Source organism: Vipera ursinii (assembly GCF_947247035.1).
Source record: "Vipera ursinii genome assembly, chromosome: 7".
Lineage (NCBI taxonomy): Eukaryota > Metazoa > Chordata > Lepidosauria > Squamata > Viperidae > Vipera > Vipera ursinii.
In genome coordinates, this window is record NC_139521.1 from 64382942 (window position 1) to 64527120 (window position 144179).

The window sequence follows — 144179 nt, forward strand, 5'->3', positions numbered from 1 at the left end:
AAGGTTTTTTTTTTTTTGTGGCCAAACAAATGAGAAAAACCACTGCATTAACTTTCTCCAAGGAGGTAACAAACTCCATGGTTTCATGAGCTGAGGCATTTCTGTTTTATTATTTGATTTATGCTTAGAAATTTTAGCATATGAGATAGACAGAGCAGATAAGTAGATAGATAAACTTTATTGCAGTCTTACATCAGATTCTATGAACATTATAAAAATAATAAAAGCAAATAAATAAAAACAGTTAAAGGGTTTTTTTTAAGGAAAGGAAAAGAAAGACGAGGCAAGAAATTTTAAAGGTATCTATCAGGACCCACCCCAATCCACGTCTTAGGAAAACAAAAACTCTTGGAGTCAGTTCTAGTCCAAAAGGAATTTTTACTAGGACATACTTGGTTGTGGAAATACAAGACAGGACTTAGTATTGTTTTACAAATTGAAACTTTATAAAGGGTTCCCGGTTCAACCCCCCCTTCCCTCAACCCCATTTGGTCAGCCCCCCTCATTTTACTTCATGTCATCCCTTTTGTGGGAAAAAAGGAACTTCGAATCTTTATGGTTATTGCCTTCTTCCTCTACAGATTTAAATGAAGAAACAGGCCAAATGCCCTCTTCTCTAACCCTCCCTTTTGTTCCCCCAGTTCAAAAGATTTCCCTTGGTCTTTGAAATAACCTAATCCACATGCGCTTCTCCTTCCTCGGGAGATGGCAGAATCCATGGGGGGGGGAATAATGTTTTAAACATACATTTATGAATGTGATATAAATGGTTTCTGACAGTATCAAAGAAATGTAACTTTATGGGACAATATTTGCTGCTTCATTCTAATGGCAGTGAGGTAAAAATTGACCATATTGAGAGTAATAATGGTCTTATGATCTGCTAGAAGATAGATGTATCAGTGATAATCTGTCCCTGGGAATTCATTTATGAGGGGTAGAATTACTACATCACACAGGTTCAGATAGAAATTTCAGTGCAACCGGATATGCTGTATATCCTCTGTGGCAGGGGTGTCAAACTCACCACGTCACATGATGTGTCATGACGTATCACAACTTTTTTCCCATTGCCGGAGCTGGGGTGGGCACGGTTTCAGCATGACCCATCCGGCCCACGGTCTGGCAGTTTGATACCCCTGCTCTATGGCAGAGGTGGGGAACGATGGCTGTTTTATGACTTATGGACTTCAATTCCCAGAATTCCTGAACCAGTCATGCTGGCTCAGAAATTCTGGGACTTGAAGTCCACAAGTCAAAAAAGGGGCCATTGTTCTGCTCTATGGTATGAGAGTCAAGGGACAAAGTCATACCCAGAAAGGAATTTTTGTGGTATTTACCATCAATGACTGCTGAAGAAAGTGCATTGAAATTAGCCAGAGCAAATATTGTATTCTGTAATATCCATTGTTTATTATGATTGGCAGTAATTGGCTGCCTTGATGGGTAGAATGGTGAGATCCAGAGTTCCCTGTTTTCTTTGTAAAAAAATGTCATCAACATGTTCATATGAACTAATAAACCTGAGTTTTCTAAGCCAGATTTAATAAAATCAATTGATGACTTTAGTCTCCTTTCTGGGCATAATATTAACTGATCTTAATCAAAGTTGATGCTTCTAGGGCTTATGTAGTTCTTAAAATCCATTTTCTGAGCAGTGTCAGTGATGTTTAGACAGCAACTTATTAGTACTATGCTTGGTGGATGGTTGCCTGCCAACAGATTACTTCTGCCATGGTATATAGTAGTCTTACCCATAATGACTGTGGTTAATGAATTTCAGCATTTTTAACCATTATTTAATACCTCAACCTTTTTAAAATGAATCCTAAATCAAGAAAGTATAAGTTACGTATCTTTTAGTAAGTAAGAATAATTCTTTCTTGCCCAATCGTAAACCCAATAAAAGCATTGAGGTTATTCATTGAGAAGATCACACAAATTCTTTTATCATTTTAGAAGAATGTTGTATCACAAACTTAAGAACCCTGCATTGGATATATTATCTTTGTCCTGGGACATTTCAATGCATGGTGAAGTGCCTAGCGACTTTGATCATTGGTAATATAATACATCTAATAAAAACAATACAATGTATTCATTTGTTTGCTTGCTTGCTTACTCATGAAGCTTATATACCACTTCATCCATGGAAGACTCAAATAGGTATAATTATTTTTCAGGTGTTAGCACTGTACCTGAACTACAATGGGAGCATACCTCCCATGCATTTCAATGAAGCTTGAAGAGTTTTTGCTGGATTGCATTATAAGAAGCAATAGAAGGCAGCAGAACAACCCAAGGTCAAAGTAAGTATAGAACAGAGAATGGAACAATGCAGGTCTACTTTCCTTCCAAAAACTTGAAAAAGTTATTTTACCCAACAGGATTATCTTCTTAAAAAGTCTAAGGCTTGTTGTAGCATCTTCCTCATCTAAACAGACACTCATTACCTTCCCCCTGCTACCTTTAAAAAAAAAATTATATCATTTGGCTTTGATGGTGTTACACATTCTCCTCTTATAAAACACAGTTCATGAATCCCCAGGGAAGGATTTGTCAAATCTATCTACTTGGTGATCATTTATACTGTACTTGTTGGCAGGCAGTACGCAACCAATCATGCTGCAAACTGAAAGAAGAGAGCTGGCATAACATAGTATATACACTTTAGTAACTAGGAGCTCAGATTCAGATTTATTTATTTATTTATTTATTTATTTATTTATTTATTTATTTATTTATTTATTTATTTGGTTTTATATTACCGCCCTACTCCCAAAGGACTCAGGGCGGTTTACAACGCAAATTTAAAAACAATACAATATAAAATTAAAATAAAATTAAATTAAGTCTAGCCGCAAAAATTAAAATCACAATTTAAAAACATTAAAACCCTCAGTCCAGACCAGATAGCTCAAAGAGCCAGGTTTTTAGGTCCCAGCGAAATGAACAAAGGTCGGGGGCAGTCCGGAGTTCCGTTGGCAGTTGATTCCATAGGGCAGGCGCGCCCACAGAGAACGCCCTCCCCCCTGGGGATCGCCCGTCGGCAATCCTCGACCGGCGGTACCCTGAGGAGGCCCTCCCTGTGGGAGCGCACAGGACGATGGGAAATTGATGCTGGCAGCAGGTGCTCCCTTAGATATAGACCTAGGTGAAACGTGTCATAGAGTGCTTAGAACATATAGGGCCAACAGTGGCTGCAGGAAACCCCATTTGATCCTCCGCCTGATTTCAAAAATTGTGTTGCAAAAAAAATCATTTCAGGATTCTAGCCTCATCTCTAGGGAGGGAGGGGAAGGGAAGGGAAGGGAAGGGACGGGAAGGGGAAGGGAAGGGAAGGGGAAGGAAGGAAGGAAGGAAGGAAAGAAGGAAAGATCTATTTTACTAAATGAGTAGAAATGCCCCTCTCTGTAAATCATCCAATAAAATCAGTGAAGCATCCATTTAAAACGCTTTATGGCTAGGGGCCTTCAAAACTTGGCCCTTTTATGACTTGTGGACTTCAACTCCCAGAATGCCTTAGCCAGCATGCCTGTGCTGAAATAGACAGACTTACATTGTGGAACAATGAGAAAGAAGATACAGAATATTTTCAAACATGAATTTATTTACCTACGGTTGGAAAAAAGGGGTAGAGACTAAGATGTAACGTATTACATGTAAAGTATTATCAAGCAAATGCAGATGATACCACTCTAATGGCAGAAAGTGAAGAGGAACTGAAGAGTCTCTTGTTGTGAGTGAAGAAGGAGAGTGCAAAAGTTGGGGTTGAAACTTAACATTAAGAAAACCAAGATCATGGCATCCGGCCCTCTCAATTCCTGGCAAATAGATGGGAAGAAATGGAGGTAGTGACAGATTTTATTTTCCTGGGCTCCAAGATCACTGCAGATGGGGACTGTAGCCAAGAAATTAAAAGACACTTGCTCCTTGGGAGGAAAGCCATGGCAAATCTAGACAGCACACTAAAAAGCAGAGACATCACCCTGTCAACAAAAGTGCGTATAGTCAAGGCTATGGTCTTCCAGTTGCAATGTATGGCTGTGAAAGTTGGACTATCAGAAAGGCTGAGCCCCAAAGAATGGAGGCCTTCTGAACTATGGTGCTGGAGAAGACTCTCTGTGAGTCCCCTTGGACTGCAAGGCAATCAAACCGGTCAGTCCTAGAGGAGATCAACCCCTGACTGCTCTTTAGAAGGGCCAGATCCTGAAGCTAAAACTCAAATACTTTGGCCACCTAATGAGAAGGAAGGACTCACTGGAGAAGAGCCTAATGCTGAGAAAGATTGAGGGCAAGAGAAGAAGGGGACGACAGAGAATGAGGTGGGCTGGATGGAGTCACTGAAGCAGTAGGCGTGAGCTTAAATGGACTCCAGAAGATGGTAGAGGACAGGAAAGCCTGGAGGAACATTTGTCCATAGGGTCGCGATGGGTCGGACACGACTTCGCAACTAACAACAACAACATTATCAAGCAAACAAATTCACCCAGACAACACGATGTTTATTAAGCACCAATCAAATGTAATAGTAGAAAATTAATAAAATTCATTGTTAAAAAAAGAAAAGAAAATATTATGGACTTTGTTCACATTACATACTACGTCATCAGTCAAAACCCCTAACCCTAGCCACAGGCAGCTGGATTTACACTAAGCCTTGAAATCAATGGTTTATAAGCCACGTGGATTGGGTACATGCAATATGCTAAAGTCAGAAACTGACTAACTGCATTATGGTTCAACCTCCTGCTTTGGAAGGGAGGGAGGGAGGGAGGGAGGGAAAGAGAGAGAGAGAGAGAGAGAGAAGAGAGAGAGAGAGAGAGAGAGAGAGAGAGAGAGAGAGAAGAAAGAAGAAAGAAAGAAAGAAAGAAAGAAAGAAAGAAAGAAAGAAAGAAAGAAAGAAAGAAAGAAAGAAAGAAAGAAAGAAAGAATTGTGTAGTGGGTTCTGGAACGCAGGAAAGACGCCAGGCAGAGGAGTACAGCATGCAGCACTTTATTGGTGGTAGAACTGTACTGAGAAATCAGGTTTACCTGTGTCCCCTTATATACCTGGCCAGGTACGCATTCAACCAATCATTTCAAACCTCAGATTTCCCGCCGAAAGCTGATGCCTGCCACAGCAGTTTCGGTACAGCGCCACCTGGTGGTATTGGTTGCGCAGCTGCTGCAATTGTTCACATTTAACCTAATACATAACAAAGAAAGAAAGAAAGAAAGAAAGAAAGAAAGAAAGAAAGAAAGAAAGAAAGAAAGAAAGAAAGAAAGAAAGAAAGAAGAAAGAAGAAGGAAGGAAGGAAGGAAGGAAGGAAGGAAGGAAGGAAGGAAGGAAGGAAGGAAGGAAGGAAGGAAGGAAGGAAGGAAGGAAGGAAGGAAGGAAGGAAAGAAGGAAAGAAAGAAAGAAAGAAAGAAAGAAAGAAAGAGAAAGAAAGAATAAGTTCTGAGCAAAAGAGGTTCAGAATCATCCTAAGAAGATCCAGTGCAATAGGCAGAAAGTCCCATGTGCTTTGCTTTCTTTGTTGTTTCCTGGTGACAACAGCAGGAGCCCTACCCAACTTCTGGCTGGACAGCTATCCATCCATCCATCCATTATTTATTGCTGGGAGGGAGTCTCAGAATGGCATACTGTTAGGAAGCTATGAGAGTTGTCCATGCAGACAGGCTTTGCAACTATCTTCTGGTCCATTACACCAAGAAACCTTTCAGAACAATGCGCAGAGAGGAACTGATTGGGACAACCACCTGCTACAGATAGCTGCATATTTTGGCACAGCGAGGCTATTGTCTATGGAGCTAATTACTCAGCACAAACTTCTCAGGCATTAAAAACAGCAGCAGAAGCATTCATAAAGATAACCAATATTCTCTGTGACCAGAAGGAGAGAGTCTTCTGGGTTGGTTGGTTTGTTTTTTTTTTTCTCCCAAGGTTTTGCAAGAATAGAATGCTCTGTTCTTACAATCAATACTGCCACTATCCATGGGCCTCCTAACAATGCTGAGGTTGGTTGCATGCTGTTATCAGCATACATGAGCACATGATCGGACTGCAAGTCTGCAAAAGGGCAGCCATCCTGCTGAGGGGAGATCAAAACCAAGCCAGAAAATTTCTCATTAAGGTTGTTAGTTGAGAAGGCAGCTTTATATCTGGCCTGTCATTGTCAGCACTTCCCCCCTCCCTCCATGATCTTAACTAGAACAGCAGCAAATTAGATATCTTTCTTTTTCTATCTCTTCTTTTCTAGAAATCAATTCTCCAAGTCATCCATCTCTTATCCTGGTAGCTTTGCATTTCATCTGTGCATGCATGTAGGCTTGCATATTACCGCTTTTGGCTTAGCTAATAAGGCAGTACAATTTCACATGTTTCTAAACGGGTCAGGCAACATCTGCATTATGAAAGAAATCAATTTGCATAAACGGGAATGTTATTTAACACTATATAGTGTCATTTGCATATGTTTATTATCTGCGATCTTAGTAGTGTGGGCTGTGTGCTCAAGACACTTTCATTTTCAGATAGCCTCTTCCTTGGCTCTTGTGCTGAGGCAACTGAAATAGCACCAGCTGTATAACCTCTTGTGAAATGCCAAGAAATGTTGTATGTGGCTTCAGACTTCTGGGAAAGAAATGGTGATCAGAAGATAGTACCTCTGATAAAAATGGGGCCAACGACTGCGGAATAATAAAAAGCCAGTGAGTAAACTGTCTCTTTGGATAAACAGAGGCATAAAATCAAAATCACATGAAGTATTAGTACCACTTTATTAATCCTTAGGAATACTGCATCCAGTTTTGGTCATCACATTACAAAAAAAGATGTTGAGTCTTTGGACAAAGTGCAAAGAAGAGCAAGTAAAATGATTTAAGGGCCTGAAGACAAAAACATATGAAGAACAGTTGCAGGAACTGGGTAGGGCCAGCCTAGAGAAAAGAAGAACTAGGGGTGACATGATAGCAGTATTCCAGCATTTGAGGGGCTGCCACAAAGAAGAGGGGGTCAGATTGTTCTCCAAAGCACCAGCGGGCAGGACAAGAAGCAATGAATGGAAACTAATCAAGGAGAGAAGCAACTTGGAATTAAGGAGAAACTTCCTAACAGTGAGGACAATTAGCCAGTGGAACAGCTTGTCTTCAGATTTTGATTGATTTTGGAAAGTTACAAATAGATAAGTGTCCAGAAGAATGTGAAATAAGATTTTTGAATTAATTATAGGAATTCTTCCTATGGGAAATGCTTTTCTTTTTAATTCTCTCATATATTGTTTGTACGGACCGGTTGCTGACATGCCACAGCCCGGTACTGGTCCATGGACCAGGGGTTGGGGACCCCTGCTATAGATGACTGCTTTTTTTTCTGGCAGCATTCCTATGGCATTAACAAATTGCTAAAAAAACAGAAACTTAACTAACTAAAGTTTTATTATTTAAAGAAATTAACTTTTACATGCAACCCATTTTTAAAAAGGGGTGGACCTTTGCATACATGATTGTGGTCATCATCCTGACTTTTTTGAAGCCTATGAGAATGCACTCAAAAATATTATTCATGAGGGGTTTGAAAAGTACCCTTAATTTTAAGATAGGTAGGACAGAACTCCAAATGTACACATTGACTCATTCATTAATGATTGCCAATTAGCTTTTCACTAAGCTGAAGAACAGAGTTGTATTCAGTTCATAATGCAACGGGCTTTACTTCAAGAAATTTATATATACCAACGAAGAAAGTGTTGTGTAGTGAGTTCTCTGGAAGTAGGAGGCGAGACGAGAGGTTGAAAACAGGAACATTGCTTTATTGAGGCAAACAGGAACAGAATTCAATCAGAGGCTTCTGCACAGCTACTTATATGGTTGGCCACTAGGTGGCGGCCAATAGGTTTAAAGGAACCTATTCCCACCCCAAATCATCCAATGATCTTCTTGGAGACTGCATGTCTGGCTAGCCAGCGACCGTTACACAGACACCTCAATTGAGCAACCTTAAGCAGCATTCAAAAGACACCTGAAAACAGTTCAAGTGAAATCCCAATACATTACAGAAAGGTATTTTCGTTGCTTGTGGTGAGGCATAAGCTGTAAACAATACTTTGGCTTTTTTCTCTCTTTAACAGAACTTAACATTTTCTCCCTTCGTATCTTCTCTTTTTTTCTTGATAAAAGCATTGCTTATCTTCTCAAACTTCCATTCTTGTTGGAAGGGGGGGATGGAAACCAGATTTTAAAGGAAGTAGGCAAGCGATATCTTGCATGTCATTTCTCTTGACTACTGAAGCATTTTCTTTATTCGGTATTTTTATGCTCTTTAATCCATTCTTTTCTTTCTGTTAAAGTCTCTGTTGACATCCTAATGCAGCTATTTGCTTTATGAATGCCATTCTGTTATGTGTTAGAAGTACTAAGTAGGGAATAAAATGCTTTTTCATCTTAAAAAGGTAATATTACAAAAATATTTCTACAGGAATGAACATAACCCTCCAAAAGTATGGGATTTGTGCAATCTTAAATGAAATGAATAAAGTAACTTGAATGTAATTGTTGACATTTGCTAATTTCATTAATAGCTGGATATGCCAGCTATATGTAAGAATTCTATTGCAAATGAGCAACTTTGAACATCCATATTTGTAATTAAACAATTAATATTGAATACAGATGGGAAAGAAAAGGTTTTCTTTTTTCAAAAAAGGAAGAGATAGGCCGCTGTAATAGTAATGTTTGAACAATGCTCAAACATCAGTAATGCTTTAAAGGAAGTTGCCAGTTTCAAACATTATGGCAATTCACCTGAAATGTCCAAGGCCCATCTTCAGTGGTTATTTTATAAATAATCTTTAATTTCAGTTTTAGAAACTGAATATACCAATTAGAGATAAAAACATGAAGCAAAGTTCCTTTAATTTACATTGAGATGTTTATCCATAATTGTGTGCTGCATTTACATTTTTTTATGTGGCTTGATTAATTCTTGTTTATGCACTTGATGGAGTAGAATGCAGATAGCAGACATGAAATATTTTAAATTAGTTTAACTCTACATTAAAAAAAATCTACTACCGGAAAATTAAAATAGAGAGTAATAGGGATTGTTGAAGGAAAAGTCTTCATCAGGGTCCAGTCCAAGCCAGGAATAAACAACATGGCGACTACTTTAGAAAGAAGGTTGTAGTTTATTGAAGAGAAGAGCCAAACAGAAAGATGGCTCTGGAAAAAAAAGGGAGCACATGTAGTAGAGAGTGGGGTTTTATACTCTCTTGGGCTTTTGTTTGGAGTTGTTTCCTGTTCCTGTTTGAGGCTTTGTATTTCCTGTGTCATGTACTTTGACCTAAGTCTCAGTATGCCCCTTTGGCATCTGTGGGTTAATCCTATTATGTCCTGTCTTAGAATTTGGGTGGAGTATATAGATTTTAGGTGTCTTTGTCTTCCTAATTTCTAACTGGAAGGCTCCAACCTTCCTGAATGGATTATTACATCTGCATTTCTACAGAGCTGGTTTCTGCTTGGGTAGGGAGACTTGGGGCTATTAAGAAAAACTGGGCATGCTTTTCTGCCTCTTTAAGATCCTTTGAGGAAATATAATATTCTGCCCTTTTTATATTTCCCTCTCTGGTGGGGGAGTGCTGACCCCACAGGATATAGTAATTTTCTACTTAGATTTTTTTTTAGCACAGGAAAAATTGTATATGTGGAACATTCCACTTACATAGAATGTTGCACTCTAGAATTTCATAATATAAAGAAGACCAGACTAATGATAATAGTTAGAACAACCAGCCTTAATACCGACAATGAAGATATTGAAGTGATAGATAGTTTCTGGCTTTTAGAATCAATCATCAACAGTAAAGGAACAAGCAGTCAAGAAATATTCCACAGGCTAGCACTCAGCCATGAAGACTTTTGAAACAGATATCCAAAGGCTGTGATATGTCTAGCCAATGAAGATTTGTATTCTGCAAGCCATGAAATTCTGTATCATGTTAAACAGAAGTGAAAGTTGCATTTTAAACAAAGTAATGATGTCTTTAAACCTTGCTGCTTAAGATGAAAAATGAAACATCTTCAAAGAAAAAAACCAAGAAAGAAAGAAAGTCCAGTTGCTTTTTGAAAAGCATCTTTGGGACAACCATGCTCAGATGATTGAGAATCTCCGTAGACATTGTATAGCTATTTAGACTTCTTCACAGAGCTTTATAGCCCTCTCTAAGTGGTTTACAGAGTCAGCATGTTGTCCACAACAATCTGGGTCCTTTACCGACCTCGGAAAGATGGAAGGCTGAGTCAACCTTGAGCCCTGTCAGGATCCTGGCAGTGGGCAGAGTCAGCCTGCAATGCTGCATTGCACCACGGCTAGGAATGTCACTCTAGGTTATTTGGAGAATGTCACATGGGAGAAATTTCTGTTAACCTCATACCTGTTGGGTGCTGAATGATTATTATTTCCCTTTTGTGGAAAAACAGGATTTGAGGAGATAATAATGGAGATTAAGCATTTTAAGCACCCACCTCATAACATCCAGAATTAATAACTGTCGATTAGAAAGATTAAAAAAAGTCTGATAGTGGACATTGCAATACCTAGAGTCAGCAGAAGAGAAAAGAAGAGAAAGAACTGGAGAAAAATCACAAAATACAAAATGCAAAGACCTATAAAGACTGCTGCAAAAGAAAGCAAGGATAGTACCAATGGTAATAGGTGCTTTGGGTGCAATCTCAAAACCTCTGGAGTATACTTGAACACCATCGGCATTGACAAAATAGTCATCAGTCAATTTCAAAAGGCAGCTTTATTTGGAACAGCTTACTTCTTACATTGAAACTCAAATACTTTGGTGAAACTCAAATACTTTGGCCACCTAATGAGAAGGAAGGACTCACAAGAGAAGAGCCTAATGCCTGGAAAGATTGAGGGCAGGGGAAGAAGGGGACGACAGAGAATGAGCTGGCTGGATGGAGTCACTGAAGCAGTAGGTGTGAGCTTAAATGGACTCCAGAAGATGGTAGAGGACAGGAAGGCCTGGAGGAACGTTGTCCATGGGGTCGCGATGGTTCGGACATGACTTCGCAACTAACAACAACAACTTCTTGGGACCATACCTTTAACACTCTCAAACAACATCTATCTATTTGAGCTCCTTGTTAAGGACTGGATAAAAATGCCAGATCCAGTCTAAACCTCTGGCTGACTGTGTGATTAATAACAACAGTAACAATAGCAACCACTCTTAGGTCCTTGTTTAGGACTTGAACTGTTAAGTTTCTACCAGTCCCAGACTGTGAATTGAAAGGAAGATTAAATGTTAAATAATAATAACACAACTTTGCAACTAACAACAGTACCCGCGACAATATCTCTAACACCATTAAACATCCATCTCAGCTCCTTGGAAAAGACTCTATAGGTAGACAAAAATGCCAAATCCAGTCTGATAGCTGGCTGATTGTCCAATGAACCGTAACAATACAATTTATTAATAGTAATTTTTATTATTAATAATAACTTTTATTGTTTAAATCATGATAAACCCCCCTGTACAAAATAAAAAAGAGGCAGCTAAGAATCTCAGTAATGGATCACAAAAACGTCTCCCCCATCTGACCACCACCAACCTTTCCTTGAAGGCAATTTGCAGAGGTCAGATTGTTTAGCTAAAGCAGAAAATGATTCTCTCTCCTCCTGTTTCTCTTGCCATCTGTCAATTTTGTCCTGGGAGGTTTTAATTGTTCTCTCTCCTGGCCGGGCCTCCAGATCACAAGCTGGGAACCAATGAAGATTTCTTCTTCTTAGTTTGGCTGAGAATTCTTTTAGAGATAAATTGAGCCTTTGCTGCCCCTAACCTTTTTGAAAACAAATATCCTGTGTATGCCATGGCTGCCGTTCTGCTTCCACAATATAGATGTCTCACATTCCTGCGGTTCTTTAATGTTTAAGGTCTTTCTGAAGGAATACGGATGTTCAGAACTTCACACAGGAAGATTTAGGTAGCAACGACCTTTTTGTTTGGAAGGATTTAAAGGAGGAGGAGGAGGAGGAGGAGGAGGAGGAGGAGGAGGAGGAGGAGGAAAGGGGAAAAAACAATGACATTTGTACCCTCAATCTTTTGAAGATTAGGTTCTATTATTTTTTTTAAAAAAAACTTCATCTGCACAGTTTTTATCAGGCAGTCTAGGAATAGACTGAAGGACAACTTTAAATTCCAGAACAAATGTGATTCTACAAAACCCCAACATTTTGCAAATTAAAAATGGCTGAAATCTCAGACAGCTTCAATAGTCTGGCATGAAATCTGTTAAATTTGGAGCAGACTTCCGCAATTTTTTTTCTTTGCCAAGACTGTTGAAAATCATGGTGTTGGGATTGTCAAAATCAACCAAGATCACCCAGTTTTAATGTTGTTCAATCTTTTAAAATTTTAGTCACCCAAGCTATTATGTGAGTTTTCACAATAGCGGCCAGCATCTGAAAGAATTGCTGATACTAAGGCACAGTGCCTCATATTAATCACAACCCTGACCAATTTTGTCAGGAAAAATAAATCTCTGTTTCAGTTACCCAGCTGTAAAATTAGAAGAATGCTGATCAGTTGTTGTCCTAAGGACAAACAAGAGGAATGAAACCATCCATCTTGCACCCTTTGGCAAGGCCCACTAACTGGGCCCAATTCAAAAACTTCTTCCTGTGCCTTCAATGATATTCCTACTTATTGCTGGATTTCTTACTAGGGATGAGTGAGTCTACCAAGTTTAGCTTCTTTCAGTTTCACATTTTTCCATTAGTAGATTCAATTTACCCTTTTCCCATTATAGTTTGTATGTAAATCTTATATATTTGTGCATGCATGTCTCAAAATATACATCATTTTGCCTAATGAAGCTAGAAGGTTCGATTTTGCACATTAAGTTTATGAATGTATGAATTTTCCAACAAATGTTCCTTTAACTGCATCCAGTTTTGGTCACCACGGTGTAAAAAAGTTGTTGAGACTCTAGAAAGAGTACAGAGAAGAGCAACAAACTTTATTAGGGAACTAAAATATACAAGGAACGGTTGCTGGAATTGGGTATGTGTAGTTTAAGGAAGAGAAGAGTGAGGGGTGACATGATAGCAGTGTTCCAATATCTCAGGGGCTGCCACAAAGAAGAGGGAGTCAAGCTATTCTCCAAAGCACCTGAAGGCAGGACAAGAGGCAATGGATGGAAACTAACCAAAGAGAGAAGCAACCTGGAACTAAGGAGGAATTTCCTGACAGTGAGAACAATTAATCAGTGGAACAACTTGCCTCCAGAAGTTGTGAATGCTCCAACACTGGAAGTTTTGAAGAAAAGATTGGACAGCCATTTGTCAGAAATGGTATAGAGTTTCCTGCCTGAGCAGGGGGTTGGATTAGATGACCTCTAAGGTGCCTTCCAACTTTATTATTATTATATAACTTTTATTCATTAAACATGAAACTCAGTCAACTGAACACTCAAATTGACTGGCACTAATGGTTGACACGGGTTGCTGCCAGCAACCTAGGTATTAACCAGGTATCTCCTTAAAATGTAAGATGTTCCAAGTAGTGAAGTTTTTTGTAGCTTTGCTGGAGTTATTGCAGGAAGCTGCAATTTCTTGATGTATTTTGCCAAGTTTTTGGACATAGTTCCCAGTGTCCCAATGACAATGGGTATCATTGTTATACGTTTCATCCATAATCACGCAGTTTTGAAGGCCAGGTCGCAGTATTTCATAATTTTTTTCAGTTCTTTTTCTTCAACTCTGGCATCTCCTGGTACAGCAATATCAATCAGCTGTATGCTTCGGTTCTCTACACAACACGCGATATCTGGCGTGTTATGTTCCAAATGGCGATCTGTCTGTATTTGGAAGTCCCACAAGATCTTCACCCTCTTGTTCTCGACAACTTTTTCCACCCTATGTTCCCATGACTTTCCAGACACAGGCAAGTCATATTTTTTTACACAGTGCCCAGTGGATTAGTTTAGCAACTCGGTCATGTCTAGCTTTGTAATCAGTTTGTGCGATTTTGCTGCACTCACATATTAAATGTGAAAGAGTTTCAACTTTGTCGTTGCAAAGTTGGCAATTTGGATTGTCAGTAGATTTTTGTATCTTCGCTTTCATGGCATTAGTTTGTAGTGCTTGTTCTTGAGCAGCCAGTATTAAACCTTCTGTTTCTTTCTTGATGGTTCCCATCTTAAGCCATGCCCATGTCAAGTTGTTATCACATTTTTCTTCAATGTTTTTCAAATGTTGTCCATGCAAAGCTTTGGTTTTCCATCTATTTAATCTGTAATCCAGCTGTTTTTTCTTATATTCTGCCTTTGTTTCTGTTATTTTTATAATGCTCTCTGTTTTCACAGTCTGCAGCAATTTTTCTGTACTTTGTTTCACATAGTCATTCAAACTTCGTTTTTCTTCTTCTACAGTTTGGTGGATTTGCAGTAGCCATTATTATTATTATTATTATTATTATTATTATTATTATTATTATTATTATTATTATTATTATTATTATTATTATTTTATGAGCCATATCACAAAATTCAGAGAAAGCAACATTTTAATAGGAATAGTGTTTGATTTTCATATATGGATATAGAAGGGAAAAATTGTTATGATTTGGAAATTCTGAGGGAAGAGTGTGTGCTGATGGCTTTTCTAAATTTTCTAACCTATTTGTGAACAGAAAACTGGAGAGGTATTTTCGTCATATTTCTGCTAATGGAAAAATTCTCCCTACAATTTCTCAAAGTCAAACCTAATATTAGCAATTAGCAAATCTTTTTTTCTTTCTTTCTTTCTTTCTTTCTTTCTTTCTTTCTTTTTCTTTCTTTCTTTCTTTCTCTTTCTTTCTGTCTTTTTTTCTTTCCTTCCTTGCTTCCTTCCTTCCTTCACTTGCTTTTCCTCCCTCCGTTCCTTCCTCCCTCCCTCCCTCCCTCCCTCCGTTCCTTTCCCTTCCTTTCCCTTTTTCTAAGATGTGTAAAAGCAACCATTTTGACAGCTTCGAGTGATCAGGTTTTTGTTTCGTTTTGTTTTTAAGGAAAACTATTTTATCTGAAAAATATCTCCTGGAAAGTTTACCTAGTTCTTTTCTACCTCAGGCAACATGGAAACCATATGTCCCAAATTAACTTTCACCTCCATTTTTATGCATTGTACCTAAAGATTATAAGTCAGAAAGAAACTCCCTATCCATTAATAAAACCCACAAAAAGATTGCAAAGGCTTTTTTTATTAGCCCAATTTTATCAATAGGGGAACAGTCAATTTCATACATCAATTCACCATTAGAAATGTTTTTGTTAATAGTTGGGCAATGATATGAAAAGCATGAAGCTGACATGTATAAAATTTATGGGAAATCATTTGGGAATTCACTCTCCCAAGAGTTGTACATCCTTTAAAAAGGGGTTAATCAGATCTCAGAAGTTGCTAGGTAACTTGGTGATACATTCATAGTATGATCAGTCGATGGGAGTTTGATTTTTACATTACAAGCTCATCAGACTAGGAACTGCATTTTTATCTTTGTCTTGTAAAATGCAAAACAACCTATCACCACGTAATTAACAATGCTGGTATAATAGTTGCCACTTCATATTTCCCTGTTGAAGCACGGTTCGTGAATAAATAAATAAAAATGCAAAGCATTTAATAAATTGTAGTTTCCCAAGATTTAGCCTTCTCTTCAGATTATATTTCCTTTTTGAACATTTTTAAAACCAGGTGTCTAATAAGCATATGGATATCAAAGAGACCTATGTACAGGGCACTCTTTCCTGTATACTGTCCTGGACAGTATTTCTAGGTCAGGAACCTGTGAGCCAGCAGAACATGAATAAAAACACTAGTGATCCTCAGTTGGAAATTGCTGGAATTTATACACAAGTTCAATGTATGGCTTATTAATTACAGTTAGTCCTTGACTTACGTCCAGAATTAAGCCCAACATTTCTGTTGTTAAGTGAAACATTTGTTAAGTGAGTTTTGTCCCATTTTACTATCTTTCTAGCCATTTCCTTGTTAAGTGAATCACTACAATTAAGTTGGCAACACAGTTGTTAAGTGAATCTGGCTTCCCCACTGACTTTATGTGTCAGATGGTTGCAAAAGGTGACTCTGGAACACTACAGCCATCATAAATATGAACCAGTTGCCAAGACTTTGATCTCATGACCATCACTGGAGGTTTTTAAAAAGAGACTGGACAGCCATTTGTCAGAAATGGTTTAGGGCAGGGGTAGGCAACCTTGGCTCTTTTATGACTCATGGACTTCAACTCCCAGAATTCCTGAGTCAGCTACTGGCTCAGGAATTCTGGGAGTTGAAGTCCACTAGTCCAAAAAGATCCAAGGTTGCCTACCCCTAGTATAGAGTTTCCTGCCTGAGCAGTGGGTTGGACTACTAGATGAACTCCAAGATCCCTTCCAACTATATTACTATTACAATGCCTTCACCCTATTAACAATTTTTCCTGAATTGTTTAAAATTAAAGAGCAATGTCAAAATTCTTTGGAAATAAATAAGTTGTCCAACTGCTATGAATCAATCGGTGTTTTGAATGTAAGCATTTGAAAACTGCTCTTTATGGATAAGCAAGTGAACCATTGACAGTTTGCATATACTGGGATGTCTAGAAACGGTGAAAACATCCAAGCAAGGAGAAATCACATTCAAATCAATAATGGAATTGACTAGTTGCTGCAACGCTGCTGCTGGAAGCTAGAAAAATCCGCAGTTGTTTGCCAAAATAAAGTTTGCTCTGAGGAGCATAAACATGTCTCCCAAAATTTAGAAACCTCCTGATATGGCTCCCAAGCAACTTACCTATGATAAACTAGACTAGAGAACACTTCCCCTAGAAGGTCAAGTTTTGTTCCTGCAAATTCTCACATCTCTCCCATTTCCTGCCTTATTTCAGGATTGCATTTTTACCTTTGCAGAGCTGCTTAAACATGCCAGTGAAAAATGCCTTTCTTCTAAACATATAAGATTATCCCACATAATGAAGAAGGAATAATTTGCGTATAATCTCTGAACTGCAAACATTTCCAATCCATGGTCTTGCCTGTTCACACTGCATGAATCTCAGTAATTGTCTTTTTGGGGGGTGGGGGGAACTGTCCACATTGCATTTAATAGAAGAGGCCTGAAGAAAAATTGTGATTGGCCTTAGCCAAACCAATTCTAGCCATGTCACAATATATGCTCTGTCAGATAAATGGTGATCCAAACGATGTTTGCGAGTGGAAAGTTTTCTCAAGACACTGGTTATTATAAAATAAGAGACAAGACAATTTAAGACAGTATTGATGCTTAAGGAGTCAATAGTATGCTTTCTTTTAAACAAAAATCCTATATAAATAAATATCCAAGTATAGAAATATCCCCCCCTCCCCAAGTTTAGGTACTGATTGCAGTCTTAAAAATGCAGGTTTCTCTTTCCCATCATCACACTAAAAAGTAACAATTTGTACACTTGTGTAATGGCTCTTAGGCCAGATTTCAATGGAAAGGTTAAAACAAAGAAATCAAGTATCTGATTTACCAGGTGAGAAAGGGAAAAAAAATGAGTGATACGTGTGCATGTGAATTGGTATGATATCTACCATTCATTTCAGAACGACAGGTAACAGCACTGTTAAGCAAACAAGCATTGTAATATATCAGTAAAACATCAATAAAAACATAGAATTATAGTAATGGAGCAAAAAAAATCTCTTCACTGCATCCACTGCATTATGCTCTATTAATTCTTTGATGCTCAACAAAATAGCTCTAAGTTGGACCAGGGCTAAAATGTCAGCAAGACTGACATCAGGTGTATTTCTTAAAAGGTGGCATGTCATATTTGGACATCTTTGAAGTACAAAGTTTTCCCCGGGGTCCTATTAACACTAAATTGCAGTTGGCTTATTATGGATCCCTGGAGTTAATTATCTTTCACAACTTTCCACCTTAAGTCATATAACCTATTACTATATACTTCCATGTAGTGGTGGGCCAAAGATTTTAATTCAGTTTGATGAAAAAGAATTTGCATTAGGAGTTTGTTCAAAGGGGAATAAAATTCTTATAGGTTGAAAATGGTGATCTTGAAGTTAGCTGTGAGGCAACAAAATATGTGAGTGTCTGTGCACACACACAAACATGTGTAAACACATTCTTTTATAGCACTATCTCCTCGCCAGTGGTCTGCAGCCTCTCTAGTTTTTGATGTTCCATTTATATTCAAAGAATGACAGATAACCTCTCCAAGTAGGCTTTTTCAATTGTGGTGTGACTGTTATTGCTGAAGGAAAATCCTCCCTTTGAGAAATTCTTGAAGAATTAGGAGAAGTCATCTACTCAATTTTATGGGGAAAAATTTAGAAGGCCATTTATGTCCATCTCTTCATTCACATATTTTCTGATCATAATCTGCATTTAAAAAAAAGAAGAAGAAGGCTTTAATAGAGGAACAATCTCTCAGTCTGCAAAAATAAAGTCCTTGAAAAATTTGGAAAGAGGATGATGATGATGAAGAAGATGAGGGGCGTGGTGGTGATGATGCCAACCATCTCAGATGTATAAATGTGGCCTGGAATTCTTGCTGCTCAGCTGGCAAAAGAGGCTTGCTGTAAAAGTGGCAGCTTGCAACATAGCATGCTAAAAGTTGAAGTGCTGGCAAATGCATTCAAAGATGGCTTGCTGGGCATAAGTGAGGAAATAACAGCTCCGAGTGCCACAATAAATTGGATGGGCTTGTCAAAACCAAAGCAGATAAAAACGTTGCCATGGTAATTGGACTATGCAAATATACAGAGGCAGTGGCTGCTTGCCTTGCCATATGCAGGGCACAGGGCTTGGATGCCTTTTTTGAGCTTGGGTTGAGATAAACGCTCATCCTTGGATTAGCAGGGAAAACATAAAACAAAAGTGCAGCCTGTGATGCTTTTTACACTTATTCTTAGAGACTGTGGGAAGGGAGGAGACAGATCCAAGGGAAAGGAGAATGATTGATTCCACTCTCCTCTGCGTAATGGTCAGCCTTACTGATTTGATCGATTTGCAGTTACGTTCAAAGACAAATGCTTCCTTAGATTAAGGAGCCAATAGCCTACTTCCTCGACTGAGTGAAATTCAAATGAAGTGTGTTGACTTGTGTGCCACTGGGGAATGGGGTGGATTGTCACAACTTGTGACATTTGGAAGACAACCCTGTCTAAGATAGCAAACATAGTCATAAGAAGTTCAAAAACATTCAGAGGATGCTCTTAACACAAACAGAATTAAGAGGGACATGAGGATTATAGATAAATACTCTATTGTTGGTGTGCTCACACTGTGAGCACCAAACACTTTGCTACCTGAAACAAAGAATCTTATTCAATAACACTGGGCAACAAAGGATTTGCTTCCTGGACTCTTTTTTGGTAGTCCTCATAGGTTTCATATAGATTTTAGGCACTTTATAATGCCTTGTTAAGACCACACTTGGAATATTGCATCCAGTCTTGCTTGCCACAATATAAAAAAGATGTTGCAACTCTAGAAGAAGTGCAGAGAAGAGCAACAAAGGGGACTGAAATTAAAGGTTGCAGGAATTGAGTATGCCTAGTTTAATAAAAAGAAGGACTAGGGATGACATGATAGCAGTGTTCCAATATCTAAGGGGCTACCACAGATAAGAGAGGGGAGTCATCCTATTCTCCAAAACACCTGAAGGCAGGACAAGAAGCGATGGATGGAAACTAATCAAGGAGAGAACCAACCTAGAAATAAGGAGAAATTTCCTGACAGTGAAAACAATAAACCAGTGGAACAACTTGCCTCCAGAAGTGGTGGGTGCTCCAACACTTTTTAAGAAGAGATTGGACAACCATGTGTCTGAAATGGTACAGAGCAGGAGTGTCAAACTGTCGGCACATGGGCCAGATGTGTCATGGTGAAACCGTGCCCACCCCATTGCCAGCAATGGAAAAAAAGTCACAATACGTCATGACACGTCACGTGACATTGCAAGTTTGACACCCCTGGTATAGAGTTTCGCAGTTGAGTAGATGGTTGGACTAGAAGACCTCCAAGGTCCCTTCCAATGTTATTCTGTTTTGGCTGCTAATTACAAACATAACCTGTAATTTAACCTATCACATACTGTTTTATAGAAATCTTTTGTTTTTGCACAGTGCTAAAGCACACTTTTCATTACCTGTTGGCTATGCTGCATGCTTAAAAGAAACATATGAAAACATGGAACCATTGTTGAAGCACATCCAGTACACTAAGTACAACTGGGATATCTGTGAAAATCTAAAAGTAGTGGCTCTGATGCTTGGAATGCAGCTGAGGGATACCAAGCATTATTGTTACATTCCGAATAGGACAATCGTGCAAGAGAATTGCACTACATTAAAAAAAAATCAATCTGAAAGAATTTGGTTCCAGGACAGAAAAACGTGGCATGTCAATCACTTGTTGACCTGACAAAGGTATTCATATAAAACCTGGACTGATGAAAAACGTCGTAAAACTGATGAACAAGATAGCGGAAGGTTTTGTTATTCGAGACAGATGTTTCCAAGAATAACTGATGCCAAGACTAAAGAAGGCATTTTTGTTGGATCGCAGATCAAATATGCCATCAATGACAAGCAGTTCGAAGATCTGTTAACGGGGCCAGAGAAAATTACCTGGAAAGCATTCAAGGATGTCATTGAACATTTTCTTGGCAACTACAGAGCATCAAAGCACATTCAGCTGGTCGACAAACTTATATTTGTGTTCAGTTTCAAGAGGTCTACCATGATTACCAATAGATTTCACAAAGCAAAACTTTGGTCATAAAAGTCTAGTGTAGATACTGTAGTTGAATCTTTCTTCAGTATGGATAATGGAGCTATATGTTCTATCATGAGAGCCAGTTTGGTGTAGTGGATAAGGGACCAGGCTAGAAACTGGGAGATGTAGATGTAGAGCTGATGTAGTTCCCAACTTCAAAAAAGGGAAAACAATGGATCCAGGAAACTACAGACCTATCAGCCTGATATCAATACCTGGGAAGATTCTGGAAAAGATAATCAAGCAATAAAACACCAAACACCTAGAGACAAAGTCATTACCAAAAGCCAACACTTGTTGTGGGATTGCACCTAAGGCATCTGCTATTATTAGTACTACCCTTGCTTGCCTTTGCCACAGTCATTCTATTTCTATTTGTAGGTCTTTGTATTTTGTTATTTTCTCCAGTTCTTTCTCATCTATTCTGCTGTCTCCAGGCACTGCCACTTCCACTATCCAGACTTTTTTTTGTCTTTCTTATTGACAATTGTTAGGTCCGGGGTATTATGTGGCAGGTGCTTGTCTGTTTGAATTCTAAAGTCTCAGAGCAATTTAACTTTATGATTTTCTATGACTTTCTCTATTTTGTGATCCCACCAGTTCTTGCTTACAGGCAAATGATATTTCTTGCAGATCTTCCAATGCACCGTTGCTGCTACTTTGTCATGCCGCTGCTTGTAGTCAGTCTGTGTGATTTTCTTGCAGCAGCTTACCAGGTGGTCCACTGTTTCTTCAGCTTCTTTGCATAGGCGGCACTTACTCTCTGTTGCTGTCTTCTCAATTTTGATTTTGTATGCATTTGTCCTTAAGGCTTGGTCTTGTGCAGCCAGAATTAGTCCCTCGGTCTCTTTCTTCAACTTTCCTGCTATTATTGTTGTTGTCGTTGTTGTGTTGAACCCAATGCCAGCGGTGTGACCCTGGGCCAGTCACTCTCTCTCAGTCCTAAGAAGGAGGTAACGGGAAGCCAATTCCAAAAATTTCGCCAAGTAAACTGCAGACAAGGAACATCATTTTGTACATGTCAGTGCTGCAACAATTGAGAAACTGTAGCCATTTCACCTTTGCTTTCCTTGTACTTTTTTCTGTTGTTTGGGATTCTCAGATGTAGAAGGAGGGAAGGGGGGAATGCTTGAGCATTTTTTGTTAGCCATAAAAATTGCAGCTGGGTGAGAATCAAGGTCAGTCTTAGATAAAGTTTTGGCAGGTTGAAAAGTTGGGAGGAGAGCCCCTCCATTTTAGGATAATTGGTGAATGTGATTTATGACAACCTTCCTGGGGTGGGAATTGCAACTTGTTACTTTGTATCAGGGGGAGGGAATTTTAGTCTTGGGTTCAAGTGCCGATACTTTGTTTCCTAATTAAAATGTTCTTTAAGGAAGAAATCTTTGCCTTGAAGTTCTTTGGATTGGTTTCATCTATCGGAACCATGACAGTACCCTTGCAATATTAGTGAATTGGCACAAGCCTTTCGCAAAGTATTCCAGTGATCTCCTTCCATAATACCCATGTCATATTCACCCTTGCGCACACTTCTCCATTAATGCCACCATCACTTTACAGATGGGATCCTAACTAATGGAAGGAGTTTGTCGTTAGTAGATTTTTGCCACTTACCTGGATGGTGGAGATACTTAGGCTAGTCTCTAAATACTCAGTCTTCTCTATACTGAGGTGCAAACTGAATTGAATAAGACAGTCATTCCATGTCTGGATACAGCTCTATGGTAGTTCCATGATGGTAGCCAAGAGAAGGATCAATAGATACATATACATAGGTCTACAAATGGCCATCCTAGTGGCTTTGTGTCTGAAATGGGACCTTGCCTACTCCCCCTACCATCTCTCAAAGCACAAATATAATGGCAAAAGTTTTCTTTTGGACAGGAAACCAGATCAGGGGTTGATGCCATGATTACAATCAAGTATCATCTCTTTGGTTCCAACAGACCCAAACTGTATATGGAAGTGAATAAATGAATCCATCACTGATTATCTCTTCTGTTCTTTATTGTCTCACTACCTTAACCCATAGAACAACTCATCTATAAATAAGCATTCATTTCACAATTAAAGTTATTCAATCAGCCTTTAGGAGAGATACCTATAAAGAACCAAGATTGACCAGGAGGTGAGGATTCTGCCTTAGTACAGCACCCATAAACTAGATTTCACCTCCATATATTAAACACCTAAAGGTCACAGGTGTCCTTTGAAGAAATTTGTTTACATCAGAGGGACAAGGATAAAAAGAAAGCCTATCAGGAATCTCAGTTTGAAAGAAAACAATTAACATCTCTGTGGCTAGAAACCTGCCTTGAAGCAAGAGCCTTGGTGGAGCAGTGGGCTAATGCCTCCTTAAGTAACACCAGCTGCCTGCAATTAGTGCAGGTTCGCGTCCCACCAGGCTCAAGGTTGACTCAGCCTTCCATCCTTCCGAGGTAGGTAAAATGAGGACCCAGATTGTTGGGGGCAATAAGCTGACTTTGTAATAATGCTGCTTGGGGGGGGGCGAAAGCCCTAATAAGCAGGCATATACATAGAATGAAGGCTATTGCTAAGCACATTGATTTGTGCTTAGATTGTAAGCTGCCCTGAGTCTTCGGAGAAGGATGGGATTAAAATAAATAAATAAATAAATAAATAATAAAAATTTAGCGGCAAGGGCAGCAAGGGCAAAGAAAGTCCTATTTAAGAGTAAGATGCAGTCTCCAGTGGATCATTTGAATTTCATCTGCAGGGTAATTTCCACGCCATTTAGCCTTATCCATAGCAGAAGTAAAGGGGGCTAAATAGATGATTAAACTGACAAAGTCATACAAGGGGCGGGCAGGGATTCAGCCATGTGGGCAAGAGGCATGATAGAATTCAATGATACGCTAGGATAGTTTAGTGACAAATTGGGGATTTTAAGTATTTACAAAAACGATATGGTACCAGTGGAGAAAAGGGCAGTAATATATACATCCAGGATTGATGGTGTGTTGAAGATTTATCTTATAAACAGAAGACAGAATTAAAAAAACACACACATGGAGTAGATTGAAACGGTTCTCAGTAACGGTTGACAGTACAAACTGTGCTCCTACACCTCATTTTGTTTGACATTTAAGGCATCACAGATTCCTTATTGGTCAACAGTAGAGGCAGGAATGATGAAAGTCCCTTAATTGATGCAGTTAATTGACTAACTGAGTAAATACAGTTTAAATATATGGATTTTTAATTGGATTTTCAGCAAAGCACTTCTTTCTGGATGGTGTGCCATGTTGGTGACCAGAAAACCATATACTTCTTTTGAAATAAGTAATGCATTACAACAGCGTTTCTCAACCATTACAACTCTAAGATGTGTGCACTTCAACTCCCAGAATTCCCCAGCCAGCTAGCTGGGGAATTCTGGGAGTTAAAGTCCACACATCTTAGAATTATTAAGGTTGAGAAACATTGCATTTGCAGCAATTTCTGTTTTCGTTGTTTAAAGCAAATGAAATTACCTTCATTCAAGATCCTTAAAGATCACTTATGCTTTGATTCATTTATTAATCTCTTACATGCATGACACACAATTTATTAAAAAGCCCAAAAAACAATTACACATCTTGGAAATTCAGTATTTAAATTGATAGTTTTTACAGTACATTTACACTTTAATTTTGTCTAGCTAAAAAACGTAGCATGGGTAAATAAGAGTATTAAAATTTAATTTTGTTCTGAGACTTAAGCTTCTGAATTATATATGATGGAAGGATAAAGTGAAATTCTTCATATGGTTTCAACCACTTACTGAATTTGGCAAATTGCAAATGCAAATTGCAACTGCATTTCGTCACTCTGAATCTTCCTTCTAGTTCAAGGGTAGGAAAATGTCACTCCCATTCTGTAGCTTCTAGAATTCCTCAAGATCATGCAGTTAAAATGTGGAAATAAATCACTGATTTTTTTTAGTAGCATGATGTTCCCCGTTTCAAAAATAAGGGCAAAAAAAATAAACAAACTACAAAAATGCTCTCAAAAATAAGGGCCAAAAAACGAAAATAAAGCAAAAGGAGGAACATTAATCTTTTATATGCTTAATGTCTATTTTGCCATTTTAACTTTCCTAGACCCCAAAGTAGAGAAAAAACAAATCACATTTCCTCCAACTATTTCTTTCAGTGATATGAATAGGTTACTACTGCTCTCTCTGAAGCTAAGGTAAATTAACTTAAAACCACCACCACCACCCCAAAAATCCCCCAAAATTCTTAGCTGTAAAATATTTTTACCACCCTGTTCCTAATATATTGACAGTTTTTCATAATACTACTTCATATGGCTACAGAGAGAGAATATATAAAAGGCCTCAATATAAAAGGAGCATATATCACCTGGGTCTTTTCAGCCCATTGACATGGGAACAGGAACATTCAAATACAAGTTATAGATGAACAAAACAATGGCTTTAGAAATAGTTAGCAGGCAGAGCAGAATCTATTAGCATATTATTAGGATGGCAAGCGATCCTCCAAAGCTTCAGGTACAACTTTCACAGTTTTCCCAAAAACGCTGCGATGTTTAACTCAACAGAAAGCAGAAGATGTTATAGCTGAATAACTTCAGTTTTTCTAACAAAAAGAAAACAAAGTAGATAGGGCAAGCTTGGAGTCTATTTGCCCTTAGCTGATATCATATGAATATCATGAGCTATCAAAATATAATTAAGTTACATGTTCTCCAAAGATTATTTTTTTTACACGGTTAGAATATCCATAGCATCATGCACAACACGGTTTCCCTAATCTAGCCATTTTCATATTTGTTGACTTCAAACTTCAGTAGTCCATAGCCAGCATGGCCATAGACAAGGATTCAGAAAGCTGAAATCTACAGGTCTGAAAGTTGCCAAGACTGGGGGAAAAACTGAGTAGGATCCTTTTGTCATTAGCCAAGTTATCATCTGTTGTTGTTGGGGGGGGGTTGTTTGGTTGGTTGGTTGGTTGGTTTGGCCAGTACTGAAATCCAAGCATGGGGAAAGTATTTCCTATCTAATTTCTGTCTATTGTGCAAAAATTAGAGGCAGAGGAAATCTACCAAAGAAGAGCTGGGAACTCTAAAAAAGATTTCCTTTATTTGGATAGAAAGAAGTTAGAAGTAACAGGGAAGAACTATTGGATGGCAGCTTTTATGTACGGTACAATAAGTAGCCACTAAATGTAGTTACAGGTGGGTATTTTGCTGGGATAGAGCCCTTTGCCAGTCTGAGCCAAACTTCTTGTCCGTAGTTCAGTTCCAATATGGCATCTCCAGTAACTACTCTAGTGACATATTTGTCTCCGTTTCCATTTTCAGATCGGAAAGCTAGTTTATCTGTGCCATCAACCACAAGATAGCCTGAGATGGATGGGCTGCTTGACTCAATGTTATACTCAAAGACATAGACTCCCAAGTATGGGACGCGGAACCTTCCATTTGCAGGGACATAAGCGGTCCCATAGTTGACATCCAGATTATTAAATCGAATAGGACCAGGTGTGTTCATTCCATAGGTGTGCGAAGCAAAGAAGGCGATCATTGGTGCATATCTGTAAGACCCCTTTGAAAAATCTGCAAAACAAACAAGCAATAAAATAATATTGTAAGAAAACTGAATGTTAAAAAAAAACTTGGGTAGAGCTTTTGAACAGTAGTAGACATGATGACACACTTGAACCCATAATTGCAAAGTCCAAAATCAAAAATAGAGATGAAACCTCAGAGCTGCAGTGAGGCTGAACTCAAGACACTTGTTAAAGTTTTGAAACTTTCTGAAGACCACCCTTAATGGGATACCCATTTGTACAATAATCAATGACAGGAGTGCTTATAGGCATGATTCAGATTGATAAGGGAGCTTCAGCCCTTTTCTGCGGTCCCAGCCTTCGTAAGCGTGCCTTATCTTAATCTATTGTTACACTTATAAAACAAAGGTTCCCAATGGAGGAATTTTTTTTAAATATAAGCTTTTTATTAATTCTTTTTTCTTTACATACATATGTTCATTTTTCAACCAGCGTGCAGTCTGGGTTCAAAAGTGCTAATACATAATCAAATCCTACTCTTTGGTTCTCTCCTCTAGCCATTTGCAAAATAGTTTCCAGCTTTGGTAGTATTCTGTTTCTTCTTCATCTTTCAATCTCATAGTTAGTCTGTCCATCTCAGCGAATTCCAGTATTTTTTAAATTATTTTATTTATTTATTTTATTTATTTATTAGATTTAAATAAAATAAATAAATAATTTTTTTAAATTACTTCTTCCTCTGGTGGTATTCCTTCATTTTTCCAGTATTGCGCAAAAGTTATTCTTGCTGCTGTTGTAATATGTAGAACCAAATGTAAACTTTGCTTATTAATCTTTTCTGGTATTATACCTCATAGAAAAAACTCAGATTAAATACTACATGTTCTCCCAATATTTTTTGTAACCAAACATGTATTTTTTTTTCCAATAAGCCTTTGCTTTGTCACATGTCCACCAGATATGATAGTACGTGCTTGAATTTTTTTATTTTATTTTTTGCATTCTTTTTGTTTGTTAAAATTTTAAAGCTCATACTACAAGACCATCTCTCCTTGATTCTTTCTACCCTTCTGATCTGACAGGATTTTTCATCCATGAAGGAGTAGACCCATCAGGCAGAGGCCTTCTCTTTGGCTTCTCCTGTATGCTGGGGAAACATCCCCACTGAATTCCATACAGGTAGGCCTCGACATACGACCACAACTGAGCCCAAAATTTCTGTTGATAAGCAAGACAGTTGTTAAGTGAGTTTTGCCCGACCTTACAATCTTTCTTGCCACAATTGTGAAGCGAATCACTGCGGCTGTTAAATTAGTAACACAGTTCTTCAGCGAATCTGGCTTCCCCATTGACTTTTCTTGTCAGAAGGTCCTAAAAAGTGATCACATGACCCTGGGACAACGCAACCATCATAAATACATGCCAGTTATGACACCAGTGAGACTAGCGAAAATGTTCAAAAATACTCCAAACAATTGTTGGAAATGCAAACAAAGGCCAGGCACTTATTACCACGTCTGGTGGACATGCCCCAAAGCAAAATTGTTTGGGGCTAAAATACATCTATGGCTGGAGAAGATGACTAAAAAACAAATAGACTTTAAACCAGAATTGTTTTTGTTAGGAATAATAGGAGCCAAGTATGAGAAAGATTGTAGATATCTAATACTACATGTATTAACAGCAGCAAGAATTGTATTTGCCCTATATTGGAAAAATGAAAATTTACCAACCGAGGAAGTACTAATTAAGAAAATTCTAGAGTGCGCAGAAATGGATAGATTGACTTTGGAGATTAAAGAGAACGAAGACTCGGTGTACTTTAGAACATGGGATAGCTTTTACCAATGGCTAGAAAAACGAGTTGGAGAGAAAGGAATGTGATATGTAACTTTGAATATATATTAGTAAGAAGAAGGCGACTGAGTGATTAATCAACATTGTTTATGATAATTAACTTTATCTATTACTGTCAGTTAAATACATGTACCCAGGCAATATGCTGTTTGCCAAATATTGAAAATGTTACTTGGGGAAACCCTATCCCCAATCCCAATTCTAACCCCAACCCTAACCCCAACCCCAATCCTAATCCCGACCCCATTTTATCCCTAACCCTATAAAAACTAATAAAATTTATTTTTTTAAAAAATACATGCCAGTGGCCAAGCCTCCAAATTTTGATTGCGTGACCATGGGGTTTCTGCAACACTAAGTGTGAAGAACAGTCGTAAGTCATTTTTTCCGGTGGTGTTGTAACTTTGAACAGTCACTAAATGAATGGTTGTAAGCTGAGGACTAACCCGTATTTCAGGAATTTGTGCTTAGAAAGCCTCCAAGGCTTAGCTTTGTCCATAGACCAGGGGACAGGCTGATTTGTGCACTTTTGTCACTTTCCTACCTGAACTGTCTTAATCCAGGCTCTTTTTTCTTTTTTAAATCAATTGTTAAATTCTCCAAAGCACCTGAAGGCAGGACAAGAAGCAACGGATGGAAACTAGTCAAGGAGAGAAGCAACCTGGAACTAGGGAAAAACCTCCTGACAGAACAACTAACCAGTGGAACAACCTGCCTCCAGAAGTGGTGAATGCTCCAACACTGGAAGTTTTTAAGAAGAGACTGGACAGCCATTTGCCTGAAATGGTATAGGGTTTCCTGCCTGAGCAGCGGGTTGGACTAGATGACCTCCAAGGTCCCTTCCAAATTTACTATTATGATTATGATTAATGTTACTAATTTAATTCTTGATTAAAGCTGGGGACTATTTATTTATTTATTTATTTATTTATTTATTTATTTATTATATTTATTATATTATATTAAATTATATTATAATTTATTTATTATATTACAAAATTCTCTACCAAATGCATGGAGAAACACTGGGCGGATAATTTTTCAACAGAGCAATGAAGCAGGGTGTTCATGCAGAGACGCACACCTTTTGGCTTACAATTAAATAAGGGCAGGGACACCACACTCTTTCCATGACAACTTCTCTGGAGTTGACAGCTTTTTTTGGGAAGAGTTTCAAAAAAAAACCAATTTTTCCTTCAAGTTAAATGAGGAAATACGCAGAAAAAGCAAGAGAATATCTCTGCCCAGTAATATTCTCTACCACCTTTCCTTTCCTTTTCCATACTGTCATTTTACTGCAATTTTCTACACCTCCCCCACCCCAGGAATTAGTAGCCAATGGGGAGAAACAAGGGAGTATAAATCAGCATAATGCTGTCATGTCACAGAATAAGTTTAATGAGGAAGGAGTGCAATGGGGGAATCGGTGCTCAGAGTTGCTATTTTCGGCAATTCGCCCTCTAAGCCTGCCATAACATCCCAGCCTGCCTTTTGTTGTCTACTCATGCGGAAATGCTGATTTAAGTGGGATCAGCTTCATAGAGCAGACACAGGTAGAGTTATAAACTTTCCCCCAGGCCTTCTGTCAAATTCCCCAAGAAATAAAGAAGAAAAAGGGGAAAAAATTATGAATTTTTAAATTGCACAGAAAGCAATTCTCTTCACAATCAATGCCAAAATGCACCAGAAAAAGTGTGTGTGAATCTGTGGTGTTTGCAGTCGTGTGCTACTTTATTAAGGAGGGATTTTTAATCACGATTTCTTTCCCGCCAATGTTTAATCACACACTTCAACAGTAAGAAGTTTGCCCAAAAAATACCAACTATGTTTAAGATAATGGAAGAGGAGGAGGGGAGGAGGAAGAAGAGGAAGAAGAAGAGGAGGAGGAAGAAGGAGAAGGAGAAGAAATACTGCAATATGTTAAGGAGCTTTCCACAAATTACAATTGAAAACCATAACTAAAATGTAACATATGAGTATATAAATATGCATTATTTATATACATTATTATGCATTAGGGTTTGTTTTTTCGTTAACAGGTATAACTGCACAAGCCAGTTGTTGGCATGCAGCTTTTGGGGGGCAGCTATTAGGATCTCAAACTAGAAAAATGCATCTGCTAATGCCAATTAAACAATATTCACCAAACTCACCAAAAGATTTTTTTTATATATAGTTCCTTCACTCTGGAGCTTCTCTAGAGTTACCGTCTGAGCCCCAAGCAATGCATGAAACCACCTAAATGTTCTAGGACATGGACATTTGGACATGCATATGCAGTCCTATATACAATGCTTGGATCAAAGGCACCCTAACCTGAGACTCCAGGTTAAATGCAGAACTTCCACATCTTGGGAAGCCCAACTAAATGGGAAGTTAATTATTGAAGGTGTGGGTAATATTCATATGGTATTTTTTAATGAAATCTAAATGTAAACTAAAATAAAATTTATTTTTGTCCTGGTTCTTTCTACCAGGTTGGACTGAGCTGGCTTTGATTTGTTTCCATCTTTCCTGCACAAACCCCAAACAGCCTCTTGTTGTTGTTCCATTATTAACCCTTCAGCTCATCAAAGTGAGCTTTGATGGCTGAAGGTTGACTTCATCTTGGGTCTCTTCTAGTCTAGAATCTTAATCTGTGGTTCATGTCCCCCTGGGCAGTTGTAAACATATCTGAGAGGGGCCAGCAATTTCTGACCAACTATGATGTTTGGGAGGTCAGGGAATGGAGGCCTTACAAGACTCTGACTCCCAGAAAGGCAAGAGTCTCAATGAGTTGACACATGGCCAATGGGGAGGAAAAGTATAGCATAGCCCAGCTTGTTTCCCATTCATCCTGGATATATTATTCTACATGGGAAATGAATGGAGTGGTGGTGGAACAGAACACTGCAACCCAAAGCAAATCATCTGCAGAAGGTCTTCGTATATTGTATATTGTATATTGTATGCAAAATCAGTTTGTCTTGCTCTGGATGGGCAGGGCATGCTAGCCCTTTTGCTGACTCGGAAGGAAGGACGAAAGGAAGGAAGGAAGGAAGGAAGGAAGGAAGGAAGGAAGGAAGGAAGGAAGGAAGGAAGGAATCTTATGTCTTATAAAGATGAGAGGTCCAGGATCCAGTCTGGACAGAAGCAGGACAAGAAGCAACATATGGAAACTAGTCAAGGAGAGAATCAACCTAGAACTAAGGAGAAACTTCCTGACAGTTAGAACAATTAACCAGTGGAACAACCTGCCTCCAGAGGTGGTGAATGCTCCAACACTGGAAGTTCTTAAGAAGAGACTGGATTGCCATTTGTCTGAAATGGTATAGGGTTTCCTGCCTGAGCAGGGGGTTGGACTAGATGACCAAGGTCCCTTCCAACTACTACTACTACTACTACTACTACTACTACTATTATTATTATTATTGTTGTTGTTGTTGTTATTATTATTATTATTATTATTATTATTATTATTATTATTATTATTATTATTATTATTATTATCATCAGATCCAGGAAGAAACCACAGTGCTAAGCTTTGGAACTGGCCATCAGAAAACACAATTACTTTATAGGATATCCATGACAATACTAAGTTTGGAAACCCTACCTTAACTATTACCCCACACTGTTCCACTAGAGCCAGACCAATTTTCCTGAAGTAGAGGGTTGAAATGCAGTCCATGTGTGCAACCTCAGCTGTGCATCCATTTTCCTAATCATGCAATTTCATAGCTTTAGAAAAGTGCTGTCCTGTTCTCACTTTACCGATTTATGACTGGACTACTTGACTAAATGCCATCTTGTGCAATCTATCAGAGACCTTCTAGTTATTTATTAAATTTCATATGTTTGGAGGATTATATGTTTGGAGGATTATAGGCTCTCATTGAACAATATATATCTTCACCATTAAGTGGGGCATCTTGTTCTCCTCCCTTCAATCTCTGGCCTATAGCTGGAGAAGTTGGAAACATCACTGGAGGCTTTTAAAAAGAGACTGGACAGCCCTTTGTCTGAAATGCCATAGGGTCTCCTGCTTGAGCAGGGGATTGGACTAGAAGACCTCCAAGGTCCCTTCCAAGTCTGTCGTTCTGTTATTCTGAAACAGAATATTTTGCATATGCTCACCTATGGCTGCAGCATTTTCCATCATCATCTTGGCACTGCAGTTGGCTCCTCCAAAGGGATAGCGACAAGCACAGACGAAGCCCTTCCTTTCATTGACACAGGTCCCTCCATTTTGACACGGGGAGCTACTACAGCTCAGATAATCCCCTGGATTGAAAATGAGAAAGCATGAATAGCCAGAGTTAGCCCCAACAGCAGAACGTAGCACCCAAAATTAAAGTTAATATATCTGTAGTCCCTGGTTTCTGTCACCTCTCCATCAACTTGATAGGGATGAATGACTCCACTGTTTTCTTTGCAATCCATGTCGGTTTTCTATATGTTGAGTCCAAAGTTTTGCAGAATTCATGTCTTGCTTCGCTAATATATACCATTATCTGTAGTTTTACCCAACATACTTGCATGCATTTTTTGAGTTTTATTTATCTATTAAACATATGCCATTCATCTTACCTAGAAATGGTGGCTTATCATTATTAAAAGCAACAAGATGAAATACTAAATTAGTATTAACACTAAAGTCTATTTAAAACTTCATAAAAAGATGGGAAGGAAGGGAGCAAGAACCACGTGAGAAGGAGGTGGAGCTTTGCCTTAGTCCAGGAGTGTCAAACTGCCAGCCCGCAGGCCAGATGCATGACACAGAAGCCATGCCCACCCCAGCTCTGGCAAGGGGAAAAAAAAGTTATAATAAATCACATGACACAGTGAGTTTGACACCCCTGCCTTAGTCCATTAATCCTTTTCCCTAATAATCAAGGTTAGAGCATAGACATCCATCTCAAAATTTACTAATCCACTCTAAAAGTTAACAGTTCCCAGCCACACATTATATCCATAGTCACCTGAAAGGAAGAAAACCCTAAATTTGAGACAAACCTCTTGTCAAGTTTCCGATGTATGGGCTTTTCAAGTGACTCTGAGGCATTGTTTACCTTAAAAGTCCTTTATTAGCCTACTACACCGGCAAATGCTTGCTCGAAGGAAGCTGGAATCTGAAGTCTCCGTCCCTTGCACAATATATTAAAACACAATTCTCCACCTTTCTAATTTCGTCATTAATCATATTCTCCAATTAATTTAAAGAATCAGTTTCCCTTCCATTAGAAAACCCGCCAAGGTCTTATCTTCTTTAGTTAGAGATGGCCTTGAAGGTACAATCCTCCTCTTCCCCCCTCCCAACCTTAAACACAAACTCTCAAAGCAATACACAAGTTTAACATATGAAATGGCTACTTCTTCAACTCTTGTCAAGCAATAACATTCGATGTTAGCAGCATTGACATCCAGCCCCCCCTTACAAAAAGGACAGATCCTGTAATTTAAAGCAATACACAAGTTTAACATATGAAATGGCTACTTCTTCAACTCTTGTCAAGCAATAACATTCGATGTTAGCAGCATTGACATCCGGCCCCCCTTACAAAAAGGACAGATCCTGTAATTTAAAGCAATACACAAGTTTAACATATGAAATAGCTACTTCCTCATCTCTTGTCAAGCAATAACATTTGATGTTAGCAGCACTGACACCTCTTCACCCTCAAACATGATACAGGAAAAAAAAACTAATCTTCAAATTGTCATACCCTCAGAAAAGCTAAGATGACCCTTACATTTCAAAGCTAAATTACTGGATTGATGGTGCTGGTGGAAAGAGCCTAATATATACAATTTTGTCTGGAAAGTGCAAATTAGGCCAGTTCATTTGGACTAGAGAAATGAACGGCATTTTTTCCCTACCATTCCTAGTTAAGAATGATAAAAGAAGAAAGGCAGCCACCATTATTTATTTGCATATAAATTATGCTATTTTCAGGCGCAGTGTATTTGTTCTCCCTAATGTTATTTGCCGTGGGGGGATTTCATCAGACATTTCTTCAGTGGCATAGATGACATTGGGGCTCAACGGGCTAATCAGTCATCATTTTTGCAAATCTAAAGTGAATGGGATGTACTCAACCCAACTCTGCACGCCTGGATATACTGTCAAGTAACATTTCATTCATCAAGACAAGACCTTTTAGTGCTTTACAATCCAGTTCCCATTTTATAGTTGAGAACCTGAGCTGTGATTTCCCAAGGATTTTAGTTTTAGTTTAGTTTAGTTTTATTAAATTTTTATACCGCCCTTCTCCCGAAGGACTCAGGGCGGTGAACTGGAACAAACTGGACTGGACTGGAACAAACCTGGATATTCTGAAGGTTGACTAATAGTATAAGCATAATGGAAGCCTGTCCTTTTGTCATCAAAATAGAAACTTTTGGTGAACACCTCACTATGACAGTGTTTTTCAGCCTTGACCATTTGAAGATGCGTGGACTGGCCAGGGGAATTCTGGGTATAGAAGTTCATATATCTTCAAGCAGCCAAGATTGAGAAACAGTCCCTACAGAATAATGTTTGCCCTTGGTCAAGATTTTGTCTTATTGGGAATCAATTGCATATTTAAATCTTCTTAAAATTTTGGTAGACCATCCTATAGCAGAATGAGGGCAATATATAAACACCGTCATACTGGGGAATATCAATCATTATATTTATGAACCACCTTCTTCCAAAAATATTCAGGGCAATAGCAATAGCACTTACATTTATATACTGCTTCCTAGTGCTTTACAGCCCTCTCTAAGTGGTTTACAGAGTCAGCATATTGCCCTCACCGATCTGGGACCTCATTTTGCTGACCTCAGAAGGATAGAAGCCAGAGTCAACCTTGATCTAGTCACAATTGAACTCCCAGCAATGAACAGTGAGTTAGCCTGCAATGCTACATGCTAACCCAGGGGTCTCCATTCCCCAGGCCATGGACCAGTACCGGCAACAGCATGCCAGCAACCAGTCCACCCAAACAAGCAAAGCCCCATCTGCAGAAAGCACACAAAACCACGCCCCCTCCAGTTCATGGAAAAACCTCTCTCCACGGAACCGGTCCCTGGTGCCCAAAAAGTTGGGGACCTTTGTTCTAACCATTGCGCCACCATTGCACTCAGTACTGGACAGTATACCGTGTATAGTACACGGCTTCCCATCTCAGCTTATTTCCCCACAACTTGCCTTTGCAAATCTATGCTGAGAAAGCAAGTAAATTATTAGTGGGCAGAAGGATTGTTAATGGATTGGAATGCAGGCCTCTGTAACTCTAGCCTGACACTGTAATTCAATGTTTCTCAATCCTGGCAAATTTCAAGATAGATGGATTTCAATTCTCAGAATTCTGCCAGCATACATGGTTGGAGTTTCTGGGAGGTAATCCACCCATTTAAAGTTGCAAGGTTGAGAAACATTGCTGTAATAACTACACTGGAGCATAATGCCTTCTTGGCTTTTAAAGTAGGACACGTTATTGCAAAGACATTCAACATAACAGACCAATATAGCCTTTAGCAATATAACAAGCAGCATCTGCTAAGAGGCTAGAGTTATTACATAAACACGTCTCTATTTTGATGTCTGTAATACCAGGTGGGCGGGTATACATTAACATTGTTAATACTAGTGAAATAGAAAAAGCACCTGAAGGCATTTTGAATATTCTGCAAGATGCCACAAAGCATTTTGTATATAGGAATATGCCAAAGAATAAACTCTGTAAGTACAACAAAATCAGGGTATGTAGCTGTTTTTAGCTCCATTGTAGATTGCAGGTAGAGGATGACAGTGAAGTTGAAATACCTTTCACACTGAAAGCTGTCTCTACAAAAAGAAGGGTTCAACCTATCACTTCACAACCTATAATAACTTGATGCTTTTCATTAAACAGCACTATAATATATTATCTGTAGTTAGTAGCCATTCTACCTGGTCAACACAATGAGAAAGATTTCTGTGCTTGGTCCACTCTCTCTGCTTGGTTGAGGCCAACAACTGTTTGACTCCCCTTTTTAAGAACTGCCTTCTTTGCATCACTTTACCACCTATATCACTGGGAATTTAGGCAATGTGGATTTATTTGCTTTCCTCTCTTCTCTGCCTCGTCTTTCTACTTTCTCCTCATAGGCGCATGGGCACAACTTGGATCATTTTTAAAACCATCCTACAACAACTAAAAAATGTAGGCATTTCATAAACAAATCCTAACAATTCCTCCATGCAGCTTGCATTGATACATCTGGATATAGGATACTTCCTTGATTGTATTACCTACACAGTATAAACTGAATACTCAGATGCAACCAGATCCCCCTTGAATTAGATTCTAGAAATCATTGTTCTATAGCACTCTGGTACATAATTGAACTGAATTGAATTATGAGAGAATATACAACATATCTATCACTTAAAGTTTCTAAATAGTAATAAGAGAGTATGCAGCAATGTTTCCAGACACAGGTTAGCCTCCGAGTATTGAATGAATAGTCCAGATATGCTCAAGAGGTAGGTAGATGAATTTGGGAGATGAAAAGGGTTTTCAGAATGAGTGCTGACTGCTGGCAGATGTATGAATTGCCTCTTTTCGCAGGCACTTCATTGCTACTCTGAGCTATTTTTATTTGCAGTCCAGTCATAGCACTTCAACAATGATGAATATGAGCTTCCTAGGCTAAATGAAAAGCTTTGTGTGAGTCCACCTTCCTCTTCTAAAGTCAGATAGATGAGGTTTGCAGCCTGAAACGCACTGAGAAGTTTCTGTGTCACTTAAATAATCATTCACTCACTCATTCTTTATCTCCTGCTCCCAACACACATTGCATTCCATTGATCATAACAATAATGTTCAAGACAAAGCAATGTACTAGTGGAGTTCAAATGTCAGGAACATGAGAAGAAATTCTATCTTACTTGGCTTTATGTATTGGATTTGCAAATAAAGAGGAAAACACAAAACAATGTCCCATATACTACAGTATACCCAAGACTAGTTCTGGCATATATACAGTACAGTGTGTTTATGCCTGTGTCTGGGTGAATGGCAGTGTGTCTGTGTGTCTCTCTTTGTGTGTACATACTGTATACATGTAGATATACATATATTCCTACTGCAGAGTAACTCTAGCTTACAATATTTTTTAAAAAAGCTATATAAATAGAATACTAAAGAACTATAAAAATGCAAAATACAATAGCTAAAAGATAGGGAGGGAGGGAGGGAGATAGGTGGAGAGCAGGTGGGATCTGATATTAATCTATCAGCCAACTCCAACATGAAATCCTGCCTTTATTATTTTTATAAGTAACTCAAGGCATTGGACATATCCAATACACTTTCCTCCTCCTATTTTCCCTGCAACAGCAACTCTGTGAGGTGGATTGGGCTGAGGGAGAGGGACTGACCCAAGATCAACCAGCTGGCTTTCGTGGCTAAGGAGAGACTTGAACTCACCATCTCCTGCTTTCTAGCCTGATACCTTAATCATTAGATCAAAGTGTCTCTCTGTTTCTCTCCTACTCTCTCAATAGATGATAGACAGATGATATATTTTTTATTTATTTATTTATTTTAATTTCATTTATATCCCGCCCTTCTCCGAAGACTCAGGGCGGCTTACAAGCTTAGCAGTAGCCTTCATTCTATGTATATGCCTGCTTATTAGGGCTTTCACACACACCCCAAATGGCATTATTACAAAGTCAGCTTAATTGCCCCAACAATCTGGGTCCTCATTTTACCTACCTCGGAAGGATGGAAGGCTGAGACAACCTTGAGCCTGGTGGGATGCGAACCTGCACTAATTGCAGGCAGCTGGTGTTACTTAAGGAGGCATTAGCCCACTGCTCCACCAAGGATATATGGTCAACAGATAGACAGATGATAGATAGATAGATAGATAGATAGATAGATAGATAGATAGATAGATAGATAGATAGATAGATAGATAATGGATGGATAGAAATTAAATTCTTTATCTTCAGTAATTAAAACTATTGTTCAGTGGGCTCTCTACAAGGAAGAATTCAACCTATACACACTTTTAGCACATATGGCATAAGTTAAAACAAGAATATTTGATACCTAAATCCTCCTCTGTGTGTACATTAACTGGCGGCAGAGGAAATGTGTGAGCAGAAGTTTGCAGTATCAGAATGAAACATGCATAGGAAAACCAAAAAAGAACTGTAGATGCAGGAAATTTTATTGTATGAGAACCTCATATGATGATACTGTTGGTAGCAAATTCAGAAGTAAGTTTGCTACTTTGGTGAAACAGTGCACTGTATTGACCTACTCCATTTTAAGACCATTCCTTTCCCCCAAAGCTCAGCTTTTGTAGTCTTACAATAAGAGAACAATGCCTTCTGGTCTCATCAATGCCATGAGGAGGCAACAATGCAAATCAAAATTGGGATAATCCTGATGGTCTTCATGACTAATGACTGAACTTTGGAAGGGACAAAAGATGTCAGGGGTCTTTGAACTTGGCCCTTTTATGACTTGTGGACTTCAACTCCCAGAATTCCTCAGCCACCGTGCAGGCTTGCTGAGGAATTCTGGGAGCTGAAGTCCACAAGTCATAAAAGGGCCAAGTTTGAAGCCCCCTGTGCTATAACAACACATCACTTTCAGCACCATGGCTAGCAGCCTTGCAATGTTAATTCGACATGCTGATTCTATGAATAGAGGTTTTAAAAAATTCTTCAGCTATCTTTATTCCAAATTTCATCCTCAACCTGTTGACAACAGTCAGAGAGAAACATGGTCTTGTTTATCATTGTCATGTCTGAGCCCTATTTTTCCTCCCTGATAAGAAATTCTCATAAAGCTCCAAAATAGTTCTGTTCAAGGCTCTGATCATGCATATGTGCCTCAGTACCACTGCTACACCATATACCCGACCTTGTATTCCTACCTTCACAGTGATCTGATTATGACCACAAATAATGACAGTGACAGATATTGTGGTCTTCGTTTTTTTGTTCCAAGAATGGCCAATTGCTTAAGGACTGGATCCACAAAAGTACATACTGTATACTGTATCCCTCTCTAATTCAAAGAGGCTGTTTCAGGAGTCTGTTGTAGCCACTTCATTCCCTATGAGAAAGTGCTGTTTGTCTCCATTTTCCTCTGTGTAAATTACAATCGACAAAAACAAACACACCCTTGCATCAATCTCCCACCCGACTGCACCAAATATGCAAAGCGGAAGCATGAAGAGTCAGATTAAATTAGAATTATGCTCAATTTCTTGCAATTAAAACACCAAGTGCAAAGTGCATGTAGAGAGGCACCTCTCTACATATGCTTTGCACTTGGTGTTTTAATTGTGTTAAAACACAGTGTTAGTGTGTTTATTAATATTACGGATTATTAGTTTTCTAAAATTACACAAGTAATTCTATTTCATTTAATAAACAATATAGCAACAGTGGAATCTTTGATGAGTAAAATAACATATCTTACAATTTATGTTTAAAATACATCATTATTTTGAAGTCCTCACTCAGCTACTGGATTTCTGAGGCTCAGTCCTTAACTAAATGCATATATACTGTAGGTAGTCCTCTACTTAAGACCGGTCACTTAACAAGTGTAATTACTACCAACCTCCTAAAAAGGAAATTATGACCTGGATTTAAAGGTCCAATAGTTGGGCCACCTCTGCAGTCATGTGATCAAACTTTAGCTGCTTGGCAACATGGCCACATTTATGGCTATCTTCAGTGTCCCATGGTCACATGGCTACATTTTATGATGGTTTTGTAGAAAACTGTCACTTACATCCAGTTTTCAACAAAACCAGGTCCATAGTGAAACCATTGGTTCATTTAATGACCATGGCATTTGCCTAACGACTTGGATTCACTTAATAAGCACAGGACAACCACAACAAATTCCATAAAATCACCAGCCCAACCCATTTTATGACTATCACAACATATGACCATAATGAGCAGGCTCCATTATGGTTGTATGTCAAGGACTACCTGTAATCTAACAGAGGAGTTTATCAATACAGGAGGTGGAGCCTGAAGATTGGGGGGTGAGGAGAGGGGGACATCTAAATCTCCAATCGTGCTGAGAACTTAACATATAACAAGGATTGTTTTTCTTCCATTGTGTTTAACAGACTTATAATCTTGTGTCTTTCTATATAAGTCACTCAGAGGCACCCTATAGAAAACGACTTGCTTCTTTGCTTTCAGCTTCGTATCTTGTGGATGAGTGAAAACTCTACAGTGACCTTTCCAATAAGCATAAATCACCAATGGGAGAAGGTCCAGACTCATCCATATAATGTAGAGTTTCATTATCCCACCAAGATCATCCCACCAAGAGTTTGTTCACGGTGGAATTAGTGCACTAGATAAAATCAATCTTAAGGGAGTACGGGTTTTCCAGAATTGCACAAGTAATATTAGGGTAGCTAGGTTAATGGTTCAATAGAACTTCATGTATTGAAACCATCCACTTTTCCCGATCTCTTTCAAATCATCTTTGTCATATTCATGCCGTTTCTTCATTAACTGCCTTCATGGAAAGATGGGATAAAGTTTGCAAAAAGGAGATGCTGTATGTACTTCATTCATATAACTGCTGACGTCCACTGTTTTTACCTGCTGCAGAAAAGATGCTTCCAGGGAATTAAGGGAATTAAGCAGCTAGATATGAAATAAAGTTGAATATTGTTGAAGCCCAAATCGACTTTAAAGTTTGTCAGAGAAAGTGCAAGCACTTGAATGTAGGTATTCTCTGAACGGTGCTCTGAGATTAAAGGAATGGAAGTTGATTGATTTAATGTGCTATCCATTTATTAAAGTTTAATATTTAAAATTTAAATTATTAATAGAAGACAACAATGCATAAGAAACGCCTTTGCTGTTCACCAATGCACCCTACTGTGCATGGAAATAATTCTGTGTTTTTTTTCAAATCCATCTTTTAAAAAGATAATTTAAAATAATATGGGTCTTGTCTTTGGAGGAATCCTGTAGCAGTCTTGTATTAATTTGCCTGGGGACTTTATAAAACATTTTGCCATACCTGCATGAAGTCTCAGTTATATAGCCATTATTCCACTGACTTGTCAGGAACAATGCTGATTTCCTCACAAAGAAAACCTGGGAGTTTATGCTATACTTTAACTCCAGTCTTATCTCCAGGAAGTTTCTGCTTTTTTTCTCATGTTCTAAATTGACTTGCATTCTGGTGGGGCCCTATGTTAGATTGATCATAACAGATCGTTTCCATATAATTGCTAAAAAGGCAAGATACGGTCACCAAGCATTCATTCTGATAAAACTGTTTAGCTTCAACTTATAGTACATTGATTCTACGCTCATCTCTTCTGTTTTGGTTGATTTTAGATTTTTTTTTAATCCACATTCTCATACAAGTAGTCCTCGACTTACAACAGTTCATTTAGTGACCATTTGAAATTAAAATGGCACCGAAAAAATCACTTATGATCATTTTTCACCCTTACAGCCATTGCAGCATCCTCAATGTCACGTGAATAAAATTCAGACACTTGTCCACTGACTCATATTTATGACGGTTGCGGTATCCCAGGGTCATGTGATCCCCTTTTGCGACCTTCTGCAGGCAAAATCAATGGGGAAGCCAGATTCGTTTAACAACTGTGCTATTAACTTAACAACTGCAGTGATTCACCTAAAGATGGTGGTAAGAAAGGTTGTAAAATGGGGCAAAATTCACTTAACAAATGTCTCTCTTAGCAACCTAAATTTTGGGATCAACTGTGGTCATAAATCGAGGACTATAATTTTAGCTCAGTTTTAGAGCTAAGCAAATATTCCTGAGAAGCTCAGGAAGATCACATGACAAGCCCTTAGCCCAGAAGTGGGAAACTCTGGCCCCTTTAAGACTGATGGACTTCAACTCCCAGAATTGCTGAGCATGGCTGGTTCAGGAATTCTGGGAGTTGAAGTCCACAAGTCATAAAAGGGCCAAGGTTCCCCACCCCTGCCTTAGCCCAACAATTCTCCTCTGATCAGGAAAATTGAAATCTGCAGACACAAAACATACTTAATAGACATGTGGAAAACTTTCCAACACAAGCGGCTGAAAATAGCATAAAATAACCTTCCCTCAGAACCCACAGCTAGCGTGGCCATTTGTCAAATTGGCTCAGAGATTTTGAGAGTTGAAATCTCAACAAATCTGAAGAAGACCAGATTTGAGAAAGCTATCATATAGAAATGCCCGTATTGCTAATACGTTTGCTTGCCACACCATCTATTTTTTTTATTTCTATGATTTCTATATTCCTTTTTATTTCAAAGCCTATTGCCCTATAGGTTTGGAGAGAAAAATCCCCAGAATTCATAGTTTCACAGCTTGGGAGTTCTAGACAATGTAATTCCAACAGATTTGCTTCGAGAAAAATAATTCTACATGGCAGCTGGGTTCAAATATGTAAAGCCACAAAGATCGTGATAACCATAAGGTGGTTTGTTTGATTTTGGCAAGGGATGTGATGTAAACTCAGCCAATTCAGTAAAACATATTCAAACAAATTATGATTTAATCCAACATTTGAACCTAGTCACTAAGACAAAAGAAATCAAAACAAGCTCTGCTAAATAGTTTGGTGTTCAGTTGAAATTAATACTTGGTGCCATGGGTTTAGTTTTTTTTAAAAAAAGAACATAAATACACAATATGCTCATGTACAGAATGTCATTCTCCCTTAAAAATGAGATTTTTACCAAAAAAAATCCCAATTGTGTTGCATTTAAACATTATAAATAAAGGAAATATATCTACTGAACCTTTCAGGTGATACCCCCAATAAGAGCGGTAATATTAAAAGGCATTACCTGTATCTAAAGCAGACTCAGTGTTTCTCTGACTTCTCCCAGCCTGATTTGTAGCAGTGTTCACAGCAATCTTTTTCCCTGATAATGTCTTCTTCGGGACTGTAGCAGTTGCCTTTAACCGTTTGGTAATAGCGTCTACTGCCTCTTCTAGGGACTTGTCCACATACAAGGTTAGATTGGCTAGAAGTGCTTCTTTTTGGGCCTCTACCATGGCACCGGTGAGCTCTTGGAAGCCTTTCTGAAACAATATGCCCTCTGAATGAACTCTTGGCATCAGTTTGGGAATGCTGGCATTCATTTCTTTAATGGTTCCAGAGACATCCTGACACAAGTTCCTTGCTTCATTGGCTGTCTTGTTTAAGACAGGGATGCTCAACGATAAGCGGATGCTTTTGGCTTCAAGAGCCCTGATTCTGGAATTGAAGGCCTGAAGCTGAACAGAGACGGCTTTCTCATTTTCCGTGGCAGCTGCTTTCACGTTTCTTACTGAGACACAATTGTTTGCCAAGAATTTGATGATTTTTGCCTCCACAGCCTGCAGACGCGTTTCGTAGTCATTATATTCATTGCTGGAGAGCAATATTTTTTCATCCGGGTGACCAGTGTCTGGCTTGTGCTCTTGAACGTTTAATAATGAGGTGTTTGTGTTAGGGTGACCTCTGCTGAGGTGATGGATGTTCTGCTCGCCAAATGAAGATTCTGCAGGGGGCCAAATTCTTTTTGGTTTCTCATTTTGGTTGGCTAGTATCTGAAGGGATTCATTCATCTTTTGAAATTGTGGTATTAACATCAACACATTTTCCATCTCCTCCCCACGATCACAGCAAGCTTCGGTCTCATTTTTCCAAGTATTCAGGGCTGCTTTGAGTACATAGTTATCTTGGATGGAATCAACAACACTGTTGATAACCATCATGGTTTTGTTTAATCCATCCTCCATTAAAACAAAACACTCATCGATACGCCTCTGAGAAACTTCATCATGATCCTGAGCTTCATTTTTAAGTGCCTTCTGATTTTTGTGGAGTTCCTCAATGGTGAAGTTCAGCGCTGTCACAACACTGGTTAAGTTCTCCAGTTTTTTGCTGATAGTATCTGTTTCAAGTCGCAACTCATCCTCTGAGGTAAGGCTGAAAGGAACTCCTTGTTCAATCAAGGGCTGGAGAATCTCCATGTCATAGCAGAGGTCATTAATTTGTTCATTCATTTTCTCCATCTTATCATCCAAGGGAAACATGAAATTCTTCACAGTTTTATTTAAGGAATGAATGACCCCTTCCACACCACTTATTTGCATTTGGACATCACTTCTGCACTGGGACAATATGCTATCACATCTACCTTGTAGATCATGTGTCTGGATTTCCAATGAGATGGTAAGATTGTTGATCTTGTTGTCTTGGATTCTGAGATCATCGTACAGCTGCAAAATCATCAGGTTCTGGGTTCTCATTTTCTCCTGTAAATTTGTCATGAAATTTGTAAGATTATCACTCATTGATTCAGCAGCTATGGGTACATTCTGGACTGAGCTTCGTTCAGCTGATAGCAGTTGTTCATGTGCTTCTTTCATTTGTGTAAGAGTTATGTTCAGAGAGTCATAGTAAATATCACTCTTTGAGCTTTGATGCTCTAGGTCAGCTTCCAAAGATCTCTGCTTTTCTTGCAGTTCTTTGATTGGCTTCTCACATGTAAAGCCTATATCTTCTTCAATATGCAAGATCTGGGTTCGAATGTCTAGTATTTCTACTCTTGTAGGTCTATTTTCAATATCAAGGGCAAATCTCTGGCAGGATTTATTCAAACCTTTGACCAAGCCTTTTGTATTCTCAAGATCTTCAGAGAGTTCAGATGTGATCTTGAAAATCTGAGCCACTGTCTCTTGCATGTCACTTTGGAAGGCTTTAAATTGCTCTTTTACAATTTCTTTGATAAGTTCAGTCACACCTTTAGATTTGAAACCTACAGGGGAGCAAAAGACACAAAAGCTTTCCTTAATATGAGCAGGGGGGAGAAACCAATAATCCAATATTTAAGCAAACCTCAGGGTCTCTTTCTCTCTCTCTCTCTCCCCTGCCTAAAACCATTGTTTTGCCTCTGTAGGTGGCGGCAATGAAACAACGTTTGTGCAATAACATTTGCACAGTGTGTTTCTGGCTGGATTATTGCCTTTGTGGAGTCTCGAAGGGATTCTGTTTTGCTTGCTACTCTCATCCTTTTAATCAGTTTTGTTGTCCTGGGGGAGGAGACATAGTATATGCTCCCTCCAATTATAAGCCATGGTGACAGGGTAAAATGTAACCACAGATTTCAGCAGAAGTGTCTAAAGGTTTAAAGGAACTATCCAAATATACAGTCACCCATTTTGGGGGTGGGGGAGGAGGATGAAAGATCAATAGTACTGAAATGATTTCAATTTCTTGCTGTCTAATCAGCATTAAAACTGCAAACAGAAATTTACAGATTAAGATTTATTTATTTGGAATGAGTCTGCTGGCCTTCTTCAGAGTAACATCAAGGAGACTTTTAAATAAAAATGAGGACTACATGGCTAAAGTTGCCAAAAGAATGGAAACAAACAGTCAGAGACCTGACGGGATCATTATCAAAATGAAGTGCAGGTGGCCTCCACTTTCAGTGTTGTCAAATAAGGAGCAAAATCTGTTACCACATTATAGAGCAAGAGCAAGAGATAGTGAAATTTAAATGCTGAGGCTGGATGGCTGTACAGTGCAGTAATGGGTATTCTTTGTTATGACCATGTCTGGTAAGGGCAATAACAATAACTTATATGGCTGAGCCTCATCCTTGACTCTCCCACTGCAGAGATTTATGGCTATGCAGTGGGCCGAAGCTTGGACCCTGACCTTGCCATTCTTTCCTTAGGATTAGAACTGGGAAGCTATGGTTTCCCCCCACCCCACCCTCTGCAAAAAAAACTCTTCATAATATAGCCTAGAATGAAGTTATTTATTGCACTTTGAAATGATAATCAGAAAACTACTGGCTAATCACGAGAGCCTCTAGGAATCTATCTCTGCTTAAACTGCCTTTATGATAATAGGATTAAGCTTTTGGGGTCTTCAGCCATTCCTCTCTGGAATGCTTGGGTGCTTATATTATTCATCTTTCTAACCTATTAGACCATTGTCCTTAGTTTGGACGGTTTCCTTTGTTCTCTTAAGAGTAGTCTTTCCCCAGTCTTGTACCCTCCTGAACGATTGCATTCCATTACCCATAATTCTCAGCCAGCCCATGACAACAGCATTCACAGGTTTGAATCCGTTTATTAGCAAAACACCTGAAAAGGGCTGTGGCATTGTCTTTGTAAAAATCGTCACGCATCTCTTTGTTTATTATTTCTTTCTTTCTTAGATGTTTATCCCAACCTAATCCTATGACTCTCCACAGTGTACATGCCTATAGAATGTCTATATTAAATGTCATAAAATTCTTAAAGGCCCAAAGGAATGGAGGATACCCAAAGTTCCTCTGATGTTACCCAACTGATTGAAAAAGTCCACCAAAACTTCAACTCTGTTCTAATTTGGGGCAAATTTAACTTCCAGGAGAAAGACTGTTCTACAACACGGGGACCAGGGTTTCAGCTCACATGACAACCTTGAATAATTTGGAACTGGAGGGTCACCTTAAAGGTGATATTTTCAGCTGGAAAGTGTCAGGAGTCTCTGCTAGATTGCAACATAAAATATTTAAGCCTTTACACAAGAACCGGGTCGACTCAACAGTAAATTGGCACCAGATAAGGGTCAAAGGAATTCAGGAGGAATTGGGCTTGGTCTGCCTGTGGGAACACAATGAGTCTAAGCTGATGACGCACTCAACTCTGCCACCCCCCCAATCTTTTCCCTATAGATATTGCATTAGTGGAATAGAGATGGATGAGGTGGTGGCCGGCATCATAGGCAATGTTCAAATGTCTTGTGGGAAGGGAAATAGCCCCTGCAGTTTGCCCACCTGTATTTTATATCCTTCGTACCACAATGAGCAATATTATTTGACATCCTTGTCTCAATAGACAACAATCGTTGAATGTAAAAAAGAAATGTTGTGGGCTTACAGGTAAGACAGAGCCTGCTGTAATTGTATTAATTGTCCTAAGTAAAAATCCCTCCTGGCTGAAAGAGAAACACATACCCAGAGAAACTTCCGATATGTACGACAACTTCCTTGCTTATAGGCAAAAAAAAACCAAAACAGCGATACATCTATTTACTTGTTTTTACCCAACATTTTACACAACCTGTATGAGAAATCTTTTTTTCCTAGTCCAGCATTATAAGGAATTAAGACATACTCTGAAGGGGTGTAATTTAGATGAATTAGATCTAATTAAAGAAGGCACCTGGGTTCAATTGAGTCAGCATATTTAATATTGATGAATATGTTTTGAGAAGGGAATATACACAAATATATTTGATAATGTTCTACCAGGTGGAAAAGAAAATAGGGCAACGTATATATCAATCTACATACATGCCCCTGATATTATTACATTATCTTTAAGATCCCAAAGATGCTTTTGCATCAGGCAACTGGACTTTCTTATTTTTCTTGGAAGACGTTTCACTTCTCATCCAAGAAGCTTCTTGGATGAGAAGTGAAAGTCTTCAAAGAGAAAATCAAGAAAGTCCAGTTGCCTTGTGAAAAAGCAGCTTTGGGATAACTATGACCTGGATGACTGAGAATCTCCATAGACATTATCTTTAAGATTTTCTGAGACTACAACTTTCCACCCCAGAAAGAATTAGGATTCCTGCATTTTACTTATGGGCAAACTATGCTGAAAATTTGCATTTTAAAATAAAATGCCTTCATTCAATTTGATGAGAGTTTATTTCTGAAATTTATTTAAGAGCACCATAGCAGTCAACTGAAATTCTGCATAGCATTCATCAGGAATGCTAGGACAAAGAATGACAATATATGAAATAAATGGGCTTATGAATGCCTCCTGCAAGGCTACCTCTACTGCTAGGACCGTATCTTTTGGAAGTGCTGATGCTGCTGAGGTGAGGGAAAAATTGGTTTTGTTTTTTAAATCTATTTATATATGGGAAGAATTTTTTCTTTAAAAATCTGAAATGCATGTTCAAGTCAAGTACCCATCTTTCACTTTAAAAACTTCTGGCCAAAATTATAATGTCACAGTTTTAGGAAATGGAGGGTCACTATTTTCACACTGCAATGTGTGAAATAGCTTACTAAACTCTTCTGTTTCTTATACATGAAGAGATAGCCAGTGCTTCATTTTCATCCCCAAATGATAAAATGAAAAGGAATTGTGCAGTTGTGGTTAGTAACGAAACTGATTGATTTATTATGTATCATCAACTTTTAATGACCCCACAGATAGCTTTTCTCCAGGACATAACCAAATAAGATACCAATTGTAGTCTTAATATTTTGTTGTGTTGGTAAGTTACAAGCAAGACATCAAAAATTATTTATTTATCTGTTTGTTAGTTTTTATTTCATATTTCTAAACCACCCGACTCCCTCAAAGAGTGTCTCTGGGTGGTGTACAATGTAATGTAACCTACAAGAAAAAACAATGTAGAAAAACTAACATGAACATTAAACTAGGATTAAGATTTTTAAAGTTATAGAATGATGACAATTGAATATCAAGAGGGGAAAGGAAAAAAAATATCCTAAAATGCCATTTAATGTTGGATTAAAGGCAGGGGAGATCTCAAGGGACTAGCCCAGTGGTGGCGAACCTATGGCACATGTGCCAGAGGTGGCACTCAGAGCCCTCTCTGTTGGCACATGCACCAGCGCCACCAGCAGCAGGTCCATCAGGCTGCCACCGCTGCCCAGAGCAGGAGCCCCGCCCAGCACAAAGGAGGCAAAGCGACTGACTAGCAAGCTCAAATAGAGGTGGTAGAGCAGAGGTCACCAACCATTGTTGATTAAGTGAGGGGGAAGCATTTTACATGCATGCATGCATGCACGGAGCTGTGAGCACGCATGTGCTGCAAATGGGGCAGAATTAGTGCCTGCATGATACTCACTAGCCCTGCCCCATTCTTACATGGTGCAGCGCCTTGTATCTGCACCCCGCGGCTTGGTGGAGGCCATTTTTGTGCCTTGCAGCACGGCGGCCCATTTTTGTGCCCCCAGTTTTTGCATGCCAGAGGTGGAACTCAGAGGCGCCTCCCTGCCCCCCACCCCACCCTGAGGGCACCAGAAGGCTGATGCTGCCCTGGCGCTTTGCAATAAATAAGTAGGTTTGGGGTTGCGGTTTGGGCACTCGGTCTCTCAAAGGTTTGCAATCACTGGACTAGCCAGACCCACAATTATGTGGTTCTGTGTGACCCCTCTCCGCTAAGGCCACAGAAGGACAAGAGATTGGGGAGACTGCGATCCTATGTCTTTTATTTCCTGGGATCTCATTGTCCTTTCTTCCCAGCTATGTCTCCTCATTGAGTTTAATGGAGGCATGTTATATAGCTGAACTTCAGTCCTCTGTCCCTACTAGGGTTTGCTGAAGCTAGTTTTCCTTCTCTCCCAGTTAATTCTCTAGTTGACTTTTGATAAAGAGCAGGGAGGGAAGAGGGATGAGGACAATTCAGAGGTCGTGTTAAGCTATGCAAAGGTCAGCTTTGGAAATAGGATGGAAGGTTGCACAGAACAAATGGAGAAGGCATGACAGATCCACTGGGAGCCTGGAAGACATAAATCTAATATGGTCAGAAAACAGAAAGGCAAAAAAGCACAAAGGCAGAATAGAATCTTCCCTCACAAGCAAAGTAAGACATCAACATTTGTGAAGCCACTGGAATCGACAAATTAGTGGACCTCAAAGGTTGTATGATTTTGATGCCTCTGCGTCTCTGTTGGGGGGGGCTCACATGCAGGCACACGCACACGTACCTTAGAATGAAGATGTGAGCAGGATTTTTTTTTAAGAGCAAGGCATGAACAAAAGTGAAAAGATTCCATAGAAATTCTCAGGTAAACATTAAGGTCTCACTGTTTTTGATGGGAAAGGTTGGCAAGCCAAAATGGCTTGGGTCCGGGATATCTGAGGGAACACCTGCTGCCAGCATCAAGCTCCCTTCGTCCAGTGTGCTCCCACAGGGAGGGACTTTTCAGGGTGCTGCCGGTAAAAGATTGCCGGCGGGTAACGCCCAGAGGGAGGGCCTTCTCAGTGGGTGCGCCTGCCCTCTGGAACCAGCTGCCCGTGGAGCTTAGGACTGCCCCCGACCTCCGTTCATTCCACCAGGACCTGAAGACCTGACTCTTCGAGCTCTCTGGCCCAGGCTGAGAATTTTAATTTTAATTGGTTTTTTTTTTACTTTTTCAGGGATTGTTGTAATTATTTTTAATTGTTTTTAACTTTTGTATTTCCTGTTTTAAATACCCTGTAAACCGCCCTGAGTCCTGCGGGAAAGGGCGGTATATAAATCCAATTAAATAAATAAATAAATAAATAATGTATTAAAGTCTTTCCTATTGAGATTAGTGAAGTCGAAAAGGGACAACTCACTCCGATTTTATGCTTAAATACATTGGAAAGTACTTTATGGTTAACAACTAACCTGTGAACTCAGGTGTAACACAGTTTTATGGCCATTGTCCCATTCAAATTCTCAGCATCCAGGTAATCAATAATGCTAATGAAAACTTTCTCACCTATTGATTTGTGTTTCCTGGGTCTCTTTCTCTTGATTGTTCCTCAGATTGATTATGCAACAACCCCAGAGTAACTGACTAAGACCTCATCTGAAAACTACAAAAACATCACTGAGTCACAAGAAAAAGGCAGAGAAAGAAGGATCCTAAAAATACCGGTAGCTTTACATTAGGGATAAGAGAGCGGTCAGGTTGGGAAATCGGTCTCTTTTGGATGGATGAAGATGCTGCTATGCCGTAGAGCAATTTTGAGGAAATGTTATCTGTTTATCCTGGAGAACCACAATTACTCTCAGAATCCTTATAGGAAGCAGCTCAAGTATGGGGCAAAGAGAATGGATCATAGCACAATCATATGGCAGCCCTGACAGTAAATCAAAGAGAAACCTTGGCAGGTAAAGAGAAAATTCTTACATCAGCAATTACAAAACTCTTGCCAGGTTATAAGATGAGCAACTAAAATAATTAAGGGCCTAGAGACAAAAACATATGCAAGAATTCGGTATGACCAATCTAGAGAAAAGAGGGACTAGGAGGGACATGATAGCAGTATTCCAGTATTTGAGGGGTTGCCACAAAGAAGAGGGGGGTCAATTTATTCTCCAAAGCACCAGAGGGCAGGACAAGAAACAATGGATGGAAACTAATCAAGGAGAGAAGCAACCTGGAACAGAGGAGAAATTTCCTCGCAGTGAGGACAATAACCAGTGGAACAGCTTTGCCTTCAAAAGCTGTGAGTGCTCCATCACTGGAGGTTTTTAAGAAGAGACTGGACAGTCATTTGTCTGAAATGGTATAGGGTCTCCTGCTTGAGCAGAGGGCTGGACTAGAAGACCTCCAAGGTCCCTTCCAGCTCCGTTCTGATTGGTTTTAAGTTTTGTATTTTAACCTCGTTTTGAATAAAATAAACCATTTTGGGGGGAAATCAGTTTAAAAAGTCTTGAAAAACTGCTTTTCCCTTCAAATGGCCAATTGAATAAGAGCCGCTCATGTACTGTATACGGACAGAAGCATCTCTTATACAAGGAAGAGATACAAACATCCTTGGACTTAAAGAAAAATTTAGGAATCCTGGCGAACAGATTGTTCCCTAAGCAAAGGGACATGAAACTCTTCAGTGTGTGGATGAGAAATATATTTCAGCAACTGATAAACTTCACTGAGGCTTCATAAATTCTCTCTGGGCAGATTCACAGTCAGGCATGGTGATTTCTAACTCCTTTTATTAAGAGGTGGCACCACGTTCAAAATAGATATAACTTTTAGAAAATAGGAAACAAGCATTGTTACGTTACAGTGCCAGTGCATGAGGTATTGTGATATATGTACAGTAAAGGTAAAGGTAAAGGTTCCCCCACACATGCTTGCTAGTCGTTTCCGACTCTAGGGGCCGGTGCTCATCTCCGTTTCAAAGCCAAAGAGCCAGCGCTTGTCCGAGGACATCTCCGTGGTCATGTGGCCAACATGAGTAGACACCAAAGGCGCACGGAACGCTGTGACCTTCCCACCGTAGTGGACCCTATTTTTCTACTTGCGTTTTTACATGCTTTCGAACTGCTAGGTTGGCAGAAGCTGGGACGAGTAACAAGCACTCACTCTGCTACACGGCACTCGGGATTCGACCCGCCAAACTACAGTGGTGGGATTTAAATATGTGAACAACCGGTTCTCTGTGCAGATGCCACTTCCGGAAGTCCATTCTGGGCCTGGGCAACAAAAAGTTAGCTACCGGTTCTGCCGAAGTGGTGCGAACCAGCTGAATCCCACCACTGTATATGTATATCCTTGTAAGGCTGGTGCCATGAACATCTACTTATAAGGTCAGCATTGTTGGGGATTTTTAATAAGTAAAGCAGCTACACTAAACAGAGTTTTATTAACAGCTGAATCTAAAATGCATTTAGAACAGACCTGGGCATTTTATGCCTCCTTGGCCACATCTGGCTGTCCCTGTCCATCCCAGGTGGATTGCTTTTATTTTGAAGATGACTGCTATTTTTATTTTATTTTTATTTCAGTACGTGCATGCACGCATGCCTATGTACCTTCACAGACCTTGGAGAGTATCCAAAAACTTCAGCTGGTACAAAATGCAGCTGTGCAAGCAGTTATTTGTGTTTGTGGAGAACCATGTGTTATATCTCCTGCTGTATTAACTGCATTGGTTACTAGTTGTTTCCAGATCTAGTTCAAGGTGCTGATGTTGCCCTTTAAACCATTAGATTGGGATCTTGGAGGGACTGTCTTTCCCTGATTTCATCCACTTGTCCCACCAGACCTCACAGAATGGGTATGTTATGGGTTCTGTTGTCAAGAGAGGTTTTCTGCTGTGGCACCCTGTATTATGGAATCTTTTCCAAGTGGAGATGAGGTTGGCCTCATCACTCTTGAATTTCTGACCTGGTTATGCTGGCAGACCTGGGAATTCCAGGGGATGGGCGAACTTGTGGGGTGACTCCCTTATTATTAACATCATTCCATCTACTATTCTCTTTTCCTGATTTAGCTCTGCTTTTATCATTTCAAATTCTTTTTTTAATTATTAGTATTATATAATGGTTAACTGTTTAATTTAACTGTTTTTGCTAGACTGTTGTACACCACCAAGGGTCTCTTTCTATGAGATGGTTGGCTACTTAAATTGGATTAGCCAGACATACCAACAGGCTGAAAAATAGCTTTTATCTGTGGGCTGTTAGGCTTTTAAATGGGACATAATCTTATGCAGAATTGACTTGGGAGGCCGGTGTGTGGTGTAGTTGGTTCACATAGTGTGGTGGGATGGAGGGTTTGTTGTCACTGTGTGTTGGGGGGAGAGAGCACAGGGGGAGGCTCAGCTAATCTCAATGTACACATCTTGTACTTTGACAATAAAGGTTTATTTATTTATTAATAAATAAAATAAAAAAAGAGAATGTGTATTATGAGGATGATTAACCATATCTCTGTCACAATGTCATCCACATTTAGAAGCCAAGAATTTACAGAAAAATTCTTCCTGTAACAGTTGTCATAATTCTGACAATTCGGAGATAGTAACTCCTGTTTTTGTTTGCCACAACAATGTGCAGTGACCTTTGGCCAGAAATTTGAACTTTGTTTAAATGGATTGCAATAAAGAAAGAAATGGATAAATGAAAGCAATGTCTTTCTGTGCCAAATATATTTCAGTAAGAATCAGTAATTATTCTGAATATTTAGTAATAATCTAATTACTGATTAGAATAATCAGTAATTATTCTGGAATGCTGAATATTCTGTTTCACTGCTGTACAGAACAGTAGAAAGCACAACATTGGGAGAATAAAAGAAATTTCACAGGGAGAGTGTGTTATGTGTAATTGTATATTAGAGTGCAGTTTGACATGCTATACATTCTAGATATAACACTTGGAAATAAAAAGAAAGATAAGCTTTATCATAATAAGAATTTGAATAGAATAGAATTGGGGCGTCACAATATCCTATATTGTGAAATGGAGGCATTGTGTATCAATGTGAGGGTCTACGTTTCTACTGAGGACCAAACATACTGAATTTTTCATGATCCTTGTGAAGATTGCAACTTTATTGTGGGTTAATGTGCATGAAAAAAATGTGGAAAAGATGTGGAGAAATACTGCGCAAGACTTCTATAATGGCACATTATAACTGAATGTGCACATATTAACCCAAAGGGACTAGAGAAATGGATAAAAAGCAAGCAGAAAGGAAATGGGAAATAATCAAAGTGATATAGAATGTATACCTAAGGGTCAAGAGTGCCACATAACAATAAAATACACAGGGTAGAGAGAGGACAGGATGAATAAGAGAGAAGGTGTAAATATCAGTGTGGCTAAAACAACATTGTTTAAGTGCAACAGCTGGAGCTTAGCGATTCTAGAGACAAGCCAGAAGTGGGACTATAATTTATTAAGATGTCTTCTAATAGCTTTTAGAGGCTCAAAGGTATGTCATTTATTCCAACTTTGCTGGTAGTGAAATAGCAATGATTTCAGGCAAAAATGGAGACTTAGGGGCAAATTTAACAAATGTTGAACAACAAAAAAAGAATACTAATTATGTTCTGGATTGGTTATGCCTAATTCTTTTTTTTACCTGGCCAAATCTTCTTCTAGCACTTGTATTAACTTTTGAAGATCCCTGCTTGGGACTTGCCTTCTCAAGTTATATTTCCAAGACTTTAAAAATACAATTTCAAAATGTCCCAATGCAAATGAGGGACATTAAGTGGCTATTATAAGGAGTTTCTTCTCTCGGATGGCATCCTCAAAATGGAATTTTCTCCTTGACAATGTTTATATAGCATTAAATATTGTTATATAATCCCAGATGGTTACATGGAATTTTTTAAATGCATTTAGGCTATGATTCTATGACCCTATGATCCTAAAGCAACCTAGAGCTTTAGATCTCAATCATGAAGAAGACAATCCAGGATTGATTCCTTCATTATACTATTATAGGTAATCTGTGCTTTGCCAGTGCTTTCTAAGCTGGCACATTTCAATCTTGAAAGACTGTAAAGGAGGCATGCAGAAGGGCTGAGTAACCAAATGATCCAAAGCTCCTCCAATTTGTGTCATGATATCAACCAAAAAATTTTAATTTAGATTCTATGTTTGAATTATGTTAAGCATTTTAATTGGTTTATGTCAATGACTCCAGAAATTTTGTTTACTGGTTATCGCCAACACTGCAAACAACAAGAACCATATTATTGAATGGTTAGAACAAGCATCCATTATATTACATGCTTCACATGAAGCCAGCTTGCAACAGTATTCTTCCTTAGTCTTACATTCATGCAATGTACCAACTCATCAGCTGGATTGTTCATATTGAAAGAAGAGCTTTTCAAACCAGCCCAGCAGGAAAATAGGATGCTAGCTTGAAAAATATGCATATAATCCTGAAAATCAGAAGAAGACAGTATCTTGATTGTGTGTCCTGTTCATATTCATTTCTTTTGCAGCAGTATAATCTCTGGTCAAATCAGTACTTCAGGCATTTTAAAACACAGTAAAAACCTGCATGTAGTTGGCATGGGTAGAACGCAATTGCAAACTATTGAGCATTGTTCACTGAATCATACCTTCACTGACGGTAGAAAGAAAGAAAGAAAGAAAGAAAGAAAGAAAGAAAGAAAGAAAGAAAGAAAGAAAGAAAGAAAGAAAGAAAGAAAGAAAGAAAGAAAGAAAGAAAGAAAGAAAGAAAGAAAGAAAGAAAGAAAGAAAGAAAGAAAGAAAGAAAGAAAGAAAGAAGAAAGAGGTAGAGAAAAGAAGGAAGGAAAAGGAAAGAAGGAAGGAGGGAAGGAAGGAAGGAAGGAAGGAAGGAAGGAAGGAAGGAAGGAAAGAAGGAAGGAGGGAGGGAAGGAAGGAAGGAAGGAAGGAAGGAAGGAAGGAAGGAAGGAAGGAAGGAAGGAAGGAAGGAAAAGGAAGGAAGAAAGAAAGAACTAAATAATATATGGTTCTTTGCAGAATATGGGATATTGCAACAGTAGTGTCTTCCTCCTCCCTCACCATCACCCCCCTTGCTGTTTTCTTGGCACTTCTAAGTGGGTGAGTGATTGCATTAATTTCTTTCTTTTACCTTTTAGAAACGCCACCAAATCTGTGCTCTTATCTTCATTGATTTTGCCTTCCAGAGAGGAAAGCGTCTGGCTCACATCTCTCATGACGACTGAAATGTTGTCAACCTTCTTCTGTAGCAAAGTCAGTTTCATCTCCTGGCTGCTAATCTGTTCATTCATTTTTTGTGCGACTGCTGGATTGGTGGGGGGGGAGGGGAGGAGGGGGGAGAGACCAAAAAAAATGCAATAAAAGCATAAGATGTTTACTGCAAAGAAAAGTGACAACTTCCCCAAAATAAAACCCACAGCCTGTTGTCAGAAAGAGGGTGAAAAATTTCTTCAGTCATTCAAGTGAGTATTCCATTTTGATTTTTGTCATGCACCTCGGGTGACGTTTCCACCAGCCACAGTCCCCAATAATTGCTGAATGATCCACATTCATTATATAGGGTGGTTATAATTCCAGGAGAGCCTATTGAACAGTTAACAGAAATTTAATGAACGTAAGTGGAGTCTTTGTCTACCTAGTCGATTTCTGTTTTTACCATTTCAATAAATGTGTTATACTCTACGGGACTGATCCTAGGAAGGAATTTGACAGCCACTGTGTTCATAGGAATTTGCAATGCAGAAATGAAATCACACTTTAGCAATGTATCGCTCCTTCAGCAATGGACAGTCCAATTCACTTTCTCTGAGAATTTTTTATTATTATTTTTTATTTATTTGTTTATAAAACTTGTATGCCTCTCATCTCATCCCAGGCAACTCTAAGCAGTTTACAGACATTAAACAAAATATATTGTAAAACATTAAAATAATAAGGCAATAAACATTTCCTGTCCAACATATCTAAAGGATACAAGCTTGGATCAAGCCTCACCCATCCCCTTCCTTAAAATGTCCACCCAAATGCAAGTAGAAGAGCCTGAAATTAGCTCTTTTTTTTCCCGCGACCCCAAATGCCATTTTCTGTCCTTTTCCAAGCATTTTAGTATGGAAATGGGAGTGCTTTGCCCCCCAGAGACGCCTGTTTCATTCTTGGCATTTTATTTATATATATGTAGCTATAGCTTACTTATTTGTATCCTGCCCATTTTTACGAATAACTCAAGGTGGTGAACATGCCCAGCACACCATCCTCCTTCTCCTCTTTTCCCCATAACAGCAACCCTGTCAGGTGGTCTGGGCTGAGAGAGGGGCTGGCCCAAAGTCACCCAGCGGTTCCCTCCCTCCCTCCCTCCCTCCCCCCCCAACCTGCTTAATTTTATTTTGATTGAATTCAAAATTTATGGTCTCTATTTATTGACTTAAGGTTTTATGCTATATTTTATTTAATATCTGTAAGCTGCCTATAGATGGATGGATGGATGGATAGATAGATAGATAGATAGATAGATAGATAGATAGATAGATAGATAGATACAGATAGATGGAGATAGTGAGAGAGACAGAGAGAGATATACATAGATACATAGATACATAGATACATATATATATATATATATATAGATAGATAGATAGAGAGAGAGAGAGAGAGAGAGAGAGAGAGAGAGAGAGAGAGATGGAGATAGAGAGATAGATAGAGCTAGTGAGAGAGGGAGAGAGATACATAGATACACAAATATATATATATATATATATATATATATATATATATATATATATATATATATATATATATATATATATATATATAAATAGAGAGAAATATGGATGGATAAATAGATATATATAGAGAGAGAGATGGAGATATGTATAGATAGAGATAGAGATGATAGAGATAGAGATAGAGATAGATGGACAGATGGATGGATGGATGAATGGACAGATAGATAGAGATAGATTGATGATTGATGAGAGAGAGAGAGAGAGAGAGAGAGAGATCTTAGAGATAGAGATGGATGGACAGATGGATGGATGGATGGATGAATAGATAGATAGATAGATAGATAGATAGATAGATAGATAGATAGATAGATAGATAGATAGATATGGAGATGGAGATGGAGATGGAGATGGAGATGGAGATATATATGTATAGATAGAGATAGAGATAGAGATAGAGATAGAGATAGAGATAGAGATAGAGATAGAGATAGAGATAAAGATAAAGATAAAGATAAAGATAAAGATAAAGATAAAGATAAAGATAAAGATAAAGATAAAGATATGGCTAAGGTGGGACTAGAACTCACAGTCTCCCACTTTATAGCTTGGTGACTTAATCACTATACCAAACTGACTCTCACATTCCCAACAATCTCACCCCCTCCCCCCAAAAAAACCCTCCAAGAACAAAGCTCCCCTTTTCCTGCCCCAAAATTGATTTCTGCCTGTTTTGTTGACATCAGTCATTACTTGTCGGCTCCTAATACCATTTAGAATATGGACCCTGAAATGCATTTTTAAAAAAATCTTGAAACATCCCCTAATCCACCCTACAGGGCTCATTGCCTTCCTTTATTGCATTTGCTCTCAAGGAATTAATGATGGCATCCAACGACTACTGTTATTGCACAATAACACCTTCTATAGGGGAGCCGAAAAATTAATGAAGTTGACAGAGGTGGGTAACTTGCTTTGCAGCATGCCAGCTACCTATTTAGTTTTTAAAAATCAAAACAATCTTTTTGGGTGGGGGGTGTAAATCAGGTATAAGGAAGAAGCCTGCAGATATGCTTGAATATATAGGCATCAGGGTGGTACACTTTGAAATAAAGAATTTCTAGAATAAAAAGGTTTATGGTTAGGCAGAAAACTCCCATTCATCTGTTTTTGCAAGAAGAGTCTGAATGGGTTGCAGCTGGTGTCTTGGCTTATAAAATAAGCAAAGGTCTGATGGTCTATCTAGAGTTATCTCTGCATCACAGAACATAGCAGCAGCTAACAATATCTGACTTCTATAACCATTGAATTTATGCCATTGGAGCCCTGGACTTTGCATTGCTTTAGTTGTTTCTTATGAAGTCGTTGCCAGATTATCCCTGAAAATGATTTTTTTTTTTGCTCATTCAATTCAGTAGCTCTCCTGAAAGCCTATTCTCTATAAATATTCTCTTCTGCCCCCTCACCTTTCTGAGTGCAAAGAAGCAAAAGACTCTGATGATTCGGCCGCACTTTGGGGTGTGAGGGGATCTCCTTTAGTTCTGGGTTTTAATACATGAAATTGGCAATGATAGTGCAGGGAACTATAATAATCACAACTGCTGACCTTGGTCGTTGGGTTCTTGCTGCTGCTGCTGTTGGTTTCCCAATATTTGTCCGGTAGAAGCTGTGTTGCTCTCTGCCTGGTTGCTGTGGATGAGCATTTGATCCTGTTGGGCTAAAAGAAGAACAAGCAGAAGGAGAAGGATGTATAAACTGTCCTATGTGACTAGTTCATTCAATAATCAACAATATTATGACCCTGTGCTCTTTGGTGCCCCTCCGCTTCTCAGACTTAAATATCTGTGCTAATTCTTGAGTCAGCTGTTCTGTTCATCTAGGCCACATGCTTCCCTACCAGATTGTGAAATGGCTTTAGTTCTTACCAGAGAAGATTAAAAGTACCTCCTCCAGTTTGCAATTGATTGTGATTTGCAGACGTTGCAAGATTTTCTCTCCTTTATCGTTGAAATCACTTGGAGATTGGCCTGCTTAACACCGGAGAGTTAAAAAAGAGCATTGAGCAAACCCGGTATAATAATTACATCGCATCTTTTGCAGATCTCCTATGATCCTGAGGAAGAGTAATCCAGATAATTGGTTTCTGTTAAGTTGTGTAACTTCTGATAGGTATCAGCCTGGATCTCAGTGTTGCCTTTTAGCTAAAGCTCCAGTAATTTTTGTACTGCTGGTTGAAAATGGCTTGGGAAATTGTTGAAATTTTCACCAGGGAAAGGAGCTTAACATAGCCGCACATTAGGATTGTGTGTTCAACTATAGCTACTTGATTCTTTTTGGCCTATTGCTGAAGTGTGTTTGTGTATCCATGTTGGGTAGAGAAGTTGCAACTTCTTAGCTGGGCATAAGCACAGGGCAGCAGGAGGGATTGCATAGGGAGAGAAAGGGAAAAAATAATTCTAGAAGTCAGGGGATAATTAATTCAACATTCCTAAATATAATACATCAAAAAGCATTCTAGTCATTCAGGAGGCTTGATATTGATTTGAAATCCCAAAGAACACCATTATTGTACAAAGCTCAGTAAGCTTTACAGTGGCTCTGCTACCAATTTTTGTAGGCCCCCAAGGATCCTCATCCTTGCATCTAGGAAATGGCATTATTATGAAGGGCTGGGTGTTATTTTTTGTTTTGTTTTTTGTCAAAACGGAGGCTACTCCCCCACAAACATTTCTCTGAAATAAATCATTTCTGACTCTTCTGAGATACACATGAGACCAGCTTTCACCTAAATTTAAAGTAAAGACGTATATCCAATTTGACTAAAAATCCTGAGTCCACTAGGGTCCTTCTGGAAAGATTCTGAGGCCCTTTGAGGTAAAACAATATTCAAAGTAATCGGAACCAAATCTAAATCCTCTAGTTTCATGATTGATTCACTTCAGATGTCTGCATGACCTTATGGACTTTAAGCTGTGCTGAAAAAAGTATCTCAAAATTTGAAACAAGATTTACGGTTGATGGATGCCCTAACAGAAAGCAGATTTCTCTGCCAGTATAACACAGCGACTGTGTCTGCATCATTAATCTGTTTCTTGTTCAATTAGCCATTTCTTAATCCTTGCCCTGCATTTTTTTTAACAGCCTACCATATTATAGGAAGACAAATCCAAGTTTTACTCAAGTTGTGCTGTTTGAGAACCTCATACTGTCTTTTCTATCCCGATTCCACTGGTGGCTTCTGCCCACTGACTTCTATGGCTTTTGTGTAGAAATTTGAACTTCAGTCCACAACACATGTTTATGTCTTTTGCATGTTCCTCCTGCTCCTGGAAAATATATATTGTTTTATAATTGAGGTAAGTGCCTGTCTCTCTTCTTTGGCTGCTTACTCAATTCCGGGCCCAGATGGATGTCATTTTTGTGCAGACCAATTCATGAACATATGGCATTCTTGAATTAAACATGTTATTTATTTTATAAACAGCATCACTTTTTTTCCTTTTCCTGATTTTGAATCTATTTCTATAGGCTACATCACATAAGTAGATTCTAAAATCTGCAATGTTCACAGAAGCAGAAAACACCTCAAATTATGCATTGCAAAGATTGCTTAGAGATGGGAGATACTTCTAAAATAATCTACCAGATCATCTGCCTTGATTGCCCCATGATTATATAGGACAGACAGGGAAGAGGCTAAACACCAGATTGCAAGAACACAAGTGTGTGATCAGATGAGGAGACCCAAACTCATTGGTAGCCTGACATTGAAAGGACATATATTTAATTTCACAACCACTAAGATTGTTGGCTGAGCAGGTACAAAAATAGCCAGGGAAATTATTAAAGCCTGAGAAATGGGTCCCTTGTCAGTCAACAGGAGTGCATTAACATATGACTTAATGTAGAGTTAGAGTCTAGCGAACCCATCATGGAGATTTGGAAGGAGCAAAGCACAATAAGAAAATGAGGGCAGAAAGGAAAGGGGGAAAAATCATCATGAATCTCAGCTGTGGTCTTAAACTGAATTTGAGCGTAAAAGCTTTCTTGAAGTACAAAAGGAGTGCGTATTTGCCACCAGCTTATCAGGTACTTAGTGGCTGAGGACTTGGCAGCACAAGGAAACAACAGCCAGCGATTTACTAGCGGGCCATCAACACCCCAATCAACAACTAAAAAGCCATACACAACCAGGAACTACATAAATGCTATGCATAGAACAGCCCAAAGCACACATTCTGGTGAGAGAGAAGTTCCCTGAGGATGGGTTCCAGCCCATGTCTAAAAGTTTGGAAGACTAAATGTCTGGTCCCAGTGACTGACCCAGATTGGATCCTGAAAATGTCTCTGTAATGCAAGATCATCCTTTGCTATTTAGATGCCTCCATTACAAGAGAATTTGGGTTTATTGCTGTCCTGAAGAATTTCTAAGTTGTTTCCATTGCAGTTATGAAAAGTGAATAGGCAATTGTCTTCTAGAGAGCCTACAAATTCCTAGCTACTAGATCTGGTATTCCTTTGTTGAAAGCTGAAAGAAACTTGTATTGGGTTAAAAGAAGAGATTTTTGTGGACAAGTAGCATTGATAACTGGGGGAAAATTTTTGGTGTGTGTGTGTGTGTGTGTGTGTGTGTGTGTGTGTGTGTGTGTGTGTTTAATGTGAGCATGACATGCAACTGAGGCAGCCCTATTATGATGCTGTTCCTTGGAATTTAATTAAAGATGAGAAGCCAAGCCAGAGTGTGCAGGCTTGTAGAAAGATGGCTGTATAGTGAGGGACAGAACATTCCCACATGTTCACCTTATGGCTACTTTATGACTAAGCAAGTACAAACATCACACACTCTATCCTCCTTTGAAAGAATTTCTAGAGCCAATTTTGTTTCATCGGATTGAATGAGAAATGGGACAATACATGCATTTGATTTTCCCTGTCTGGCACTCTTTAAATTGTCTTAGCCTGGGAAATGTTTGTTTTCTGTGTGCATCTGAGTGTATACAGTATGCATCCTGCCATAGTATGCCTATTGTCAGGACTTTAGGCAACTTACAGTGTTTGTGTGTGTGTGTGTGTGTGTGTGTGTGTGTGTGTGTGTGTGTGTGAGAGAGAGAGAGAGAGAGAGAGAGAGAGAGAGAGAGAGAGAGAGAGAGAGAGAGAGAGAGAGAGAGAGAGAGTGTACTACACACTCATCCACGCACCCAATAGCCCAGCTTTCTGCTACCAACAATCCTCAAGTGAGTGAGGCTGACAAAAGGTGTATTGTAATAGCCAAGCAGTATCCTATGGCTGGTTAATGAACTGTAGCAACTTTCCAGTGTTGGATCTAATCTGGAATAAAATCAAGTGAAAGGATTTTATTTTCTACAATTTTATCCAGCAATTTTGGAAACAGATCATTTTACTTGAGTCTATTCTGAATCAGGCCAGGGGGAGTTTGCCTATTGCTATTAATATCACACTGTGGTCTTGATAAGAATGAGGAATAATTAAATCTATATTGAGACGTTACCCAAGGGACCTGTGAGAGAACCGTATCATTTTTAATAAAGAAGGAACAAAATTGCACTCTAGGTACTTGAGAATACTCTGAACTGATCTCTTAGGAGAGTCACTTTCCAGTAAGAGTGAGCAGCTGTAATTCTATAGAAAATTGCCTCTGCTTATAGCCTGGTTTTATATATATATATATATATATATATATATATATATATATATATATATATATATATATATATATATATATATATATATGTGTGTGTGTGTGTGTGTGTGTGTGTGTGTGTGTGTGTGTGTGTGTGTGTGTGTGTAAAGTTTTTGGCTTGCTAACAAAGAATAAAGGGAGACCGATACGTTAGCAAGCCAAAAAATTTACACAAATATGAGCTGCCACTGCTGTGGCTACTGCCTGTAGATGGCCTTGGGCTAGGCTGAAACAGGAAATATATATATATATATATATATATATATATATATATATATATATATATATATATATATATATATATATATATATATATATATATATATATATATATATAGAGAGAGAGAGAGAGAGAGAGAGAGAGAGAGAGAGAGAGAGAGAGAGAGAGAGAGAGAGAGAGAGAGAGAGAGAGAGAGAGAGAGAGAGAGAGAGAGAGTTAGTTGAGTATTTCTGGTATAATAGGAATGTTTAGAATGATTTCATGGGAGAGATCAGTACTTGTCACTGTATTTTTGAATAAAGGTATGCAATTTTAATTCTAAAGGGTTGTCTTTTGTGGTGCTTTCTTCTAGATAAGGGAGAGTCAAACTAGCTCTGACAAACCTATCATGTGATGGACAGCAATAATATTCCAATGAGAGTCAGGTGGACAGCTTACAGTTGTTCACAGTCTCAGAAGACCCAGATGTCAAACAATAAAGTAACCTCACCTTCCTGGGAGTGTTAGAGAACAAAAACTAAGAGCATGGATAAGCAGTGGGTCCAGCTGTGATCCTGGATTCCTAAAGATCCATCTAGCTCAGTGGTATATCTACAACAACTCGTAAAATGCTCTCCAGGTTTTCTGACAGAGGTTCTTCTGTTTAATGTCTAGAGAAATTAAAGGCTCATCACTGATGGTATTTCTGAACAGATTAATTGTTCAAGGTTGATACTAAATTGTTACTCTATCAATTAAAGCAAATGTGATTCAGCCACTTGTGAAGGATTGGAAGAATCCTATCTGAGCACATTCAAATAGAGTTACTGGATTTAAGAACATATCACAATGAAGTCAGAAAACACTGCACTGATGCAACATTTGGTCAAATGTTTCTTAGCATTTAATTAGATGCAGAGCTGATTTTTTTTAAAGGCAAGGGAACTCGCTTCAACGAGAAAAGGCATCATGAGAAAAATTGGCATTGTGGATCAAGGTTCCAACCATCTGCAGCAGTAATTTGCCATGGGATGTGGTGCTTTTTATTAGTGTCATACTTGGTGCTCTCTGAGCTTGGTTGTTTGCTTGTGGACATTTCATAACCTGACTTGGTAACAATGCTAGTGAGTATGGGGTTTTCTCTCTGTGTACTGTGCATACAGTAGTATGACTTGCCAGTGTTGGTGGGGATGCGGTTTTCTTTTTCTTTCTGATAGATCCTCGAGTAGGGTATTTTTAAAAAAATTGGTTCCTTGCTCAAGCAGAAAACAATTCCCTAGTCAAGGCATTCCCAAGAAGAAAAAACAATCAAGCAGAAAATAATATCTCAATCAAGGAACCACCAAGGAGAAAAACCACACCCCCACCAACTCTGGCAGGGCAAGCTAATGTTTATAAACTGAGAACATTAGAATTGGTGAAATGTTAGCAAGTTGGGAATTAAAACATCCACAAGCAAACAATCAATCTCAGAGAGCATCAAGAACCCCACAGTTCAACCCTGAGCTACATATATTCTCTTCTGTTGACGTGTCATGTTCTTCTCTTAAGAAAAGAATCCTGTCAGTCATGTGTCACAGGTGGAAAACAGCCCCATGAATGGGAAAAAGGTCATCCATCTTGAGAAGAAGAAGTCTACTATTGTGACCTGGAATTCTACCCTTGGAAACACTTTAGGACTTCTATTTGCTGTGCCTTTCTCCCCCCCCCCACTCTTAAAGGTTACCATTTGACATGGCCCCCCTGCTGGGATAAACATAGCCCAACCATATGTACTGCAGTTCCCTAAATACCTGATGACCTTTTTCTCTTTTCTTTTATTCTTTTATTTCCCTTTCCTTTTGTCAGAAGCAATAGCAAAGCGAGAAATGTCTTGAACCTTTGGGGAGTCTTCATCATTTACGGTAGGTCCCAAGAGACAGTCCTAGTTTATGGAGGCCTGGAATTATTATTATTATTATTTATTCAATTTCTATACCGCCCTTCTCCCGAAGGACTCAGGGCGGTTAACAGGGCATATATAAATAACAATACAAAAGTTAAAAAGAAATTAAACAAATGCCCAATTATAATACAATAACAATAAAAACAGTAAAAAACCCATTAAAAAACCCTAACCCCATCAGGCCAGACCAGCTAGTTCAAATAAGTGGGTCTTCAGCCCGCGCCGGAAGGAGCGAAGGTCCGATGCCATCCGGAGCTCAACCGGCAGTTGGTTCCACAAAGCCGGGGCGCCCACAGAGAAGGCCCTCCCCCTGGGGGCCACCAGTCGACATTCCCTGACCGGAGGCACCCTGAGGAGGCCCTCTCTGTGGGCACGCACAGGGTGGAGGGGAGTTGACGCCGGCAGCAGGTGGTCCTCGAGGTATCCCGGACCCATGCCATGTAAGGACTTAAAGATCATAACCAAAACCTTGGTTAATGTCTGCATTAATACAGTATATGACTTAATATAAAGTCAGATTCTAGCAAACCCATCCTGGAGATATGGAAGGAGCAAAGCACAATAAGAAAATGAGGGCAGAAAGGAAAGGGGGGGAGGAAATCATCATGAATCTCAGCTGTGGTCTTAAACTGAATTGGAGTGTAAAAGCTTTCTTGAAGCACAAAAGGATTAAGGAAAAGAGTGTGACTCTGTATTTCCCCCTCTCTCTTATCTTGGCTTCAACAGATCCAGTGGTTTTGCTGCTATTTGCAGATAAATGCCTCGGGGGGTCACAAGGTTGGCAAGAAGAAAAAAAAGCAGGGAGCAAAGGATTGTCACTTGCTTGACATGATTTCTGACTCCTAATGCTATTTTGTGCAGAAAAGCCTGCTTAATATCAGGATCTGGTTCTAAAAAAAAAACTAGTTTGTCTTATAACCTGCCAGATCAAAGAGTCTTGAAAAGGATATCGGCACTTTGGGTTTAATCAATATTTCTGCTTTTCTACGTTCAGAGGTGGATGTAACTTTAGCATGATTGGAATGCAAGCATTAGAATTACTCTTTCTCTCTCTCTCCATATTTTAATTTTAAATAAAATAAGCCGCATTTGGGGGGGGGGATTTCCCATTTTTGTTTTGTTTATTTGTTGCTACTGGTCCATTCTGCACAGTGATGGGAAGCAAAGGGATACTTCAGTTCTTGCTACTGGCAATTCTCGATGTATGACCACAATAGAGTCCAAATTTTCCACTGCTGAGCAAGAGAGTTAAGTGAATTTTACCCCATTTTATGACCTTTCTTGCCACAGTCTTTAAGTGAATCATTGCAGTTGTTAAGTTAGTAACATAGTTGTTAAGTGAATCTGGTTTCCCCATTGACTTTGCTTGCCAGGAGGTTGCAAAAGGGGATCACATGACGCTTGGACATTGCAATCGCCATAAATACATGCCAGTTTGATGGGTTAGGGTTGGGGTTTTAATATGGCTTTTAATTATTGTTTTATATTTGGGCATAATATTTAATTGTCTTTTAACTTTTGTATTTCGCTTTTATATTTATTGCCCTGTATACCGCCCTGAGTCCTTCGGGAGAAGGGCGGTATAAAAATCGAATAAAACTAAAACTAAACTAAAAGTTATCAAATGTTGATGCTGCTACAGTTGTAAGTGTGAAAAAATGGCCATAAGTCACTCTTTTTCAGTGCCATCATAACTTCAAATGGTCACTAAGCAAATGGTTGTAAGTCAGGGACTATCTGTATGGAAAGGGAAGGGAAAGGGACCAAAATTCAACTCCCAATCACAAGCAAGTTAACCTAGAAATTGTGGTCCTTCTATTCAAGAATGGGCAAGACCCGTCAAGGCACATCAAAGGCTGTGAATTTTAAAAAATGGTTCATGTTTAATTATGGAAAGAATAATGAAGTGCTCCATAAACATACATATAATCTAGCCACCCTTAAAGCATATTGTAGCATGCAAACAGAAATCTACACATTCAGCAGCTATCTTATTTTCAGATGACCATAGCTGTCAACAGACTTAAGCATTCATCCCAGTTAATTATGTAGGATTTATCAGGTGGCAGCAAGCAGATACAATCTATGACTGGAGGAATCCGTTACATTCTGCTGATAAAGAACACCTGATGGATATCTTTTATTCCTTCACTTACCATACTTTTGTTCCCCTAGCCTTGCAATGACATTCCTCTGCCTACCCACCCCCCAGTCAGTCAATCACATGCAGACTCTTCCTCCTTAAATTAGTGAGCTGGCTTGCTTGGAAAAATGTAGCAGTTTCTATAACACCTGACATTTATTTACACTTCTGGATAGTTTCATTCAGGAGCTATGATCATTTTTAAATGTGAGCCTTTGCACACAATATCCCAACAAATAAAAAATATATTGAAAGTACATTCAGGAAAGAAGTCAATCACAGCTCCCTAGTTAGTCTTTCTACGGCAGGGATCTTCAAACTTGCCTGGCTGAGGAATTCTGGGAGTTGAAGTCCACAAGTCATGAAAGGGCCAAGTTTGAAGACCCCCTACTCTAAGTTCTTCTTGGTTGCTTTTGTGCTTCACATATAGCAGAGGTCCCCAACCTTTCTCGGTTGGCGGACTGGAGGAAAAGGGAAGGGGAAGCATTTTACACACATGTGAGTCCTACGGGAACAGGGCGGTATATAAATTTAAATATAAATAAATAAATAAATGTGTGTGCAAATGGGGCCATGAGCAGGCACGCGATGCAAACAGGGCTGCATGCATGATGCAAATGGAGCAGTGCTAGTGCCCACGTGACACTCGCTAGCCCTGCCCCATTTTCACTGCATGGAGCCCCATTTAGTCCATGTGGAGCCCCACTTAGGCTGTGTAGAGCCCCACTTAGGCCATGTGGAGTCCTGTTTAGGCCACGTGGAATCCTGTTTAGGCCACACAGAGCCCTGTTTAGGCTGTGTGAAGCCCTATTTAGGCTGTGCAGTGTCCCATTTAGACTGCACGGCCGCAGCGTTAGCACAAGTGAGGATGAGTGCGTGCACACAGCCTGTCCCGCAGCCCAATGGCCAGAGGCCACAGCCCGGTAGTGGACCATGGCCCACAGGTTGGGGATGACTGACATATAGTTCAAGGGTAGACCTCAGAGATATTATCTAGCTGGACTGCCCCAGATCCAGATCCTGAAAAATGATTTTTTCTCTCTCTCTCTAATATTTGGAAGTCACTGAAGTTTGGAGCCGTGGTGGTGCAGTGACTAAAATGCAGTATTTCAGGCTAACTCTGCCCACAGCCAGGAGTTCGATGCTGATCGGATTCAAGATTGACTCAGCCTCTTCCATCCTTCTGAGGTCAGTAAAATGAGGATCCATATTGTTGGGGCAATATGCTGACACTGTAAACTGCTAAGAGAGTGCTGTGAAGCATTGTGAAGCGCTATACTGTATAAGTCTTACTGCTATTCCTATGTCTGACAGATCTATGTCTGATAGGGTGCCTCTCCATTCAGCCTCTAGCAGGTTGTGGCAGACAGCGTGCTAAAAAAAAAAGATGACAGGAAAATGGGATAGATCTCCAAAAAGAACTTGGGAGTTCCCCAGACCTAGTTCGATCACCCAGTCTAGGAGTGGTGGAACTAAGTCTGGGGAATTAAGATTGAAAAGTAGCAAATTTATCATTGCAGGAAGCCATATCTGAATGTGTTGCTTCTACTGTTTAGCCTGACCTGCTCAGTAAGCTGTTGTTACATAATTTAGATAATACTCCCATCAATTTTTAGGATCTCCAGGTTACAAGAACAAGTAGCAGTGTTCCAATATCTCAGGGGTTGCCACAAAGAAGAGGCAGTCAAGCTATTCTCCAAAGCACCTGAAGGCAGGACAAGAGGCAATGGATGGAAACTAACCAAAGAGAGAAGCAACCTGGAACTAAGGAGGAATTTCCTGACAGTGAGAACAATTAATCAGTGGAACAACTTGCCTCCAGAAGTTGTGAATGCGCCAACACTGGAGGTTTTGAAGAAAAGATTGGACAGCCATTTGTCTGAAATGGTAGAGAGTTTCCTGCCTGAGCAGGGGGTTCAACTAGAAGACCTCCAGGGTCCCTTCTAACTCTGTTATTCTATTCTGTTCTGTTCTGTTCTGTTCTGTTCTGTTCTGTTCCGTTCCGTTCCATTCCATTCCATATTTTCTATTCTATTCTATTCCATTCCATTCCATATTTTCTATTCTATTCCATTCCATTCCATTCCATATTTTCTATTCTATTCTATTCCATTCCATTCCATATTTTCTATTCCATTCCATTCCATTCCATTCTATTCCATTCCATTCCATATTTTCCATTCCATTCCATTCCATTCCATTCCATTCCATTCCATTCCATTCCATTCTATTCTATTCTATTCTATTCTATTCTATTCTATTCTATTCTATTCTATTCCATTCCAATGTATAAAGAGGTAGAAAAGCCATTCTGCCAAAAAATAGTCAGAGGGACATAGATACCTTGATGCCTATTTTAGTGGCATTCCTAGGTTGCATCAACAAAATTCAATAGCCAAACTTTGGATTTGTACTATTTTCTGCCACAATTTGGAGTCAAAACCAAGGGTGAAATGGTGGTACAGGGACTCCATAATGACACCAACTCTTAAACCTAGTCAACTCTCCCCAGATCAGGTCATCTGATATTGGTGGCTCCTCTCACTCATAGTGATATCACAGCAGTGAATATCCTATGGGCCTCAGAAAATCCCAAAATTGCCCCAACCAGAAAATCCCGAAGAGGAACCACACATTGCCCATCATCTGGCTGGATATTATACAGCTTCTTTTTTTTTTCTTCACTCAAACGTCTCATTTGCATATCTTAACAAAAAAAGTGTGAAATTGATCAATTTTCTTGTTAACTTCAAGGATAAAAATAGAAAAAGCAGCTTGAGGTCAGCATAATACTCTCTCCCATTATTTCATAGTCAGCATCAGATAGTCTCATCAATGATAAAAAAACATAGAGAAAGAGAAAAAATATAATAACTTGCCAGCAGAAGAATGGAATGCCAGATTGGGTGCATCCCAGGAAGCAGGATTTATGAGCCAGGAGGCACTGCTGAAACAACTTCATTCCTGCCTCTAAGGCCTCCCAGGAGAAATAGTGTGATGTCCAGAGGCAAAGAGGAGGGAGAGAAAATTGCTCACCTTATATTTTAATATATGCCTTTGCATTTTCTTATTTCTGAACAAATAGGCGTGCTGCAACATGGATGGCCTTCCAAATCTGCACCCCCTCCGCTGATTTTTGGGGACCAGTTTCTCCCATTATATAATGCACACAAAAATGCATAGCTTTAAAAGCATACCTATCAGTGAAAACAATATAGAAATATGCTGGCTAGAAATTGTGTTTGCAAAAACGTATTTAATTACTGGAAAAGTGCACGCAGAGCTGTACAGTAAGTGCACGTGTCAAATCATATCATTTTAAATTCAGTAAATTTAAATTCAGTAAGGGACTGCCACAAAGAAGAGTGGGGTCAGCCCGTTCTCCAAAGCACCTGAAGGCAGGACAAGAAGCAATGGACAGAAACTAATCAAGGACAGAAGCAACCTAGAACTAAGGAGGAATTTTTTGACAATTAGAACAATTAATCAGCGGAATAACCTGCTTTCGGAAGTTGTGGGTGCTCCAATACTGGAGGTTTTTAAGAAGAGATTGGACTGCCATTTGTGCAGAATGGTATAATTTTCTGCTTGAGCAGGATGTTGGATTAGAATACCGTCCCCCCAAGGTACCTTTGAACTCTGTTATTCTGGTATTCTGGTATTCTGTTAACGTATAGAGATTTGGGAAAACAGATGTCATACTGATTCAAAATGCCCACTGCTATTTTGCTACCTTAAGCATACAAAACAATGTGATGGGCAGGAGTCTCCAAACTTGGCCACTTTAAGACTTGTGGGCTTCACCTTCCAGAATTCTTCAGCCAGCATCCTAAGGAATTCTGGGATTTGAAGTCCACAAGTCTTAAAACAGCCACGTTTGGAGACCCCTGCTCTAGGGCAATTTCTCTTTATCTTCAGATGTGAAATGGTATAGGGTTTTCTGCTTGACCATGTTGTGAGTCTGTGCCAGCCTGTGGACCCGGCAGCTGAGTCTGGGGAGTCAGAGGAGGAGGAGGAGAGGTTTGGAGAGCCATCAGAGTCGGAGGAAGGCTCAGATGAGTTGCAAGGCTCACAATCAGAGGAAGAGCCTGGCCCCTCCAATCGTGTTCAGGACGAGACTCAGCTGTGTGGGGAAGATAAGTCAGACTCTGAGGATTCACAGCTGGACGTCATTATAGACGCTCGTAAAAGAAGGCAGTTAACTAGAGCAGGTCAGAGGGAGACAACACGGCAACTCCAAGGCAGGAGGAGAAGGCATTGAGAAGCCACACCTTGGGGCTGCTTAATAAAAAGGGAAGGTGTGGGCGGTGCTAGTTGCTGAAGACAACCGTTTGTAAAGAACTTCAAGGGCATCATGGTCTGTTTGTTTTACTGGTGAAATTCTTGTTTAACTCCTGCTCTGTTTTGCTTTTTGAACCAATTATTCATTGGAAAAGTATTCTGTTGTTTTTGTTTTGAGGAAATAATTATCAGGACTGTATATATGAAATAAAAAGGGTTGGTTTTTCCAGCCTACTGATAAAAAAGGGGTTGTTCTTGTAACGCAACAAGGAAGGTTGTAGGCTGGGATAGAACAGAGCAGGAGATTGGAACGGAAGACTTCCAAGGTCCCTTCCAACTCTGTTATTCTGTTAAGTACAATCTTTTTTTTAAAGTCCTGGGACTATAGAAAAACAGGATGAAGCATCTTGGAAAGGTGAAAACAGAGGGAAATTGAAACTGGTTTCATTCTACTTTATTCCCAGAAAAAGATGAAAAACAAAACAAAATAGTGGCTTGCCAACTTCCTATTTTGGGGAAAGTTGTATATCAGTTTCCATTCAGCTGGATGTCGGACATTGCCAGAGACTTCCCATATATTGTGGGAGATTTGGGAATATCAAAAAGATTCTAGGAAGCACATCACACTGATGAGTTTCCTAGAAGAATCTGACGTTCCTCCTCTGGCTGCACAGTGCACAGCAAAATCAGTAGTTAATTGTGCTAAATAGTTGTGACACGTTACTTAAGGAATTTAAGTATGCCCTTATGCCCTTCAGTATAAATATTTCAAGATATCTCACAGTAGGAATCAAAGCCAGTGAAAACGTAAAAAAAAAACCAATTCATTTCATGCATTTATGTGTGTTGGGCAGACAAATACGTGTAGTCCATTAAGAAGCCAGAAGAAGAAAGCTGGAATTGTTGGAAGAACATTTTGAGAAGAAAGGATGAACAATCACAATAGGACTTGTCTCAGCTTTGCCTCCCTTGTTGGGCCCCCCTAAGAAAAGGCAACCTTGGAATTACTGGTTTGTGTGGATTTTTTTTTTCAAATTGTACATCTCAAAAGATTTGCATACAGTAAGGAATGTAGAGAAGTAAAGGTCAGCCCCTGTTTGCTCTTCCCTTGCCCCTTAATTTGCCAGGTCTGAGCTGGCCTTGGGGTTTTAAGAGGTGATTAATGTCTCCTTGAACAAAGGAGGTGTTTCCATTTGTTTAAAGTCATTCAACCTTTATTGAAAAGACCTCCCTGAGGATCCTTGTAAAAGCATCTAGATGAAACTTATTATCTGGACCCGTTGCAATTGAGGTTTTGTCTGGAATTTACTACTGAGATTCCTTTGAACACATTCCACGTCTGGAAATAAATAGGGGAAATTGACCTGCTACAGTCTTCTCAACAGCTTTCACTATCATTGACCATGTTTCTTCAAACACTTTTCATTGTCCTTATTAGTCATGATATATTATTGGGCCATCTTCTGAACCTGAATTGTTTTGCAGTTGTTTTTTTCCTTCATGTTGAGATGCAACCAGAAGGCAGCACTGGAAGATTACTGCTTGACCCCTAGGTCATTGACCTATGATGTCCCATAGGATTTCATCTTGGGTTCTAGGTTGCATAGTGTCTACATGAAACTATTGGGCATAGTCGTTTGAAGCTTTGAAGTGCTGATGACACCCAGGTTTATCGCTCTTTACTGTCTTATTTCAAGCAAGCAATCAGCATCCTTAAATATTGCTTAAATGCAACAATGGAGTCAATGAGGGAGAACCAAAGGGAATCAAAGCTTGATTTTGATTTTGATAGATTTGATTTTAATTTAATTCAGCTTTGACTGTATAGTAAACAATATTTGTGTCTGCTTCTGTGTTTCTGTATGTGCACATAAAAAAATAATGCTCATGGGTTTCCCAAATGGTAGGGATGCACAATCTGTGCTCCAGGTGTATATCTTATGCACCAAGCTTTTGGATAGGTAGATAGTCTTTCTAAAAGCTGTTGTCAAAGTGTAACATTTAATGTGACAGAAGAGAAATGGTTAAATAGGTAGCAATAGCAATAGACTTATATATGATTCACAGTGCTTTATAGCGGTCTACAGAGATCTAAGGGGTTTACAGAGTCAGCATATTTTCCCCAACAATCTGGGTCTTCATTTTACCAACCTCAGTAGGATGGAAGACTGAATCAACCTTGAACCGGTGAGACTTGAACTGCTGAACTGCTGGCAGTCAGCAATTAGCAGACATAGCCTACAATACTGCATTCTAACTATTGCACCATCATGGAAACAATCACATTAATTATAAAAGAATAATAGAGTTGGAAAGGTCTTTGAAGTCTTCTGGTCCAATCCCCTGCTCAAGCAAGAGAGTCTATACCATTCCAGACAAGTGGCTATCTCTCTTCTAACCCATTTCTTAAATATCTTCAGTCATGGAGATCCACAACTTCTGCAGGCAAGCAGTTCCATTGGTTGATTGCTCTCACTGTTAGGAAATTCCACCTTAGTTCTAGATTGTTTCTCTCCTTAATTAGTTTCCATCCATTGTTTCTTGTCTTGCCTTCTTGTGCTTTGGAGAATAGGTTGACCCCTCTTCTTTGTAGTAGCTCCTCAATTATTGGAACAGTGCTATCATGTCAGCCCTAGTTCTTCTTTTCCCTAGACTGGCCATATTCAAAAACCTTTATTCATATGTTTTAGCCTCCAGGCTCCTAAACATCTGTGTTGCTCTTATGTTTAATTGATTAGATTAATTACAATTACTTTATTCTATTCACACCCAGTATTTGGAGTTCAGCACCTGAATCTCCACTCAAAGCTATATGTGGCTTTTGGTCGGAATACAATGCAAATGTCCTCTCTCAATATGTGGATATCTGCAGTAAAACCAGAAATCACATGGCCACTTGGTGCCATCTATCAATAGAGACTTTTTCATATGGTTAATGCATGAAAGTCTTTAAAGTCTTTGGATTCCAGCAGGGCTCCAAAAATGATGTTTCATAATAATAATAATAATAATAATAAAGTTGGAAGGGACCTTGGAGGTCATCTAGTCCAACCCCCTGCTCAGGCAGGAAACCTTATACCATTTCAGACAAATGGCTGTCCAGTCTCTTCTTAAAAACCTCCAGTGTTGGAGCATTCACCACCTCTGGAGGCAGGTTGTTCCACTGGTTAGTTGTTCTAACTGTCAGGAAGTTTCTCCTTAGTTCTAGGTTGCTTCTCTCCTTGACTAGTTTCCATCCGTTGCTTCTTGTCCTGCTTTCAGGTGCTTTGGAGAATAGCTTGACTCCCTCTTCTTTGTGGTAGCCCCTGAGATATTGTTCCATTAAGATATCTAACAATTCTTGCTGCATTGTTACTATCCATACCAAAGCACTCTTTGAAGGTGTGGGTGAGTTTAAAGATGGAGGAAATTATGTGTATTAATGAATGATGGAGGATTAGAATCAATTTAAACCCAGTTTGCTTAACAAAGTAAAACATTCTTTTTCTGGCAATTGAAACTCCAGCTTAGGCTTTTAATATATGCCCTTTAGGTCTGGATTTGAGAATGTCCCAAGGAGGTTTTCATGATCAGGGTCAATAAGACCAGAAAGGTGTTTAGGTCCTATGGATTGATAAATTTGATTGAATCTCCCTTCCGAGATGGATTTTTTTAAAAAAAAAATTGCTCAGTTTGTCTGCAATCTGGATTCAAATAATGTTTCAGAAAACCAGCTCTTTCCTGTGATTGTTGCACCCATTGTCTTCATGTGATGATAACCCAAATAGAGAACTAATGCTAAAAACAATAACAATGCTAAGTTTCTTCTTGGGAATCGGTTTACTGGCTATTTATAGTGGTGCAATAAAACATGTCATAAATTTGTATACATGTGTAAGTATTGATCTTTCCCTTTTGTCTGATGCTCTATATTCAAGATGGCTTTCTTTATTGTAAACATTATACAGCCATCTACTGGAAAAATTCTATAATTGTATCGTCCCTTTATCTTACTTAGAATTAGTCTCAATAAAGTTGGGAATATTTTCAATGAAACCAAGCTCCCTTCTCTGAAAAAAACCCAATAGGTTCTAAGTTAGAACCTATTATAGCTCCCTTCTCTGAAAAAAAACCCAGTAGGTTCTAAGTTAGAACCTATTATAGGTTCTAAGTTAGAACCTATTATGAGAAAAAATATGAAGCACTGTAATAAAAGAAAAATGTTTGGAAGTTCAACATTAGATATAAACCCACATTCTCTAACCTGGTACCTCTCAGATGTATGATACTAACTCTTATCAGACACAGTCAGCATTATCTATTATGGAAGATGTAGACCAACCTATCTGAAAGGCATATGATGGGGGAAGGTTGATATAAAATAAAAAATCAGTAACACTTCCATAATTTCCAAGATTTTTTGTATATTGGGGAAATTATTCTGGAAGAAAATGACATTTACACCTTCTTTAGATCAGTTTTGGCCTGGTTCTACTTATATTTTGGGCTTTAGGTTGCAAAAGTTCTAATACTGCAATTTTAAGAAAAGTATAAATGTTTTTTTCAACCTGTGTAGCTTTGCTTGCTTTGTATAATTCTGGAAACAGATTTTAAAAACTTGCACTTGTTAGCTTTGTCCAACATTCACCAAAGACAAAAGGAAAAATGTCTTTTCCCTTTCCACCCATTTTTTTTGAATGATAGTCAAACTGATGCATTTAACCATTTCTAATGCAACACTTTAGGTCTAGATTTTATCAATTTCCACAGCTATATGCCTAGAATGCCTACAGCAGGGGTCTTCAAACTTGGCCCTTTTATGACTTGTGGACTTCAACTCCCAGAATTCCTCAGCCAGCATGCCTGGCTGAGGGGTTCTGGGAGTTGAAGTCCACAAGTCATAAAAGGGCCAAGTTTGAAGACCCCTGGCCTACAGTTTCTTCAGCACCCTGAAAGACATCAACATGATTGTCACTTTACTCTACTCATTGAAATAATCTGAGAAAGCTCAGCTCCAGGTGTTTTAGTTATGCAGCTAACGGTTGGGCCTCCTTTATAAGTATTCCAATTCTGTGAAATGCACACACTTTTTCTTATTTATGTGGGATCTCTTGCATTCTGAAATTAAAAGTAGTAATCTAGACCAATAAAATATATTGAGCTGACAAATGAGTTAGGTCCATCTCTGGTGGCTTCAATTATACACAATCACTTTCATCTTTTTAAGCATGGAGGTAATGAATGGAATGAAGTTTTATTAAGCAATCAACCATAACTGTTCCCAAAATTCTCCCAGGCAAAACCCCAACTAAACAGCTTTCTGAACTGTCACTTTTATTATTATTAACAGATGTGAAGCATTGTGGCCTTGGATAACCTGGATTGACTTAACCCAGTCCTTTAAGTCCTATATGTGGACTACAGACACTCTATGGATGGAAAATGGAAAATGGAATGAATGAATGAATACATACAACCAAGTTTCCACAAATGAAACTAAATATTTCCCTCCATAGAGTCTCCATACCACCCTTCAGGCTGCTTACCTATAATTTCAGAAGAGATGGAAGACCCCAAGGTATCCAGTTTTGGACTGAAAACAGAGAATTCTAGGTTGTTGTTGTTGTTGTTGTTTCTATAAATCAAGATCAAATAAACCTTTGGGGCTTAAGGGCATATTTAAAATGTATGTTGAGAGCATAGGTGACTCTACTCACAAAATGGCTGTCATGAGAGACACAAATAATCCACTTACCGGAAGGGATAGCAGCCCTTTTCCCTGGATACTTTCTACGATCTTGGTGAGATTTTTGTGAGGCCTAAAGGCAGTACTGCAAATAGATATGCTGCTAGAGGCTAATGCTTTCGAACATGACAGCTCCCTATTTATTTTTTCATTTAAAAGAATCATTAAAAAATAATCAGATGGGATAGGGTGCCTAATGGGTACCAAGGGAGGAGTCTGGGGGTTTGCTGGTGCCTGGAAGCGCTGTAATGCAGTTTCATTTTCATTGGCTTGTTTAATCTTTTACATTTATTACAACCGAATAGTAAGGGTAATAATAAGAGTAACCGTTGCAAACATTTTAGATTTGTGTGGGTTTAACACTCTCCATTGTGGCATTCGAGAGCTCCTTGCTTTCAGGCAGGTTGTTTGCAAGTATTAAGGCTTCTCCCTCTTGAATGGGAACAGCAGTGAGGTCTCTATATTTCTGCCCATAAATTTTTAATCATAGCCTCCTCTTTTCCATCACTGATTGAGTTCCCTACCGCAGCTAATGGCATGTCTTGTAATATTCATCCATGTAAAATATGTATATGGATGCCATTTCTTATTTTTCAAAGGCAGCTCACATAAAGCGAGCTGAATGCCTTTCAAACTAGGGCAAATTTGTTACATGTTTGATCACCGGGCTAATCAGAACATACAGGAGAAAGACACAAGGTTGGTATAATCATCTGGATGGCATTTTGCCACCTGCCTCAAACGTAAAGCCAGATGAAAACCAGGATGTAAATTTTATTTGACTTCAATGGGAATGGGGGTCGAGTATCTAAATGCATGCCCTCTGGCTGGAATACATTCAAAGATGACATACCTTAAAGAAGTCAACAGGTCAAATTACTAGAGGTGAATGAATTTTTAAACAAGAGGCATTTTGACGGCCATGATTTAATATCTCCAAATGTAATTACTTTATAAATGATTCCAGCTTTTGTTACCAGCTAGTATATTGTAACTATGGTGGAAATAGAGCCCCAGCCATCCTTCTTTCTTTCTTTCTCTTTCTTTCTTTCTTTCTTTCTTTCTTTCTTTCTTTCTTTCTTTCTTTCTTTCTTTCTTTCTTTCTTTCTTTCTTTCTTTCTTTTTCTTCCTTCCTTCCTTCCTTCCTTCATCTTCTACTATCTTCCCTTATTGGTATCATTATAATGGTTATATTACTTTGTTGTTTGTATGTACATTGAGAGCTTCTGCACCAGAGACAAATTCCTTGTGTGTCCAATCATACTTGGCTTATAAAGTATTCTACTCTACTCTACTCTACTCTACTCTACTCTACTCTACTCTACTCTACTCTACCCTACCCTACCCTACCTTACCCTACCCTACCCTACTCTACTATTTCCTTTCATCCTCCTTCCCTTCCTTTCTTCAAAATGAAATTCCTTCAGAAAAAAAATTGACAGGATTCAACCCAGAAGTCTCCTGCTTTCCCCCCATTTTTTCCTTAACTTTATAATGGGCAGAGACAAGATAGATCTCTGTCCACTGGTAGATCTCCAAAAAAGCTGTAAATAGGCCAGCAAAGTTTCTGACTTCCAATATTTACATGTGTATGTTTGTGTATGTGTATGTTTCTGTGTGTGTATGTATATCTCGAATCACTTTTGGCTCTTGCCTTCTGCCTAGACAAGTCTCTGCCGTTTTCTTGGCAATATTTCAAAAGCTGTTTGTCACTATTTGAGGGGGGGCGGGGACTGGCTCAAGGACTTTGTACTTATGGAAGGACTAGACTTTCTTCTACAGTAGTGGCCAAAATCATGGAAACCTTTTGGGAAAAGTATATTTTTGAGGTTTGATGCCTAATAACACCACTTTTTGTTTTGGAGTAGTACCATAAAATTATATATCAATGGAAAGATAATTTAATCAAGAATGTAATGCAACAAAGTTTGTTCGATTATCTGTACTGTATTCTATGAAAAGTTATAGCCAAATAACCAGAAAAAGGAAGCACAACTTGCTTAGGTTGATATCAGGTAGCTTTCCTTCATCTGATTGTAACCAATGAGCATGAGCGTTTAGAGAGCCAATCAAATGTCATCTTGTTTTGGCAATGAGCCAATCAGATCACAGTAGGATTCACTTATTGATTTCATGTACTGAGGCTGAGAGGAGGACATTTGTCAGTGTGTTATGTGATCGCTATCAAGTTGTTGCGTTTTTTTGTGTTCTTTCATTTAGTGAGCTTGTAAAATTTAATAAAATTAAGGTAATGGTGCAAAGAGTTGACTGGTTGCCCAGAAAGCGATGTAAAATAGTATTATTAAGTGAACAAGGCTATAGTTATAAAGAAATTAGAAGAAAAATTGATGGAAACTTAACCAAAGGTGGCATTTGTACTGTACACTTTTCCCAAAAGGATTCCACAATTTTGGCCACTACTGTAGAAAGACCTCAGTTGTTAATTAACAGTTGTTAATTCTATTCTGTACCAGTTTGATGGCCAGTTGACTTTGATTATCAGAAAAGGTGGTTGTTGTTACTATTATTTTAATATTTTCCATACCTGTTGGTTGGCATGTTCCTCCACTGTATCCCGGACAGCACTTCCACTCCAGTGAGGTAACTATAATATGTTTGATCCTGTAAACTTGCTGGGTCCTTGACTGGGAACTGCAAGGTGATTTGAAAAGCAGACATTAGTGGAGGTTAGGGTGAAGGGACATGATACAGGATGATAGATCAGTAACAGGTCACAGGGGGATTAGTCCTGAAGTTTATTGATTGTGAAAGATCAGAAGCAAATGCTTTTTGACAGAATCACGGCATGTCAAAGCTCATAATACTAAACATTTCAGGAGCACAAATGAATGCGAGAAGGCATTTATTTAAGTATATATGACCATTTGCTTTGTGAGGAAAGTTTTCAGAGATGTCTGAGAAACAGAAATAACTTTCAAGAAAAAAATAAGAAATTGTAGTGCAATAAGATGGCATGCTTATAAACCATGAAACTGGCATCACATTGAAAAAAACTGAATACATTTTCCCTCAATGTTCAGAAGAAAACAAGATAACATAGAGAAAAAATATCCTAGGAACAGGGTGCCAAAACAGAAAAGTTCCTTCTTCTGATCACTGGTCATCACAAGAATGCAGAAAGGGCATTCAACTCTTACACCCTAAATAACAACTCCGCATTTTTGCATGTCATACAAAGTTGCAAACTTAGCATTTTACTAAATCAGCTATGCAAACCAATGCTTTTGTAGAGTCAGAGAGATTTTCCTCAATCAAATGTACATATTACAAGTTCTCTTTAAGCATGTGCTTAAGCATGCACTCATATACACTGTCCTAAGCTTTGCAGTGTTGAATCTATATTTCCAAAACTGGCTGTGTCTTCAAGTCCATTTGTTAAAAACTTAATTCAGTTTCAGCAGCTATGACTTGAGAAATGGTTGGTTTTAATGATCCTTCTGATAGGCAATTCTAAATATCCTCATTTGGAATGAATCCATCACCAAGCATCTGCTGAAGTTCCAGAACTTCAGTGACCACTCACTCCTTTTTCATTTAGAAGCTGAAAGTTGTAATTTGCCATTTTAATTTCCCATTATGTTTCAATCTGGGTACCTCCAGATATATGGACAATTTTGAGGTCAGGGAATTCTTCTTGAAGTCCACAATGGGTGGGCAAGACTGCTGATTATCTCACCTTTTATGAAATATACAAGATCAAAACAGGCACTTCCAGAAGAAGGGCATCAATTTAATAGCAAAGGGTGATAATTATTGCATATTACAAAAAAAGCTTGCCATAAGGAGAGGATGATACACTGAAAAGCAAATTATATCAAATGTAATCTTATTTATAGCCCTTACACTTGAGATTCCTATTTAAATTTTCATTACTTACACTGAAGGCAAGGAGTGCAGTAGGCTAAGGGAAAAACTGAATAAATATCCATTTTTTCAGAAGTTAAAATTATGCCTTCAGTTTCAGCATGACTATGAATAAGATGCAATGCAAATGTGTGTAATTAAGAGCATGAAATCTGGTTCCGAAATACTCATGTCCACTCAAAGTTTCTGCTCAAGTGAATCCCTAGAAACCTTTTCGGGTTGCTAGAGTAACATCTAATTAGTGGGGAGATTTTTGCAACCAAATTGCCTTCTGGGATTTACTCACATTTACATCGTCTTTCTTATCATTGAGGTCTACTCAGGATGATTTTGTAGTCAAGTGACAGCATATGCATAGTTGGCCATGCATTTGGGATCTACCCTGAAAATAAAGATCCCATCTTCACATGGTTCTAGATAGTATGGATGATTCTAAATATGCTCTGCACAATGAACAAACTATGCAATTTAGATTAATCCCTTCATACAGAAAGATGAAGGGATATTTAAGACCAAGGATAAATGACCCTCATTTTTTTCTTCGTATTATCTGGCCATGCATGTAGACTTCTATTCCCTAACTAAAGAACAGATTATTGTAGTAAGAAGCGAAGGAAGTCTTGGACAGTGAAGAGTTTAGGGAAGGAGTATTCAGGATTTTATCAGTGAATAAGGAGTGAGTGGATCTTTTACTAGTGTGGGGGAGAGATTTTCAGAAATAGAGATAACATCTTCTGTTTTTAAGGCTTTTTGTGGGACAAGGCTAAGAGTTGCAAACATCTGTCTTGCTCCTTCCCTTAAAGTTTTTTTAATTGTTTTTTATTCCATTTAATCATTTACTTTTAAGAATTGAAGCTGTAGGAGAATGACAGGCAGAGCCTGGGGGTGGAGTCAAGAGAGGAATCAGCCTGGAATCATTAGGTGCCCACAAGCAGACTTAGTCCAACCCCTCTTGAATTCCATTAACTCTTATCTAGCACCAATTTAGCACTGAACATTAGTTGACTAGATTCTTGTGTATAAGCATGAGCAATAAATCATCTTAACTGGTACTTAATTTTTGGTCCTGATTCTTTGCTGCTCACAAAAGCTTATATGGTACATAGCAAAGAAACATTCTGAGTATTATATTTCTTTATAGGAAGGCACCATAACCATTCCTAGGATAGATTCTACTTCTACTCCCCCAACCAAATAACAAGGAAGAAAATGTGATAGAGTGGTAGAGAAAGCAAAACCCACAGTTTGCCTTCTGGTCATGACCCAAAGGACAAATAATTTGGTGCACAAAGTAAATTGTGAAAATACCCATGAAATATTCTCAAATTTATTAAACTGCTTACTGCACTCCACCCAGCCTAGATCTTTGGCGGAGAGAAAAGTGAGTCCCTTAAGTCACTGTGTTCATGATTTTTTAAAAAAATATCCTTTTTTTTTGAGGGTATACAATCTGTCTATTTAATAGTTTGGTTTTCTTTGTCTCCCACAGAATTTGTATCCTGTAAGAATATAAGCAAGCATTGTGAAACAAATTGTGGCATGGTGAGATGGAGAAAATGCTAATATTGGCTAAAGGAAGAATGTTATGAATTCAAGGTGCATTTTGATGCTATTATCCGTGTCCTCAATATACTTCAGCATTTCAGAAGGTTTTCCCTGATGATCATTTAAATCCCTTTCACACATATCCAGTTATCTAAGAATAAGAAATGTGTTTGGATTGCTATGGATTCCTAATCAATTGTCTTCAGCTCCTTACATGAATTTCTGAGGTAAAACTAAGACTGCAACCTGACCTGATTGAAAAGAAGAAATGATTTGGGGAAAACAACTCCATGCATATTTCAAATGCTGAATGACTATGTAATTAAATTTGCTGTTGATCTTGGATGAAGGGTATTTCAGACACAGCGACAAAGATATGAACACTGAAATGGTTTTGAGTTTTATAAAAGGAGATGGATTACATTTTAAAAGAAATTGCTCCTAGAATTTAATCTGTGTTATAGATATGCCAGCCTGCCACCTAGTGGAACAAAAAAGGTTTGAAGGTCCTGGAAAATCTGATTCACACATTTGGAGAATTAAAACAAATCTTTCCCCAAACTGCTCTCCTCTCGAAATGTTACATTTCTAGAATTTTCAGATGAAGGTCATGCTGGGTGAAGAATCTGGGGAATCTAGAAATAAAGTATTATTTTGAGGAAAACTGAATGAAAACACTTATTGTTGTGCTCCTTTCAATAGGTTCAAGAATGCTCAAGTGGAGAAGGCAAATAACCATCCATTTCAATTTCAGGAAATTCTCCTAGCAGAAGATTTTTATTTTTATTTTTAAGATGTTGAAAACTTAAAAACCTAGCACCCAACACATAGGTAGAGATAGGCAAATCAGTTTGTTTCTAGGCTTCAGGGTTTTATTTTTTAACATTCCTCTTCTATCTCATTTATGCTTTAGAATTATCTTTTAATGTGTGAGATTTATCTTTTAATGTGTGAGAATTGTTGCTTAATCATATATCTACTTTCAAAATACCTTTTCTATCAAAATAGACTTTTTTAAAAAAAATTGGTTTTAGAGTTATTGGGGAAAATTTAGGAAGTGCAAAAGCTCTTAAGTTTTCTGAATGAATAACAAAAGCTTATGAATAACAAAATTGGCAATTCATATTTATTTATTTATTTATTATTTTGACTTATATACCGCCCTATTCCCGTAGGACTCAGGGCGGTTTACAGGGCAATTAAAATCATACCATACAAAAGTTAAAAAATTTAAAACAATTAATTAAATTTAAAGCCCAAAGTTTAAAAAGTTAAAACATTAAAACCCAATTAAAACCCCTCAGTCTAGGCCCGACAGCTCAAAGAGCCAGGTTTTCAGGTCCCGGCGGAATGAGCGGAAGTCGGAGGCAGTCCTAAGTTCCATCGGAAGTTGGTTCCAGAGGGCAGGCGCACCCACAGAGAAGGCCCTCTCTCTGGTAGTCACCCGCCAGCAATCCTTCACTGGCAGTACCCTAAGAAGGCCCTCCCTGTGGGAGCGCACAGGACGATGGGAAGTTGATGCCGGCAGCAGGTGCTCCCTCAGATAATCCGGACCCAAGCCATTTAGGGCTTTATAGGTCATCACCAGCACCTTGAATCTCACTCAGAGGGCAACCGGAAGCCAATGCAGCTCGCGGAGAAGAGGTGTTACACAGGACTATTGGGAAACTCCCATCACAACTCGCGCGGCTGCATTCTGCACCAGTTGAAGCCTCCGAGTGGTCCTCAAGGGCAGCCCCATGTATTCACAAAGATCCATTACCACAAAACATCCTTAATCATGAGTTGCCAAAATGTAGCCTGGGTACCACAAATAACCTAGACCAGACATGTCAAACACAAGGCCCGGGGGCCAGATCCAGCCCGCGAAGTTGTTTCATGTGGCCCGTGAAGCCATCCTGGAAACAGTGAGGGAACGGCCCCCACTGCCTTGGCCCTGGCCCAGAGACCCTCCTTCTGCCAGAGACCCTCAGATCTGTCCTGCCCAGGCCCCCATAGGCACCCTTGATGCGAACGATGTAGAGCTGGCCACGCCCATCCAGTAGGCCATATGCACTCTAGCCACGCCCATCCAGTAGGCCACGCCCACCCTGGCCACGCCCACCCGGCCCCCTGAGGGCAACCGCAATGCTGATGTAGCCCTCAATGAAATTGAGTTTGACACCCCTGACCTAGACAGAATAAATTATATCACTTCTGAACACAGAGGAGGTGACCACCCCTCTGTTCTGTTTAGATCTGACAATATTTACAAGCTTTCTTAGTTCAGAAAAACTTGTCAGTTTAGATTACTGTACAAGAGCTGGATGAAAAATAGATGAAATTCTGAGGAGTTACAAACTCATTGACTATGGATGTCTGCAGAATCTCATTGTATTTGTCAACCAGCCACTCTAAAACCTAGCCACACACCAGCTTGCCTTAGTCCAATCGCTGAAAGAGAATTCGGCCTTGTTTGAAATCAGACTTCACCTATAGATGTTACATAACGTAATAGTGTTACACAACTTCATGCTTGAATTGTCTTTTCTAACACACACGTTTACACAGACAAGCTGGTTTGGCACACTGAAACAGGGGTAGCGGTGGCGTCAAAAGCAATAAACACATACAATAAAAGCTGGAAGGGTTTATTAAGCAAAGCACACCAAAAGCATTACTTCAGCCACAAAGCACAATTTAAACAGGAAATATCCACTGGCAAGGCAGGAAAGCAGCCCATACAATATTCAGTAGAAAATGGTAAACACGGGTCAGAAATCTAAATCCTTTAATAGTTCATTTAGTTTAGTTCAGTCTCTCTTCTTTAAAGGCAGCCACGGATATCCCTCATATTATTCTGGCTAGTGTTTACCAACTTTCGTAGGTAGATCTAAACTGAGGTTTGTTTCTTGGAGTGATTGATAGGATGTTTATTTCTTAATTAATCAGATATCTCTCCAGACACTGGCAGATGGCAGACATTCCACAGATAAAGAGTATAAATGGGTAAAGAAAATCCGCCTGACCATGACAGTCTAACTTCCTGCAGTTGGCTAACTTTATGATTAATAGTTTAAGAGCATACTATATTGATACCATTAATTAAAATCTAGAAATGTCAGAACAACTAGACACAGAGACCGTTTTTCCCCTCCTGCCATCAGTCTGCTGAATACCTAATTCCTATAGTACTGGCTCATGTCTAAGGATATTTACTCATGTAGTAGGGCTGTAGTACTGTAATCCTCATCTTTTCTACTACCTAGTTATTTTATGTACGAATTGAACAAATAATCCACTATTTAACAGAGCAAAGGTTTATGAAAATGAATGTAGCATAGCTATAATTCATGGTGATGAATTAAGCAAACACCTGTATTTGTCATTTAATCCAGAAGTGTACTCCTATTTGACCAACAAGGAAGATTTATGAATGAATCCACCAGATGTTCGAGTGAAACTGTAACTATTTCATTTCAGTACACTGAAACAAATTTATCTCCCAGTATAGGTAACAATATAAAATCGCTTTCATGTTTTTGAGGATATAGTCTTCATGTGAAATTAATTATTAGAATCCAGTGGCACATAACTTGGAAAAATAAAACTTGGCTTATAATGCGTTAGTCAAAAGAAATTATAAACTAATAATTTAAAGATACTGTGCTGCTTTTTTTGTATAAAGAAGGATCATGTACCTTTCATGCAGAAAGTCCAAAGTTCAACCCTCAACATCTCCAGCTAGGATTAAAAAAGCTTCTTATCTGAAATTCTGGATAGTTTTTGTCAATTATTATACTGAAGTAGGTGGAAGGTTGATATGTAACTATATTCTGTGATCCACAACTAAGAAAACTTTAATTCTTCCAGTATCTTTAGCAGAAACATCATTTAATATTATCTTCCTGGATGGACTATTCTGTATATTTCAGTTTCTCTCTTCCTATAGATTGGCCTAGCTGATAAGGGGACTGAATATTTCTAAGCAGTTTCCACTGTCTTCATTAATGTAGCTGATCATCATTTTAAAAGCACCTCAGCGATATAAATCCTATTACATACCTTGTTCCACAGGATCCTGTAACCCAAGTGCATGGCTTGGCTCTCCCAGAGCTATAGGTTTGTACATTGTCAACCACAATTGTGGGTTGAAGCCTTGTGTGAACATAGGCACACCAATTCCTAAGCAAAAAGAAAGTGAAACAAAATTTATTATACAACTGACAACATAAATGAAAATTCTGATTGGCATCTGGAAAAAAAAACATCCACTACCGTATTTTCAGGCATATAAGACGACTGGGTGTATAAGATGACCCCCCCAACTTTTGAGGTGATTTTCATGGGTTAAAAAGTCATCTTATATGCCGGAAAATACGGTAGGTTAAGAGGTAGGAAGATGCAGATTTCGTTCCCATTCCAGAATTAATGGCTTGTTATTTCCAAGGCAGTAAGTACAGCTGACCAACCAAAATAGATTTACATGCTTACCAGGAATGCAACCATTTACCAGTATAAGTTTGAGGACTTGTGAGGAGCCTTCTCAGATTTACACGTGGCAGAATTTGGATCCACTCTATTAGATTACTACCCATATAGACATATGTCTAGGGAGATTCTCAGTCATCCAGGTCATGGTTACCACAAAGATGTTTAGTACTGAAGAAGCTTTTTGAATGAGAAGGGAAACATCTTCAAGCAAAAGCAAAATCCAGTTGCCTTTTGAAAAAAGCATCATTTGGATATCCATGACTATCATCTCCATTGATGTCTGCCATTATAGCAACCAATAACAATGAATAGTACAGCGCTAACTGCATTTAAGTAACTTACTTACAAGGGAAACAAAAAGAAAAGGTAGAAATATAAACCCATGCTTGATCAAATTTGGAATAAGCTAATCTATTTTCATCCCAAAATAGTTAATCTGTTTTCATCTCAAAATACAGTCACTTACTGTATATAGGCCCATTCTGATCTGTTTCCTTCTGAATCATTGAATTATACAGCTGGAAGGGACCTTGGAGGTTTTCTAGTCCAACCCTCTGCCCAAGGCAGGAGTCTTTATACCATCCCCAACAAATGGTTGCCCAATCTTTTCTTGAAAACCTCCAGCAATGGAGCACCCACAACTGTGGGAGGCAAGCTGTTCTATTGATTAATCTTTCTCACTGTCAGGAAATTCCCCCTTAGTTCCAGTTATATAGCTTAACTGTAATAAGTGTGCGGTATGGGGAGAAGATTAAGTAGCCAATGGAATGTTTTGTGACCAAAGACTTACAGTGAAACTCTTGAAAACTGTGAAAGCTTGTGGATGTTTATCTTCTGATCAGCGGTGGGATTCAAATATCTGAACAACCGGTTCTCTGTGTGGATGCTGCTTCCAGAAGTCCATTCTGGGCCTGGGCAGCAAAAAAATTAGCTACCGGTTCTGCTGAACTGGTGCGAACCAGCTGAATCCCACCACTGCTTCTGAAGGGCACATTATGGGAAGTTTGCACTCTTGATATTCCATTCATATTGGGAGGAGCTGACTTCCCACACACCCATGGGGATGGCTGGAGACTTCAGGATGTTCCCTCCACCTTGTTAAACTTCCTCCTCCTATTTTTCCCTACTCTGAGGTCAGCTGGATTCAGAGAGAGTGACTGTCCTAAAGTCACAAAATCGACTTTCATGCCTAAAGGAGGGACCAGAACTGACAGCTTCCTGGTTTCTAGCCTGGTGCCTTTACCACTAGATCACACTCACTCTCAAATGTCTAAGTCAGGGGGTCTTCAAACCTGGCCCTTTTATGACTTGTGGACTTCAACTCCCAGAATTCCTCAGCCAGTGGGCCTGGCTGAGGAATTCTGGGAGTTGAAGTCCACAAGTCATAAAAGGGCCAGGTTTGAAGACCCCTGGTCTAAGTTATCAAAATATAAAAATAAAATTACCCCAAAACAGCAGCACGAAACACTGAAAATAACAATAGTGAAAAATTTCCAGTTTATATTATGTACATAAACATTGAGCTGGAAAATATTCTGTCCTGGCTCAGTCTATGTATGATCATCCTACCCACTTGAGCTTCCCCATCTGTCTTCCAGTGATCATCCCTTGACTAACATTGCATGGCCTTCATAGTGGGTAAAAGCCAAGAGAAAATGCCTCTTCCTTCTTCATGATTTTCTTCCTGTTTTTTTATTAAATGGTTTTTGTCTATGTGCAGAAAAAGCAAGGAAAAATAGGTTCCCCCCCCCCGTCATGGGAAAAAGGTTTCTTGATTTACCCTGAAGTTACCCCTGCAACTATGCACCTTATCACCTGTAAAACATGGACACTGAGACAGCTAACTGAGTCTAGGAGTACATCCAAAGAATTATTGGAATCTCCAAGAAAGTAAAAAAAAACCATTTAAAATACAAGCCCACAGTTTTGGCTGAATTAATCTTAAACTTGATCCTTTCCTCCAGCCCATGAGTGACATCAAAATCTACTTTAGAATTTCAGCAGCATTTTTGAATGAAGAGGACAAGGTATGTGATAAGTAAAAGTTAGACAGCTTAAATCCCTATACTGAAACTAAAGTCTAAGGCTGCAAATGTGATTTGGTTAATGTTTCATGAATTCTCAATATCGATCAGCAGATGGCAGCCTTTCCCAAGGCACATTTCCAAGACTTTTGATAGGCTAGCAAACAGATAGACTAAGATAATGTACTGTCTTTCTGTAAAGTTTTTCTTGAGTTGCCCAGCTTCCCAGTCCTAGTATTTGAGAATATAACCTGTTCTTCTTAATTTATATATCTTAATTTATACAAAAAGCCTTAATTAATAAAAACATTATTCAAATTAGTTTGACTAATTTTGAACTAATATTCAAATTAGTTTGACTCCCAATGACTTCGTGAACATAGCCATTTATGTTTCTCGACAACAAAGTAAAAATTTGTTGGAATTTGTTCAGTATTCTAGTCTAGCCTAGGTCTATGCCAGGACACTAGTCTCTATCTTAGGGTCCTGACATAGCCTGCCAGTCAGCTATGTAGCTACTTATCTGACATGTCCTTGCTTATCTTCAAAGACCATGTGAGTTAGCCGTGTGTTGATAATTGAAATTCCATGGGTCCATGGAAAAGAATGAGGAAGCATATGTGATGTTGTCAAGATAGAAATCCTGTAAAATTGGAATGAAAATATATAAGGATGACATTTTGTGTCACGGTGTTACTGCACACACAACACCATTTTTGATATAATCTTGATTTGCTGGGGATCCAGACATTAAGCATAGTGATTGACCAAGATTTTTTTTTAAAAAAGAGCAAAAGTAATGACCAATCAAGCAGGAAATAAATGTATAGACTGTTTTTAAAAATGCATACTTTAGGATGTATTCATATACTTATATATATGTAGCTAGCATCCAGTGCAGGGGTCCCCAACCCCTGGTCTGTTGACTGGTACAGGTACCAGATCACGGCATGCCAACAACTGGTCCACACAAACAAGCAAAGCCCCATCCATGGGATGCAGGCAGCACACAAAACCACACACTCTCTGGTCCGTGGAAAAACCTTTCTCCATGGAACTGGTCCCTGGTGCCCAAAAGGTTGGGGACCTCTGCTGTAGTGGAATATCTGCACAATGTATGGGCTAAATCCTCCCATGTCTGGACAGGAGAGTCCACAGATGGTCAGAGAGAATAAGAAAGCTAAGATCTTATTGGGCTTTCAGATCCAGATACTAGCCTATAATTCAGACACTGTGATAGTGACCCAGAAGAGAGTGGTGATGATAGATGTCACTTGGAGACACTCTGAGAGATTCTTTGGTTCTATGACTCGTAAACTGGGAACTATAGCTCCAGCAATCCCAAGAATAATGTCAGAAGAATGTAGTGCTCTCTGTTCAGAAGAATATAGTGCTAAGAACAGTTAAGAGAGCATGTTTGGTCTAGTGCAGGGGTAGGCAACCATGCAGGGGTAGGCAACCATGCATGGCTCAGCATGGCTGGCTCAGGAATTCTGGGAGTTGAAGTCCACAAGTCATTTTTTATTTTATTTTATTTATTTTTTATTTTAATTCCATTTATATCCCACCCTTCTCCGAAGACTCAGGGCAGCTTACAAGCTTAGCAGTAGCCTTCATTCTATGTATATGCCTGCATGTTAGGGCTTTCACACACACCCCAAGCGGCATTATTACAAAGTCAGCTTATTGCCCCCAACAATCTGGGTCCTCATTTTACCTACCTCGGAAGGATGGAAGGCTGAGTCAACCTTGAGCCTGGTGGGACTCGAACCTGCACTGATTGCAGGCAGCTGGTGTTACTTAAGGAGGCATCAGCCCACTGCTCCACCAAGAGCCAAGGTTGCCTACCCCTGGTCTAGTGGTTTAGGCACCAGGTAAGAAAGCGGGAGACCATCTGTTCAAGCCCCACCTTAGCCATGGAAGCCAGCTGGATGATTAGGCCAGTCATTCACTCCAATCCACCTTGGGTTATTATTCTGGGGAAAATAGGAGGAAGGAGTATTGTGTGTTTCATTTCTTTAAGTTATTTATAAAAAAATAATAAAGGCAGGATATAAGAAAGAAAGCAAAGCAAGCAAGCAAGAAAAAAGAAACAAAGAAGATACTGAACAGAACTTTCAAACTCCCAGGCCTCTAGTAGAGGATCTGAGATTGAAAAAGACCTTTTCAAGGGTCTACAAAGTCAAGTCCATAAAAAATTTCTCAGTTTTCATTTCCAATACAGCTAATTCTCAACTTGCGACCCATAACTGAGCCCAAAATTTATGTTGCCAAGCAAGATGTTTGAGTTTTGCCTCATTTAATGACCTTTCTGGCCACAGTTGTTAAGTGAATCACTGCACTTGTTAAATTAATAACACAGTTGCTAAGTAAATCTGGTTTCCCCGTTGACTTTGATTGGCAGAAGGCCGCAAAAGGTGATCACATGATCCTGGGTCACTGCAACCATCATTAATATGAGTCAGTTTCCAACTATCTGAATATTGGTCACATGACCATGGGGATGCTGCAATGGTCATAAGAGTGAAAAATGGTCATAAGTCACATTTTTCAGTGATGTTATAACTTTGAGCAGTCACTAAATAAACTGTTGTAAGTCAAAGACTAGCTATACCGTATTTTCCGGCGTATAAGACGACTTTTGAACCCCTGAAAATCTTCTCAAAGGTTGGGGGGGTCGTGTTATATGCCCAGTCGCCTTATACACCGGAAAATCAGTGGGTGGCATCTGGCGGGAGCCGGCAGGGCAGTCCTGTGCACGCGCGCACTCCCCGGCTGCTCCTTAGCAGCTGGGGAGTGCGCGTGTGTGCAGGACTGCCCTGCCGACTCCCATCTGACGCTCTTCGCTCTTGAGGCAGCTGCTGCCTCAAGAGGGAAGAGCCGGCTCGCTCTACCCTCTTGAGGCAGCAGCTGCCTCAAGAGGGAAGAGCGTGGAGCCGGCAGGGAAGTCCTGCTCCCGTCTGATGCTGCGCTTCCGCCGGGCGGTGCTGGCCGAGACGAGCCAGCAGGCAGCCGCCGTGAGCGCGGCGCTGAGGGGCAGCAGCCCCATGCGCAGCAGCAGCCGCTGGCTCAGCAACAGGTCCCAGCGCAGGAGCCGCACCGCCAGGCTGCCCAGGAAAAGCAGCCACACTGAGAGGCTGCACGCCCAGTCCAGCTCCATGAGGGGCAGGGTGGGAAGCCGGTCGGGAAGAGGGACCGGGAGCCCGGGCCGAGCGCGCCTCGGCTGATGGTGAGAGGGAAGCGGCACATGAAAAAGAGGCTGCGGGCGGAGCTGCCCCGCCCTGCGCCGAATGGGAGAAGTTCAAGGCCTGGGGGGGGAAAGCAGGAGGGGCGCCGGCCGTGGCGGGTGGCGGCTGCCCTCCGGCGCTGCCTGCTGCCTGGGAAACGCTGCGTCTCGGGGGCCAGCAGAAGCGCGGGAGCAGTGGGAGGGCCGGCGGGGTCAGTCGGGCCTTCGCCTCCTCTGCGACGGACAGGGAGGGCAGGGCATGTAAGTATTTTCCGGCGTATAAGACAAAAAACCTTGAAAAACTTTTTAAAAGTAGGGGGTCGTCTTATACGCCGGGTCGTCTTATACGCCGGAAAATACGGTACATAATTCTACTGATACATAGAAATCACCTACTATATACTCTCTTTGGGGTCCTCGGTCATTTTTAACAATGTAAAGGGGTGCTGACACCAAAATGTTTGAGAAACACTGGTCTAGAGAGATCAAGGGAATATTTATTTCTAATCTATTTAGAAGGCCAAATGTGTATAAAACATAAATGAAAGGTTCTTCATGACTTTTTGCCCAATGTTAACACTCTTCCAGTCAGTGTTATTTCCCACATCCCTTCATATAATTGATTCATAAATCAATTGTTTTCCAGTGCGCAGCAAATAACAAAAAGAAAATTAAATTCCAATGTCCCAACCTTGTATATATCCTGGGAGCAATGGACAACAATATTACACTGCAATTAATAATTGAAAGAGTGTTATATAATGTTCAAAATTTCCTTTAAAAAATGTCCAGCCACCATGAATTATTAATTGGGCACTGCCACCAGAAACGATAATGCCACTTTGATCACAATCCTTTGACCAACATAATGCAATTTCAGGTGTGTACTATTGTCCGTGCATTGCTTTTACAGTCAGTTCTTGAAGACTTGCAGAAATAGATTTAAAATGAAACTTCTGTTGAAATCTAATTCATTCCACACATACTAGAAACCTAAACATTGCCTCAGTGGTGTGATAAAGATCATTAAGCAGCAGCTGAAAAATTAAAAGGCTGTTTAAATGGGTGGAAATGTATGAACCTCTAGGATATAACTGATGAAGTAGGCTGTATGTACAGCATGTATATACAGAACAGGCCCCAAAATTAATATAGGAAGACCAGGATGTACATTCTGCTAGTCCCTAAGGCCACATGTCCAAATGATGCATGTGCTTAGCATAATGGTTGCCTGGTTACCAAGATACCAGGCAGAATGATTCTGTTCCTTTCCATGAGGCCAATCTCTGACCTCATTACTGAAAGTTTAGAGGTCATCGTTGGAATCCTATTCCCCAAGTTCCTGCTACACCCTTTTGGCAACTACCAGATTCCTTACCATGCTTTCTTTACTTGTTCATTCCTAAATATCCTGGAGGTTGGCATGTAGTAAAGTTAATCTGTTCTCCAGTATCATTGTGAAGGAATATACAGGGAAGCCATCACTAAGAGCCTGGAGAATTTGGTTTTGAAGTGGAGGGAGGGAGGGAGGGAGGGAGAGAGAGAGAGAGAGAGAGAGAGAGAGAGAAGGATAGGAGGGAGGGAGAGGAAGGGAGGGAGGGAGGGAGGGAGGGAGGAAGGAAAGAAAGAAAGAAAGAAAGAAAGAAAGAAAGAAAGAAAGAAAGAAAGAAAGAAAGAAAGAAAGAAAGAAAGAAAGAAAAGGATAGGAGGGAGGGAGAGGAAGGGAGGGAGGGAGGGAGGGAGGGAGGGAGGAAGGAAGGAAGGAAGGAAGGAAGGAAGGAAGGAAGGAAGGAAGGAAGGAAGGAAGGAAGGAAGGAAGGAAGGAAGTCCCCAAACCAGGCACCTTCTAGTTATGTGAATTTTACTCCCAGTATCTCCCAACCAGTTTTTGCAGAATAAATGTAATACACAGTATGTTGTATTTCTGTTCTTTTTTTCCTGACCTACTAAGTCCTATTACTGTAGGTCTGAAAATGTTACTTAAGAGTTGCTTATGTCTGTAGGTCTGAAAATGTTGCTTATTACTGTAGGTCTGAAAATGTTACTTAAGAGTTGCTTATGTCACACTGATTCACCTGTTCTCACTTCTAAATCAATATTCTCAAATTATTTATTCACCAGATTTTTTCTGTTCATCCAGATTCTTTCTGTTCATGTAGTGTTCCTGCGAATAACGTGTTACTGTATAAAACATGAATTTACCTTTCAGCCCTGAAATATCATACATTCAGTTGACCTTCATGAATATACAAACACAATTTATTGTCTCAAGATCAGTTCTGAATTAAAAGGATATAGTTTGACAAAACAGGGCTATTTTTTCAAACAGAGTGCTTTCCAAAGCAAAATTAACATTAAGACTTCACCCAACTAGAGTTTTAGCTACAGAGTACAGAAAGTCCTCAACTTACAACCACAAATGAGCCATTTGTTAAGTGAGGTTTGCCCCGTTTTATGACCTTTCTCACCACAGTGGTTAAGTGAATCATTGCAGTTGATAAGGTAGTAACACGGTTGTTGAGTGAATCTGGCTTCCTCATTGTATTTTCCTTGTCAAAAAGGTTGCAAAAGGTGATCACATGACCTTGGGACACAGCAACGGTCATAAGTATGAGTCGGTTGCCAAGCTGACTGAATTTTGAACACACAATCATGGGGATGCTACAAAGTTCGAAAGTGTGAAAAATGACCTAAATGACGTTTTTCAGTGCTGTTCTAACTTTGAATGGTCACTAAATGAAGTGTTGAAAATCGAGGACTCCCTGAGCATAGAATCCTCATTCATTTGGAGCTTTTATCTATAGACAGCTAATGCCTCCTATGGTTGAATTATCATGTATGAAGCAGATTAGAGGCTAAAAAAAATATGGATTTTCATGATTGTCTCTTTCGCACAATCCAAGGCCATGCTTTTTGCCTCAAAAACAGCCCTAAAATGCAGTGTGGTATGACTAATCAGCGAAATAATATCTGTTTTCTTCCGGAATGGAGGCCCTGACATTATGTACTACGCATTGCAGACAGGTACTTGTCTATCACCACTTGTTTCTTTTGTCACATGCAGCTTCTGTGATCTTCGGATAGGGAATGACCCAAATGCTTGCGTCCAAGCTGTACTTTTCCTCCTGCTTGCTTGTTTGACCTCATGAAGTATTTATTTATTATTTCATTTGCCCGGCTTGCATTGCTGCTCCAACCGTAACCCACTTTGAGTCATTTGGACATTCTATTTTATAAAATGCGATTTAAAATGGTCATAAAATTCAAATAAATTACATACAACACATTGCCAAGGACAATAAGTAAAATTCAGTTTAAAATTCAGACTACTTCTAAGGCAGAGGTCCTCAACCTTGGCAATTTTAAGACTTGTGGACTTCAACTCCCAGAATTCCTCAGTCAGACATGCCTGGCTGAGGAATTCTGGGAATTGAAGTCCACAAGTCTTAAAATTGCCAAGGTTGAGGACCTCTGCTCTAAGGCTCCTAAGGCCTGCTTGGGGGTGGGGGTGGGGGGAGAAGCTTAATCATCTTTCTAAAAGTCAGTAAATTCTCCTTTGAACCAAACTTAACTGCTGGCCTACATATATCGCATGGCAATAATACACAAGTGGTTTGTCATGGTTTTCTTCTGTTTCTCCCAATGTAGCCTATGCAATAGTATTTCCTAATTCTCTTGCACAACTATTAATCAAACAGGGTTGTTCACAAGGTATGGTAAAAAAAAAATCAAGATGGCAGCTGTCAGAATGCAACGGAAGTACCGCCTTTGGTTGTTTGTGTGTGTGTACAGGTCATCTTTGACTTACAACTGTTCATTTAGTGACTCTCCAAATTACAATGGCATTGAAAAAAAGTGATTTATGGTCGTTTTTCACACTTATGACCGTTGCAGCATCCCCATGGTCACGTGATCAAAATTCAGATATTTGACAACTGACTCATATTTATGACGGTTGCAGTGTCCCAGGGTCACGGGATCGACCTTCTGACAAGCAAAGTCAATGAGGAAGTCAGATTCACTTAGCAGCTGTGTTACTAACTTAACAACTGCAGTGATTCACTTAAGAACTGGAGCGAGAGAAGTCATAAAATGGGTCGAAATCACTTAACAACTGTCTCACTTAGCAACAGAAATGTTGGGCTCAAATGTGGTGGTAAGTTGAGGACTACCTGTATTGTCTGTGTGCCACGTGTCTTCTGGACTCTTGGAAGTGGCATTTAACTAGAGGAGCCGTTATAAGAATTTGCCTCAAACCGTGGCAGAAAAAAAAGAGAGTAAAAATGGAGGCGATGGCTGAAGCTATATGGACTTCTATTCTCCCACTGAGGCTGATTGCAATCTAAAAAGCTTATTTTACCGTCTGGTCTGTAACATTCAACTCATAGTGAAACAAGTTAGCAGAACTTCAGCTCTTTGATCTGAAAACTGCTGTTTATAAAGCTTTCATTGTTTAAAGGCTGCTTTACAGCACATACAGAAAGTAGTTTTCTAAATGTCTTCCTTGGCTGTCTGGTTTTGTTAAAATGTCCTTCTGTGCATTAAATGTCTATCTCTTTGGTGTTATTTAAGCAAATCGGTTGGATGTGGCAGGTGTGTTTTATGCAGCACATAGACAAGTGGATTCCAGCATACCTTGAAAATCATCTTTTTTTTTAACCTTACAACTGACTTGTGTATAGAAAAAGAACCCTTCACACATGAGTGTTTCTCAATTGCTGATGCCATAAGTAAAAACTGTAAGAATTCAGAAAGCTTACCTAACAAGGAAGCAGAAGAGAAAAAATTAAGGCCGCATTTCTACATAGAACAGCAGTTTTTCAGAATAGGGAGATTTTGGCCAAAGCTTCCAATGGAGAGGACAAATATTTGTACATCACCGTGGAAAAAAAATCTTATAATAAATTCATCTTGACAGGAAAAGAAATTCTGTGCGAGAGGAAAGCATTACATTCTTTCATGCTGTTTCCCACACTCTTCCAACAATTCCACTGTATTGCTGTAAACTGATACCCCATAATCTTCACAGCATGAGGGAAGTTGGGAAAACCTGTAGTGAAATTTAGTTCTTTGGATTTTTTTTAATAAACTCCTGTGTAAGTTGTTAGCAGTTAACATGTTTATTTATAGCTCATGGATAACAGTTGCAGGTTATATAACTGCCTTCTTTATAAGGTGGTCCTTTAAAAGAGGAGGGGGCAGAAAAGGGAGGGAGATAGATGGAAGGGAGGGAGGAAGGGAAGAAGGAAGGAAAGAAAGAAAGAAGCAAGGGACGGAAGGGCAGAGGAAGGAGAGAGAGAGGAAGGAAGGAAGGAAGGAAGGAAGGAAGGGAGGGAGGGAGGGAGGGAGGGAGGGAGGGAGGGAGGGAGGGAGGAAGGGAGGGAGGGAGGGAGGGAGGGAGGAAGGAAGGAAGGAAGGAAGGAAGGAAGGAAGGAAGGAAGGAAGGAAGGAAGGAAGGAAGGAAGGAAGGAAATTAACTCTGACCTAATGGTACAGTATAATTCTGAGGTTTCCAAATTCCAGTATTATATTCTTTGGTCCCTAGCTCATAACATATTTTAAAGACCATGTTGTAAACTAAATTCAAGTAATGTCTGGTTCCTGTTATTAAATTTATGGCTGTAATATAATACTAGTCAGTAGCCAATTGCTATTATTTCAGGATGAATGGGAATGATAAAGCAAGGGGGAAGGGGATGAGACAACTAAAAATTTTACTGCTCTTACAAGTTGTACAGATTGTTCATGTGAATACCATCTGAACAAATAGCTTAATTCTGCCCAGAGTCATTATCTGTACTATTCAAGCAATTGCATTCCAAAACTTAAAAATCCAGAAGGTTAAAGGGAAATTACTTATATTTTTTACAAACAGCAAGAAACGGCATACTATACCTTAAACCCTCCAAACCTATGAATATAATATTACTTATTTGATGGTTTATTTTTTGGCTTCCATGCTCAGTATGCTGCCAGCTAATAAAGTCTCTTGACAATTATAAGAATAAAAACAAAGACATTAAAAACAAAATAGCGATTAATATCAAACAAGTACCACACATAAAATTATAAAAATTAACAATTCAAACCAAAATGTACAAACGTGGTGGGATCCCACCACTGGAGGAGTAGAGGAGTGAAACAGCTGAGTAGCCCTGAGTCTCTTTGGGGAGGAAAAGGCTGAAGCATTTACCTTGGAGTCATGCAATGTGTACTTTAGTCTGGCAAGATACCTGCCTATAGGTAAGGAACATATCCCTCTGATCAGCTCATTGTGTCATTTCTGGTTCCTCGCACCTGACATTAAACGTGTTTGGAGGGCTTTTCTACAAGATGGCATTCCAAATATTTGGGACAGCAACAGAGAAGGCCCCCACCCCAAGCCCTTGCCAGAAGTGGTGAATGCTCCAACACTGGAAGTTTTTAAGAAGAGACTGGCCAGCCATTTGTCTGAAATGGTATAGGGTTTGCTGCCTGAGCAGGGGGTTGGACTAGATGATCTCCAAGGTCCCTTCCAACTTATTATTATTATTATTATTATAACTCTCAGATAAACTGTAACAGCTAAAGATGAGCTTCCTCAGAAGACCTGAGGCGGGATGAAGGCTCTTACATAAAAAATCATATTAGTTAGTTAGTTTTGAGAAATCTATATGCGGGCCAAGAAGCAACAGTGAGAACTGGACACGGAACCACTGATTGGTTCAAAATTGGGAAAGGATTCCGGCAAGGCTGTATACTGTCGCCTTGCCTATTTAACTTATATGCAGAGCACATCATGAGAAAGGCAGGGCTAGATGAATCAAAAGTTGGAATTAAGATTTCCGGAAGAAACATCAACAACCTAAGATACGCAGATGATACCACTCTAATGGCAGAAAGTGAAGAAGAACTAAAGAGCCTCTTGTTGCGGATGAAGAAGGAGAGTGCAAAAGTTGGGTTGAAACTAAACATTAAGAAAACCAAGATCATGGCATCTGGCCCTCTCAATTCCTGGCAAATAGATGGGGAAGAAATGGAGGTAGTGACAGATTTTATTTTCCTGGGCTCCAAGATCACTGCAGATGGGGACTGTAGCCAAGAAATTAAAAGACGCTTGCTCCTGGGGAGGAAAGCCATGGCAAATCTAGACAGCACACTAAAAAGCAGAGACATCACCCTGTCAACAAAAGTGCGTATAGTCAAGGCTATGGTCTTCCCAGTTGCAATGTATGGCAGTGAAAGCTGGACCATAAGAAAGGCTGAGCGCCAAAGAATTGAGGCCTTTGAACTCTGGTGCTGGAGAAGACTGGTCAGTCCTAGAGAAGATCAACCCTGACTGCTCTTTAGAAGGCCAGATCCTGAAGCTAAAACTCAAATACTTTGGCCACCTAATGAGAAGGAAGGACTCATTGGAGAAGAGCCTAATGCTGGGAAAGATTGAGGGCAATAGAAGAAGGGGACGACAGAGAATGAGGTGGCTGGATGGAGTCACTGAAGCAGTAGGCGTGAGCCTAAATGGACTCCAGAAGATGGTAGAGGACAGGAAGGCCTGGAGGAACATTGTCCATGGGGTCGCGATGGGTCGGACACGACTTCGCAACTAACAACAACAACAGTTAGTTAGTTTGGTGTTGTAGTCCCACCTTAGGCATGAAAGCCAGCTGGGTGACTTTGGGTCAGTGACTCTTTCTTAGCCAAACCCACCTTCCAGGATTGTTGTTGTGGACAAAATAGGAAGAGGAAGGAGTATTCTGTATGTTCGCCACCTTCAGTTACTTATAAAGTTATAAGGGATGGGATAAAAATCAAATAAATTAGATTATATATTACAGTGAAACGAATTCAGCAGGCAGAGATTCCAAGATTAGCATTCCAAGAGATTCTTTGCAGTCTTCATGAGAACTGCAAAGCTGTGTGTGTGTGTGTGTGTGTGTGTGTGTGTGTAAAATTTATATTGTTATTTTGATGTTCAATAGGCAGATATAAAAGTTTTTTAAATAAATAAACTGAAGTTTCCATCTGCAACTTGGCTCCCTCCAAATACACTATAGTCTTATCCTCCCTGGCTTCTATGCCAATACTGAGTGAGAATAATGGGGAGTACAGATACTCCTCGTCATACAACAGTTTGTTTAGTGACCGTTCAAAGTTACAGTGGCACTGAAAAATATGACTTATGACAGTTTTTCAGTTACGACCTTTACAGCATCCCCATGAACACGTGATCAAAATTCAGATGCCTGGCTACTGATTCATATTTATGACCATTGCTGTGTCTCAAGATCACGTGATCACCTTTTGCAACCTTCTGACAATCAAAGTCAATGGGAAAGCCGGATTCGCTTAACAACTGAGTTACTAACTTATGAACTGCGGTGCTTCACTTAACAACTGGGGCAAGAAAGGTCATAAAATGGGGCAAAACTCACTTAACAAATGTCTCACTGAGCAACAGAAAGTTCAGGCTCAGTTGTGGTCGTAAGTCGAGGACTACCTGCTTAAGGTAAAACCATCTGGTGGCTGCTAAGTTAAGAAGGCTGGATAGAAAGGTAAAAACAGAAGCTGCCAATATCTGCCTTGTACCCATCTCCCTATAAAAAATATAGCACCACGGCCCACCAGGATTGATTTTAGTCAAAGAAAACAGTGCCACGTCTGAACCCATGCAAGCAGTGTAGAATACATCAATTCCTAATTTCTATTCCTTCCGTAGACTTTTGATCTGTCTTTTCTGATAAGACACCTCTGAAAAGCTAGTCGCTAAAGAAAGTGGGATACAGGGAAGGAGAAAAGACAAGACAGGGAATAAGCCATCCTTGTCTCCATGGCATTAGGTAGGAGATTTAAAAGTTTTCATAGTTCCAATAAGTCAAGGACATTTTGGGGGCAGCATTTCCCAGTCCGGACCCATCCATCAAGATCTGGACCAATACACTTGGAAGAAGGTTGGTATCATTTCATGGACCTTTATTGAGTCAGTTCAATCTGTTCTTAGGTTTTTCGGGTAAGTGCAGAAGGTTTTCCAAAGGGAATATATAGTAGTTATCACGGTTCACTCCTGACCACAACAGGTTGCAGAGTTGTGATACTGGAATTTAATCGCAGCATTTTAAATGATAGCTTAACCCAAACAATGGATGGATTCATTCTCTCTCCCTCTCCCTCCCTCCCTCTCTCTCTGTTTGCCAATGCAATTGGTAGTGCTGTGTGGATCTTCAAAGGAGCATTTTGCTTTCTTGATGTAGCTCATCAAAATGAAACAAAATACAGCCATGATGCTGCTTTGCCTCACTGGTTTATTTTTAGTAATTTACTTTGCATTTTTATATGGGGTTGTGTTTTTTTTTTGTGTGTGCATCTCTTGACTCTTTTTTTTTAATCCCATTTATATCCCGCCCTTCTCCGAAGACTCAGGGCGGCTTACAATTTAAAGCACAAATCAATGTGCTTAGCTCTGAGTGGCTCAGAACAATATTGAATCAATCAAATTTTCTTGCAATAAAATCAGTATAAAAACTGCAGTGTAGGGCCACATGGTCACTTAACAACAAAAAGACAAACTTATAACCTCCGGAGCCAAAACAGCAGCCAACATTCCTTCAATTTATCCTCCAAAGTCTTGGCAAAAGAGCCTAGGAATTTATTAACAGAAGCAAAGAAGATGATCAGGAAGACTGGCTAGTCTTCCAACATTTAATTGAAGCAACAACTCATTGACACAAAAACTCTATGAGGTGGTTTTTTTCCCCACAGCAATAGCAGGGGTCTTCAAACCTGGCCCTTTTATGACGTGTGGACTTCAACTCCCAGAATTCCTCAGCCAGGCATGCCTGGCTGAGGAATTCTGGGAGTTGAAGCCCACACATCATAAGAGGGCCATGTTTGAAGACCCCTATCAATAGCTTCATGGACATGCCTACTGAAGTTGCTCACCAGATCCACACACCTTTAATTACAAAGCAGTAATATACTATCCACAGCTGTTAAAACTATTAAAAATAAACATTTTATAATTGATTATTTTTTTAATTTTAATAAAAGATTGGGACATTTTGCCTCGCAGAGGGTGCTAGAAATCCTACACGCAGACAGCTTTACTCTTCTCAAGAATCAGTGCAATTTAAATAATCAAAACTATCTGCGACCAGACTATCCACAATTGCTTTCCTCATCATCGCTGCAGTGCCTAGTTCAACACGATTGTGGCTTCTATTTACCTATGACTGGCTTCAGTTAATCACCCACCTTTCTCAGGAGTGTCTGCGCTTATTTAAGAAAAGAAGAAATTTTACCTAAGATTCTATAAAGTGTGCCAGTCTTCCCAAGGAAAGGGGGGGGGGGAAACGGAGATAATATCTTTCTGCTTACTTTCCCCTGGTTGTTTCAAAGCTGGGGCTTCTGTTATCTTTAGCCTGCTGGCGGCTGTTCCTGCTGTAGTCCGATTGCCTGGAAGTTCTGCTCACAACTGGGTTTTTGGGTGTTTCCTTTTCAAGGGGGCCCTTTCGAGGACTGATCTGTGCTGGATGCCCTCCATCCTTAGGTAGGATCAATGTCTTGGATTTTGTAACATCACCATCCCCGTCCTTTTCTCTGCTAAGAGTTTTAAGAGTGATATTTTCTCCTTGCTGCATTGGAACTGGAGTTGGTGAGCTTTGAGCTTCCTCCTGCATTATAAAAGTGCTATGTTTTATGTCCCGTTCATCCTGTTTTACAGTCAGCGCAGAAGGGGGTGTCTCAGAAGAATCCAGTATCGATAATGGCACCTGCACATCTCCAAGGCTCTGAATTTCAGGAACAGTCAAGCCAGGATGACTTACTTCCACTGGGCTGGAATCCGAAATCATGACCAAGGCTGGGTCTGTTGAATTGGCTTCTGCACTGCTTCGTTCCAAGGTTAATAAAAGCAGTACTGAAAATATCTCCCACATTCTCCTGGTTTGCAAGAACCTTAGTATGTCTTTCATATTGTCTTCAGCCGAGGCCACCTAAACTCTTTCACTTTCTGCTGTTGCTTTCACAGTGGATCTGAACCAAATGCCGGACTGTGAGGTTGTGTTTGCGATAGAGAAAGGAAACAGGTTTTGAGTATTTGAAACTAGAGTGAGGAAGCTCCGTTTCCTGTTTCTATGGGTTCCTCTGTGACCTGTGACCTCTTGGAGCTGTGGAAGCAAAATTCCTTAGTGGAAGAGTATACCAATTGTCTTTGTTGAAGCTGGAGGAGAGGGAACGGCATAATGTGAACATGGAAATATGCTGTCAGTGAAATCAGTTCAAGGCAGAAGGGTGGGGATGTTGAGTAACTTCCCTTTCACACTGAGTAGCTGCAGAGAACACAAGAGACCTGTTCAGTGTCCCACTTGCATAACCTCATATGCCATTCTATGATGTAAGCAAAACTCAAGTTGCTTCTCCATTACAGATAGTCCTTGACCTATGACCATAACTGAGTCCAAAATTTCTGTTGCTAAGTGAGTTTTGCCCTGTTCTACATTCTCTCTTGCCACAATTGTTAAGTGAATCACTGCAGTTGTTAAGTTAGTAACACTAGATTACTAGGTTTCCTATGCCCAAAGTTACTGTCAGTGAATCTGGCTTCCCTGTTGACTTTGCTTGTCAGAAGGTTGCAAAAGGGGATCACATGAACCCCCCCCCCCAGGATGCTGCAACTGTCATAAATATGAGTTAGTTGACAAGCTTCTGACTTTTGATCACATCACCATGGGGATGCTGCAACGACTGTAAGTGTGAAAAACTGTCATAAGTCACAAGTGCCGTTGTAACTTCAAACAATCACCAAATGAACTGCTGTAAGTCGAGGACTATCTAGTTTTGCTCTCCACACCATAATGTTCTATCTGTATACTGTATCTGTTCAGGTTTATATGTATATATCATCATTATTCCAAAGCTCAATAGGATCTTTAATGTACTCCTCATAACAGCACTACATAATGGAACATAGTAAAATAAGAATTAGCTTGAACTTAACCTGGATCCTTTATTCCAGAGTTCACCAACCTTTCCAGCTTGGTGGCCCGGAGGGGAGAGGGGCAAAAGAGAGGATGATTTGGGGGGACAGGTGTGTGCACACGTGCATGCACATGCACGAGCACCAGTTGCTTGCGTGAGTGGAGCTGAGAGTGCCCGTGATGCTCCCACAAGTGAGGTCCCAAGCACTTGTGAAGCTCATACAAGTGAGGCCCCAAATGCTCACGCAAATGGGGCCATGAGCACCCACAACACTCACATGTGTGGGGCCCAGAGGGTCTGCAACTCTCACTTGAGTGGGCCTGTTTGCGAACAGGCCATGGACCAGTAGTTGGCAGTGGGTCACAGGTTGGGGAACTCTGCTTTAGCCTGAGTTTCATCTGCCACCATAATTTCAATTTTCTATCACTACAAATTCTTCTATCTTTCAGTCTGGGATGGTTGGTGCCACACATTAGTTTTATCCATTTTGCACAGCACATCCTATTTTTGTTTGCACAAGGCTTTGATTCTTTAGGGCAAGGATACATGAAGTCCCTTGCTATCATCCTAAAAATGTCTCACTTTTTTTCAACTGCTTAAGTAAGATTATCCAAAAGACGGGTGGTTAGCACATGATGCAAGTTGCTATAGAATAGATCAAACACTTGCTTGAAATGCCCATTGCAGCTGCCAATAGTTTCCTATCCCTAATTTTTTCCCCAACTGACTTTCCCCATGAGACAGCAGAGGGAGCTTCCATCTCCTATCTAGACAAAGTGTCATATTAACTTGAAGGAGGACCCAGAGAATACATCTTCTCAGCGCACCTGCTGGAACTGCAGTTTTAATTTCAACAATAATACATCGAATTTTTCTAAGGGAAGTTTCTGTTTCATGAAAATAGACGTGAGTCAAGTTAGTACAAGGGACGCGGTGGCTCAGTGGGTTAGGACACTGAGCTTGTCGATCAGAAGGTCGGCAGTTTGGCGGGTCGAATCCCGAGTGCCGCATAACAGAGTGAGCGCCTGTTAATCGTCCCAGCTTCTGCCAACCTAGCAGTTCGAAAGCACATAAAAATGCAAGTAGAAAAATAGGGACCACTACGGTGGGAAGGTAACAGCGTTCCGTGCGCCTTTGGCATCTAGTCATGCCAGCCACATGACCATGGAGACGTCCTCAGACAAGCGCTGGCTCTTCGGCTTTGAAACAGAGATGAGCACCGGCCCCTAGAGTTGGAAACGACTAGCACGCATGTGCGGGGGAACCTTTACCTTTACCTTTTACAAGTTAGTACATATTGTTTCAAGGGCAGTTTACCTTACCAGTGCAAAATACCTTCAAATTCGCTTCATAATATGAAACTCAACAGTACTGGGAAGCTCCTCCATGTTGGGACGACCAGATATATCTATCATTGTTGTAGGCACTATTTTTCATCCTGGACGCCCACCCCATTTTTATCCCCTGGTTATACCTGCGGGTGCAAAAACCATCAAAAAGGGAGCAAGCATCTTCTGGTTGCTATGAAGTGATGTGAGCGGCTGTATGCATCTTGCTAAGCTTGTAGCACATCAACTAATTGTAACTGAAAGGTGGACATCTCGGAGTGGACGTGGGCAGCCACTGAAACAAGATCCCATTTTCTCTGCGGTTAGTGCAAAGGCTCCCTACATTTCAGCAGCTGCTAGCCTCTCATTAACAGTCCTTCTTGTGAAATGGGCAAGACGTAAACCATGCAGATTAGCCGGACAGAACTGCTGTGCTGACCTGCAACGGCAACACTTAATCATAGGCCAAGCGGGACTGGAAAGAAACCAAGCAGTGAGGATTCAGCCAGACATTTTGAATCGCTTGTGTTTACACTGCTGTGCTTTCTCTGTGTTTTGTAGCCTGTAATATGCCTTCACAGAAGGTAATTGCTGTGGAGGCGATTGGAGTAGGGTGTTCTTTGGCAGCCTAGAAAGGGAGAAGGAGGGACTCGTGAAACAGCAAAATCAAAGCTGAGACCCATAGCTAATTCAGGGCAGCAGATCAACCTTGCCCGGTCAAAATCAATTAGTCATTGTTGGAAGAACATTTTTCATGAGACCTGATAGCAGTCAAAGGCCTGGATTTAATTAAAGAAAACAGGTGGAAAGTATTCACCCAGGAGGAAGAAGGAGCTATCACTGGTTTAATCATCTTCCATTGGAGGAAAGCCAATAATTTAACTTGGAATCCAGAAAAGGTCAAAGGCGTGGAATATATGGAACATTTGTTAGGTGTAGACAAAAAACCTGACAGGCAGGACCATGGACACATGATTAGCTGCCTAAAACTTCATAAGCAGAAGCAATGCTGGTTTTTCTAAGTCTTATTAGAAAACAATAAGCATTGCTATTAATGTCAGCTGATGGGAAGTGAACAATGAAACAATATAAGAAGATTAGCTTCCTCATTCTAAGAAGGGCTTTGTTATTATACCGTAGTAACAGGAGTAATAAGAAAGCACACAAGTTTCTTTCCAAGGTCTATCAGTCTAGAATTATGCAATTACAAGCAGCTTCGACTTATGGCTGGAAGTGAGCCCGGCAATTAGGCTCAATAATATTGCTAAGCACATTTGATTTGTGCTTAGATTGTAAGCCGCCCTGAGTCTTCGGAGAAGGGCAGGATATAAATGGGATTAATAAATAAATAAATAAATAAAATAAATCGTGATGGTCATAAAGCAGGGCATCACACAATCAACCCGATTTTACAACATTTTTTTTGTGTGTCAGTTGAGCAAATCCACTGGTTGTTAAGTGATTGCTAAGTGAATGCTGCAGTCATTAAGTGAACTCGTTGTTTGCCATAGATATTTTTTGCAGGAAACTAGAAGAAAATATTGGTGTTCAACAAAAATGTAAATTACAGACATGTGACAGTACAAATGGCTGTAAATGCAGGATAGTTGCTGAACACCCAAAATGTGGACACATGGCCACAATGGGTGCAGGGCCATTGGAACTTCAGAACCAGGTTCTCGTTTTGGGACAGATTGTTGTAACAGTCACTGACTAGTCATAAATCAAGGCTACTTGTACCAAATTGAAAGTGACCATGGAGGTCTTTTAATGCAATTACCAGACATAGAATTCTTGACATGTAACTGCTTGAGAGGAGAACCTCTAGTAAAGAAGAACTCTTCCCAAGAAGGGTTGATGACCAATTCCATGGTTAACTGTGAGAGGGACCTTGGGGTTCTAGTGGAAATCACTTGACCATGAGCCAGCAGTGTGCAGCAGCAACCAAAAAAGCTAATACAATCCTGGATTGTATAAACAGAGACACAGAATCAAGATCACGTGAAGTACTAGTACCACTTTTCAAAGCCCTAGTAAGACCACACCTGGAATACTGCAGCCAATTTTGGTCACCTTATCACAAAAAAGATATTGAGTGTTTGGAAAAAATTCAGAGAAGAACAACTAAGATGATCAAAGGCCTGGAGGCTAAAACATACAAAGAACAGCTGCGGGACTTGGGTTTGCTAATCTAAAGAAAAGAAGAAATAGAGGAGACATGATAGCAGTGTTCCAGTATCTGAGGGGCTGCCACAAGGAAGATGGGGTCAGGTTGTTCACCAGAGCACCAGAGAGAAGGACGAGAAACAATAGTTGGGAGCTGATCAAGGAGAGAAGCAACCTGGAATTAAGGAGAAACTTCCTGACAGTGAGGACAATCAACCAGTGGAACAGCTTACCCCCAGAAATCATAAGTGCTCCATCACTGGAATTTTTTAAGAAGAGACTAGACCACGGGTCGGCAACCTGCGGCTCCCAGCCGCCCGGTGCGCGTGCACCTCTTTGAACGGGCAGTGGTGCGCGCGCACCTCTCCAAGCCGCCACCATCCGGAGACCTGCCGCGTTCGTCAAACATTGACAAACACGGAAGCTGTGCAAACGGGATGGCGGTGGTTTGGAGAGTGCGTGCACACTTGCCAAACCGCCGCCATCCCGTCCGGAGACCTGCCGCGTTCGTCAAACATTGACGAACAGGGCAGCTGTGCAAACGGGATGGCGGCGGTTTGGAGAGTGCGCGCACACCTCTTCCAAGCTGCCGCCGTCCGGAGACCTGCCGACGTTTGGGGAGGTTTGGGGAGGTGCGTGCGCACCTACGGTCGTTCGGAGAGGTGCGTGCACACCTCTCGGAATGGGTAGCGACGCCGCTCTTTGAGAAAGCTGCCACGGCACATTTGCAGGCTGCCGAAAGCGGCAGCTTTGCAGACAGGCCGTCGCCGTCGTGCAACCGGGAACCGGTTCCATCACACATAAAAAAAAATGGCAACCACGCACGTCTGTGCATGCGCAAGAAAAACCTGTTTTGTGCATGCACAAAACATTTTTTGCGCATGCGCGTGCATGGATGCACGCACGCGGCTCCCACATTTTTATGTGTGATGGAACCGGTTCCCAGTGGCTCTTTTCCTTTTTCAGGTTGTCGACCCCTGGACTAGACAATCACCTGTCTGAGATGGTGTAGATTCTCCTGTTTGAGCAGGGGGCTGGACTAGAAGACCTCCAAGTTCCCTTCCAGCTCCTATTCTATTCTATTCTATTCTTATTGCCAGCAAGTTTCAATTTTACTAAAATCTGCTTTCCTAAAATTTCTACTTTTTTCTGGTTGCAAGCATCAGTTTTGCACATCATTTTCATGGAATCATGAAATAATTAGAAAATGCTATTTGGGCTATAGTCCTACTTTCAACTCAGTGAACGAATCAAAATTAAAGTGACAAATATCTACCTAGCCTTATCTTGAACACCACCCAACAGGAAGAGTTTATCACCTTCCTGCATAATTGGTTCCACTATCAAACTCCTCTTACTGTAATAAATTACCTTGTTGGATTCAGAAAAATGTAGTTTCATTTTCTACAAGTGCTCCTAATATATTTGGGACTTGCAGAACTGATGCATTCATATTAAAATTCAGATGGAACTAAATTCTAGTCTATTCTAATGAGGAAATGACAGTGTTCATATCAGGGAGAAGATAGGGAATTTGTGTATGTCAGGATAGTACTAGGATATAATTCTGGTGTTTTCTGGCAGATAGATAGCCTTGCACACTTAATAATATAGAAAAGAATAGAAACTCATAAACTCAGATAGTATATTTTAATGCAATTTCAAACACCAGGGAATCATTAGATAGATAAAATGCCTGATGTATATATTTCCATAATTTTAGAGTGTCAAGCTTCACAAGGACTTCTTGGCAATTTACAATTAAAAAAAGATTTAGAACTGTATAAGGCATTTAAATAAAAAATAGAACCATGAACAGCAACCATTAAAAATACTTTTTGAGAAGAGTTAAAAAAACTGAACACTTGGAGGATGGAACAGATGTATGTTCACTGTGCAAGTTCTCACAAAATCACAAAATGTGTCATTGATATCCGGTCTTTCCCACTATGATGACATCTGTTGAATTTTTATTCAAAATAAGTTGGTGCATCTATAAATTAGTCCAAGGAAATCTTATGCAACTATGTCCCCTCTTTTGTTCTCTTTTTTTTGTATTTTTCCCTTTCTGGCATACATTTAGAGAAATACACAATCCTGAAAAAGCACTAAAGATAATATGAATTTATTTTCAGAGATTGAGCTATGATTCAGCATGTTTCAAGTGTGTAATTCTCGGCACCTCTATTTTTTATGAAAAAGGAAGTGAAAATACTGAATTTGTGAAATTCATTAAATAGATGGTATAGGGCTGAAACCATTGCAACACCCTAACCAAAAAAAATAATAATCCAAAATGTCTAAACAGGATTGTTTGAGAAAGAGGATTTGTGATGTAATTTGCAGGAAGAAAGACTGTAAGATTATCTAGGAAAGACCTTGGATTTCCCACCCTGGTCTTCTCCATTTCAATGAGAAATATAACTGCCTACGGTTTTATCACTGCAACAAATTAATCCGTAATTCTGATAATTTGGAAAGAGTAGCCTGCCTTTGGAGACTCCATTTCAGGAAAGTCAAAGGCACACTCAGAATGAAAACTCAGACAAAACAGAATTACATTTATATATATTCTGGTAAGTCATGTGAACTGCTTTCACTGTGAAGAGTTTCCAAAACCAGATTAAAGTGCATAAAAATATCACTTTCACTCACTTCCACTTTTCTGTGTTTTAAAAAATATCAAGATGTGGAGATCAGTAGAGCAAAGGAACCGACAGAAGAGAATATTTACAGTTCAGGGTTGAAATAAAGAGTCCTTGGTGCTTTCTGACCTTGGTTGTTTTCTCGCCAATGTTTTAATGCCCAATCGATGCTGACGATGTTACCTAGTTTGGGAAATGAAAACAACCAAGCTCAGAGAGCACCAAAGACCTTTCAGAGTAAAAGAAATTATAACTTTGTCTACTCTGTTTGCCCAAGGAGGAGACTGACACATTGACTGTTTCTTGAGGAACACTCCCCAGTTTGCTCTCACAAAGGCAACCTCCATCTTATTGCTTTGCATCAAAGAACATGTGTTCTGACTTCTACTAACACAACAGCGCAACAGTTCCTTCCTTCTTGAGATACTGTGGGTTTCTCCTTCTAGACCAGGGGTGTCAAACTGCTGGCCTGCGGGGCTGGAAGCATCATGCCAAAACTGCGCCCACTGTTGTGATTCAGTGTCAGCCTGTGCTCCCAGCAGCTGAGTCTGAGGAATCTGACGAGGAGGAGGAGGGGTTTGGAGAGCCTTCAGTGTTGGAGGGAGGCTCTGATGCACTGCAGGACGCTCAGCCTGGACCCTCCAATCGTGTTCCTCATGAGGCTCAGCTGTGTGAGGAAGAGGTGTCGAACTCAGAGGAGTCATAACTGAATCTGTTCAGAGACGGTAGAAGCAGAAGGCAATCCAGCAGAGCAGAGCAGAGAAAATCTATGAGGCAACTCAGTGAAAGGAGGAGAAGGCATTGAGAAGCCACGCCTTGGGACAGATAATAAAAGGGGAAGGTGTGGGCAGTGCTGGTTGCTGAAGGCAACCATTCGGAGATATTCAAAGAGTATCCTGGTCTGTTCTTTCTAATCTGTTTGACTCTTGTTTGTTGACTCTTGTTTGATGTTTTGAATCATTTACTGAAAAAAGTATTCTGCTGCTTTTTTGTTTGAAAGACTATCATTTTTGAACTGTAAATAAATTTGGGTTGGGTTTTTTCCAGCCTATTAATTTGTCAAAAAGAAAAAGGGGTTGTCCCTGTCACACAAACAGGGCCCTTCGTAGGCTGGAACAGAATACCCTCCCCACTGCCAGCAATGGGGGAAAAAGTCACAATAAGTTGCGACACGTCACGTGATGTTGCAAGTTTGACAGCCCTGTTCTAGATCAAGCGGAGAGGAAGAATGATTCACTGGTGACTGCACTGGATGGTGTCAAGTACATGGAAAAGAGTCTCAGGCAAAAAAAAAACCCCACAAAAAATATCAGTGGAAACCACCTGTCCTCAGAGACTTGCTTCATAGAAAGGAAATTGTCACTTGATTTATTGGCACAGAATGGAGAGGTCAGGGCCATGCTAACTGTTGTATGAGGAAGCATTGCTGAGAGCAAGAATCTGACCCAAGTAATGATTAATGAAATAGGCTGTACAACCATAAGAGGGGGAAAAAGATTTATTTAAAAAAACAGATTAAAGCAGTGGTTCTCAACTTTTCTTCACCACAGACCCCCTTTAAATACCTTTTGTGGCCATGGACCATGGCCACAGATCCCCAATGATTTAACTCAAGATTTAAATCATCATTTCTTCAAGCCTTCACCAGCCCCTATGACAACATCATGGCCCCCAGGGATCTGCAGACCACAGGTTGAGAACCACTGGATTATAGAACTAGGCAAAGTTTGTCATTTAGCTAACTACATCCTATCAGGAGGAGAATCAGATGAGAACTACTCCATGGCATATGCATCCAGAAACAAAGGAAGACCTGAGATTAGCAATCCCTTACACAAAGAACAGACAGAAGGACAAACAAAGAGTATACAAATATATCCTTAAGTCTCTGCCTAGAATTCAGGGTCCCCTTATGGAAGTAGATCACATGCTGAAAAACCTGTACCATTGAATTCACATCTCCAACAGCCATCCAGACAGAACACTGGCCAGATGTTGCTGAAGCTGAAGAACAAATTGATATACAGTCAAGAGTTGCTTAAGATAGCTTCATTTCCAACCTGCTTAAGCACCACAGATAAGATGTTTAAAGCTGACCTGCAGAAGCGATGAACAGGGCTATTTTACAATCATATCAAAGAGTGAAGCTGGCATAGCAGTGCCTGCACTTTCTGCATCGTATGAGAAAAGCTCATCTTCCTTCCCCTGTTCTGACCATGTTGCACTCCAGGGCTCCCCAGTTCTCCCTCCGGTTCTGCCTCAGTTAAGAAGGAAATGTCCTGATAGTCCATGTGAGGACTGGCTTGACTGCAAGTTTGAGGAACTTGGGAGGGACTTACGACTCAGTCCTCACTTAGTGGCCATTCTGGAAACCGTTTCCTGAGCTGATCAATGTGTCGTCTGACAACTCGCCCTCCCTCCAACCCCACTTCATAAGATAGGGGTCCAGATGCCTTGGTAATTTGACCAGGAACCCACAGATTCCCATGACCATAGTTCCTGGTCCAAACCCAATCACCCATGTGCAGCTCCCTTGGGGGTTTTGGTCAAGAGGCTTCTGCTGCCACTCTATCTGGATGCAACCTGTCCAGTTTCGTAATCAAATGCCTCCCCCAATGTAGTTCTGCAGGACTTTTGCCTGTAGCAGTGCAGGGAGTAGAATGCTGGCAGGGGAAAAAATCTGCCAATCTGTGATGCCAGTCACCTGTGACAAAGCGCTTGAGTGCTTCCTTCATTGTCCTCACTATGCGTTCAGCTTGACCATTAGAAGACAGATGAAACGGCTCAGACATTGCATGTCTGATGAGATTAGCTCTAAGGAAGGCCTGAAATTCAGCAGCAGTGAATAGGGCCCCATTGTCTGAAACTAAGACATCTGACAACCCATGTGTGGCAAAGTTTTCTCACCACCTGGATGGTCCTATCAGTAGTCATGTTAGGAACTGGAATTACTTCCAGCCATTTTGAGTGGCTATCCACTACTATAAGGAAGAGCTGTCCCTGAAAAGGCCCAGCATAGTCTATGTGAACCCTAGACCAGGGAGGATGCGTTTCCTCCCACCTGTGAACTGGAGCCTGTGGCATTTCAGGCCTAGATTGCTGGCATGTATAACAACCATGGACTTGAGCCTCAATGGCCTTATCAAGGCCAGGCCCACCAGAGGTAGCTTCTAGCTAAAGCTTTCATTCTGACAATGCCTGGATGGCCTTCATGTAATGATTGTAACAACCTGTCTCTTAGGGAAGTGGGAATTATGACTCTGTTTCCCCATAAAATGCACCCTTTATGTGCAGATAACTCATGCCTCCTGACAAAATAGCTCTGAAATTCTGAGCCTGGACTTTTATCCAGCCAGCCCGTGTATACCCATGACAACACTCTACTAAGTATTTTATGTGTGACAGTTTCAGCAGCAATGTCCCCTGCATGGAGGGGAAATTCAGGTATGTCCTGTATGGACAATATTCTAGCAGCTGGAGCCTGATCTGGATCCATTAGTGGCAGTGGTAGTCTGCTGAGGCCATCAGCATGGCCCATTTCCTTGCCCGGTTTGTGAATTAATTTAAAATTGTATGCAGATAGGAAAACAGACCATCTCAGCATTCTTGGAGATAGTATGTGGGGGGTTTGTTTGTCTGTTGTGAAAAGTCCCAACAGAGGTTTGTGGTCAGTGTATACTGTGAAATCCCTGCCATATAAATAGTCATGGAATTTTTTTATTCCAGCAATGATGGCCAGGGCCTCTTTATCAATCTGAGCATAGTTGTGCTCAGCAGAGGATAATGTCCTTGAGTAAAATGCTATAGGAACCTGTTTCCCTTTTATTAATGTGACTTAAAACTGCCCCCACCACATAGGGAGATGCATCACATGCAAGACATACAGGTTTAGACTCTTTGTAGTGAGTTACAGTGGACTTTTCTGACAATAGTGCTTTTAAATCCTGGAAACTTTTTTCATGTAAGTTAGTCCATTTCCATGGAGCTTTCTTATGTAGAAGCCTGTGGAGGGGCTCTGCTATTGCTGCCTTATGAGGTAGAAATGTGTGATAGAAGTTTAGGAGGCCCAAGAATGCTTGTAGCTCTCCTTTTGATTTGGGCCTAGGAGCCATTTTAATGGCCTTCACTTTAGAATCAGCGGGGTGAATGCCGTTAGCATTAATTCGGAAACCCAGAAATTCTGTTGAAGAAACCCCAATACTACACTTGTTCTTTTTTAATTTGAGGCCTGCTTCATGAAGCCTCTGCAAGACAGTCCTGAGCCTACTGGCCAACACTTCTGGGGATTTCCCCGCAATAAGAACATCATCAAAATGAGGACAGACACCCTGAATACCCTTGAGTGTACACTCCATGATTCCCTGAAAAATACCCGGTGCAACACTGACTCCAAACTGTAAGCATTTAACTTTGAAAGCCCCCCTGTGAGTCACAATCATTTGAGCTGTGGCGGTGACCTCATCAACCGGCAATTGCTGATAGGCCTGTGCTAAATCAAGTTTAGCAAAAATAGTACCCCCTTGCAAGGAGGCTAAAATATGACGCGAGGTCTGCAGTTTGCATCCGGTTTATGCCAATAATCTGAATACCTAAGGCATCACACCAATCAAGTCCAATGAGATTCGTTCTCTGGCCCCCTACTACTATTACATCCAGATGCCCCCAAAACCCTTTAAACCTTACCAACAAAGTGGCTTCTCCCATAACTTTAACGTGAGCATTTTGAAAATCTGTTAGGATTATATCTGAGGGTCTTAGTTTGGCCTAATTGTTGCTGTGCCTACACACAAAGTTAAAAGTGTCTTGAGAAATAATTGAAACTGCAGAGCCAGAGTCCAATTCCATCTTACATAGAACTCCTTGTAGCTCTATCATGAGCTTAAGTTTGGGTTTGAGGGGGCGTCAAGCCCCGGTGCAGCATACACTTCTACGGCTTCTGAAAAAACCCACACTAACTGGACCCTGGGCTCCAGTACCTCTCCTAGTCAGTTCTTCTGACTGGTGTTTGGGTGGCCAGTCTCTCTGGCGGGCTCTGCAAACCACTGCGATGTGGCCTGTCCTTCCGCAAGCTTTGCACATGGCTGATCGAAATCTGCAGTTGACACGAAAATGGTTGCTGCCGCACCCCTTACATCTCAGTAAGAGAACTGCCTTGTAATTGTCCTCTCACTGCTGGCTGTTTCGGTGTTGCATGTTGGGCTGCTTTTGGAGTCGGTTGATTTCAGGTTCTTCCTCCTCGGAGAATTCTTCAGTGTGTTTGGCATCCTCACGGTGGACTGTTTCTTCAAACTTTGTCAATTTGGCAGGCTGCACTGTTTGAACGGTGCCCCCGGCAGCTTTGTCGGCCATTACCTCATCTTGTGCTTGAGAAAATGTTAAATTTGGCCTAGCAAAGAGTCTTTGCTGAAGCCTTCTGTCCCGTAGGCTGCAGAAGAGCCGGTCTCGTAGTCGCTGTTCTAAATTTGAAAATTTGCAGAGGCGTGCAGCCTGCCTCAGGCCCGCTATGAACTCGGAAGCTGATTCACCCGGTTGCTGCACTCTTTGGTCGAACTTGAACCGCCAAGACATTTCAGACATCTTGAGCTGGAAGTGCCCGGTTAGCTTCCTTTTGAGGTCTCCGTAGGAGACTGCTTCGATCAGTGTCAGCACAAAACGTTTCTCAGACAAATCAAAGGTTGCTGGGCTGCATACACAGAGTAGCATTGCGGCCTTCAGTCCTTCTTCCGTGATCTGATTGGCCCTGAGGTAGTTTTCTACTTGTGATAGATATGATGACCATTCCTCCGGGTGTTTCACATCGAATTCTCTGTTTCCCAACCTTCGACATTCTTTTGCTGGTTCCTGCATTCTTCCGGATCCTGCTTCCAGGCTCAGGGAATGAGTCCACTGAGCACGAGGTTGCTAGTGTAGCTTGCTAACCAACCTTGAGAGAGGGGGGGGGAATGCCTTTTCCCTCCAGCATGCACTGCCTTTCCCTCGTAGACTTCAACTCTTAATCAGTGAAGCAGGATCCCACCCTCATCGCCACTGTTACTGTAAATAGCAGGTACTTTGGCGCAGGAATGAAGACACAAAGCTGAGTACAAGGTAACTCATAGTTTATTTCGTGCAGAAACTGTACTGGGGAAAAGGTTGCAACTAGCCGCAATATATAGTCTAGCCTCTAGGCAGTAGCCAATAGGTTTGAATCAACCATTGCCACCTGGAGATAGCCATTTACAGCACAGGAGACTTGTAGTCTGGGTTGCTGGAGAGCCGTTAGCTGCTCCAGCAACCCACGTGATATTCTTTAAAAGCCCAGTACATAACAGGAACAATGTTTGTGAGGAAACAAGAGAATTGCTAGTGAGTGTGTTTCTGCACTCAGCTTAGTTTTCCTTCCCTACAACATCACAGTCCCTGTATTACAGTATCATTTTTCTGAGCAACATACACTGATAATATGACTCATAAGCATCATTGTGTAACATCATCTTTCCTAGTTTCTTTGTAAGCGCCATTCTTTTTACAGAGCACTATTCTCTGTGCTTACAGAGAACTGCACAATTCTGTGTAAGTTCCATGATGTGACATCATCTACTTCTTGCTAGTTTCTCTATAAACCTCTGATAAAAGATTTGAAGCAGCAAGTTTCAGTTGATCCTGTGAATGTCTGGAAGTGCCCTATATTGTTGTCTTGAAGCTAACAATAGTTAGAAAATCAACAGAAGTAATAAACTTTCTTAAAAAGAAAATCTACATTTTCTTCTTTCAAGGGAATTTGTTTTTTTAGGAGAAAACAATTTATATGCACACAAAGACAGGAAATCCAGGTGTGGCCATATTCCATCAAAACGTTGTTGCTGAATTGTAATTTTAAAAGTGATAAAAGCAGAAGATTGTTATATGGAAAGGAAGCTTGCATCGTATGCCACAACACAAGTTTTTCATTTTGTCGTCATCGTGATTCCTCTCAAATGTGACGTTAAGAGCACCACAAGAGCAAAGTAGAATGTAAATATAATAAAATAAGCGTCTCAGAAATTTCTGACAGTCTGAACATTGTACAGTCCTTGGTGTTCTCTGAACTTGATTGTTTTCATTACCAAACTACTGTAGGTAACATCATTAGTGCTTCTATTCTAGGGAATGGGGTTTTGCTCTCATTTTATATTCTAGTGGCTTGCCCTGTCATGTCAGCAGGAGTGGTTTTGATGGTTCCTTAACTACACTGTTGTTTACTGTTAGCTTGTTTGTCTGAGTTGACAACTTAGAGTTTAACTCAGTCGGAGTCCATTGGTTTCATTTGATAATGAAAAATCTACAACAAAACAACCAGAGAGTACCAAGGACCCCACATTTCAACTGCATACTACAAATATTGTCTTCAATCCAATGATTATTCGACCTAAAGTGTAGAAACAGAAGTTGATTCTTCCAATATCTTCTACCCATCACCCATTCAAGTTTTCAGAAGAAAGCAATTAGGTTTGCTTTAAGCATTTGTCATAGATGAAGATGTAAACTTTAGAAAAGAGATGTGTTCTTGACTCTTTGACAGAATTACCTGAAATATCCTCAATCTCCTGGTACATTATATTTAAATCAGTAGTGAATAAAACATTAAAAAAGTTTCATACTAGACTAAAAGTGTTGATTTTATGATTTGGTTGCTTAGTTGAGAATGCTATCAAAAAGTTCTAGGGAGAAATATATCAAAACATGGAAGGTTAAATATGTTCTGAAGTAGCTTTTGGCTATAGTTTATATGTCTTTTCAGTGCCACAACTAAGTCATACAACTTTTTCACAAATTAATGTGCTTCTTGTCACAAACATGTAAGTTTGCAATACATGTTTTGCTTTAGATCTACACAGCAGGAAGTTAGACAATATGTTGGGCATGGCTAAATTTGACATAGGTTTGTTTCCAAAATATGTAGAAAGATTTGCTTGCTCTGGTTATTAAAAGAATGGCCCATTAACAGATATTTTTATCAGTCTTCTGCAACCTGATAATGAACCTCTTTTTATTATGGCCATTGTTGGTGTGAATTATGCGGTATTGTGTCCCAACACATTTGGAAAACAGAAAATTATGCCTAAATGAAAGTAATTGTCACATAGATTTCCTATTTAAAAATATCCTCTAAAAGAAGAAAACTAGCATATTGGTCACATATTTTTAAAAAGTCAGCCTACATGCCAATACTAAAGAAAGGAGACTTAACCAGAAACCAAATGTACAAACTAATGTATAATTTCCTTAATTTCACATGCTAGCAAAACAATACTTAAGATCAGCCAATACAAATTAGAGCCAAAAGTGAACAAGGAAATACCAGATATTGTAGCTGAGTTTCAAAAAGATCTTGAGGCATGTATAACAAGGCTCAAATTATCATATTTTAGGCACTTTATAATGCTGGGGAAAAGGGAAGGAAAAATAAAACCAGTAACCAGACATAAATAACCAATAGCAAAGGTGGTAGATGGTTTTATTACAGTATTAATGGGTGCACCATTGGAAGACATGAAGAAATAAGTTGAGAACACATTATGTATCCTGGAAGAGGTTGATCTATGTCAGGGGTCTTCAAACTTGGCCCTTTTATGACTTGTGGACTTCAACTCCCAGAATTCCTCAGGCAGGCACACTGGCTGAGGAATTCTGGGAGCTGAAGTCCACAAGTCATAAAAGGGCCAAGTCTGAAGTTCCTGATCTATGTAATCGCTGAGAGTTGACACCAACTTGATAATTAGTCAACCAAAATTTTATATACTGTATGCAGTTATTATCAGTTGGTCACATAGTCAGCCATATGTTTGGTGTGTAATTCAAACTTTGTATATGCCAATCTTCTTGACTATAGCTGTTATTTGTTACATTATTATTTCCAATATTTCTTTAATCTTCTTTATTTCTCAGTGATATTTCTTGATCAGGTATTTTTCGGTCTTCTTGTTCTATAGTTTCTTTTCTTTCATCTGTTCTAGCTTGCTTGCATCTGATCTTAGCATGCTGATCTTATTTTCCAGCCTTATCTTCCAGTTTGGCGGTGCACAATTTGCCTTTTTTCCCCCTTGCTTGTTGATTTTACATCCAAGGTGTTCAGTTATAACTGCAACCATGCTGTACATTAGTTGGTTTGTTTCTTGCAGTGAGCTGTTGCTTATATTTGATATTACAGTATTGGCATGTTTTAATGCCTGGACTAGCTGTTTGTTTGTAATACGCTTCAGTGCTGGCAAACCTACTCTTTTGTTTTTGTACTGGTCTAGATGTTCAGTTATTCTTTCTTTCAATACTTCATTTTTACTTAGAGAGCTTTGTTCTTTCTGAGGAGAAGGCAGAGGAAAGGGTATTATTTCCCATATACTAAAGAAATAGAATCCAACAGTCTGATACCTCAAAACTTATTTTTGTATAGTGCACTTGTACTCCAATGTTGTATACTGCCATAACACAAGTAGAAATTGCAGCTTTTGTCTGACTGAGGAACATAATTAAAGTGGTATTTTGGATACATATACTTTTCATACTATAGAAATGCTGGCCATATGGGCTCATTATCTCTAACCAGATTGTCATTATGATGCTGCCAGAGAAATAGTTGGCGTTGTGCCAGAAATATTCCATTAGGGAATGGAGCTGATCTATTCTTTACAATGGTGACTTTATAAGTGACTCGATGCAAGAAAAAAGGGTTTTAGATGGTTTCTCCGTGGCAGCTGCTTCATAGTTATGTTTTGATGGGAACTTAATTTAGAAAAAAATAATAAGCTGGCCATGAAACCCTTTAGAATAACTAAAATCCATTATTTGTTGTCTGTAGCATCATCCAACAATCCAACTACATAACCCCTTTATAACAGAATAATTTAGCAATGAAGTCCCCATACCAGATAAAAACAAACCCACCTCCTAACCCAGGGGTGTCAAACTCAATTTCATTGAGGGCCGCATCAGCATTGTGGTTGCCCTCAAGGGGCTGGGTGGGCGTGGCCTACTGGGTGGGCGTGGCTAGAGTGCGTATGGCCTACTGGGTGGGCGTGGCCAGCTCTACATCGTTGGCATCAAGGGTGCCTATGGGGGCCTGGGCAGGAGTGGGACAGATCTGAGGGTCTCTGGCAGAAGGAGGGTGTCTGGGCCAAGGCCAAGGCAGTGGGGGCCGTTCCCTCACTCTTTCCAGGATGGCTTCGCGGGCCGCATGAAACCACTTCGCGGGCCGGATCTGGCCCCCGGGCCTTGTGTTTGACATGTCTGTCCTAACCAATAAATTATTCTTTCTCTCCAGCAAAGTTCCATTCAGCATCAACTGAGATTCTAAGCCAAATGTGGGCTTGGTTAGCTTCAGAGCTGTGATTAAATAGAGACACGGTGTCTTATTAAATGATCTACATGCTGGGTATTTTTAAACCCTTTGCAGTTATCCTGGAGACAAAGGCACAACACATGATTTGTTTGCTGCCTAAAAGAGATTCTACTCCCAAGGAAAATAATCTAATCCTTCTATTTTTCCTACTGTTTAAGAGGGCAGATAAACAAAGGGTATCAGTCGCCCTAAGCCTTTACATGTTCAAATCCTCATGGGTTTTGGGAAATCACTAAAAATCCTGCTACTTCCTAAATCTACCTTACCAGAGCAACATTCCTGTCTGGTGTTATTGGTTGGTGACCATTTTTATTCTTTATTTATGTGAGCTTGTATGTACATCTTCCTCTAATTTGTGTAACTATACAGGCAGTCCTCAATTTACAACCACAACCGAACCCAAAATTTCTGTTTACTAAGCGAGTCATTTGTTAAGTGAGTTTTGCCCCCGTGTTACAACTTTTCTTGCCACCGTTGTTAAGTGAATCACTGCAGTTCTTAAGTTAGTAACACAGTTACTAAGTGAATCTGGCTTCCCCGTTGACTTTCCTTGTCAAAAGGTTGCAAAAGGAGGTCACAGGACCCCAGGACACTGCAACCCTCATAAATATGAGTCAGTTGTCAAGTGTCTGAATTTTCATCACGTCATCATCGGGGACGCTGCAACGGTGGTAAGCAGTGGTGGGATTCAGCCAGTTCACACCGGTTCGGTGGAGCTGATACCTAATGAGAAGGATGCGCATTCTGCATCAAGTAAACACTAAAGAAAGTTAAAACAGTCTGGCAGCGAAAATCCAGGGGAAAAACCTGAAGGTTTTTTGAGACACCAGACTAGGGTGCATTCCAGATTGCAGCAAGCAAGGGATTAGAGGCATGTGGATGTACGCTAGTCTGGCCATTTCAGAGCCAGCCCAAAAGCACCCTATCCAATTGTTGTTGGGGCTTCATTTCCAAAGACCCTCTGCACAGGCTCCAGACAAAACTCCGGGACTGAAAAAGCAGCAATGGGAGCAAAGGGCTGATCAAAGGAGGAGAAAGAAAAAGAAAGTGGGAGAAGTCACTACCGAACAGGTGAGGCATGAAGGGTGTTGGGATGTGGTAGGCCTGGCTGTGGGGGCCCTTCGGCATGGTAAGTGATTGCGGGGTACATGGGGCAACTCCCCCTCCTCCCCCACCTGTTTCATGGCAGTGCCCCCCACACCTCCCCCCTCCTTCCCTCCCTGCAGAGAAGCAGTTGTTAAATTATTTGAATCCCGCCACTGGTTGTAAGTGTGATAAAGTTATAAGTCACTTTTTTTCAATGGCATTGTAATTTTGAACGGTCACTAAGGAGCCTTGGTGGAGCAGTGGGCTAATGCCTCCTTAAGCAACACCAGCTGCCTGCAATTAGTGCAGGTTCGCATCCCACCAGGCTCAAGGTTGACTCAGCCTTCCATCCTTCCGAGGTAGGTAAAATGAGGACCCAGATTGTTGGGGGCAATTAAGCTAACTTTGTAATAATGCCGCTTGGGGTGTGTGTGAAAGCCCTAATAAGCAGGCATATACATAGAATGAAGGCTATTGCTAAGCACATTGATTTGTGCTTTAGATTGTAAGCCGCCCTGAGCCTTCGGAGAAGGGCGGGATATAAATGGGATTTAAATAAATAAATAAATAAATAAATAAATAAATAAATAAATAAATAAATAAACTGTTGTAAATCGTGGGCTACCTGTAATCATTTGAGAAGCTTTAAAAAGTGGAGATTGAAGGTCATCAATTCTGGGCAGGAAAGGCTGGCAGAGCATTCCTTACATTTCTGCGTGACATCTTCAGAAAGGTGTAACTGCGGGGATGAAAAAAAATGAACAAGTACGGTGAATAAAGTGAGCATTCACAGTGTACGTTTTTCCCATCTTCCATTCTAACCATTACCTTTTTTCATTTGGACTAAGAGATACTGTACTGTGTTAGAGTGTTGTTTTTTTAATTTTATATAAAAAAAACTCTGTATATTAGTTTGCTAACAGACCAGTTATCTGGCCATCTCCTTTTGTGAAGTCTAAACCAATTGTCAAATTTAAGAAGAATAACTTCTGAATGGACCAATGTAAGAATCTGCTTCCCATGGATTTGGAAGGTGGAAATGTTGCAGAAAATTGGATAGGAGGAGGCAAAATTTTATGGTAACAGTTTAGTAATTTAATTATTATTTCAAAAGGATATGGATCCTGAATTCAGTGGTCAATAGACAGTATGGTTTATCTGGTTCTTTTTATTATTCAAATCATCTGCATCCTAATTCATGCTCTTGATGGCAAATGTACCCACATACCAATCCAGAAATTCAATTTGAATTTGTTCCTTGGAGAATCACCTTCCATTTAATTAAGAGAACATGAAAAGCCTTCCTTCTCATCAAACCGAATAACATTGAAGACATAAAAGCAGCCAGACGCTTGTATCTAAAAGTTTATTGGTTAAACCTTGTAATCATATTTGAAAAGACACTAATGGTGAGATCAAACAGCGGAAATATGCTGCTTTAGGTTGTTATAGTAACAGGCAGGGCAGCTCACAGAACACTTTCATAAGAGTTTGAAACACGGTGTTCCGACTTCTAAGAAGAGATTCAATTGGAAAATGTGTATGGCTGAATCATGACAAGAAGGAGATGTTGCTGTAAATTTGCACTGTCCCATTGGGAAACACAGTAAGGTCTTCTTAGCAATTAGCATTCTCTCTGTCTCTGTCTCTGTCTTTATCTGACTGTCTGTCTGTCTCTCTCTCTCTTTCTCTTTCTCTCTCACTCTCTCTTTCTCTTAACTCTTCCATTGGCTTGTCTCCCTCTTTAAGAAAAGAGAAAGTGAGAGAGATTCACAAAAATGAGAGTTCGGGAAAAAATTCAGAGAAGAGCTACTAAGATGATCAAAGGCCTGGAGACTAAAACATACAAAGAACGGCTGCAGGACTTGGGTTTGGCTAGTCTAAAAAAAAAGAAGAAATAGGGGAGACATGATGGCAGTATTCCAGTATTTGAGGGGCTGCCACAAAGAAGAGGGGGTCACGTTATTCACCAAAGCACCAGAGGGAAGGATGAGAAACAATGGTTGGAAACTGATCAAAGTGAGAAACAACCTGGAATTAAGGAGAAACTTCCTGACAGTGAGGACAATCAACCAGTGGAACAGTTTGCCCCCAGAAATCGTGGGAGCTCCATCACTGGAGATTTCAAGAAGAAACTGGACATTCACTTGTTTGGGATGGTATAGGTTCTCCTGCTTGAGAAGGGGGCTGGACTAGAAGACCTCCAAGGTCCCTTCCAGCTGTATTCTATTCTAGCCAAAATGAGTTTGCATGAGAGACGTGACAATGAATTGCTTTCAGTAGGAATGCTTGAGTCATATTCAGTTTGCTTTTTTCATCAACCCAACTAGATTTGTTCATTATTGATTATGACTAACTTTTCTGTCCCAGCCTATGAATTATCTTGGACATGTAAACATTCACAAGAAAAATAAGATTAAGAAATGACAATCTATCAGCCAACAGCATAATGCTGGAATGACAACCTTCCTAAATAGAAAGTATTTAATTGATCAGCAAAGGATCAGCAACTGCAAAGACATCATGAACTGCAGATCTCCGTTTCAAAGCCGAAGAGCCAGCGCTTGTCTGAGGACATCTCTGTTGTCATGTGGCCGGCATGACTAGATGCCAAAGGCGCACGGAACGCTGTTACCTTCCCACCGTAGTGGTCCCCATTTTTCTACTTGCATTTTTACATGCTTTCGAACTGCTAGGTTGGCAGAAGCTGGGACGAGTAACAGGCGCTCACTCTGCTATGCGGCACTCGGGATTCGACCCGCCAAACCGCCGATCTTCTGATCGACAAGCTCAGAGTCCTAACCCACTGAGCCACCGCATCCCTTTATCAATATATAAAATACAAAAAAAATCAAAATAGAAAATTAAGGGAAGGAAAAAGAGAGGGAAGAAATAAAAAAAACATTGACTTCCCACTCTTTTTAGCACAGTACAAAATAACAACATTCCAGCCTCAACTTTTTACTTTTATACATTAGTATATAACTAGCCATTTCTATCTATCTAATCTATCTAATCGGCAAAACCAAAGTCAAAGTTTCATTTCTTTTCATCACAAGCACAAAATCCAGAAGTGATATCCAAATTAAAAAAAAACATAATTCAATATATTCTCCTCTTTGAATAAAACAATAAATTTAACCATTTCAGCTTTATCTGCCTTGCTCTGGAAATAATATGTATTTCTATTTGCACTTAGTAAACTTTATAAACTATACCCATTTATATTAACAAAATTCACTGTTTTCTTTCAGATTCTTTAACCTTAAAGGGAAAAATACTTTTTTTTCATCCATTTTAAACCCTAAACTTTTTGTCATGGTTCTGACAGATGAAACTCTTCAAAAGAACATCGAGGTACTGTTTACCTTAAAGGATCTTTTATTTGAGTAGCATAATATCGGCACTTACATAATCAAAGCCAAAAACTGAATTCCCCTCCCCTGGGCACATAGTATCAAAGCACAATTCCCTCCTCCAATTAACAGTCATAAATCACATTCCCCAATTAACTTGAAGCGTGGGCTTCCTCTCCAGCTCTCCAGCCTGCCAATTCTTTATCAGTTCTGGGCTCAATAACCTTGATTCTCACCCTACGTTTAGTGTTGTTATGTCTAGCTGGACTCTTATTCATATCCTCCCCACCCAGCATCATCTAACTCTAAAAGCAAAAGGGAGAAAATGGCTACATTTCCATCTGTTGTCAATGCAAAAACATCCGATGTTAGCAGTGTCGACACTTTTCTTTAAAAATATTTCTAAAATCAAAACATTCTAATACATCTTTTTTTTAAAAAAAACTTCCTCTTAACATCCATATTTTAAAGCTCACTTTCAGACCAATAAAATTCCAACTAGCTCCAATTGACTCATTAAATTTAGATCACTTCCTCCAAGTTACCCTCATAGAATACTTTTTTTTTCTTCCTGTATACATCCTTTTTCAAACTCTAAACTTTTCTTTAAGCTAGTACCTCTTTTTCTTTAACTTACTCTTAACATATGAAAGGCCCTTTTTTTGAGGTTCCCACTAATTATGCCTCCCTTATATATTGGATTTTTTTTTTAAAAAAAAAAGGCTTTTCATCAGATCTTAAGAAACTGGAGCATGGACAGTCAAGACACCTTGTACCTCAGACCTTTAAAGTAGGTTTGCCATATTTAAGTTCCCTAAATCCAGCTGACTTCTCTTTAGCAAAAAGTTTTATACCTTTATGTATGTTTGCTTCCATTTAAAGGCAGTCCTCCACTTACAACAGTTTGTTTAGTGACTGTTCAAAGTTACAATGGCACTGGGAAAAGCGAGTTATGAGTGTTTTTCACACTTACAACTGTTCTAGCATTCCCAGGGTCACTTGATCAAAATTTGGATGCTTGGCAACTGACTCATATTTATGAAGGTTGCAGTGGCCCAAGGTCATATGATCAAAATTCAATCAGCTTGGCAACCGACTCATACTTATGACCATTGTAGTATCCTGGGGTCATGTGATCACTTTTTGCAACCTTCTGGCAAGCAAAGTCAATGGGGAAATCAGATTCACTTACCAGCCATGTTACTAACATAACTGTAGTGATTCACTTAATAACTGTAGCAAGATAGGTCATAAAATGGGGCAAAATTCATTTAACAACTGTCTCGCTTAGCAACAGAAATTCTGGGCTCAGTTGTGATCATAAGTTGAGGACTACCTATATTAAGCAATCACATTTTTTTACAATCCAGAAGTGACAATTTTACTTTTAAGACTTTAAGCATTTTCATAGGACAGGCAGCCATAAATGTCATACTAATGACCACGACTGAGCAATCAAAGTCCTGCTGCTTTTTTTGTATTCATCATATTTTAAAATCTTATCAGTATTCTTGAGCACTTGCCAAAGCAGACAATTCCATGCCAATTAATCAACCAAACCAATTTACTGAAAATACATTTGAAAAATCAATTAATCAAGTCAATGAATCCATCTCTGAATATAGAGAAAGAGCTTTGTTCTTGCCAATGTTTCAAAAAGAGAGAAATCTGATTCAACACGATGGGGTAGCTGACTCTCTTCAGTGTAAATCTTGGAAATAATTGCATGTTGCAACCAAACTGGCTTCTGAGATTTCAGGCCAGCTTGCTTATCTACAAAGACCATCATATGAATTGCTTTTCTTTCTTTCTTTTTAAAAAGCATTTCCAAGAAGTTTGATTTTTAACTTTTCTGTACTCTCAAAGAAAGATTACAGCACTGCCTGTGCCAAACATTTGATTCATCATGCATTGTGCCAAGTCTTGTATTGAACTCCAGAAAGTACACAGAGATGATTCAAAGCAATAGAGACAGTCAATAAAGAAATACAAGAAAGGAGTTACATTTGGAAGGAAGAGGGGGGAAAATATGTTTGTGTTGATCTAGGGAAAAACCTCCTACTGAGAATGAAATGATGAAGGAAAGGTTTGTTAAGCTATCCAAAATAAATTACAAGATTGTGTATGGTGAATGGGTCAGTGGAAGATGGGGAAGGCAGGCAGAAAGGTGGGAAGGAAGGGAGGGAGGGAGGGAGGGAGGAAGGAAGGAAGGAAGGAAGGAAGGAAGGAAGGAAGGAAGGAAGGAAGGAAGACTTGAAAACTTCTGAAATGCAGCAGCATCCAGGGCCCTCCCCTCCTTCTTCCACTGAAGCTGCCTTGCAAACTAGCATGGCAACCAGGAAGATCCAGCAGGATTCTAACCATCTGCACAAAACACCAGCTTGTCTTCCTGCCGAAGTGGTACCTATTTATCTACTCACATTTAACATATTTTCGAACTGCTAGGTGGGCAGAAGCTCAGGTGAGTGACAGGAGCTCACTCCACCATGAAGTCCAGCTAGGACATAAACCCCTGAAACAAAGATCATCTCCAGTGTCATTAGGCCACGGAGCTACTATGCCCCTCAAAGTGGTGGTAAAGCATAAACTTGTGGTATTAAATGGTTTGTCTTCAGGCACCTAAGATAAGGCCTACAAAAGGAAAACAAGAAGCAGCATCCTATTTATTCATTTTGGAGATAGATGGCAGATGGCATCCGAGGTTTAAAAGATAATGCAGTCTTGTTTCCCTCAAAGGAATTCAACCCTGAATTTAATATAAACATCATCTTCAAGAAACAATAGAGAAGAAATATACTCTGCACACAAACAAAATTGCATGCAAGCTTTCCCAGCTTCCAGCTGAAGTCATTTGTGATTATTTCACTTTCTCTGATAAGTAGTTTGTGGGTGTGATGCCCCAATATGTGCATATAAACACATGTATATACTTCTGTATATTGTGGAAGCGATATCTTCGGCCATTCACACCTCACACTAATGTATTTCTTTTGAATTAGTATTTATACTTAACAGTGGGTGTAAAACAACCTATCTCATCCCAATTCAAAGACAATCATTTGAGGAAAAGGGAAACTGTCATGGAAAAAGGGGCAGAAGTTAAAGCCAACAAGCTCAACACTACATTTGAAGCCTTGCCTATTTGTCATGTATGCAAAACAACAGTACACGTACAAAAAAAAGAAGTGTAGCTTTGATCACAAGACTTTGGCAGCCATCTTGCTTGTTTTAATCCCTTTTCCATGCAGAAACTGTGCTCCTAGTTATAAATTTAGCAACATGGCCATATCTTCTTAAATGCATTCCATTTCATATTCACTCAATATTCTGTCATGACTGAGTGGTTTGTCATTTCTTTTCTCCAGTTAGTTTCCTGTCTTAAAGTTAAATGAATTTATTTATATCATGTAACCCGTGATTCCTCAAAGGATTGCCAGTATGTTTCTAGGTACAATTCAAGGTGCTGGCAATCATCTTTAAAACCCTTCATATCTTGCGGCTGGACTACATAAGAACCAGTTGTATCTATCCATCCCATTAGATTCAGCAAGAGAGCTATGTGTCTGGTCCCATCTTTAAAAGACCAACCATCTGACAAAATCTAGGAAGAGAGCCTTTTCAGTCATGGTGTCCACCCTCTGAAACATTGTCCCCTAACATTACTCTCTGTCTCATCCAGCTGGCTTTTAACAAGGTCTTAAAATCCTGGTTTTGTCACTGAGTCTGGAACTCTGTTTGTGTTGGTGAGTCTATTGCTTGGTTATACAAACAGTTGTGAATGGCTAGTAACTGTGCTGTTGTTCTTTCCCCCAGATACGTCACTTTGAATGTACACTAACTGGCATACATTAAAATGAAATTTCATTGCGTATAGCTCTCAAAGGGTCACCACCTCTGATATACACTACATAAATATGACAAAAATAAATAAACAAATACAGAATTATGCATATGCCCACAAATATTATATGACACAGAGAAACAAGAGTCTAGTTTGGGTTATGTATACATGCGCATGGTGAGAAAAACGAATTGTGCGAGTTTACCAGATGGATAGCATCGGGAACAAAGCTATTACAGAATCAGAAATAGCTAGAAATAGCTTGGATTTTAGATTTTGGCAGTGGTTTGCTCTCCAGGCTTGTTTCAATTTAGTTTCTGAATGTTTCATTACCAGACTAAGTAATATCAGCAGCAGGATTTTCTTGTCCTATTTTCCTTAGCTTATTATCTTGTTTGCCAGTGTGGTCAGTTGGTCGTGTGATTGGTTGTTTGTTTGGAGCTATATTTAAATTCTGAGCAGCTGATTGCTTCTCTTGTTGATTGGTAGTTTGAATGGTCTGGTTTCTTACATATTGATATGCTGTACCTAGATCAGGGGTAGGCAACCTTGGCTCTTTTATGACTCATGGACTTCAACTACCAGAATTCCTGAGTCAGCATAGCTGGAATTCTGGGAATTGAAGTCCATGAGTCATAAAACAGCTGAGGTTGTCTACCCCTGACCTAGATCAATATGTTTGTTACTTGCTATTGCTAATTGTTATTGCTATTGTTAATTGCTAATTAACTATTTAGGTTAATTTATGATTTGTTGTGGGGGGTTTTATTTTTTTTCTGTTTTTATTCATGTACTTGAGATTGGTGGCCAAATAAACACATCATGCTAAATGTTGCTCACTTCAGGGGTGGATACATCCATTTAGCCACAATATGGAATTGCCTCTTCATTATTTTTTTCAGAGTTGTTTTTCCAATTTCCCAGACTGGACTACAGCCTTGGAATTTTCAAGTGGTCCTCATCCAAATACTGATTAGGTCTGCACATAACAGGACATCTATCTTTATCTACATAGAATGGGTCCTTCTTGGCCCACATATATATAACACTCTGAAACGCCAGACTGAAGTTTGGAAAAGCCACAGAGTTAGGAAGGCAAGGAGTATGCCTACCCCATTTGCTACTGTGATTTGCAACACATATCCTGCTTTATGTTCACCTGTTTGGCCGGTTAAAAGATCTCTTCTTGTTGTTGCTCCTTTTTAAAGTATCTCAGAAACTTGAGAACAAATGCTAAAGAGGTCTAATATTGTTGGCAAATCTAGTAGTACAAGACAACTCTTTCACAACAAAGAAAATAAAGAACAAAGAAAAAGCAGAGATTAATTTGTATTCCTTGTAAGATGCAAGAGCTGACTAATTAAGAGTCATGCATTATATGATAAATGATAAAACAACATATAGATTTAAAACCAGAGATATTCCTATTCAGCATGTTACCAGAAAACTATAATAAAGACAATACATATTTAGTTTTACATATATTAACAGCAGCTAGGATAGTATATGCACAACATGGGAAAAATGAAGAAACCCATACAGAGGGAAATATAATTTAAAAAATACAGGAGTGTGCAGAAATGGATAGGTTAAAAATTAAAGAAAAAGAAGAAACTGAATACTATATGACATGGGATTTGTTTTACCAATGGTTAGCTGACAGAAACAGAGGTTAGAAAGTTGGAAATATGAGAAAATGTGGATTATATGAGGAAGATCTATAGCTGATTAGTAAACGTTTTGATTGTTATACAATTAATGTCAATGTGGAAAATACTATTTTAACAACATGATTGCTATTTCCTAGTATACGATTGTATTTTGATTATATTATGATGAATGAAATGATTATTATATTCTAATATTTTTATACCTAGACAACACACTGTTCAATACAGAAATGGAATTTTTTGATATAATAATCATAATAAAAGTCATGCATTATAATGCTACAGCCATACTGAACAAAAAAAACCAACTACAAAACAGCAAGAAGTGAGAAACCATGGTTTATTGAGCAGGATTCGCAAAAGTATTTTGATCTTCATGGCAGATACTGCCACGGAATGTTGTGAAGACTGAACGCCAAATTCTTATCAGAATAAAAGCATTGCCTTTTAAAAATTTCTTTCTTTGACTCCCATGGTGCAGTAGTAAAAGAATAAAAACCCTAATCATGTGAGATATATTTAATTTATAAAACCACAAGAACAATGTATTTCGGCCGGCACCAACAGCGATATCTTTTTTATGCCAGATTATGATGGGCTGTTGATTCAGACCATTTGTCTATTCATCTTGTACTGTTTAGCTATTATTCTCAACTCCAAGCTATGTGCACCAAGAAAAATAATGTGTTGCAATTATTTTTATATTTTATAACAATTTCTAGGGAAAAATAATAGTTTAGCACAGGAACTAAGCCTCTAGTGTGGGTTTCTCAACCTTCGCAGCTTAAAGATGTGTGGACTTCAATTCCCAGAATTCCCTGGTCTGCAAGCAGATTGGGGAATTCTGGGAGTTGAAGTCCACACATCTTTAAGTTGCTAAGGTTGAGAAACACTGCTGTTTACTTTCATTTTCGGCATAGTCCTCCGCAGCAAGGAAGGAGCTGGCCGAGGTGCTGATCACTGATAATCAGAAATCCTATTTGAACACTGTTCTTCCTTTCTTTAGTAGAATTAATAATGGATTTTTCTGACCAACAGAATAGAGCAGGGGTCTTCAAACTTGGCGCTTTTATGACTTGTGGACTTCAAATCCCAGAATTCCTCAGCCAGGCACTGGCTGAGGAATTCTGGGTGTTGAAGTCCACAAGTCATAAAAGGGCCAAGTTTGAAGATTCCTGGAATAGAGGCTACCAGCTTAATTACCAGCTTCTCTTTCAATTTTCAAACCTAGGACAGAGAAAATAAAGTAGATTAGCAATTATACATTATTCTAAAGTCAACCCTGAACGCATTCAATCATACTAAATTGAACTCTAGGTAAATGTGCATGCCTCAGACAGTCTGAATCTCTTACTTTAATCAGGGACTGCTGTGGCTACCAGGTCAAGGCAACAAACAAATCATAAAATCATTAATAGTGCCAATATTTATTTAGCAACAGCAGCATCCAATTTTAATATTAATTTTATTGATTATATTGTACACCACCCAGAGCCCCACTCTGAAAGAAATGGGTGGCTAAGAAATATGAAATATAGATAAATATATATAAATGTTTAAAAGTTTCCACCTTTCTTTGCTATTATTTAGTGTCATCTGGACTTTTGCAGCCTAGATATGGCAGCCCTAGGGATTGCTGATCATGATGAAGTTTGAAAACATTGTATGTTGAGTTGTGCATGTTTACAAATGCCTTCAGATTATGTTCAACATGCAAATATCTACAAATGCATCATTTGTGAAGGGAAACTAGAGACTACGTTGAGTTATGTGCCCTCACTTCCAATTTTGATGTAGGGATTCCAGCTCAGTCTTTCAGTCTTTCTCTTATCATGTTTCCCCAAAAATAAGACCCGGTCTTTTTTTCTTTTCTTTTTTTTGCCTCCAAAAGAGGCAAGGACCACTCATTTCAACCCCGGGCTACAAATATTGTCCTTTATTGGACAGAGATCAGCAGGCATCTTTAGGAAGGGAACTTCAAAATGGTAATGGCACCTCAAAATAATTTGGGTACATTTCTTTGTAGCCAGAAGCCAAAACTCAGTTATACCAGGAAATCTGTACTATTGGTATCTCTGAATTTTTAAGTTTCCTTATTTGAGTTATCAATTTTGCTCTAAACTCAAAGCAAGATATTATACTGTAGTTCTATACATAGATCTATACATGGTTTTCGCAGGGTCATATTTTCTTTCTCACTTCATTCTAGGAGAGAAAAATATATTTATTTTTCTCTCTCTAACAGTTGCATTTTTTGCAGGCATGAGTTATGTTGCTTCTGCATAAGCCAGAGAATGTATATTTTTTAATTTATAAACAGTTTCAATGCTTTTAAATGTTGAAACATAAAATATACATCCATCTTTTGTGTGTTATTATATGCATTAAAAATGTATGCCTTTCATATAACATTTAGTTAAAAAATATGCATTGTTAAAGTAATTTTTCCTCATGTATTTGTTGATGTTCCTTATTTTCTCTAGAGTGTGATTTTCATTAATGTGCACATTTTCTATTGGACAATGTATCACAAGTGTTTGGAATGGTATGGAAACTGAATGATACTTATTTAGTTCAAGAATATTATTAACAATGTGCACACACAAGAAACCCCTAATATTATTCTACCAATTCTCCTTCGTTCTAAAAGAACACAATTCACTTTAAAATGTTTTCCCCACCACAGGAGAAAATAAAATCAATGAAATCCTCATTGGTTGAATGTGGTATTTTTGGCATCACATGCTGTTGTGACTGTTCTGTCTTTCACTGAGCCATATTTTATCTAAAAGCTTGCAGACTGCCTGGCGTCTCATCCTAGTATGAAATACCAGAGGAAATGATCTTGAGAGAATTTGACATTAAGTTTTCATTAAGATTAATTTTAATATTTCATACTAATGAAAATTAATATAAATGCAACAAACATTAAGTGTTCATTAATATGAAAATTTAGCTAACATGATGACTGCAGCAAAGTAGATATCTATCTATCTATCTATCTATCTATCTATCTATCTATCTATCTATCTATCTATCTATCTATCTATTTTACATGCTGCCCGTCTCATTATGAAGCAACTCTGGACATTTTGCAATGCCATAAATAACAGTATAAAACAATTAGGTTGGAAACATTAAAATCTTAAATGTTAATTTAATTTAATTTAATTTAATTTAATTTAAACAATAAAATTAACAAGCTGAATAAAAAGGGCTGGTGGGTAAACTGGGTAGTGGGGGATCTTCTCCTAATCTACTAGCCACATCCAGAATGGGACACCCCCAATTGGGGATCCAAGACGTGATGGCACAGTGCTTAGAATGCAGTATTGCAGACCAGCTCTGGTCATTGCCAGGAGTTCGATCCTGACTGGCTCAAAATTGACTCAGCTTCCCATCCTTCCAACATTGGTAAAATTGTTGGAGGCAATATTCTGACTCTGTAAGCTGCTTAGAGAGGGCTGTAAAGCACTATGAAGTGGTATACAAGTCTAAGTGTTAAGTGCTAAGCCAGTTTGCAGAACCAGATTTTCAGGCTGTTTTGGAAGGTCAGATTTCACCTCTATGGGCATGATCTTCCAGAAGGCAGGGATTCCAGCAGAAAGGGGTCTTCTTATGGATTCCACTACCACAATTCCTTGGATGATGGGATCTGCAGCATGCCCCTTCTGCCAGAACAAGTGGGGCAGGTCAATCCTATTGGGGTGAGATGGTTTCTCAGGTAATCTGGACGTATTCTTTCCTTTCGATTGTACTGATTATTGTTCCTAACATGCTACATAGATTCTGTCCCAAAGGGGTTTTTTCAAGAGGCAACTGTTTTTCTTTGAAGACCTTTCACTTCTCATCCAAGAAGCTTCTTGGGTGAGAAGGGAAACATCTTCAGAGAAAAACAAGAAAGTTCAGTTGCCTTTTGAAAAAGCACCTTTGGGACAACCCTGACCTGGATGACTGAGAATCTCCATAGATACATAAATTCTGCAATATTATTGAATTGCTTTGGCTTTTTAAAAAAAATATACAGTACAACAATTGTTGGGTCCAGAATTTCAGTTGCCAAGCAAGGCAGTTGTCATGGTTGCTAAGTGAATCACTGCAATTGTTAAGTGAGCCATGCAGTTGTTAAGCGGATTCACCTTCCCCCGTTGACTTTGCTTGTCAGAAACTGGTTGAGAAGGTTGCAAAGGTGATCACATGACCCTGGAATGCTACAATCATTATCAATATCTAGACTGGGATGCCTTGCGTACAGTCACTCATGCGCTCGTGTCCTCTCGGTTAGACTACTGCAATGCTCTCTACATGGGGCTGCCCTTGAGGACCACTCGGAGGCTCCAACTGGTGAAGAATGCAGCCGCGCGAGTTGTGTTGGGGGTCTCCCGATACTCCCATGTTAAACCTCTGCTCCGTGAGCTGCATTGGCTTCCAGTTGCCTTCCGGATTCAAGGTGCTGGTGATGACCTATAAAGCCCTACATGGCATGGGTCCGGAGTACCTAAGGGAGCACCTGCGGCCGGCGTCAACTTCCCTCCACCCATTGCGCTCCCACAGAGAGGGCCTCCTCAGGGTGCCACCGGTCAGAGAATGCCGATTGATGGCCCCCAGGGGGAGGGCTTTCTCTGTGGGCGCACCAGACCTTTGGAACCACTTACCGGTTGAGCTCCGGATGGCTCCCGACCTTTACTCCTTCCGACATGATCTAAAAACTTATTTATTTGAACAAGCCCTCCTGGCCTGATGGGTTTGGGGTTTTAATTACTGTTTTTAATTAATTTATTGTATTCGGGCATAACTGTTTAATTTGTTGTTACCTTTTGTATTTTGTATTTTTGGTATTTATTGCCCTGTACACCACCCTGAATCCTTCGGGAGAAGGGCGGTATACAAATTAAATTAAATAAATAAATACATGCTGGTTGCTAAGCATCTGAATATTGATCACATGGATACTGCTGTGGTCATAAATGCAAGAATTAGTCATAAAGTCACTTTTTTCACTACCATTGTAACTTTGAATGGTTGCTAAGTGAATGAATGTAAAGTGAAGGGTTTCCTGTACTGTCTTTAACTCGGTCTAGTGAGACTAGGCTAAATTTTGGTTGGAACATTTCATGAGTTGAGTACTCTTTACAAGCTCAGTAAAACAAATAAATGACCACAACATTAAAATTTTTGAGTGTCTAGAAATTATAATGACCTATTATTGAAAATAATCTTACCTGAAATTATTCCTATTTTACGATTTTTTAGAAATAATATGAGAGTATAAAATGGTTGGGTAGCAATACATAACTGCTTCTATTAATCATTTAATGTATCATTTTAAAAGACAACATTAATATTTCACAATCCATGTTCTTCCTTTTTTTTCAAATGAAATAAGGGAAAAACCCATTTCTTTGTGTGATTCTCCTGTATTTTCATGCATAGAGTTGGGGAACTGTAAGAAATATAGGCTTCATTAAAATAATAATAATAACAGCATTCCCAACAGCTGTTAGTAGCAATTTTAGTTGGAAAATTTATTGGGAGGGGGTTAAAGACTCCCTTTCTCCAGCACAATTACAATAATCAAAATTGAAATCCATTTGACAAAAACCTTCCCAATGAGTACCAGCATATGCAATATGGGAACTTTTAGTGAAAAATCTCTGAGGTTAAATCTCTTTCAGCTCTCAACCACATAACTCTAATCCCATTGGCCTTGTAATGCTCAGCCAGGAAAGCAATACAAGAAAGAAAAATCACAGTATTTTGAGTTGTTTCAAACATTTTTAACTTTTAATATCATGTCGTTTGCTATAAAAACTTCAAATATGTTGCTTTTACAATGTCCCTGCAGCACATTGCAATCCACCATTCCCTTATATTGCAAGCAAGCCTTGTGGCATTTCACTCTGTTAGAACCAGTGGAGTGAAAAAAATTTGCATAGAGACCTGCTTTTTCCCTACCATATGGAAGGGTTTGTTTTTTGTAGCAGTGGGCATAAATATTCTTTTGACCTTCTCTTTACCAATCCTCATTTGAATTTAGCAAAACAGAAAGTGGTTTTGAAAAAATCAAGGTAATCAAGTCACTAAGTCATCCTATTTTAGCTATAATAGAAACAGTTGCTAACACTTTTTTTCTTTAAAAAAAGACCCCCAAACCACCACTTCTTTACTTTACTGGACTTTACTTTCTCTATGAACCTTAACCCATTTTGGTAATATTGGCCTTGCAAGTCATTGTCTAGTCTATGAAGACTAATGTAGTTCAGAGGTAGGAAATTATGGCCCCTTTATATGATTTGTGGACTTCAACTCCCAGAATTCCTGAGTCAGTTGAAGTCCTCGAGTCATAAAAGGGCCATAGTTCCCTAGCCCTGATTCACAGAAAACTAGAGAAGCAACCTAGAACTAAGGAGAAATTTCCTGGCAGTTAGAAAAATTAATCAGTGGAACAACGTGCCTCCAGAAGTTGTGGGATCGCTAACATTGGAGATTTTAAAGAAGAGATTGGACAACCATTTCTCCAAAATGGTATAGGGTCTCCTGCTGTTATTTTGTTAACAAAGGAGACCGAAGAAGTTCACCTTCATTTGGTTAGCGAGGGCCTTCAGCTGAAAGGAGAGACCCCATTCCAAGCTTGCCAAAGTCACAGAAGAAGCTATTGAAACTAGGGCAAGACTCATCTCAAGCAAAAGAGAGAGCCTCTTTAAGCTCCCCATTAATGCTCTTCTGGTAGCATTTGTCAAATTGCAGGCATTGCTTAAGGGCACAAGATATAGATTTCTCTTTGGATTATAATCATTAGCAATCCTATACTCTTAAGATGCCAAGGGTGATAACGAACCAACAGAACAATGGCTTTACCTTAGAGGAGCTTGACAGTGAAGAATGACACAGAGCTTAGAAAGTCAGAATCGAGAATAAAAATGTTACTCATGCTTTCAGTGTCCTTGAAAATACCGCTACAGCCCACTAATGAGACAGCGTTCTCACCTAGGAAAGGGCAGTAGCTCAAAACAGCAAAGAAAGAGGGGAATGTACTGCGGTACATCCATACACATATCTAAGTAAAATCTGCATTAATGTAACCGTGGTTACTCATTGTGCCTATTCTGCCTTTTGATCATGAGGAAACTTCCTTTTCTTAAAAAAAAATAAAAAATAAAAGCTGAATTTCTCAGAAACTTAGACTCTCTTTCCTTAAAACCAAACAGGGTCTTATTGTAGCTGTAAAAGGTAAAGGTAAAGGTTCTGCCACACATGCGTGCTAGTCGTTTCCGACTCTAGGGGCCGGTGCTCATCTCCGTTTCAAAGCCAAAGATCCAGCGCTTGTCCGAGGACATCTCCGTGGTCATGTGGCCGGCATGACTAGACGCCAAAGGCGCATGGAACTCTGTTACCTTCCCACTGTAGTGGTCCCTATTTTTCTACTTGCATTTTTACGTGCTTTCGAACTGCTAGGTTGGCAGAAGCTGGGACAAGTAACAGGCGCTCACTCTGTTACGCGGCACTCGGGATTCAACCCGCCAAACTGCCGACCTTCTGATCGACAAGCTCAGCGTCCTAACCCACTGAGCCACCGCGTAGCTGTACAGAACTGCAAAACAGAGAGTAGACTTGCTCTTTGTGAGTCACATTTCCTGTGGGTTATTCTTTTATTTTTAGTCTGAATGTCAGTCATTCTCACAGGAACAATATTTAAATTTTCAAATTTGGGATGGGAAATCTAAATTAGATTTTAGAAAGCTGCCGCAGATACCCAAATGGAGCTTTGACGCTCTCCTCAGTTCCTCGGGTATGAATAAAATCAAGACGAGAGAAAAAACCCACTTTCCTTGCCTTTCAAAACTATTTCCCTGGACAAGTTTACGATTCCAGGAAGAAGATTGACTTTCTGTCTCTTCCATCCACAGCCTGTTAATGTGCTGCATTCTGAATCATTACAAAGTTTGTTTTCAGGAATATGAGAATATGAGAGATTCCTACTGTGACAATTATTCCTATTGTCAGATTGGATATGCCGCTGTGTCTCCAAGGAGTAACTGTAGGTGGCTGGGGGATAATTTTCTTTCTGTTCAATTACAGCCCTGTACATTTATTTATTTAGGTCTCGAAGGTACCACAGGAAATGTGGCAGTGATGAAATATTGAAGAGCGACATATGTGACCCACGGAGCTCTAAATGGATGCTTTAACCAGAGAAGAGGCAGAGTGTACCTATTCTAGAGTTGAATGTGTAATGGGGAAGAAGGGGGACTGGACTTCTGAAAATTGTCATTAAGTCTGTAGGAAGCAAAATATATTAGCATAGAGCAGGTGAAATTTTTTGGGCAATCAAGGTTGGCTATCCTTTTCAAGGTGGTCATCAGTCTCAAATCCAGAAGAAAATATTTAAAGCTGGACTAAAAATATTATTTCCTTATGAGAAGATCATAAGTTCAAGACCCGAGCATCATGCAACAGAGTGAGTGCCCACCTTTGCCTAACTCCTGACCACCTAGCAGTTCAAAACCATGCAACTGCAAGTAGATAAATAGGTACTTTATAAATAGTGCTGTGGGGAGGAAACAGCACTCTTTGATGTCACGCTGGCCACATGACCACGGAAATGTCTTCGGACAGTGCTGGTTCATGCCCTGAAGATGGAGATGAGTGCCACCACCACCCCTATAGTCGGCAAAGTCTAGTGAAGTAAAAGATGTGCAGGGACATCTTTCTTTTCCTCTTCTTATGAGACAATAAATAGATTTGATTGTTATTTTAGAAAGGCAGATTGTTTCGGTGGCCTGTGGCGTCTACCAAGTCTATAACAATGGGTATCCTAGTTCCAAATTATTCAGAGTTTTGCATGTCATAATCAAATCTAACCACGTTTCAGTAGCTAAGTGGCAGTTGATGCAGTTGGTTCAGCAAAGGTGTAACCTGTACATGGACCAGGTGCTTCATTCAGCTATTGGCTATTGAATCCGAACTGGCTGCAACTTCCAGATCAAGCATACTAGAAACTAAACATATGAGCAGCAGAAGAACAACCGTAACTAGGTTATTCCTGAAAAGGGCATTACTTGGTAACTGACAACAGTACACCTAGCACAGAGGTCACACGCGCCTTTAACAGAAATGATGACTTTTGGGGTTATACCCACATTGTGTACCACTTTGGGAAAATGGAACACCCTTTTAGAAGCTGCATTTCCTAGGCTGCCCATTCAGTGATGTGTCATGGTGGCTTTTCAGGAAAAACATCCAGCAAGAAGCTTCAAAAAGAGCTCTGCTTTGGGGAGCAGAATTATTGAAGTGATACATTGGAGAACTTTATTAAGAGCTGTTGTGCAAAAATGTTTCTGGTAATTATTGCTGTGTGCATATATATCCCTTTGTTTTTCACTGAGGATTATGCACGTAGAAATTCTGGTAATGGCAAGGAGCTTTTCAAACTACTATTTATACATCAAGAGGCTAAGATCTATACGTGTGTGTGTGTGTGTGTGTGTGTGTGTGTGTGTGTAGTTTCACTTCCTATATTAGAATACAATAAGGATTATCCTTCTACCCTGAGGGACAAGTATGAGATAACCAGTAAATTAAATTTCTCCAATTGTTCCCTGGAGATCTTGTTAATTCTGAATTCTAAAAAACAAAAAGTACATTTGTTTGCTAGTAGCATTTATGATATTCAGTTAAATAACAGTTTTGAAAAGAAGAGGGAAAAATGGTGCAACAGTAAAAGCTATCTATCTGTCTGTCTGTCTATCATCTATCCTCATATTTATACGGCTGCTCATCTCATAGATAGTGACTCTGGGCAGTGCATAATAAAAATGATTGTACATCCATCAACCAAATCTTTAGGAACAGAAGAATAATTATTGCTGGGAAGCTACACTTATATTTTGAATGAGAGGTCATTGATTTTAATAAGGGAGACTGATCTCCAAGTAAATTTATCTTCTGATGTTCTGCCAATAACACTTAGAGTCCTAATCATCACAGGATATATATGTTATTCCAAAGTACAAAAAGTGTGATTGTCATACATGGGTTCTGCAGAACTAGTAAGGCCAGGTATAAAACTTATTGAACTTACCAAGGGATACTAACTAAATCAAATATTCGTATTCATTTAAAAAACAGAATAGAATAGAATAGAATAGAATAGAATAGAATAGAATAGAATAGAATAGAATAGAATAGAATAGAATAGAATAGAATAGAATAGAATAGAATAGAATAGAATAGAATAGAATAGAATAGAATAGAACCTTGGAGGTCTTCTAGTCCACCACCACCACCACCACCACCTAGTCAAGCAGGAGAACCTATACCATCTCAGACAAGTGACTGTCCAGTCTCTTCTTAAAAACCTCCAGTGATGGAGCACCCACAATTTCTGAAGGCAAGCCATTCAACTGATTAGTTGTCATAACTGTTAGGGTGAGAACAATTAACCAGTGGAACAGCTTGACTTCAGAAGTAGGTGCTTCATCACTGGAGGCTTGTAAGAAAAGACTGGATGACCACTTCTTTGAACTGGTGTAGGGTCTCCTGCTTGAGCAGGGGGTTGGACTAGTAGATCTCCAAGGTCCCTTCTGGATCTATTTTGATTGTTTGGTAGACATTGTTAAAAAAAAGAGTGAATAAGTGGGAAGGGTAACTAATGAAAACAAGTCATTGAAGGAATACAGAGGAAGTTCCCCATTGAATAGTTACTCTAAGTAGGAATACCAGATTTAGATTCAAAAATGCAAACCACAAGATAGCCACAAAAAGAGTTTTCTGTAACTTTTTTTATCATCTAGTAATGGTCTGGATCTTCAGATAAGGTAACTGTATACTAGAGAGTGAGCATTCATAAGGCACAGCTTCCTGTATCCACAGAGCTGCTGTGTGAGAATAAGAATTCATGAAATCAGCATCCTTAATTGATAGAGAATCCCCATGGATAGAGAGATCCTTACCCTCTGTGCATGGAAGAGTATGAGAGGAGACTGAGGCTGGTTCCTTGATTAAACAGGTGGAGAACTGCTAAGCCTACTTGCCTGTCAATGAGAATTCTGAACTCAGTGGGACAAACTACAAAGTAGCTATGCAAACAGACCCCCATCAACCTGTGCAAAGAGAAGGGGGGAAAAACATGATAGGAAATTTCAGTCTGTTGATAATCCCTTTTCTGTCTATTTTTTCCTTTCAATTCAGAGTCACCCTTTCCATTTGGTAAATATTGTGTTTATTTCTGCCTACTTCATTTGAGGGAAAAAATGACATGGTAATTCAATGAAGAAGGAAAAAATGCAACCTGTGATCTCATTGCCCAAATTAGATGAACAAGAAACTCAGAGACATTAAGAGAGAGAGAGAGAGAGAGAGAGAGAGAGAGAGAGAGAGAGAGAGAGAGAGAGAGAGAGAGAGAGAGAGAGAGAGAGAGAGAGAGAGAGAGAGAGACGGACACAGCTTAGATTAGAAAGTGTGCTTTGATTCTGCCCAACTGCAAACATTGCATTTCTTATTTCTTCTATTCCCCACAGTGTGGGAAGGAGATAAATCTTCCACCAATACTCCTTTCTCAGAAGAAATACAGTTTATGAAAGACAATTGCTTTTTAAAAAAATACATAAATGAATCTTAGGAAGGCTGGCTTGCAAAATGATTTGTAGCTTTAGCAAATGCCATCTGGGAGAGAAGAGAAATTTATTCAGCAAACCATGATCTAATGAATCCTGACTTCATGGTTCAACTAAGTCACTGTTTCTCTGAAGAGAACAAGTGGAATTAGCCACCCGTTTATGCAGGGTTTGAAGGAAAGGTGCAATATTTTTCACCCTGTGCATTAATTAAAACCAGGTAGCTGGTTTAATTAAGTTAAATTAATGAAACCAAGGTTAACCTATTACCTAGGTTCACATAGCACTCATATCCTTGTGTCTGGACAAAATCAATTTGCTCTATATGGGACAGCCCTTGAAGAATTCTCAGAAACTTCAACTAGACCAAGTACATCAGTCCAAGTGGTCAAGGATACACTAAGATTCACTCATATAACAATGTTACCATCAGATCTGCATTGGCTGGTAGTTACGTTTCAAGTTAAGTCAACTCTACATGGTTCAGGTCCTGGATATTTTTGAGACTACCTCATCTGGGTTGAATGTTCCTGCCACAGAAAAACAGAGAGAAGTTTTCCCAAAGGCTGCTTCACCAACGCAATGTTATCTAGAGGGAGTTCAAACGATGCCCAATCTTTTGTGAAACTGCTTATTCCCCAGACATATTGACCTTTCCTTGCCCCTTGGTTTGTTTCCAAAGAGCAAGGAAAATACTGCTCACCAGGAGAGCATTTGCAGACAAGTGAATCTGTACCTGACTGGTATACTGTAGGTACACTGGGTAGGTAGTTAGTGACTGTATTGTGCTTTTAGCTTTAATTTTAATCCCACAGTAGATATCATAATGTGTGCCGAAGGCTGTAAAAATTGACAGCACAGAAATTGAAGGGAAAAAGAACCAAGGAAGATAAAATATCCTCCAAAAAAAGAATTAACAACTTTATTTCAAGGAAGAAAATGCTTGTTTGATGAATCATTTACTGAGGAAACTACAGTGGTTTGATTTCTCCCATAATACTGCCTTTAACATATCACCATGGCTGGCTCCATACATTATGGTGAGTCAAAATCCTAGAAATAAAGCAATATATATATAATATATATATTTTCTAACATGGTCCTTCTTCACATAATTGATTTT

General features: G+C 39.6%; 1 protein-coding gene across 1 annotated transcript; it reads right to left on the reverse strand.

Moving 5' to 3' along the window:
- Window positions 1–24341: 24341 nt before the first annotated feature.
- Window positions 24342–104222, reverse strand: MMRN1 (multimerin 1). The gene is made up of 8 exons (XM_083367114.1): window positions 103394–104222; window positions 87365–87484; window positions 80436–80542; window positions 59503–59613; window positions 56309–56482; window positions 43052–45013; window positions 32332–32478; window positions 24342–26404 (listed from the first exon to the last, which is right to left on the reverse strand). Exons 1-8 carry the CDS (start codon window positions 103987–103989, stop codon window positions 25983–25985), a joined length of 3639 nt encoding a protein of 1212 aa, XP_083223240.1. The 5' UTR covers window positions 103990–104222; the 3' UTR covers window positions 24342–25982.
- Between the last annotated feature and the right edge of the window lie 39957 nt (window positions 104223–144179).

What these genes read in the sequence shown, in the direction of transcription:
- MMRN1 (XM_083367114.1), bottom strand. Translation starts at nt 103,989, where the DNA reads ATGAAAGACATACTAAGGTTCTTGCAAACCAGGAGAATGTGGGAGATA. An exon ending in TTTGAAACAACCAGGGGAAA is followed by an intron (nt 87,485 to 103,393) that starts GTAAGCAGAAAG and finishes CTTTTTGCTTAG; the next exon opens with GAATTGGTGTGCCTATGTTC. An exon ending in TTTGGTGGCGTTTCTAAAAG is followed by an intron (nt 45,014 to 56,308) that starts GTAAAAGAAAGA and finishes GCTCCCCTGTAG; the next exon opens with GTTTCAAATCTAAAGGTGTG.